Below are 117222 nucleotides of genomic sequence, written 5' to 3' on the forward strand. Positions count from 1 at the left end.
AGGCAGCTACAAATTCTATCGAAATCCCAATGCTATGCAGCAAATGTGGCACCAAATGCAAATAGACACAATTTCGCAATTAATAGTTTTGCCACTAATTTTGCATCTAATTAATTGAAAGCATAAAGCCATATTATATATAAATTAAGCATTTCAAAAAATTGCGAAACTTGGAGTTAGAAAATTTCTGAGATCGAGTTTTTATGATTGATATTTGTTTGAGACAAATAGTTTTTTTTCGGTTCAATTGATGAATTTAAAATGTATCAACTGTGTTAACTTTTTTAATTTGCGAATGTCAAAGCAAATGCAATCAAAAAGCCGTAAAGTTGCCCCGAAACTGGCACCAATATAAGCGAATTAGGTTTAAAAAAAGAATAGTCGTAGCTTAACACTAATGCTCACTTAAGTATGCTAGTGTAAAAACTGGATCAATAGGCAAATTTCCTATTCCTTTCGGAAATCAAAAAATTTAAGTCATCTTTCGAAACTAGAGGTCGTTGTTTTTCGCGCCGTTTCCGCTTTCGAAATTGGAGCGCAACTTACCAAAACTTTAGCTGATGAACTTGAATTGAACTCAAAAAAAGCATAAATACGTAACTGCATTCATAAATACAATTAAATATATGAATGCACTTCCGTAGTTATTATGCACTCTCGCTTTTATATACTTTAAAAAATCAGTTGCAAGAACCACAGAATATTCCAACTAGAAAATAATGCTTAGCAAGTTAGCATAAATTATTATTTTTAATAAAATTAGTTAGTTTGATGTTTTGCATATTTTCAGTCGTTTTCTTTTGTGGCGAGAAGTTTTAAAGAGGATTCAAAAATAAGGCAACAATGTACCTGAAAAAAAGCCAACAGAAAGTCGGAAAAGAGTCAATGAACGCAAGTGAATCAAAAAATTATAAAATTCAACGTTTGAATTTTCAGAAAAAAAAATAGATGTCCTTCGAGCTCTTTGAATTTAAGATTGACAGTTTTTCGATAAAATCAACCGAGCTTGACAAAATTGGATTAATAGCTAAAATTTTCATTTCGTCGGGAAATCTGATAATTAACTCCATTTTCGAATTTACCTTCCTTTAAACAAATGAAATGAACTGAACTTTAAAGGAACTCAAAATTCAAACCGCGAAATAGTAAACTTGAGCTTGAACAAAATTTAAGAATTTTTCCTGGAAAAAAAAACGCAAAAGACATCATCAATACCTCAAATTGAGCATGATTCAGAGGAAGCTGCAGCAAAGCTGAGATTCTCGTACAGAAACGGGAAAAATCCAAGATGACACATTGCTCCAACAAAAAAAACAATGCTAATTGAGCTAGTACAAATTAAGAACTTTCATACTTTCTTTTGTAGTCATAAATTTTTAAAATGATTCAAAATTAGGCAAAAGGGCACCTAAAACACATCTAACTGACGCATCTAACAGTTGGAAAAGAGTGCACCTATAGGGCACCTAAAACACATCTAACAGTTGGAAAAGAGTTAAGGAAAATAAGTAAATAAAACAAAATACTGACTTGACATTGAAAAATCTCAACGTTTGAATTTCCAAAAGCAAAATAGATGGCCTCTTTGAATTTCTAGAACATTTTATGATTGTCACTTTTTTGATAAATTAACAAATAAAATGAGCTGATCTTAAAAAGAAATCAACTATCAAACCGCGAAGTTGCAACAAATTGTAAGACTTCCTGGAGAAAAAAAACAAAAAAAAATCATAGCGACCTATATAAGACTCTGAACTACATTCATTGACTCTTATTAATCAGGTTAAAACAAGTGTAAACTCAAGAATTGAAGAACGTTTTAGCAGAATAGTCCAAAAACAACATACCACAAAAGCTTTTTCTTGCAACGCTTTCTTAAATTCTTGGTTATTTTATTACCCTTAAATGAGGCACAGAAAAATTTCAAAGCAAGTAGATTTTTAATTAACAAGCTATTTCAGAGTGACAATCCAACACAAATACTGCAAATAATCAAACATTAAAAACCTATTCTCATTCAGAGCTACTTGATTCACGATCAGAAGCTATAACAACTCTTCTGTGTTTCTTTCTGTGCATTGGTTTTCTTACCACTGGACTCGCGGAGCTTTTGCGCTTTCGAGCGACACGAAATTTCTGATTAATTGAGACAGGCGAGTTCTCAACTTCTGATTCTATCTCTGTTTCTTCTCTGGAGTTGAACTTCTGCCGAGGCATCAAACGGCTCGTTATCTAAGAGTAGATAAGATTACACAATGGATGAAATTATCATGTTTTTTTTTCACAATTCCTTGAAGTGCTCAGAAAACACAGTTTTGACTTGAGATTAGGTTAACAATCAACACTCTTAAAAACTTTGGGGGCTAAAAATAACTGGGTCTAAGTTAGCATTTCGGCCTGTCAGAATTGAGTAATTTATACTCAGTTCAAGGCAACTTCAGTCCAAATCAAATACTGGGGTAAAGGATCTTTACTGGTTATTATGGGGATTCGATGCTCGGCAATAAAAACACGCCTTTTTCAAAGAAGCAAATATTATGCTTGCACCAATTTCACAATAGTTTGAGAGTTTTTATCACGAAAAAAATAACGATCATACGAGCTACTAAGCTGTCTACAGAGCACCGCAGCTGTGTCTCTGATCAATACACATGCATTCATTTCGCTTCTATCTAGAGTTTCCAGAGTAGCGGAGAAACTTTTCCTACCTCTACTGATTCACAGCTTTCTGCACTCTCTTCCTCGTCTTCATCTTCTTCTGATTCCGAATAGACAATCTCTTCATCGTCGGCCACGAAGAAACTATCCTGCATGTAGCTCGACTCTTCGAGATGATCAACTGCCTGTGACATCACTGCACTCTTACTCAATTTCTGTCTCGGCTGTCTGATGTACTTGTGCAGGTCAGACAAGGTCACATCAGGCGAAGTAGGGTTCACTGATCGCATGTACACATAGCGCATATCGGCTAAAAGGGGACAACTAAAAATTCATTTCGAAAATCATTTAAATCAGCATTTTGTAAATTTCCGACTTTTGAAAAAATAAAATGAGAAAACAAATACAAAAAGACAGCAGTTATTACTCAGATTGAAGGACTAAATTTTACTTTCAACGTCCATTTAATTTAACAGATCTTCGATACATTTTTTAAGCAAGCCAATTGGAACTCAAGTTTAAAGCAAACTCATCAAAAGTTAAGGAAGGTACCTTGCGGAGCTAAAACAGCAATGAAGTTTAAAACGTCAGCTTTTCGACCTGAAAAATTTAAAATCAATGAAGTCTTGAAACAAATCATGCAAACTCGAGCACATCAGTTATATAAACCTTTTTTTGATATGCACAAAAACTTGAAATCAAGTTTGAAGGCCATTGAAGACCTTGTTGACTCCAAAGACAAGCAAACAAGCAAACTGATTATGATACGAGCTCTTAAACGCCGTGATTTATGTGATCGCTTTAGCTATCCCATTTTTTGCCGAAATTTCGTCAAATGTAGCTTTGAGATCGCTTTAACGAACATATCTATCCTATTACAGCTTGTTTTTGAAGTCAAGCCGTATGCAAAATGATTAACGTGGCTTCGCATTATTAAAGAATTTCAAATATTATAATGTTTTGAAAATGAAAAACGTCGACGGTAAAAGTACAACTAAAACGGGCCAATTTTGAACAGAAATAGTCTAGGTTAGGTGATGATCAGAATCTTCCCTGGAACCAATTTTAAAAACGAGATATTTTCAAAAAAGAAACATTTTTGTTCGCCAAATTGATGAAAAACTTTGCGTAATAGATAAAAAAACTTATTTTCACTGCACCAATCTTCAATTTTATATAAATGGGTTTGAAGTGAAATAATTCCATTCGTTTTTTTAGAAACAGCCATCATAGGCAAAAAAGACATAAACTGTGCTAGCCAACGCATATCATTAACACAGGGCCAAAGCTGCAGTTACCAAGACAAGCGACAAAACACTAAGCAGTAGCTTTAATAGGGGAAAAAAGAAAAAAGGAAAGAAAATGAAAATACACTATCCACGAGCACACACGTCGACTGGCCCTACTCAGCTAAGGCTACCGGAAGTCAAAGAACCGAAACATTAGCCACTTATAAAGCTGAGAACACATGCAATTAACATGTTTAAACTTTGCAACAAAGTGCTACCAAAATGGACTTTACTTTATCAAACTGGACTTCAAGACATAGCCAGACAGTTGGAACGCAAGGAAACAGAAAAAATACTGAATAGTTCTATTAAAAAAACTTCAATAATCAAATTTCAAAAAAAAGAATATATGCCTAAAGGCATTTTGAATTTCAAAAACATTATATGATTGACACTTAATGATAAGATTTGAGAAAACTGGATCAATAGGTAAATTTTTTCTTCCGCTGGAAAATCCGAAAACTAAATTCACTTTTCAAAACTAGAAGTCGATCACGTTTTTCGTGACCTTTACATTTTTGCTGTTCGATAGTGGAGTTTGCCTTCCTTTCAAAAAAGGAAATGAATTGAACTTAAAAGAAATCAAGAGTGAAACTACCGCGAAACATCAGACTTTAGCGTGAAAAAACTTTTTCTTTTCCAACAAAAAACAAATAAAAAAGCACCAAGACCTATACATCAGTCTTCGCAGCATAACACATTGCTCGCAAGCTCCATTGGTTAATAAATATCAAATGAAAAGACCTTAAACAGAGCCTTGAGAACCTATTGCGCATAATAGTGTTTTTGAGTAAGTATTGATCACAGTAAACAAACTATACTCTGTCGATACATAGTTTTTTTTTTTAGAAAATCCAAACTGTACCACGATAATCATATTTTTCCGATCTTTCCAATTGTTACACACTTATGCTAGTATAGTAACCCACCCCCTTTCGTTTCTAGTAAGAATTCTATTCCAATAAAGTATGAATTCAACGGCCAGCCAAATTCAAACATTGCACCTAATAACATTTATCTGCTCTTTTCCACTCCTCCACCCGAAAATGTGTGGGGGGGGGGGGGTGGAAAAGGGGAAAGGCACAACGCAGCAAAAAGGGGGGAGAGGCAAGAGATAGAGAGATCATATCTTTCTTACATGTATCATGAACAGACTGGGAGGCTAAAAATTTCACATCTTGACTTGTCCAATCTGACAGATAATCTTCGTCATCATCTTCATCTTCGTCACTCGCAGCTGCTTGAGTCGCCAAGAAATTTTTAATAGCCAACTTTTTTGTTTTCATTTTCTTTCTTTTATTATTTTTGACATTCTCCGCCATTTTCAATTCTGAGAACCTATGACTACTGCAACCGTGTGAAGTATTTATATTATTCACGCTGGAATCAGATTGTTCAAAATTAAGCAGCTTCAAATTTTTGGATTTTGGATGCATATGTGCATTTTTTTCGCTCATCTGATCAGGCATTTTTGGTTCCGGAAAACTAAAACCTCGCATTGTCTTCCTTGCATTTTTAAATCGGTGCGATGTTTCAGGAGAATCAGAACTCTGATTCAAAGAAATACTTTTTTTCTTCAATTTCGTTGGGGCTGTTTTTTCATTGGTGCACCGAACGCTGCTTCTATCATCCATAGATTTGTTTTCAGAAAGCAAACTTTGAAAATTCAACAAATCTCGTCGATTAGATTTCGTATCCACTTTCATCGGAGAAACAATTGCAATTTTCTTATCACAATTCGTTAACGATTTATCCCAATTCGGTAAGAACACTGGAGCCGAGTAACTCTTTTCGCTTTCAAATAGAAGAGTTGTCGTGATATTACTATTTCCAGCATAAGATGACAAATTCGACCTCTCAATTTTTCCAGATAAATTAGGGTTTCCTGGTGTATTCAAGTAAGGAACTTCAGTAAGTGATGAACGCGTGAAAACCGAATGACTTTCTTCTGGTTTGATAAACTTAAACTCATAATTCATTTCGAAAGTTTTAGTTAAATTTGATTCGAACAACGGAACACTGAGCGAACCGTAATAAGAGCGGATTTTTTCTAGTATAGAACTAACAGTTTTGTTAGCCAGGCTAACTTCACTTTTGTTTTCGATTTCAGAAACATTCAAGGCATCATTAGCCATTGGCAATTCTTCTTTGCATGAAATATCTAAACAATCACGTCCACTTCTATCTTCGATTCCCATAGATTGTGAAGTCTGATTACTCATTACCAATTCTTCTTTGTCCAAAATATTCAAATAATCGGATAAATTGTGGTCTGAAATATCATGTTTTTGATCAACAATTTCTATACTTGTAGAATTAGAACTTTCGTCCACATGTATAATCTCCTTGCTTAATCTAGTAGTATTCTCCTTGCTAGCAGTTGCTTTCAAATCACCTATTATTTGTTTATCATCAAGTACAAACTGATCATTTTGAACAGTTTCCAGAGTCGTGTTAAGTTTTAACTCATTGGTTCGGTTGGTGAGAGGCTCATTGCCGCGAATTTCTTGCAACGAATGAATTTTCCTATCGCTGCACAAACCTGACAAGTTCTTGATGTTTTCAGCTGCTGCATTGTCAGCTTCGACTATTTTGTTGAACTGTTCCAATAATTGATCAGGAAGTGGAAAATATTTAAGCGCCATCAAATATTCCTCAGTATCTGGTTTCTCTTTTTTAGCAAAACTTTTCGACTTAGAGCTAGTGATACTATCTGCCAAACCAACCTTTCTAGACAAAGGCGGAGTTTTATTTCCTATCCTCGGCATTGTTGTAATATCATCGTTGACCGATTCAAATTTGGCAAATTCAAGTTCGAAATTGATATCATTTTGAGATTCAGCCATGTTTGGTTCTAAAATATGGTCTTCGACAGTCATTTTTTCTTCATTGTTTTCGTATTCACCGAATATAGAATCCATTTCAATTTCACGCTTTTTCCGCTCTTCCTCTTCATTCTGTTTCTTCTTGTTTCGGCTAAGTGGTTTCTTTGGCTCCGTTATCTTCTCCTTGACCTTTTCTTTGACCTTAACTTGGTCTTTGATCTTTTCCCTGGCCTTTTCTTTTACCTTCGTTTTTATTTTTTCACTAGTCGTCACTGAATCTAAGCAAGGATTTTCCGGTTTGACTTTCGCTAGAAACATTTTCACCACTACCGGGTTTGCGTCAAGTGGTATAACACGTGGATTGTCAGGGTTCATTTTGATAAACTTCGAGAAGACAAAGTCCAAAACTTTGTCCATTTTGTTGTCACCCGATGAGTTGCTATTGTTATAAGACTGAAAACAAAATAAAACTCATTCATCGACAATTGTAAATTATATCAGCTGCTCTGCAAGCAACGCCGGAAAAATGAAAATATATATCGACATTTTGAGTCACAGAACGCGAGGCTAAAGAACAGAAGCTCCACAGCTAAAAAATATTTATCCGCAAAAATATGACCACTTTAGGATATGTTGATTATGTGTATGAATTTGAACAATTTTTTAATTTTTTTTTCTGTGTAAAGAAAAAGCTAATTCATGTAGCAAACCAATAAACACAAATCATGGACATCAAATTCGCAAAAACGAGAAAAAACCGCAAAATTAGCTTTAAAAACAGCTAAAAAGCAAACGACAGAACTTCAAAAATCAAACTTTTGAACAAGCATTCGAACTTGGCCCTCCCACTAAAGAGTCACTTGACTCAACCTCAAATATGGCGCCTTGGTTTTATTAGTTCCACATTTACTTAATTCTTAGATATCAGATAGAAACGAATGCTGCGCTAACTAATAAGGATGCGAAGCGGAACTCCGGACCACTTGCGGTACAGCACAACCGTAGCATTGAACGCAAGCGAATGGAAAATGAGACGAAAAAAACTACGTCGAAAAAAATACATATTTGAAAAATTAAATTAATTTCGAAAAAAAAGAAAACCTCAATTTCAGAAAATCAGTCGGAAAACCCGAACACCAGCATTAAATAAACTTGTTGTATTGACCGCGCGGCCAGTAAAGCTTACATTGCGTAAGTAGGCGCTCATTGAGCCGCAATAGACAAATCCATAAAAAAATGTTGTCACAAAAAATTTCTAACGATTAAGTTTTATAACTTTTTAAACCTCACACGACCAGTTTTTTAATAAGTTAATTCTTTTTGACTGTCAAATGACACAAAAAGTCAGTAAAATATGAACCGAAACCATTCTAATAAAAAAAAACAAAAAAAAAAACAAAATAGTAATTCCGAGCTGGTAAATTTACAAAACAAAATCCAGGCTTCGAGAATTAGGCCAACAAAAATAAGTAAACTAACGAAACACCGATAAATGAACGTTTTTAGGAAAATGTAATTAAACTTCATACAGTCTGAAAAAAACAAGGTCCGAATCCCAGACCTTCGGCTGCGAAGGCAACTGCGTTTTTTCTAGACCAAAAGCAAAGGAGCCAGCAAACTGCTTTGAAAGAGCTTGCAATTGCAAGCTCCAATAAGACCCTGAAAATTGAGCCGATAAAAAATAGAACATATAGTTGAAAAAAGTCAACGAACGCAAGTAAACAGAAAAAAATACTGACTAATATTTTGAAAAATCTCAACTTTCGAATTTGAAAAAAGTCCTTTAAACTCATTGAATTTCTAGAAACAATAATGATTGACACCTTTCTGATTAAACCAACCCAATTTGAAAAAAAAAACTGGATCAATAAGTAATTTTTTTATTCCGCTGAAAAATCTGAAAATTGAAATCCACTTTTGAAAATAGTATTCGATCACGTTTTTTGTGACCTTTACACTTTTGCTCTTTGGTTGTGGAGTTTGCCTTCCTTTTAAAAAAGGAAATGAACTGGACTGATAACAAATCAAAAGTCAAAACGCGAAAAATTAAATTTGAGCCTGAAGAAATTTTAAGATTCTTCTCAAATAAAATCATCAGCACCTATATAAGAGACTGAACTACATTCATCGACTCTTGAACGAAACTAGACAAAACCCTACCCAATATCAGTAGCTGGAACAAAACCTAAGACACACCCGAAAACATGGTTCTTCCCAATTTCAATGGTCAGAACGAACATAGCTACACTGCTAAGAGACAGTTGAAAAGACAGTCTGAAATAAGAAAAAAATGCCTGAAACTTTCGAATTTCAAGCAACATATATATGACCTCAAATCTGTTTGAAATGCAAGAAGAATTTATGATTTGACACGCTTTTGATCAAAAATTAAATCAATTTGAGAAAACTGGATTGATACATAAAATTTTCATTCCGAAGGGAAATCTTAAGATAAAATCCACGTTCGAAACTTTCAACTTTTTCGCGCCATTTCCACGTTCATATTTGGCGAGTGCAATTTACCTAAGATGAAACTAAATTGAACTGAAAAGTGCTGATTTTCCTAAGTGCCATCAGAAATGCATTATTATGTAAGAATGCTCATCTGTAGTTATCAGAGATTTTTCCTGAAATCATTCCAAATCATTTCAAAAAAAGAAATTGCAACAAAAATACCAGCAAATAATATATTAGCACCTTGCCTTATGAAAAGAGACTTGAAGAGGACAGGCAACGGGACTAATTTCCACTTTACAGTCTGCCTTTAGTCTACCCACTTCTACAAATTGATATGATTCTTCAATGTATTGTCAACATTGTGTAGGCGAGAAAAAATTGTTGAATAACTCACCTGGTTTGCCTGGCTGAATAAATAACAGCCAACAAAAATATTTCTGAAAGTACCACAACTAAGTTTTTATTTTTTCTTTTCCCATTTTTTTGTTCACTCAGAAGCTTTTTGAGACATTTAGACAAAGAGACGTTTTATGCACAGTCACGATTTGTAGCTGTCAGAGGAATTATGCGAGGAAAGAAAGAAAACAGGAAACATTCCAAATCATTTCAAAAAAAGAAATTGCAACAAAAATAACAGCAAATAATATATTAGCACCTTGCCTTATGAAAAGAGACTTGAAGAGGACAGGCAACGGGACTAATTTCCACTTTACAGTCTGCCTTTAGTCTACCCACTTCTACAAATTGATATGATTCTTCAATGTATTGTCAACATTGTGTAGGCGAGAAAAAATTGTTGAATAACTCACCTGGTTTGCCTGGCTGAATAAATAACAGCCAACAAAAAATTTTCTGAAAGTACCACAACTAAGTTTTTATTTTTTCTTTTCCCATTTTTTTGTTCACTCAGAAGCTTTTTGAGACATTTAGACAAAGAGACGTTTTATGCACAGTCACGATTTGTAGCTGTCAGAGGAATTATGCGAGGAAAGAAAGAAAACAGGAAAAGTATCAAAGTAATCTTATGTGGAATTTAATAACTTGTTTTGAAACACAAGATTTAGCTGTTTTGAACCCATTCGAATGCACCGTTAATTTTTTTGCGTAGGTTCATTGTTTTTAATAATCGATTTCAAAGAGAAAAAAAATCCTTTTAGTTCACTGTTGTCGAGTGTGTAGCTGTGTTTGATATCGTGATAGCATTTCTTAACTTATTCTTCAGCTAAGGCATCAGAGTCTTGAGGGCATCTCCAAATCTCAAGGAGTGTTTTTCAAGATTGCGTTTACAAAAAGGAACTTTCAACATTTTGTTGATAGAAAGCCAAATGGAAATATATCGTTCAAAACCAATTCTGAGTGAAGCTGATTTATTGAGCGCAAGACAAATTTCGGTAACTCATATACAAATACTTCATATATAGTTGGTAAACCATTTTGCTTGAAAACGTCTTCAGATGTACTGCATGATAGATTTTACATTGCAATTATAGTCATTGAAAAGTTGCGATCTTGGGACAAAATGTCTTAGTTTACTAAAAATTCCAAATTGTTTTTCGAGTCTCTGTACTACATAGGCAAGATGACATTTCAGTGCTTAGAATAAAAACTAAAAAACACCGGAACAGATAGTTTCTCCCCAACTTCAAAGGACGGAACAAAACTACAAAAGCGCCCGAAGACAACTCTTCTTTCTTTAGCCCATATTGGGCGGAATCTGCTCAACCGTCTCCAGGCTAAGGAATTTCACGTCTTCAACCGGCCTTAACCACAGGTCTGCGGGAGTAAAAGGAGAGGGAGTTCTGGGGCAGTTAAAAATGTGGCAACTAGTGTGGGGTGACAATAAACAGTAAGGGCAAAGTTGGGAAACTTGGTTGTCTAAGCGTGCGAAGGCAAAATTTATTCTTCAACTTAAGTGGTCTGCACAAAAACCAAAAGACACCCAAGACATAATTCCTGCACCCTTTAAAGGTTGGGGCAAAAATCCCCAATAAAGGAGAGAACTCGTAAAAATATACTCACCCTTTCTTCTTTTCCCGCGGTGAGTATAGCATGAACCACCCCTTGTCTTTTCCTGCCAGTCCTACCCGCCCTCTGGATGAGTCTGACGAGACTCTTGGGGGTGTCGAAGTTCACTATCAAGTCCACCTCCCCTATGTCTAGTCCCTCCTCACCCACACACGTGGACACTAGCACGTTGAAGTGACCGGACTTGAACTTCTCAATTATCTACACATCAAAATCTTATATCGAAATTGCTTCCAATTCAATCAAATTTGGAAGTCTAAAGCACGAAGTTCAACTCCGCCGAAATATGGATCTTCTGCTTGCTGGTCAATATAAATCATTAACTTCAATTTCGCTACTATAATCTGAGTCACAGTTTGTTTTTCTTAATTTAACTTGGGCACCATCATGGTTTTTCTCATCAATTTTTATTCTCATCTTATTAATTTATTGTATTTTTGATCAAATGAAACTACTGTCATCAAAATCATCATCAGAAACACTGATTCAAAATCTATTGAAGGTACGCAGTTCAAAAATAAAAGCCTGTCGTCGATGAGTAAAAAAACAATCACAGGTAAGCTCAAGTCATATACAGAAACGTAGTCCACCTATCGATGCTTCAGAACTCATGTTTTGACATTGCCATCATGGTCGCTCAGAATATTAGTAAAAACAGTTTTATGAACCTCAGAGCTGTTATTTCTTCTATCAGTGTGAGCACTGTAATACATTTATGTTTCTAACCCTTTTTTGATGCGCTTGTTTTAGCCCCCTGCCAGGAATTGCTTTGCCAGCAGTGTCTCCCTTCTTAGCTACACTACAAGTGGAAACTTCATCCATCGAAGCATCAAGATCGCCATTCAAATCACTATCCCCAAAACGTATGTAATCTTCGGTTGCTGCATTAAAATCGGAGGCGGAGTGATTCGATCCTCCTCCAGTGTTCTGGTTGCCCTGGCCAACAAAACTCATTGCTTTGATCATTGGCTGATGCCGCATTAGCATTTCAGTTATTTCGTGAACACTTTCTCGGAAAGTGGAGAAAATCATGACACGAGTGCCGCGCCAGTCAGAGCCTAAATCAAAAAAAAATATATTATTTTTTTATCATTTAAAGTACACTCCTTTACAACAATTTTCGAAAACAACCCTCTTCACCATTCATCAGTAAATAAGTATGATGTTTTACTCATTATAATTCAATGAGCCCCCGCTTTCCTAAAAAGCGATAGATAACCTGTAAAAGTTTGAAATTATTGTTTTCACTTCACTAACTAGTCGTGAAATGATCCAACACAATCTGTTCTAATTTTTCCAGCTTCGGATGACTGTGATAATACTGTTGATCTCTTGAGGTAACTCTTCCGCCAGGAGAGCCCCGTGAACAATCTGCGTCTATTGCAGTTGAATTTGGGCTAGGTTGTGCTTGTGTTGCTAGCATGAGGGAAGCATCCAAGTGACTCAGCAGCCTGCCTTCAAACCGCTCCTGTAAATTCAATCAGAGACAAAATTACCTTTCAAATATCAAACGAGAATAAAAAAAGAAGGATCTAAAAAACTGTTGCTGACTTTGAGCAATAAGCAACTAACCTAATTCGATACTAAGACTTCTACAGGGAAAGATACAGAAGTTTTGTGGGGGCTCCTTTGATAGTGTCGGTTTTTTGATAGATTTCCTCTTCATAAAAACTCCCAAACCTGGTAATCGCTTCATCTTCATTTAAGTTAAGCAAACAACTTCAATATTACTTACTTTTGATGGGGAATAGTTTTGTTAGTATGTTACATCCACTTTTAATAGATCATTCTGTAAATTTTGGTTAGAGAGATTGTTTAATGATGTAGAAGCTCCGAAAACTAGTTGAGCCGATAGTGAAAATTTTGTTTTATCTTCTTGTTGCGAGCCAGAGCGGCTTTCAAAATCCATTTAAGGGCGGCTCTATCTTTCGGGACTTGTATTTCGCTACTTCTTATTTTGCAAACTGTCGATGAACCTACTCGGTCACGGCTGGAGGGGTCCTAGTGTCATCCGCCTCCTCAAGGTGGGACCGGCTGCGGCAAAATGGATGACATCTCCCCCTCCCCCACGGTTGGTCCTGCACTGAGCAGGCCGGGGGCAAATAAAAAAAAAAAAAAAAAAATGAACCTACTACATCAAAGCTCGCTGCTGTAACAATTGAAAAAAAAATTCCAAAACTTTTTGTTTGCTGACAGAATTTAGAAATTTTGAGTGATAGGTGATTGTGCTAATTATTTATTGGACTGTTGCGGCGATAAAAAAAAATATCGTTTATTGATGCGCGCTTTGCTGTGCACCACTTGTCATACAACAAGCAAGTAGAGGAATTAAAAAGCAAGACACTCAAGAACTAACAAAGAAGACTTCGAACGTTGTTATCGTTGAAGAATAATCATAATAATGGTTTTGTGATTGTGTATCTCAAAGTAGTAACCTTGACCTCTATTAGTTATTTAGATACCAGCAAGTTGTTAGCTGTACGAAGTCCAGTGGACTTCGCGTCACTAGTTGTTCTATTTAGACATAGGTCAGTTTAAATTTAACACACTTACCTTTTATTCTTGTAACTTAGTAACTTAGATTAGTTAGTTTAGCTTACCAGTGGTATAATTTATTATTGCACACTTTTATTATGGCGCAGTCATCGACTGCTTCGAATTTGCGGTGAAACCCCCGCCTTTTGGCCAAATCACACCGTAGAACCACCCACCCAATGGATTAACTGGATAGATAAGTTCCATCTGGCCATCATTGCCTGAGAGAACTTGGACATAGACAATCTTAAAGAACCATTGGAACTGGAAACTACAATCACTATCTTAGAGGGCGCCCAGGATTCAGAAGATAAACCACAGAGGAACGCCAGGGAGGCCAGAAACAGAGAAGCAATGCGAGTTTTCGAACACACAGAAGACAAACGAACCCGAGAAGAGAAACGAAAACTCGGGGGCATGAGGAGATACGAGGCAGACAAAAAGTAAGATATATCCTATACCTGGCCTTAGGAGCCGAAGCGAAGAGAGTGTTTTCCTAAAAACAGCCAAGGGTGAAGGTCTTAGCAATCTCCTTCAGAGAATTTTTCGACCGCTCGGAGACAGCATTCATTAAGCCAACAAACATCACGCTCGAACGATAGAAACTGTTGAGCAGAAAACAAAAGAGAGAGTCCTACGAACAATTCTGGGGAGCGTTGTCGGACTTAGCAAGATCTTTTGAAAGATCTTGTGAAATTGGTATCAATGCAGAGCAAGAATGGAAAAGGGACGTATTCATATTTAATGAAGAATTGTGACCTACAACGAAGACTCCTTTCGGAAACACTTAATCTGGTGGACGCACTCGCCCAAGCTATCATAGACGAGAAAGGCTACTACAACCATCTCAAACTAACAAACATGACAAGGGCAACCAACTTCACTAGCGGTAGAGTGTACAAAAAATTTAATACTGTAAAAAGGAACCACGCTTGAATATAGAAAGATCCAACACCTGTATGAAATGTGGAAACGCTTTTACCAAGGGACATTTGAACGTGTGTCCAGCAAAAGAAAAAATCTGTAATATTTGTAAACACAAAGGACATTTTGGAAACCTTCGTAAATCGAAAGGGAGAAGGCCAGTTGTAAATAATGTAGAAGAAAATGTAAATAATCCTAATTGTTCATATTCCCCAGAAGAGCCACAAGTGAACACATATGAAAATTTTTGTGGAGTTGATAAATGTCTGGACAGAAGAGGGAACTAGTGACAACGACGATTATTCAGTACTAAACATTCGAACCATTTACGACGACTACGGCCGTTGTAGAAACTAAGAAACTTGTAAATATTGGATTAGGCGAGGGCGCAAATGTAAACCTGAATATTCCAGTGGATTCAGGTAGTCCAGTAAGCTTCTTAAACAGAATGTTCTAAATGAGCTGAAATTGAGAGATCCACAGCTAAAAATTCATCCCGTCGACAAGAAAATTCGAGCACTATATTGCGGTTTTACTAAATAACACAATCAACATTATCGGGAAAGTAGTAGTCAGGATACAATCCAACGGATGGATTTCAGAAGAAACTCCATTTTTTATCACCACTGGACACGAAAGGAACATCTCAGGAAACGATAACCTACCCCGAATAGGAATAGAAATTGCACAGAGACAACCATTACTGCCTGTCAACACTGTGCACTTCCGGGTCAGAGTAAGTCAACTACTTATTCGAATACAATTCTCAACTTGTACAAAATTTTCATAGGACTTTTTAAAAGTGTAGGAAAAACCATCGGACAGAAAGATCACTCATTTCCATTCCCCGTTCAAACCAATTCAAACCAAAGGTAGAAGAGTTCCCTTACATTTACTAGAAAGCGTTAAGGCAGAATTGAATAGAATCGAACAAGAAAAAAGGATGGCAGTATTAAATTAGCTCTAGACTCGAAAAATTTTAAATGATCAGATATTCAAGAATAAATATCAAATGCCTAATAACCACGAACTCATCGACAACATCGCTCATCCAACTTTCAAAAAAAATCAAGGGAAGTGTGGTTCAGTAGCTTAGATTTGAAAAACGCTTAGAGCCAACTACAATTATGCAATGACACGAGTAAACAATGCAATTTCATCATTGTAGGAGGCGAAACCACCAAAACAAACCGATTTTCAACGGGATTCTATGGGATGGGAGATGGATTCGTTGTTAAAAGATATTCCCTTCAACAACTGTTACATTGATAACATTTTAAATGCCACAAAAGGATCTTCAGAAGAATATAAAACGATTCTCTGGAAATACTTTGGAAAGTAAGATCATGGCAGTCAATATGGAGAAATGCGCATTCTTTCAAAAAGACATTGAATGGCTGGGGTTCAAAATAACCCTATCGGGGGTTAAAACCATTGGTTGGGATATCCGCTTCAATAAAAAATCTCCCAAACCCGAAGAATATCTCCAAATTAAGATCATTCTTTGGTTCAATAAACCAATACAAGAAATTCGTTCCGAAACCAATACATGAAATTCGTTCCGAAATTGTCAACACTAAGATCTCCGTTACGTCCTTCATTAGTCAAAAAATCAGTTTACCAATGGGATGAATCCCACACGAAAGCTTTTGAAGAACTAAAAAGACAGTTTGTATATATAACGGAGAATAATCATTTCAACATAAAAAAGATGTCCAGATTAAAAACAGATGATTCACACAGTGGTTTGGGAGCCACACTAGAACAGAGGGATGGAGAAAATTGGTTAACTATAGCATTTGCCTCCCGATTTTAAATAACCATGAAATGAAATACTCAACTAATGAACTCAACTTTTAGGAGTGGTTTGGGCTACTGAAAATTTCGAGAATTATTTATACGGCGCCGAGTTGGAAATTGTTACGGATCATATGGCACTATTATCGGCGTTAAACGCAAATCAGAGCAATAAAACAATGCACAGTAGACTGACCCGTTAGGTAAATCGACTTTTGCCGTTTAATTTCAAAATCAAACATATCCCAGGAAAAGAAGTGGGATTCACCGACATATTATCGACCCACAGGAAAAGCCCTACCAACCTCATATTATGATAACGAATTCGAGGTGTCAACGGTGAACCAGACTTTAGAAAACCTTACTGTAAATAGTGATAGTAAAAAGAAGAATTCTACGAAGAACGAATTGTTAATCAATAGTCCAGTGGATGTATGTTGTGTACATAGTATTTTTAACTTGGATTGCGCAAATCCAACGGGCGGAAAGAAAGAAATACTACAACACATCCAACGGTCGTTCTTCGCGAATGTTCTTAATTAGGTCACAGACACAATACGAATTTGTAATTCTAATCACTCGCGCTCAGACTCTTGTAAAAGCAGTTGTATTCCACTTAATCTCTCCAAATTCAACTTTAATCGAATTTTCCATTCAGACAAAACTTATCTCTTTTTATCACAGTCTTTTTTATCAAACTTGTCGATTCTAAAACGAGAAGATAATTATAAAATTACAGAATTCCAATCTTCGGTAAATTAGTTAAAACTATCCTTCGGGCAGAAAGCCAAGGAATTTCAGTGAAATTTGATAACGACATTATCTCGGAAATTCATAAGAAACTTCTTGCAAAATACAAGGGAGAGCTAAAATTACCTACAACCCCACTAGTATTTACGGACCATTGCTTCAGCAAACTGATTAAATTGATGACAGACGAGAACAAAATACTGAAGGACGTAAAGAAGTCGGTGGAAGAAGGTAGACCTTTGGATAGATTTGGAGCATACTTGAATACCTTCCAACGAGACATCCACGTGAAGGAAGGATTACTATTCAACGACAACAAGCTAATCGTTCCAGCAGCCCTCAGATCTCCATCTATGACACTATTGCACGAAACTCATCCAGGACAATTCGGGATGAAAGCGCTGGCAGAGAACATATGGTGGCCACACCTCAATCGAGAAATTTACTACCACGGGAAAAACTGTATTCAGAGCATAAAAGCGGGTAAGAACCTCAAAAATATTCTGGGCTCGAATAATACGGAAAAATTACCGGTTCTATCAGCACCAAATGAAGAAATATACTTGGACTTTGCAGGCCTGTTGGAGAAAAACTGGTGCAGCTCACAATACCTCCTCTTATGCATTGATAGATTCACCAAATTCCCGTCGGCTAAAGTAGTGAACAATACCTCAGACCTCAGCGTCTTCGTAACTAACATTTAGGTCGGATTACTGTAATCAACATGGGTACCCGACGTCAATTAGAACGGACCATGGGTCGTGCTTCATTTCGAACGAAATTAAAAACCTCTGCGAGAAGAACAACATTAATCTAAATTTATGTACAGTCGGAGATTGTAGATCTAACTGAGTCGTTGAACGTCTTATTTATACAATCAAAGCAAAACTTATGGCAATGTCGTTTAACGAAACTAAACCAACTTTAAATGCGGCAATTGATAAAATCATTTAGAATCTTCGTTCAACGAAACAACCATCCATTGGATGTTTCCCTTTTTCTAAACATTTTAATAGACCACCCAATACATTCTGGAAATCCTTGGTTTCACACGCCATTAATTTAGATAAAGGGAAGTCGATTGTCTCAAAAGAGAGAGCGCAGGACTGGGGAGCGAATGATATCATAGAGGACGGATACTTGGAGGAAACGATACCGGACAGCAGCGGGTACTAGAGCGACCCTACCGATAAGGCGGATCAAGTCATACCAAGAGCCCCATTATCTAACCCCTTCAGCCAAGGAGGTAATTGGTATAGGAAGACAGTTAACAGAAGGGAAGGCCAACCGTACTTTAAACCCCTTGGCGGAAAACCTAGGTCAGACACAAAACATACGGTAACCCCTGACAACGTCCATGTACTTAGAAAATCGGATCTCGCGTTCAAGAAAATCTAACCTTTGGCACTAAGTAAATTTTCGTCCGTTCCGAATACGTTAGTTTATTAAAAATGATTTAGAAGGAAAAAGAAAGAGAAGACCCCCTCTGAAAAGAAGCCCACATGCGAACGGGTTCTAGTTCGACGAAAAGGAGGAAAACAAAAGCCTCAATCTCTAAAGGTTTCAGCTTCTTAAACTCGAATTTATGTTCATCACTGGACATAGACCATTGCGACAATGTTTTAGAGGATTATTTAGGCACTGACTCGGAGGTTAATCACAATTCTCAGTCTTTATTGGTGGTAGTGCTTTAGATCGGCCTAGACGAACTCTTTCTGGTGAAGTGGCAAACTCCGTCTACTCTACATCAACTCCTGGCACTAGCGAGAATCCGATAGCAATTGATGGTTCCCCTGAGAAACAAACAGAGGAAATAGCAGAAGCCCCAACATGCAGTTCGTCGCGCACAAGGAGGAACCCAAGCCCCCCTAAATTCTATGGAGAGAGGCGGTTCATAGAACAGAAGTCACCAGCAGCCGCGATAGCAGACATATTGGACTCAGAGGAGGAACCACTCATAACATTCTCGTCAAACAACAGATGCCAGACTTCCAACAATTTCGAATCACTATCTGCTTTCTTGACACCGCTGGAGGATATACTACCAAGACCATCCTTAGTGGCCGAAACAACACAAGGCTCACCTTCGACTACATCCTCAAAGAACCCAAAAATCGCGGTCATATGCTCCCCATTGCAAGAATGTCCAATGGATAACAAAGATGACGAGGGGAGCGATATTTCGTCAATACTCGATACGGAAGTTAGAAAAGAAGCAGACAATTTTCATCAAACATTTAATTCCTCTGCGTAAAATTCACAAAACTTGTTTAGTTTAATTGGACACTAAGTCGTGCTTATTTTACCATTGGTTATATACCAATTTGTTGAAACATTCCTTTTTACGCTCAATTCTTACCTTAGTGATCTTAGTAGTAGTTCCTGGTTGGACTCATTTCATCGCAATTACCATTTTATTTTACTATGTTTTATTTGTTTATATGATACATAACCCCAATTGTACATAACATTTTTTTATTTTTCATTTGTTCACCTGCTGTATATATCTGTAAAATTTTCTAGGTAGCCTGTAAATTTTATCTCATATTCTTCTCCGTGTTAATGTGTATATTCCCTTTTAAATTCCATTGGCGCTGAATGTTGATTCTTTTTGTATCAAACTTCGGATCCCGTGAGTGAAGGGAGAATGGAGTATGTGTGATATTGGCTACTGAGTAAAAAAGCAGATACAAATTTCCCGTGCATTGGGGAATGTAGTAAACTTGACCTCTATTAGTTAATTAGATACCAGCAAGTTGTTAGCTGTACGAAGTCCAATGGACTTCGCGTCACTAGTTGTTCGATTTAGACATCGGTCAGTTTTAATTTAACACACTTAACTTTTATTCTTGTAACTTAGATTAGTTAGTTTAGCTTACCAGTGGTATTTGCACACTTTTATTGAATAGTTATTTTTTTTTCAAGCCAAAACTGGGCTTTCGTCAATTTTACTGAAAGTGAAATGAAAAGAGCACTCAACTGGGAAAAGTACGGCGTAAAGACTGCATATAATTTCATTGTTTTTTTTTTGTTTAAAACATGTTTTTTTTTAAGAAATCTCGGTTATAATTTGCTGAAAGTATATGAGTTCGCTGAAAGTATACTGCGAGCAAAACGAGCACGCGGAGTTGATGGTGAATTCACGAATTTGGAGTAACAAATCGCTGCCTGGTACGGTACGTCGAACCGATGCGAAAGACTCTTCAGTCGCGCAAAATTGTCGATTGGTTATCTCAGGCACGGACTTTCTCAAATGCATCTCGAAGCGGAGCTATTCCTCTTTGTGAACTTTGGGTGCAAAACTTGTTTCAAAAATTCTGTAAATAAAATGGCATTTATTTAGAGAATTGAATTATTTCCAGAATTTATTTTTTTCTCTCTGAATTTTTTTTAATTCCTGGTAACAGATTAGGGAAATAATGGCGGGACAACCTTCCATAATATGGCAATTATTTCTGCGGAGACCCTGAGAGGGGGGAGGGGTTCGCACGATATACCCGCCAAAACTGTCGGCTGGAGTTGGAAATGCAGTCGTTTGGTTCAGAAAAACTGATGGTATGGTCTGACATACGCTCGGCACCGGCAAAAATTTGATGATATTTCGGCACTATTGGGGTTAGTGACGAAGTACAGCATGCCGAAATTTAAAATGTTCTTCAGGTGCCGAAAATCATCAATTTTGGCATTGTTGTGAGGAATTGGACACATCTCCAATCAGGGGCGAATTTAGGGACACATCAAAACAGGGAGGGAGATCCTAATGTTAATGTTGCCCAGGCGTGCACGACACAAACATTGAGAAATCTTATCTATATATTTCAGCAGATCAATTTCGTATGATCAAAATTCAACACTATGTCAACGCCCGTGTGGCCTAATGGATAAGGCGTCTGGCTCCTAACCAGAAGATTGCGAGTTCGAGTCTCGCCCCGGGTATATTTTAAATAATTTTTACTAAAAACGTCGGACTTAATTAACTTCCGAAAAAACTGTTTTAAATCAACTACATCAGTCTATTTAGCGGCAACTAATCAACTTAAAGAAAAAAAATGATACTATTTTATGATTTTCAACAACTTAACCCCAACCCACCACACACATAAGTTTTATGTAGAAATCAGTGGTTTTGCAAGGTTAAGTAGATATATGAAGAGCATATCTGTTTCAAATTTCACAAAAAAGTGGGTGCGTTACCGATGGTAACAATTTCATAACTGAGATGTACTGCACTTGCGTTATTATTGTAACAGGCCAGTCTGTTTTTATTGGGCTAATTAAGACGGAATTGAAATGTCGGTCTTTCAAATCAGGTGGCAGACAGTACAGATCCAAATACAACAGTGCCGAAATACAATAGGGCTATTTATCCAAATTGATCTGTTTCAAACCCAAATAAATCAAATACTCGATAACTGGGGATGTAGCTCAGTGGTAGAGCGTCCGCTTTGCATGCGGAAGGTCTGGGGTTCGATCCCCCACATCTCCATTCTTTTGCCAGTAACTTAGTATAAATTTTACTTACTATTTCCGATTTTTATTTTCTAATATAATTAATTTTAGTTGGAGTGGCGGGCTCTTTTTCCTCCCCCCCCCCCCACCTGCAAACATTTACAAGTAAGTTTGCTGACCACATTGTCCGATTGTTATAAAAATTGACATGTAGACTAATTAGGCCAAAACAAACATATTTGGTCTTCATAATCAACCTCGTAAAACCACTCGTTACACTAAAAAATTGAAGCTCGTCTGAGGTGGCGGGGAAAAGGAAAAAGAGCCGAGTGGTGATACAACGATACAAGTATGGGCTCTTTTCCAGTCCTCCTTTCAAGTTCAATTATGAAAAGTCTGTTTAACGGTGGCCAGTCAATAAGCAGAATGGTCCAAGTTTACTTGGTTTGGTATTTTTTGACGATTCTAATAATTATTTGATCAATTAGCCAACCCGTATAAACCAATATAAGTCAATGTTTTTCTGCTCTTGGACCCATTCTGCACTTGGAACATTCTGCTTATTGCCCCGCCTACTGGTGGCCAGTCAATAAGCAGAATGGTCTAAGAGCAGAATGGGTCCAAGAGCAGAAAAACAGAAAAATATCAACTTTTATAAGCTAATCGGTAAATTAATTATCAGAAATGTCAATAATACCAAATTTGACCGATTTGTTCTTCATATTTTACAGCGTGACATTACGCATTTGGTCGTAATAACACGTAAAACAAACATAAAACTCGGTATTTTGAAAGGGGGGACTGGAAAAGAGCCCAAGTATGATAGCTTGTCGCTGAGGAAAAGTATGTATGGGCCCCGAATTTTTTGAAAAGGTAAAGTATAATTAAAATGAGGGCGAAAATTAAAACATTGCCAACTGACAAGAGTTACGAAAAATCACGAGGACCTATATAAGAGTCATCACTACATTCATATCTAAATAACGGGGATAAAATGGAAGCTCGGTCTCTATAGCTAACTTTAAATTATAAATCAACTGTTTCCTCTTGTAAACAAACTTATTAATTTATTAAAGAGGTGCAATAGGTACATATTGGTATTGAACCCAGTAAAACGCAGTTAAGCAATATTTGTCTATAATTTTGCTTTCCAATGCTATATAAAAGCGATTAAGTCAACTTGCTTTTTGGAACCTGATCTAAACTACATTTTATGATTGGATAAATTAGATATTTTACCAATGTAAAGTATTTAATATTAACCAATCATGATCCATCTAACTAACAACCCACTTATTTGTAAGTGCTGAAGTTACTTGTAATTTCAGCACCAGAGAGATTTGAATTTAACTTAGAAATTAGTTGGACTCTCCCGAGCACTTCAACAACCGCAATAGACCAGTATACCCTAGATCTATTGAGCCTAGCAGAGACTAGTTAAACAACCTGAGACTAGATAGTATAAGAGTAAGATTAGGATCGGTATTAGACTAAGAAGTTGCACGAATCTATCCGGCCGAAAATAAGATAGCGTGACGAGCAGACGGTGTACCCTATCCGAAATTACTCTATGAGTTAACCAACTCGGTCCTAACTCATCTGGTGCGACCATAAGTCTCGAACAAGACCTTAATAACTTAGAATTAACCAAAATAGATTAGAAATTAGACAAAAACATTTACAAAATGTTATACGACAATAATTTAATCGAAATGTCTCTACGACTCAATAGATCAGAGCCAATATTCCGAACCATAACAGAACTACCCGGAATTGGAAGAAGACCTCGAACCAGAGACGACATACGACAAAGTAGAAACTTGCCATATAGCTATATGATAGTTAGGCAAAAACCAGAACAAACTTTTATATTTAGAATACTACTGGCAATGAATTTAGATTTTCATTTGCAAACATAAACCTTGAAGTTAATCTTCAAAATCATTTCAGGCGCTAAACAAAATTATTAATATACAATAACGATTGATAAAAAGATCTAAGATCGTTTTCCTAAAACTCTGCAGTAATATACAAAACATGTTTGAAAAATATTTATTGAAAAATAAAAAATAAAAATTAGTAGCATGACAATAAATGGTTAATAATCATAAATCATCCTGTTGTTCCAGCTCCATCATCTAAAACATAACAGCAATCATAAACCCACTAATATCATCAAAACACTAAATCTTTCCTTTACACACATTTAAAAATTTATTAAAACTTAAATTCACTTAAATTTAAAATCAGATCATCAAGGCTTATCCTTGGATCTTAAATCATTTTCTATTTAATTAAATTTAAAACTTGATCATCAAGGCCTATCCTTGGATCAAAAAGAACAACTTTGTTCTGCCCCACCCACTTAAACGAGTGTCTAACGACCTCAAACGTCGATTCACTATCCAACCCTTTCTAAAAACCCAAGACTAATAGAAATTTTTAAACAAAACTAATCATTCAAATTAGGATAAACAGTGAAGAACTTCGGTTATTCATCCTTCACTTGACCCCCCCTCTTACCAGACCCAGGATAAATCTTAGACTTAGTAAGTTTAAAATAGTATCTAACGAACTACTCGCGTTCTAATTATACCTGAACCTTGTGGATCGATTTACTATTCTCCAACCCTTGAACACAATCACTACCCCTAAGTAAGATTAAGTAAGTTAACACCTTAACTTATACTAGCCACGAGAAAGTAAAAAATCATTCTTCGGAATCGATATACTTTTCTCTCCAACCCTGAACAAATAGACCCAGGTTAAGCTAACCAAAAAATCGTAAGAACTAACAGTTTAGGAAAATAGAAATCATTTAACAACCTTTTGCATCCGTCATCCTAAACCTTATGTCATTTAAAAACCTAGGAAATAAACAAACAATCGTTTTACACAATTGTGAAATAGATAACAAAAAATACGACCTTGTAATCACACCTCATACACAAACAGTTGGATACATTCGAACAAAACGACAAACACTAAAAAGAAAAATAATAACGAAACAAAGACAAATAACACGAAAAAGATTTTCAAAAAATCGAAACGCATTTTCAGAATCAGAAACCAACAGTTTAGACGAACTTTACAAACTAAAAGAATCAATAGATAAAAATTACCCACTTCACGATCAATTATATTTTTCTGACTCAGAAACAACTTCAAATTCATCAAAAAGAGGAAAAAGAAGAATAAAAAAGCAGTATAAACACAAACCAGTACATTTATACAATTGGAATCAACCAATTCGACACATTAATAATTACATATTAACAGTCATCGAACGAAAAAATGAGCTCAACGCACACTCCAGGTGAAGAAAGTCCAGATGATGATGAAATCTTTCCTTTTATAGTAGATGCAACCACTGATAGAGGACAGCATATATTTTGCACAAATTTACTATTAAATTTATTTGAACCCGGAATCAGTCCATGTAAAACAGAGTTCCCAGATGTAAAAATCAAAAGACAAATCATAGACCACTACTTAAAAGATATATGCAACATAACACAACAGTATGGAATCTACTCCATAGAATTCACCTCACCAAACCATAATAATAGAAAATATACAATTCAAACAGACGATCTTGATTTAGAATTTTCAAAAGTTTTTTCAGAATATATAAAAAGCATCCAATATCATAACTCACAAAGAGCAAACTCCATATTCACCAATGAAGTTTTCGCAATAATATATAGTTATATTTCGATATTAGAAAACGAAATCCCAATAACAAATGTCTCACCGACAGAAACATCTAAACATTTAAGAGTACGACATGAAATCACACTACTCTCTAGTTATTTAAACATCATTAAAGAAAATTTCACGAAAGACGACGTTTCACAACATACAAAACACGATCTACAAAAAATTTTGGCATGGTTCATAATAGATTATTTCACACACAATATTGATTTAATTGCACAAGCAAGAAAAAATTTTAGACCCCAAAACTCGAACGATGATACCGCTATCACAGAACAATCAGATTATGTTTGGGACCCCGAATGGTCTCATCCCGCATTTATAAGCTTCCCACAAACAATCTCAAGTCAAGCAATAAGTACAATATCTTACATAAGAGATTATGTAAAAGTAATACCATTAACCATTGATGCGACACCATTAAACTATAATACATTTTTACCCGATACACAAAATAATAGTTTAAACTCTACAGTTATACACAATGAAAACCTCAATGGAACTAGGAATCTTACTCAACAAGATATCCAGACACCATCACACTTCATAAATGAAGAAATTGTACACACAACAACTACACAACAAAGTATTTCACCAATACGCCCAAATTTAACAACACCAAGAAATACAAATCCTTCACAAACACAGGTAACCTTACAATCAACCGTTAAACCTTCGGTTGCCCCTAAATATTCACATATGGATTACCAAACATACAGACCCATGACAATACCATCAAAAACACGCAAAACATTCACTAGAAACAACTTTACAGACCATAATTATAATTATACACATCCATCAAAAACATATAATCAACCACAAAGAAATTTTAACCAATATACAAGATCTCGAAATTGGGATAACCCAATGACCCAACCTAATTCAATAAATTTCCAAACAAATCCTCCACAGGATCACAGTGAAAATTACCCATTTTTTCAACAAAATAAAAATAAAAAACAGACATCTTATCAAATGGATTATTTATCCTCAGATGATGATTTCTTACAATCAAATATATTTGCACCAAATACTCAAGAATATCGTAGACAAGGAATACAGAAAACACGTACAAATCATAGAAATTTTTCTCCACAACCAATAGATGCACAACATCAACAACCAATTCAACAACAAAATCTAATTAATACACAATCTTTTCAACCAATTCAACAACAAAATCCAATGACTGCACACTCGTATCAAGCATCACAAATGCAAAATGAAATACCACTCCCATATTATCTCCAACAACATGAAATAACAAGAAACCAACTTTCAAATTTTTCTCAAATGCCAAATGCAGCAGAATCATTACAAATGACAATGAATCCATACCTTATGGGTGGATCATCAATAACATCAAACAAACCTTTAATGGTTTTCACAGGAACAGACCCTGAATATTCTGTAGAAGATTATTTAAATGCAGTAACAGCAAACCTGATTTTAAATATTGGACCTGAACCAATTAATACGCCACTACATCAAAACTGGATACATCGACGCACAGCGTTAATACAAACAACCTTAGATGGCGCAGCCCAAAAATGGTTTTCAGTACTACCTCTAGAAATAAAATCAAACTGGAAAACGTTTACACAGGAATTTTCAAAAATGTTTGACTCCGAAAGAAACAAACAACAACAAAGAGTTTTATGTAATGAAATTCGCAGATTACCAAACGAAACCATCAAGCAAATAGCAGTACGAATCGAAACACTAGTTCGAAAAGCATATTCATTAAATACACATGACTATAAAAACACAAAGATGACAGAAATCTTAATGATGACCTTAACACCACAATTAAGGAAAATAGCAATAAAAAAGAGAGCATCCCATCCTTCTTCAATTCGCGAACCCGATTTAGATTTTCGAAAACTAGTAGACAAATTAGAACAAGCAGAAATCACGATGAAACTAGAAGAAACGGAAAATCTGAAATTACAATACGTTAACAGAATTGAAACGACTCCCACTAATATTAATAATATACAGGAATCAGAGACAGACCTCGTTGAAAAAATCACTGAAATACTCAATATTTACGAAAAGAACCCAAACTTTAAAGGCAAACCATCTTTCAAAAAATGGTGTAATTATTGCCGACGATACGGACATAGTATTTCCGAATGTAGACAAAAACAGCAAGACAATCAAAATAAACCTCAAAAATATAAAGAACCAAATAAATCATTCTATCAATACATGAAAAAAGATCAAAATCTACCGAACAAAACAGTCTACAGCAACAACAGTTCAGGAAAACCACTCCCGAACAATACAAATTATACAAGAAATCAATCACCATATAACTCAAGTTATAGAGGAAGATCACCAGAACGAAGAAACACGAATAATTCATCACAAAATCACTACAATAGACCAAATAGTCGAAATAACTACTCCAGATCAAATTCAAATACACAACGATTTGTTTCTAGATCTAATTCCCAATCAAGAAATAACTACTATCCAAACAACCAATCACGAAATTCGTCATACAATAGGAATAGAAACTACTCCTATAATCGAAATAGAAGTTATTCAAACAACCGAAACCAGAATTACCCGAACAATCGATCAAGGAATAACTCATATAATAGATCGAACGATAACAGACCAAACAATAATTACCAAAACAGATCGCGAAATAATTCACAAAATCGACACTCAAGTTATAATAATCGTTATAGAAATTATTCCCAATCACCACACCGGAATAATAATAACTATAATAATTCTAATAATCGCCACAGAAGTAGTACACCTAAACATCAAAGACAAATCAATCAAGTACAGTCAAATCCAGAAACAACATCAGACCCTCCAGGTATTGATGACACAGTAACTGATACGTTACAACTCAATCAAATAAACTGTACATCATCAGATTCAGAAAGTGATACTGAAAACACTCTTTCTATCAATATGATAAAAGTCGAAAATGACTATGAATCTGTCATATATGAACAACCCTTTTCATCACACATATATGAAAATCAATCAGAATTTCTTCAAAATTATTACACTACACCCATAAATTCCACACCAACGACGCAAGAAACAAATGAAATTAACACTACAAATCAAACCAATAAAAATACCAAAACAAAATGCTTGAATACAAACCACATTTATCAAAATATACAAAAAGAACAACCCAAAGAAAAAATTTGGACAATACCATTTCTCTTAGAAAGCCCAAGAAATAAAGAATTTCAACCACCAGACCTTGAAATAGATTTTTTGATTGATTCAGGAGCAGAATCAAACATAATAAACATCCCCACATGGAATGAAATAAAAACTTTACACCCAAAGCTAACACCTCTTGAAACCTCCAGTAAATTAGCAACAGCACAAGGATCAACATTGATAAACTACGGAAAAATCCAATTATTTCTCCTCCCCACCAGAACAATGGAACAAAGCAAAATTTTAAATAAGCCATTTAAACAAATATTCCATATCACTGACATTAAATATAATATCATTGGAATACCATTTATTTCGAAGTATATACCAACAATTAACATACTAAATAGTAAAATATTAATCAAAGATAAATATACAAAAACAAAAGAAACATCCTTAACATTTTTTCAAAGATTAAATAAACAACCACCATTCTTTTCAAAATTCTACCCGATATTTAACCAACAAAGAAAACACCTAAAACCACTATCAGGAAATATCTATAATTTTTCAATCAAACAAGTTCACCAATATGATAAAGAACAAAACAAACAAAAATTTTATATGTCAGATTTTGAATTCAAACCTATTCACAAATTTTTCAAAATCACAATCTCATCCATAAAATATTTGAAAAATTCGAATTCCGATATCATTTCCTTACATGTCTATAACAACACACCTTACCAAGTAACATTACCTTTAGGACTTTTAGGATATTGTGAAACCAACGCTACAATATCACCAATACACGAAAAAGCCTATCGCGTAAATAATATACTCCAATTACTAGATATTTGCCAATCTACAATTCTTAATGAAGAATTATCTATAAATAATATAATAAGTAACGAAAACAGAAATACGGATTATTTCACAAAAACTCCATATTTCAAACCTACATTCAACATAAGTAACTACACAGAGGACCAACAGAAATTTTTAACAATGTTTAATTTCCAACATTCACAAATAACACAAGACGAATTCGAAAAATTAGCCAAACAGCTAATTAAATATTCATCAGTCTATGCAACATCAAAATTCGATGTTGGAAAAATCAGTTCATCACTACATCTCCCGTTAAAACCAGACGCAGTTTTCAAAAAACAGAGAGCAAGTAAAGTACCAATTCACTTACATGATAAAGTGAACAGATTACTCGATATTTTAGAACAATACAACATTATATCACCAGTTAATAAAGAAGAACAACCAAAAGGCAACACATTTATCAACCCCGTAATCATTCTAGCTAAAGGAGAATCATTAAAAATCGTTCTCGACGCTAGATACCTCAATTCACTCATAGATGAATCAAAATGTAATTGGCCCATTGAACCAATACAAGTTATTTTAACAAAAATAAACGGCAAATACTTTACAACCGCCGATATGAATAGTGCATACAATCAAATGCCACTAGATGAACAATCACGACGTTTAACACAATTTGTTATCGGAAACCAACAATATGAATTCAACCGCTTATTCTATGGAATATCCATAGGACCAGCAGCATTTTCAGCTTTTATGAGCAAAATTTTTAGACCACTAATACTCAAGAAAAACGCAATCACCTATTTAGACGATGTTTTTATGCAATCACAAACAAAAGACGAGATGTTCAATGTTTTAGAAAAATATCACCAAATACTTCAGAACGAAAATCTGAAGGCCGCCCCCGATAAATCACACTTCTTTTTGACAAGAGTTAAATTCTTAGGACATAATATAGAAAGAAAAACAATCACTCCATTGAAATCACGCATTGACGCTATTCAAAAACTTCAACCACCAACAAATAAAAAGAAAATCCAAGAATTTCTTGGAATGTTAAACTTTTTAAGTAAATATGTTTATAAAATGCAATTATATCTACGACCATTTTATAACATCCTTAGACAACAAAATAATTTTGAATGGAACACAGAACATCAAACACGATTTGAAGAAGTAAAGAAACTTTTAACGGAACAAATTTCAAACACAATTCCAGATTCAAATCAACCATTTTATGCAATGTGCGATGCTTCGAACTTTGGCATCGGTGCAGCACTATTACAATCACATAATGGTACAAATAAAATGAACCTCATATCAGCAAATTCTCGATTATTCACTCAAGCAGAGCTACGACTCTCAACTCTAATGAGAGAATGTACAGCCATAATATATACACTGACAGAATATGAATTTCTGATACTTGGATCAAAACATCCAACAGTTCTATTCACAGACCATAAACCAATCATCTTTCTCTTTACACAAAAATCTAACCCAAACCACCGAGTTTACAGATTTCAACTAATTCTAATGAAATTTCCAAACTTACATATAGTTTGGACTGCAGGAAAAAATCTTGCATTACCAGACACCTTAAGTCGAAATACACCACCTGAATTACTTACACGAAAAACAACAGTTGAAATACCCAAAAACATAAAATTCTACCTTGCAGAAAACGAAACATCACCCCGATTGGAATGCAAATATGCAGTAAAAACTGATATTGAACAATCACAAATAAATAGTTTACAACATTTCCCACTTTATTTAGATTGTCAAAATAATCATTATGAAGTTGATTTACTTGGAACATCAACTTTCAAACCAATCCCATATTCTCAATGGATAAAAAATAACACCCAACAAAAACGAACAAAACAACACCCGCCTAAGAAAGACCATTTTCCACTAATTGAAAAAGAAGATTTAACTGATAAAATAAATTTATCAGGACCACAAACAAATGATTCAAAATACACAATAAATCAAGTTTTTGACCTTCACGACCCACTTGATACAATACCCTTATCTAAATTAGAAATCGAAAACATTTTTCTCCCCCCAACAGAAATAATTACAATTTCAACACTGAAACAATATCAAAACCTTGACCCAGTAATTCGACAACTGAAATCATGGCACAAATATAAAACTAAACCTATCAAAGCAGATTCAACCATTCTAGGAAACAAAACACTCCTACGATACTTTCGCAAATTTAACAACACAACAATTAACGAAAATACAGACCTTTTAGAGTATAACCTGAATGAATCTACAGTTCCATGTCTCCCTATAAGTATGATTCTTATAGCTTTTAATATTTCACATACACAAAATATTAAAGGACACTCTGGATCAGAAAAAACATATTCAAATTTTATACAAAACTTTTATTTCCCAAATGCACCAATTTGGATAAAAGTACTATGCAATGACTGTATAGTATGTCAACTAAATAAACCTTACCCAAATCAAAAACAAATAGCACAAAAACAAGATTTTAAAGGACAAAGTTTGTACTTTAATCATCGTATCTCATTTGATACTAAAGGACCAATTTCACCCTCATCAGAAGGAAACTCCTACATTATGGTAATTGTTGACGCATTTACACATTATGTAGCACTTAACCCAGTACCACATTGTAACGCTTATTACGCTTACACAACACTCTATGAACACTGGATAGCAAAATTCGGACTACCAGAAATTTTAGTTACAGACAACGGTACAGAATTCATAAATAATGAAATTATCACACTATGTCATTTATATAACATTAAACACAAACCACGTACATCTCATGCACCTTGGACAAACGGCTTAGTCGAAGGTATGAACCGTTCATTACAAGAATATCTTAGATGTATCATCAACGGAAATGATACAAAATATACCGAATGGTCAGCAGATGTAAAATTATTTCCCTTAGCGTATAATTCACAAATTACGACAACTTTAGGAATGTCACCATACGAAATGGTTTTTAACCAAAAGCCACGCAAACCAATAATGTTTACAGCAAATTCTCATAAAAACGCACAAGGTTATTGTCAGCCAAATAAAGACTCAATTTGTTATAACCTACCTTTACATACACACGATGAAGATCATTTTCATCACCCACAAATTCTTAAACTAGCCTCCGGTACACACACCGAATGGATTCTAAATAGAGATAAAAAACACAATGAAATTTATCAAAAAATAACAAAAAAGTTATTACAAAGACAAAACATTAATGAACAAATCAATTCACGTTTTACACCAGCCTCCGAATTAAAAATTGGAACATTTGTTTTAATACCTAATTTTAATACTCAAAAAGGAATTTCTAAAAAATTACAACCCCTTCGAAAAGGACCATACCAAATAATTGCAAAACCCACTGATGTCACATATAAAATTACCGACTCAAACAAAAAAGAAATCGTTCAACATCGAAACAACCTATTACCTTATTACCCAAAAGAATACGCACTCCGCGAATTAACTCAATTATATTCTTTCACAGGATTAAAAATCATTCAAAATGAACCACATCTGAAAAACACAGAACAAAATGATAACCCCACCGAAAATCAAAACACAAAACCAATCGCCACCAAAAACGATACACAAAACCATAAAGAATCCCCAAAACAAAGAAAAAATAGAAAAATGACCGAACAAATAATACCCCAAGAACAAATCGACAAATCAGAAAATAGAAAAACAACAAGACTCCGAAATCAACCACGTAAAAACTATAAAATATTCATCCCCCAATCTAAAATTTTAAAGAAAGTGGAATTTCAAAAGTAATTTTAACATTTGCTTCACAATCTTGAAACCTCCGAAACATTTTTCATTTACATTTTTCAAAATAACATGCTGACAAGTACGTAATAATTCTAGTTCAAAATAGAGCAATAGGATTCATCCAATCCGTCACTTTCTCTAACTCAAACTAAGACCAATTAGACGAATCATATAGAACTCCAGGCACATCTATAACTATAACTTTACGACCTCCAGGTCAAAAATAAGCAAACCACTCCAACTTGACAACTAAAATAAATATCACCATAATACCGTACCCCTCCCTTATCTAATAACCCAAAGATCAACAATATTTCCCCAACTCAGACCACGAATACCCCCAAAGCAAATTTGTTAACTTAGCCTAAAGTAACAAAATGAACATTTTAATTAGCCTAAAGTATAAAAATCTCACCATACCCCGGATCATTTGACAAACAAAAATAAAGAAAAAGACGACCTCCCAGTCACCATGAAAATTGCCCCCAACAATTTTTTACAAAACTCAACCCACTTGTCAAAAAACTAATAAATAATCCGACCACACTAGAAAATCGCCTCAAACAGCAAAAAATATTCGACCAAGAGATCATTTCTTAAATGCTCTTCTCTCAATCAGTTACTCAAATACTCATAAATCTTAAACATTTTTTTACAATATTTGAAACCTTTATAATATTTCTTTTTGATATACTTGAATCTTTTCTAATAATCCTAATCATTTTTTGTAACATTTTTTTAATTTTCTACACTATACTCGAACTATTCCTCCAACTTTCCAAAACCCTTGATTACATCCACAGGTACGAGTCATATAACTTGTCTAAATGATACGAACAATTTTCAGTAGAACCGATATTTTTTTATTGTTTGTAATTTTCATAACATTTTTATCATCCCTCATTTTGACAATATGTAAATGTATAAAGAAAGCAATCTTCACATTTGCCCTAGCAACAATCCTTCTAATTCTTTTTTTGGAAGAATACTATAATAAACATAAACCTTCCCACTAAAGTAACATTTCAAAAATCCATCAAAAATTGCTACCCAACAGTCACAGAATCAGTCTTCACCGACATCATCCCAAGATAACCAAACACCACCTTCAACTACTCAAAATCCTCAAACATCTACACGAATTTCTTTTCAAGACAATCCATACACTTTTGAAGAACGACATGCTCGTTTATCAGAACCACTAGAACCAGTTCAACGACAAGCACCTTTAAGCGAACCAACATATAACCTATACCCAACACTACCACAAGAACTAAGTAGAATAAGAAATTCTAGTCAAAACCAAAATACAGTCGAAATAAATAGACAAATTATACATCCTCGACGAAACAGAAATCTTCAAACTCCCCGAGTTCATTTTGATATACCTCAATCCCCATCACTAAACACTCCAGAAAACCCCATTGGTATATTACCAGAAACCCCTACGCTTCTTTCACAACGTAGCACCTCAAGCCTACCATCAGATTACTTAGGTTCAACACCAACATCTGAGCAAATACGTGAAAATCCTTTCAACCCCACAAACCAAACATCACGATTTCCATATTGGACTACACATTCATTTACACAAGGTGAACCAAATTTAGTCAATGACCCCATAGATATTTCTACGGATACAACAACATCCTCATCACTACCAGAAACATTATCACTACCATCAACACCATCAATAAGCCAGATTTCACCACCACCTTTTAACTTAAATTTTCCAAATAATCTCGACGCCAGATATCGAGAACAATCATCAATAAATATTCCTTTAAGACTAGATTGGAATACATTTACAGCACCTCCACCACTATTTGGACAACATCAAGAAAGTAACCGCCTTCATAACTGGGCACTTAATAGATTACAATATCGCCAAGATATTCACAACGATATCCGTGATCACAATATTCAAATACTCCAACAAAACAGTTTACAATTAAAGTTTGAAATCACAGTTAAGTTAAATAATATTACCCAACATCCCTACCCATTAAATCCACCTAACATAACAGCTCAATCACTACCACCACCGTTTATAACTACTGAAGTAATATACAAATACGACAGATATACCAAAAACACAATTGGCTACATTACATTTTATAATCCATACTCAGGATTATCATACACATGTATATTCTAAAATTATTAATTTTTCTCCAACTCCTTTTTCTAGTAATCTCAAATCAAAACATAAACCCTTCTCCTCGTACAGGACCACAAGATTTATTAGTAACACATTACGATTGTGAAGAAAATGAACAAAAAACACTACATAAATATGCAATAAATCAAGTATCACAATGTGAAACAGAACCACAAGCTATAGAAACCACAGATGTAATAGCAACACTCTATTCAAAAGCCCGAGCAACAACAGTTACAGGTTATAAATTCACAGCAACATTTTCCGAAAAGAAAGTACATTGTTCACAAGTCTCGAACGGAAACAAAAACCGACTTGACCATGAATCATTCTATCAAAGTAATATAGAACGTCTTTTACATCTCAATCCCGACGATTGTAAAAATGAATTACTTAGACTAAACATCACACAAAATAAAAACTCCCAAAGAAAGTTAGTTAATTTTCAAGTTTTTCCAGACTCTGTACATCAATCACAACTTGAAAGACACCAAGGACATATAAAACTAGACGAAAAATACCCGTATAACGGCGCACACGGACGATTAACCTATGAACTACACGATAAACATTGGATACCACACATTGGTATAAATGACCCATCAAACTGCAAAGCAGACACAAAAAATAAAGGATACCAAGAAATAATGTTTTTTGATTGGAAAATACAACTCGAAAAAATACAACTAACACGAGATTTATCAGATAATACTATGATCTATCAAGGAATCCGATTACCTTGTAAAAATGATCAAGGTTATTGCGACCCTACAACGAGAACACAAGCAACAATTGTTTGGTTCCCCGAAGATACATGTACAACATTTCAAGTAGCAAAAATACACGCTCGTATGATAAAATTTCACGAAAAATATTTTATACAATCAATTCCATATGAACAAGTCCATCCATCACGAAAACTAAGTTCTAATTTTAGAAACATAGACAATATAGAAAATAAATTGACACGTTTTCAAATATATCAAGAAACAGAACTTGCATGTAAATACAGGAATCCACTTCACAGAACACAATACTCTGAAATATTAGTTGAATACGAAAAAGGATTCGACATGACCACTGGAAAAGTAAAAATCGACCCATATGCCACAGGTCATCCTCCAAACGAAGGAACATCCTATATACCAGTTAATTTTGAAAAAAGCAACGGACAACCTGGTGGACATCTAAAACCCCATGACACCAGAAGCACACGCTTACAAGAATTATCACTAATGAATACTACATATTTCGGTAATATCCACTATGATATTCATTTAGATATGAAACTAGATTATACAATTAGCCGAATTTTTCAAGAAATGTCACTCTCCGAATTAGAAACACTACACCAACTATGCGAATTAGAACGAACACAAATATTACAATCACTTGCACTAGCAGTATTAAAAATACCCTATGCAGGATACTTATTATCTGGAAATAGATCAAATTTTTTAGACTATGAAGGAAACATCTTATGGTTTTATACTTGTACTAAAAAAATATCACCACTATACGTTTTTGAAGATAAAAGATGTTATAAAAGAATCCCTATCTTTTATAAGAATAAAGTACATTTCGTGGATACACTTTCACGAAGAACCTATTTCTGGGATACCGCAGTCCCATGTGGATCAGAAAACAGCCACAATGTAGTACAACTAAACCCTGATGAAAATAAATATTATCTTCTCACTCCATATCCCACATTAATGCAATCACTCAAAAAATTTTCACCAGAAAGCATTCGCGCTATTGCTCGAAACCCAAATATAGACTTACAATCAATAGGAATCTATTCAAAATCAGATATTCAACATCACATTAGAACACAACAATTCCAAGAATTATTAACACAAATGGACACTATACAAAGACAATCAATAGACCAAAATTTACGCAAACTTGCAGAAACCGCAGGATTTGCCGATATCTACACGCAAGACTATAGCGGATATTTTAAAGACATTAAAGATTATATATATCTAAACGGTGAAAAATACCGTCCCCAAGATATATCACCAATTAACATTTTTAGCTTTGTTACACTCAAAAATGAGATCCTCGATTTTCTAGGATGGCCCTACTACATCTTAGAAAAATTGACTATTTTATACGCAATGTTTAACTTTATTGGATTTCTTTTCTCACTCTTAAAAGGAATCTACAACACATGTGCTATACACACACAAGTAAACAGACAAGCAAGCGTAGCACGCATACTCTTTGCAGGATTTTTTGGAATCTTTTCTACATCTATAAACAAAATTCTTTTAGACGCACAAATAAAAGAATATAACACAAAAATAGCAACACGACAAAATACATACGACGAAGAACATAACAATGTAGACATAACGCCAACGGCACCACAATTACCACCCCTACCAAATAACCATCCACTATCCCTAGTCCCACGAAATTTTCGAAATTTAGCCATCACACATAATCCAAATTTTCGACTCACCACATCACAAAGTCCCATCCAACATATAATGACACACCAGTCACAAGATGATAATACTTATGAACAAATTATTGAACAACCCCATACCACCGCTTTTCAGTCTCAAAATAATCATTTTTTTAGCCCACGATGAGCCGCCAACTTGGATCACTACACCGATCAAATTCCCACCCAACCAATCTTACCTCTCCAATCCCAATAATACCACTTTTTGCTTTTCCGCCACCCGATTTTCCACCTAGTAATGTAACATCAGGCATGAATTCCGACACTAATTCACACATCTCAGTTTTATATTCCATCTCACAACTCAATAACCCGAATATTGAAACCCCCGATGAATTTGCCGACTCAGAACCATCCCCATCCAATAATTTTCATAACTCTTCTAATTTTTCGCAACCCCCTTTTCAACCCATATTATCCAATAACCCTGACCCAATCACTCCCACACCCTCTTATGCTTCCCAAGTTACCCCAACCTACTCCTCATACCATTCTGACCAATCATCTCATTCTCCAGACACCCCCCGAATCTCCCCAGAGCTAGATAATTTTATTACCCTTCAACAACAACCCTACCACCTTAATACCCCAACCATAAACCAAATCTCCTCCACAATAAATTCATCCAACCCCCCTACCCCTACACCCTCTTCAAATTATACTGAATCATTAGCACCATCATCCACATCAACTGAATCTTCACTCAACACTAATAGAGCTTACCGCACTTTTAAAAGAAAGTTCCCCAACCATCCTTTCCCAGCAAAACCAGGAACAGCCCGTGAATACATCAACCACCCCAAGCATACTAACACAAAAGAATTTTTAGCCATCACCTTACCCTCATTCCCACAATACACCTTAAACACCCCCCACGACACTAACGAAACACGCAACTTTGTAGATGAATACGTTTTAATGCCCACTCTCTCTTGGACCTCATATTATCATTTTACTAACCCTCTTTGCTTACCTTTATCTAACACTCACATCGATATAGAGCGAAATACGGACATGCTATATCGACTCACTACACCACTAACCGCTAGACAATTTACTTACGTTGGATATAAAAAATCACTAAAAACACACACTGCACCTAGAGCTAACGAATATACACTCGAATACTATGATCACAACATCATCAGAGCTAACCAAGATCAATTCTTAGACGACGATCGCTTCGCTAATCCACAAATTACCGAGAAATTTTTCATCAAGACACCATATATATTTACACTAAACATCTTCGACCGAAAGTTTGATCACATTATTTCAGAAGCACTAACAGACACACAAGCATACGAAAGTTTTATAGAACGCTTCCAAATATTTTCACTAACCTTTCATTTCCTTGCACCACACGAAAGAGATTTACACTGCTCACACGATATTATGTTGCGCACTAAACAAACCCACACATATAGTTATTATCGCTTCATCCAAAATCACTTTGACCTACACACACCCTCTAGACAACCACACCATCGTTTTCAATTCATTAATTCCAAATACACTTCACCATTTTTCCTAAATTTCACATATTGCATTAAAGATACTAACCTTCATGGTATTCTTCGCAATTATGATCCCATAACCCAAATGTACATCTTCTGTCCCATCACCAAGACCTTCAACGCCGAAGAATCCCGACCCTTCCTTATCCCGCACGAGTTTGTACAACCTATAGAAATCCCAATTTTAGAATTCATCCACAACACTAAATTCAATCACAAATTATATAATCTAATCCAAAACACACCTTATGAGTTTGCAGTTGGCACTGAAGAACTAACCACTATTAAGGCACTTCAATTGCTTTGGCCACTGCTTCAGACTAAAAATATCATCCGCATCTTAGCTAAACTACTAACAACTTCAGAACTAATTCACGACATCTTCCCCCACGGTTTTTTCCCCGACGACTAACAGGTAAGTATGAATTAAATGAATATTACTAACTAATTAAAATATTAAAAACTCACCATTCTTTATCCATGTTTTCTTTAGATTTTTAGCCTTCATCCGACAATCACCTACAAAAACCACAAAAGACAAATAAAAATCGCAAATTTCATCAAACAGATTTCAAAAATTCTATTAATCTCTTACACTTATAAATTTATAAATTTAATACCAATGCAATAAATTCATTTCTAAAAATTTCCCCACAAGCAGTAAATCTAATTATGATGAAAATTTGTAACTTAAAATTCCCCCATAACTAGCAGTAAATTTCCAAATTCCATGCAGTAAATTAATAAAATGCAAATGCAGTACTAACCTTTTGATATTCTCATTTATTCGCACAGAAATTCTATCCACACTCGCACAGCTCGCCCACGAAGAATTGTTTAAAATAATGAATTTCAGTTTCAAGTTTTCACACTCAACAACTCTAACATATAATAACATGTTTCAAACTTTCCTTTAACCCGGTTGGAAAGGAATCATATACTAAACAAAACTAACCAACGCAGCTTACTAAATACCACAAATCATAGAATAACAGCATGACTAAGAAAAGGAAACCAACGGTACCCAAACCGGATTAACCCAGTTTAAAACTGGATAATTTATTCTTTTGAAGACTATTATAAAGTCTAAGAAAGAAATAATAAAACACAAAAAAGTCGAAAGACAAACCCATACCACGAACAATTTACTTTTTGGAAAAAGGACATAACCAACAAGACATAAGAAAAACCACAACAAACCCAACATAAAACGTTGTCACATAACAGGACCCCTCACAAAAACCGCATGAAATCATACTCCCACTCCTGGCCTAACCCACCAGGAAGGACGTCCTGAGCATGCTCTATAGCCGGCCTAACCCACCGCGCTACATCCACGCTTTGTGACCACACCTCTATTTTTAATAAGAGCTACTCAAGGGTGAGTAACTCTTCAAAATAACCGAACTAAAACAAAAAGCTTTTGTGAAAACAACTAACTAAAATCATAATTAAAAAAATATTAAACTAATAAATGTTTTATAAAATGTAAATTACATTATGCAATACATAGATCAGAATACAACACCAAGGACGAACATCTAAAGACAAAACGACCCCACTACACTCGAGAGAGAATGACCAACCACAATCGATATGCCACTCACAATCACAACTCAAAGGATTTAGAGTACGACTTGACTTCGCAGAAAAGGACTTCATTGAACTAGACCAATGACCACCTCGATGTTCAAGTATACGTACAGATCCGAGTAACCAGGCATCCCCTCCACGCACAATCTCCACGCCATTCCCAAACTAGATCAGACACAAAAGAAGTTCTCCACGCAGAACAGAAAAACCTGACATAGCAAACCATTCTGAAATCAGATTTGAGTTTATTGCAAAGACTTAGTCGTTGTCACTAGAAGACACAACGTCTTATGTCTCTAACTCCAGCTTCCTGGAACTTCTTTAACAAAAAGGAAACAGAAGAAATAAGATGTTCGCCAAACACCAACTTCCATCATCCATCCTTCGAATTGCAGAAGAACTATTCTAAAAAACTCTGTAAAACCCGGATGGGTGGAACCTGATCTAAACTACATTTTATGATTGGATAAATTAGATATTTTACCAATGTAAAGTATTTAATATTAACCAATCATGATCCATCTAACTAACAACCCACTTATTTGTAAGTGCTGAAGTTACTTGTAATTTCAGCACCAGAGAGATTTGAATTTAACTTAGAAATTAGTTGGACTCTCCCGAGCACTTCAACAACCGCAATAGACCAGTATACCCTAGATCTATTGAGCCTAGCAGAGACTAGTTAAACAACCTGAGACTAGATAGTATAAGAGTAAGATTAGGATCGGTATTAGACTAAGAAGTTGCACGAATCTATCCGGCCGAAAATAAGATAGCGTGACGAGCAGACGGTGTACCCTATCCGAAATTACTCTATGAGTTAACCAACTCGGTCCTAACTCATTTTTCCGAAATATTTCAGGCAAATAAAGTTTTCTTCGGGCACCGAGCCATCAAAGCTGTGCTGCAGTGAGAAACTCTAGACTGATGAGTAAAAAAGAACTAACTTTCAATTTGTTATAGACAGCCATCAGTTGCGCATTCTGTCTGAGGGAACTCTTCAGATTCTTCGCTTTTCCTCCGTCTATCCCGTCTCTTAGGTGGACATAGGTGGACCTCAGACCCTGGTTGTTGAGCAGATCCCAGGCTTGGTAGAGAAAATGGCCCAAGTAGAAACACTGTGACATCGTCTGAAATTTGCAAAACAATCTTAGATATATCCTTTAAAGACAACGACATGTTGTGATTACCTAAATTGGATCTCGTTATCTACCTTCTCGTATTGCAAAAGATGAGGATTCAAAACTAAGTACAACAAATTCGCGGAATGCGGTAAAAAATGAAAGCGGTTACTGGAGAGCATTCAAATCTACCAAATAAGTTTTTTTAAACTCAAACAAATCTCATTATTCATGACAGGATGTAGATCAGCGGTAGATCGTCTGCTGTGCATGCGGAAGGCCTGGGGTTCGACCCCCACATCTCAACACTTTTATACGTAATTTATTTAATAAATCTATCTTTACATAATTCCAGTTTTTTTTTTCTAGTTCATTGGTCTGTCTTAAATCCGCTATAGATTACAATGTCAAATTATAATTTAATTTCTATATCTATTTTTTTACGGCTTTTCCCGACCTCCACCCCCCAAAAAAAATGAATTTCAATTTTGGAAAACTCTTAACATTCTCATAATGCGTTGTCTGTAGTTTTATTGTTAAAAACTATGAGCTAGTTTTTTAAAGTTACTAGTTAGCATTCAAATCAATCAAACATGCTTTTTTCATGCTGTCATTGCAGTTAGTTCAATAAACAAGAACGCTCGTTCAGAGCAAAACACTTAAGGTCCTGACTGCAGGACTTACAGGTCCTGCTGTCTCAAAAGTTTTTGCTATCAGGTCTAAACCAAAAAAACTCCTCTTTTAATAATAGAGATGTCAACTTCTTTACGTTTCTTCGGCAGTTTACACTTTTTTGATCGAGAAACTCTTGAGCAATGTCGAAATGACGAAAAGTCATATATTTTAGAAAACAAGTTATGATTTAAAAAACAACTATGAGCTCGTTCTTTTCAATTAATGGAGATCATTCAAACCTACCAAAACGTGCTTTTTTGTCAAGCAGTTTAGTAGAAAAAACAAGAACGCTCGTACAAAATAATTAAGGTCGGGGCTTTTGGTTTTGCTGATTGTTTTTATCTTAAATTTGAAAACATAGCCTACAGAAAGTCGGAAAAGGTCGATGAACTCAAGGGAACCTAAACAAATCAAATTAGAAATAAATCACTTTATAGCTTTTTGAACTTCCAGACTTCGTTATAAATGACCATTTGTTCATAGAAACTAACCCAGCTAAAAAAAATTACGCCAGTAGTTATTTTATTTACTCCCGCTGGAATATCTGAACAAAGCCCACATTCGAAAACAAAAATTATTCAAGTTTCTACGCACCATTCCCAATTTAGTAATTGAATAACGCACTTGCCCTTCTTTTGGCAAATGAATTTGAATTGAGCTTGAAAAGAAATCAAAAGTCAAATCACTAAAAAAATTCAACGCGAGTTTGATCAATTTTCAAAACGTTTAGATGTAAAAATGAACACGACTTAACTACGTGTTTTCATTTCGCGCATTGACACTGAGAAAGAGAAAACGTTTGATTAAAAATGTAAGAATCAAAGTGGTACATTAGCATAGATAGCAAATGAAGCGCTCAGCAATGTGTTGAGATCGCCAGATCTTGTATTCGACTCACTGCTGGGGCATTAATGGTTTGCAAGGACAAGCGTTCAAATATTCTCCTGCTTCAGATCTGCCACAGCCTGAACGACCGTTTTCGGCTTCAAGAGTGATGGTACCACACAGAAAAAAGATATGTAAAAAAGCCTTTCAGTCGCAAAAAATAGCGTCTCTCAACAAAATAACCCGAAATAACCTTAATTGTTGAAATATTAGAATTGGTCTTTTAGATTTAGACGGACACAGTTCATCTGCAATTTAGGTAAGTAGATGGTCTAATTCCAGAGTAATGCCTCCATTCGTGTATCTGAATTCCGTTCAAAAAGCCAGAGCATCAACAAAAAGTGCAAATTAAACAATTGTTCAAAAACTGATCAAAAATAAAGAGTTTTTTTTTCCACAAATGAGAACTATTAATGAAATGAGCGTGTTACATTAGAACATTGGGTTATTGAGACCTGGTATGACACTGATACGACGCAACTTTAAGTAAATTAATAAGTGTTGCGGTTATCAAAGCAAAATTCAAGAAAGAGGCAAATCGATCAAAAAGAAAAAAATGCATTCAGAATTTGGAAAAAAAATTGCAAACTCAATTTTTTGAAAAACTAACCAGAAAAAATACTCGAAAAAAGGATATCTACAAAAATTTCATACCTTGGTCTCGGATGAGGCTCATATACAGCCTTACCAAGCATCGAGAATCATAAGACCGAGCGGCAAATAAGGCAAAAAAACTTGTGTAGACCCTCGTTAAGCCGAAAACGAAACTAGGTCATAGAAAATTTAGAGCTTATGTAATTTTTAAAATCAAAATTAATACGACGCATTCCTCATAAAATAGGAAAAAACTAATTTGAACCGCTTAACCGAAAAAGTTATACGCAGAGGTGAAGCGAAGCTTTGCAACACTTGCTATAAATCGGGGAAAAAATCGAAAAAACCATAAAAGTAGTCGAAAAAATTCGGCACTGCCAAAAAACTAGATGTTTCAAAGCAAGTAAAGCTAGTTGAGGAAAAAACAGATTTTAAAATAAGCATCGGAAGAAAACTTACCAAGCGGTAAAAAAAAGTCGAAATTACCTGGGCAGAAACCATTTTAGCCGAAAAAACTAGCCGAAATTATCTGAAGAGTATCAACTGATGATGTATACTTGCCTAATGCACACCCTAGAATAGACTACCTAATAAACGCATCAATTAGCCACCTTTATTTGATTTCCTCTGCTCATGGCTTGGCCTGGCAGCATAAATTTAAAAAAATACTATATAAACTAATCAGAATCGAGATAAGAGAACAAACGTGCAAAATAAAACATACATTTAGACAGAGGCGAAGCTGCGCTTCGTAAACACTTGCAAGAACACGACCACAAACAGCTATATCAAATACAATAAGAAAAAGTAGAACTCAACCTAGAATAAGCAAAAACTCGGCTACGTGTAGGATTCGAATCTGCGACCTACTGCAATCAAGAGATTTTGAGTCTCACGCACTATCTACTCGGCCACGCAAGCTTAAGAACCGACAAACACTAGCCATGAAAAAAGCAGCTATATATGCTATCGAATTGCTAATGTTATGCAGCAAAAGTGGCACCAAACTCAAATAGACTCAATTTTTGCAAGTAATAATTTGAAATATAACAAACTGAAGTCATCTACACTAACTTTGCATGCCACAAATCGCAAAGCATTAAGCCATATTATGTATAAATTATGCAATTCAAAAAATTGCAAGATATATTGGGTTAGAAACTGTCTGAAATCGAGTTTTCATTCTTGTTATGTTGTTTGAAACAAATCACTTTTTTCGGTTCATGAATTAAAAATGCATCAACTGTGATAACTTATTATTATTCGAATGTCAAAGAACATGCTACGAAAAAGCTTTATAGGTGCCCCAGAAGTGGCACCAATGTTTGCGACTTAGGTTGGAAAAAAAGAAGGCTCGCATTAATACACTCGCTTCGCAAGTGTTTAAATGTGAATATTTGTATACATCAATTATTCCAAATGGACCAAAATGGCGATTTTCAGGTCCCCACAATTTCGTGGAAAATTACCTCAGTTAGAATTTCAATTTCATTTTGAGCTCATGGAATCAATATCTTTCAGTTTGTATAGATAAACTTTGATAGAAAAAAGTCACCCCAAACACAAACACTCCGTCACTGCCTTCGACTCAAAAGTCGGAACACTTTTGGCAGTTTTTTTATTCGGATGATTTGATTTGGAAACAATTAATTATTTATTATTTGTATACGACTACTCTGATTATTACAATACACAACCAATTAAAATGAACAGAACTTAAACTACTGACTGAGTTTGAGGTGTGTTGCTGCGCCTGCTTCTGTTGAAATTTGACCCATGCCGCCCTCAGTTCAAATCGAGACAATTGCTCTGCATTCTTGTTCCATAGTACCCCCGAGTGACGCAATTTGCCCACCAAAGGCATCAAAATCTACAACAGAATCTGACCTAAGCTCAGAATTCCTTCAAAAACGACTTCCTCACTTAAGCAAAAACCAATATGCCTCAATTCTTGTGAAAAACCCCGTTATTAGTTTTACACTACACGAAGTGCATTGCCATACAAAAAATATATTCAGAGCAAGCCTTGTAACTTACCGTGTGAAGAAATTGATTTCTGATCTCTAAAATCGGTCCTGTCAACTGAACCACGTGAGTTTTCACGCTCCTGTCGTGACAGTATTGTGCTAATTGCTGTTCAGTCCTCGCCTCTACACGTGAAATCTTCAGGTTTTCCACCACCTCTTGAACACTTTTCGCGTCACTTCCCGGAGTTGCAGTCAGGGCGACTATTCTGAACTGGGAATTGTATTCTGAGATTTTGGACACGACCTTGAAACAAATCAGAGCTCGACCTGGCCTCGAGTTTGTACACGGCTCTTAATCAAAGCTTGAAAATTTGAGCAATTTGCAATTCGAGTAATCTTTGGTGAATTGTGAGAAATACTAAAATATGATTTTTGAAGTCTGTAACTATGTCATGGGAAGGGATCCCATTCTAGAATTTTCTTCATTGTAGGGGTGTTCAGATTTGTTGATTTCTTAAGATTAACCAAACTGATTTCCCTGGTTTAAAGGAAACACTATAAAGACCTCATCTTTCCATCAAAAACATCTAACCGATTGATTTAAAAGTCAGAAACTGAAATTGTTCATATTACTCCTGAACAAAAACGATGAAATTTTAACCAGTACCGCGGCAATTAGCGTAAAAACAATTCGCTTGAGAGATTTATATGTAATTCTGTTAAGGGACAACTCGCGGAAAAACCAAATAGGCAACAAATGGAAGGAAACAAACAGCTTTATTTTAACAATCATTTTGTGCATGAACGTTCCCTGAAATTCTCCATACTGAGTCACTCATCTAATAAGTAAAGGCCACAGCTGAGGGGTTCAGGAATGGTCTTATCCGCTTCTCACCTGACAGTAAGCGTAGTTGCCTTTGGCCTTGTGGGCCTCGTCAATCATGAGCAGCCTGATTGTGTTGGGGTCAACCACAAGACGGGAGAGGTCATTGGCCATAGTCTGTGGGGTCAGGAACATCAGACACTTGTCACTCCACAACTGCTCACGTTTCTTGGGGTTCATGGCTCCTGCAAATTATAAATTAGCTTAAAAAAATGACTTCACTGAACTATTTAGAATCTAGGGACACATCAAAACAGGGAGGGAGATCCTAATGTTAATGTTGCCCAGGCGTGCACGACACAAACATTGAGAAATCTTATCTATATATTTCAGCAGATCAATTTCGTATGATCAAAATTCAACACCCTGTCAACGCCCGTGTGGCCTAATGGATAAGGCGTCTGGCTCCTAACCAGAAGATTGCGAGTTCGAGTCTCGCCCCGGGTATATTTTAAATAATTTTTACTAAAAACGTCGGACTTAATTAACTTCCGAAAAAACTGTTTTAAATCAACTACATCAGTCTATTTAGCGGCAACTAATCAACTTAAAGAAAAAAAAATGATACTATTTTATGATTTTCAACAACTTAACCCCAACCCACCACACACATAAGTTTTATGTAGAAATCAGTGGTTTTGCAAGGTTAAGTAGATATATGAAGAGCATATCTGTTTCAAATTTCACAAAAAAGTGGGTGCGTTACCGATGGTAACAATTTCATAACTGAGATGTACTGCACTTGCGTTATTATTGTAACAGGCCAGTCTGTTTTTATTGGGCTAATTAAGACGGAATTGAAATGTCGGTCTTTCAAATCAGGTGGCAGACAGTACAGATCCAAATACAACAGTGCCGAAATACAATAGGGCTATTTATCCAAATTGATCTGTTTCAAACCCAAATAAATCAAATACTCAATAACTGGGGATGTAGCTCAGTGGTAGAGCGTCCGCTTTGCATGCGTAAGGTCTGGGGTTCGATCCCCCACATCTCCATTCTTTTGCCAGTAACTTAGTATAAATTTTACTTACTATTTCCGATTTTTATTTTCTAATATAATTAATTTTAGTTGGAGTGGCGGGCTCTTTTTACTCCCCCCCCCCCCAACTGCAAACATTTACAAGTAAGTTTGCTGACCACATTGTCCGATTGTTATAAAAATTGACATATAGACTAATTAGGCCAAAACAAACATATTTGGTCTTCATAATCAACCTCGTAAAACCACTCGTTACACTAAAAAGTTGAAGCTCGTCTGAGGTGGCGGGGAAAAGGAAAAAGAGCCGAGTGGTGATACAACGATACAAGTATGGGCTCTTTTCCAGTCCTCCTTTCAAGTTCAATTATGAAAAGTCTGTTTAACGGTGGCCAGTCAATAAGCAGAATGGTCCAAGTTTACTTGGTTTGGTATTTTTTGACGATTCTAATAATTATTTGATCAATTAGCCAACCCGTATAAACCAATATAAGTCAATGTTTTTCTGCTCTTGGACCCATTCTGCACTTGGAACATTCTGCTTATTGCCCCGCCTACTGGTGGCCAGTCAATAAGCAGAATGGTCTAAGAGCAGAAAAGGTCCAAGAGCAGAAAAACAGAAAAATATCAACTTTTATAAGCTAATCGGTAAATTAATTATCAGAAATGTCATTAATACCAAATTTGACCGATTTGTTCTTCATATTTTACAGCGTAACATTACGCATTTGGTCGTAATAACACGTAAAACAAACATAAAACTCGGTATTTTGAAAGGGGGGACTGGAAAAGAGCCCAAGTATGATAGCTTGTCGCTGAGGAAAAGCATGTATGGGCCCCGAATTTTTTGAAAAGGTAAAGGATAATTAAAATGAGGGCGAAATTTAAAACATAGCCAACTGACAAGAGTTACGAAAAATCACGAGGAACTATATAAGAGTCATCACTACATTCATTACTCTAAATAACGGGGATAAAATGGAAGCTCGGTCTCTATAGCTAACTTTAAATTATAAATCAACTGTTTCCTCTTGTAAACAAACTTATTAATTTATTAAAGAGGTGCAATTGGTACATATTGGTATTGAACCCAGTAAAACGCAGTTAAGCAATATTTGTCTATAATTTTGCTTTCCAATGCTATATAAAAGCGATTAAGTCAACTTGCTTTTTCCGAAATAATTCAGGTAAATAAAGTTTCTTCGGGCACCGAGCCATCAAAGCTGTGCTGCAGTGAGAACTCTAGACTGATAAAAAAGAACTTACTTTCAATTTGTAATAGACTGCCATCAGTTGCGCATTCTGTCTGAAGGAAGTCTTCAGATTCTTCGCTTTTCCTCCGTCTATCCCGTCTCTTAGGTGGACATAGGTGGACCTCAGACCCTGGTTGTTGAGCAGATCCCAGGCTTGGTAGAGAAAATGGCCCACGTAGAAACACTGTGACATCGTCTGAAATTTGCAAAACAATCTTAGATATATCCTTTAAAGACAACGACATGTTGTGATTACCTAAATTGGATCTCGTTATCTACCTTCTCGTATTGCAAAAGATGAGGATTCAAAACTAAGTACAACAAATTCGCGGAATGCGGTAAAAAAATGAAAGCGGTTACTGGAGAGCATTCAAATCTACCAAATAAGTTTTTTTAAACTCAAACAAATCTCATTATTCATGACAGGATGTAGATCAGCGGTAGAGCGTCAGCTGTGCATGCGGAAGGCCTGGGGTTCGAACCCCACATCTCAACACTTCTACGTAATATATTTATTAAATCTAAGTTACATAATTTCAGTATTTTTCGCCAATTACATTGGTCTGTCCTAAATCCGCTATTGATTACAATGTCAAATTACAATTTAATTTCTATATTTATATTGTTTTACGGCTTTTCCCGACCTCCGCCTCCCAAAAAAAATGAATTTCAATTTTGGAAAACTCTTAACATTCTCATAATGCGTTGTCTGTAGTTTTATTGTTAAAAACTATGAGCTAGTTTTTTAAAGTTACTAGTTAGCATTCAAATCAATCAAACATGCTTTTTTCATGCTGTCATTGCAGTTTGTTCAATAAACAAGAACGCTCGTTCAGAGCAAAACACTTAAGGTCCTGACTGCAGGACTTACAGGTCCTGCTGTCTCAAAAGTTTTTACTATGAGGTCTAAACCAAAAAAAACTCCTATTTTAATAATAGAGATGTCAACTTCTTTACGTTTCTTCGGCAGTTTACACTTTTTTGATTGAGAAACTCTTGAGCAATGTCGAAATGCCGAAAAGTCATATATTTTAGAAAACAAGTTATGATTTAAAAAACAACTATGAGCTCGTTCTTTTCAATTAATGGAGATCATTCAAACCTACCAAAACGTGCTTTTTTGTCAAGCAGTTTAGTAGAGAAAACAAGAACACTCGTACAGAGCAAAATAATTAATGTCGGGGTTTTTGGTTTTGCTGATTGTTTTTATCTTAAATTTGAAAACATAGCCTACAGAAAGTTGGAAAAGGTCGATGAACTCAAGGGAACCTAAACAAATCAAATTAGAAATAAATCACTTTATAGCTCTTTGAACTTCCAGACTTCGTTATAAATGACCATTTGTTCATAGAAACTAACCCAGCAAAAAAAATTACGCCAATAGTTATTTTATTTACTCCCGCTGGAATATCTGAACAAAGCCCACATTCGAAAACAAAAATTATTCAAGTTTCTACGCACCATTCCCAATGTAGTAATTGAATAACGCACTTGCCCTTCTTTTGGCAAATGAACTTGAATTGAGCTTGAAAAGAAATCAAAAGTCAAATCACAAAAAAAAATTCAACGCGAGTTTGATCAATTTTCAAAACGTTTAGATGAAAAAATGAACACGACTTAACTACGTGTTTTCATTTCGCGCATTGACACTGAGAAAGAGAAAACGTTTGATTAAAAATGTAAGAATCAAAGTGGTATATTAGCATAGCTACCAAATGAAGCGCTCAGCAATGTGTTGAGATCGCCAGATCTTGTATTCGACTCACTGCTGGGGCATTAATGGTTTGCAAGGACAAGCGTTCAAATATTCTCCTGCTTCAGATCTGCCACAGCCTGAACGACCGTTTTCGGCTTCAAGAGTGATGGTACCACACAGAAAAAAGATATGTAAAAAAGCCTTTCAGTCGCAAAAAATAGCGTCTCTCAACAAAATAACCCGAAATAACCTTAATTGTTGAAATATTAGAATTGGTCTTTTAGATTTAGACGGACACAGTTCATCTGCAATTTAGGTAAGTAGATGGTCTAATTCCAGAGTAATGCCTCCATTCGTGTATCTGAATTCCGTTCAAAAAGCCAGAGCATCAACAAAAAGTGCAAATTAAACAATTGTTCAAAAACTGATCAAAAATAAAGAATTTTTTTTCCACAAATGAGAACTATTAATGAAATGAGCGTGTTACATTAGAACATTGGGTTATTGAGACCTGGAATGACACTGATACGACGCAACTTTAAGTAAATTAATAAGTGTTGCGGTTATCAAAGCAAAATTCAAGAAAGAGGCAAATCGATCAAAAAGAAAAAAATGCATTCAGAATTTGGAAAAAAAATTGCAAACTCAATTTTTTGAAAAACTAACCAGAACAAATACTCGAAAAAAGGATATCTACAAAAATTTCATACCTTGGTCTCGGATGAGGCTCATATACAGCCTTACCAAGCATTGAGAATCATAAGACCGAGCGGCAAATAAGGCAAAAAAACTTGTGTAGACCCTCGTTAAGCCGAAAACGAAACTAGGTCATAGAAAATTTGGAGCTTATGTAATTTTTAAAATCAAAATTAATACGACGCATTCCTCATAAAATAGGAAAAAACTCATTTGAACCGCTTAACCGAAAAAATTATACGCAGAGGTGAAGCGAAGCTTTGCAACACTTGCTATAAATCGGGGAAAAAATCGAAAAAACCATAAAAGTAGTCGAAAAAATTCGGCACTGCCAAAAAACTAGATGTTTCAAAGCAAGTAAAGCTAGTTGAGGAAAAAACAGATTTTAAAATAAGCATCGGAAGAAAACTTACCAAGCGGTAAAAAAAAGTCGAAATTACCTGGGCAGAAACCATTTTAGCCGAAAAAACTAGCCGAAATTATCTGAAGAGTATCAACTGATGATGTATACTTGCCTAATGCACACCATAGAATAGACTCCCTAATAAACGCATCAATTAGCCACCTTTATTTGATTTCCTCTGCTCATGGCTTGGCCTGGCAGCATAAATTTAAAAAAATACTATATAAACTAATCAGAATCGAGATAAGAGAACAAACGTGTAAAATAAAACATACATTTAGACAGAGGCGAAGCTGCGCTTCGTAAACACTTGCAAGAACACGACCACAAACAGCTATATCAAATACAATAAGAAAAAGTAGAACTCAACCTAGAATAAGCAAAAACTCGGCTACGTGTAGGATTCGAATCTGCGACCTACTGCAATCAAGAGATTTTGAGTCTCACGCACTATCTACTCGGCCACGCAAGCTTAAGAACCGACAAACACTAGCCATGAAAAAAGCAGCTATATATGCTATCGAATTGCTAATGTTATGCAGCAAAAGTGGCACCAAACTCAAATAGACTCAATTTTTGCAAGTAATAATTTGAAATATAACAAACTGAAGTCATCTACACTAACTTTGCATGCCACAAATCGCAAAGCATTAAGCCATATTATGTATAAATTATGCAATTCAAAAAATTGCAAGATATATTGGGTTAGAAACTGTCTGAAATCGAGTTTTCATTCTTGTTATGTTGTTTGAAACAAATCACTTTTTTCGGTTCATGAATTAAAAATGCATCAACTGTGATAACTTATTATTATTCGAATGTCAAAGAACATGCTACGAAAAAGCTTTATAGGTGCCCCAGAAGTGGCACCAATGTTTGCGACTTAGGTTGGAAAAAAAGAAGGCTCGCATTAATACACTCGCTTCGCAAGTGTTTAAATGTGAATATTTGTATTCATCAATTATTCCAAATGGACCAAAATGGCGATTTTCAGGTCCCCACAATTTCGTGGAAAATTACCTCAGTTAGAATTTCAATTTCATTTTGAGCTCATGGAATCAATATCTTTCAGTTTGTATAGATAAACTTTGATAGAAAAAAGTCACCCCAAACACAAACACTCCGTCACTGCCTTCGACTCAAAAGTCGGAACACATCTGCGGAACACTTTTGGCAGTTTTTTTATTCGGATGATTTGATTGGGAAACAATTAATTATTTATTATTTGTATACGACTACTCTGATTATTACAATACACAACCAATTAAAATGAACAGAACTTAAACTACTGACTGAGTTTGAGGTGTGTTGCTGCGCCTGCTTCTGTTGAAATTTGACCCATGCCGCCCTCAGTTCAAATCGAGACAATTGCTCTGCATTCTTGTTCCATAGTACCCCCGAGTGACGCAATTTGCCCACCAAAGGCATCAAAATCTACAACAGAATCTGACCTAAGCTCAGAATTCCTTCAAAAACGACTTCCTCACTTAAGCAAAAACCAATATGCCTCAATTCTTGTGAAAAACCCCGTTATTAGTTTTACACTACACGAAGTGCATTGCCATACAAAAAATGTATTCAGAGCAAGCCTTGTAAGTTACCGTGTGAAGAAATTGATTTCTGATCTCTAAAATCGGTCCTGTCAACTGAACCACGTGAGTTTTCACGCTCCTGTCGTGACAGTATTGTGCTAATTGCTGTTCAGTCCTCGCCTCTACACGTGAAATCTTCAGGTTTTCCACCACCTCTTGAACACTTTTCGCGTCACTTCCCGGAGTTGCAGTCAGGGCGACTATTCTGAACTGGGAATTGTATTCTGAGATTTTGGACACGACCTTGAAACAAATCAGAGCTCGACCTGGCCTCGAGTTTGTACACGGCTCTTAATCAAAGCTTGAAAATTTGAGCAATTTGCAATTCGAGTAATCTTTGGTGAATTGTGAGAAATACTAAAATATGATTTTTGAAGTCTGTAACTATGTCATGGGAAGGGATCCCATTCTAGAATTTTCTTCATTGTAGGGGTGTTCAGATTTGTTGATTTCTTAAGATTAACCAAACTGATTTCCCTGGTTTAAAGGAAACACTATAAAGACCTCATCTTTCCATCAAAAACATCTAACCGATTGATTTAAAAGTCAGAAACTGAAATTGTTCATATTACTCCTGAACAAAAACGATGAAATTTTAACCAGTACCGCGGCAATTAGCGTAAAAACAATTCGCTTGAGAGATTTATATGTAATTCTGTTAAGGGACAACTCGCGGAAAAACCAAATAGGCAACAAATGGAAGGAAACAAACAGCTTTATTTTAACAATCATTTTGTGCATGAACGTTCCCTGAAACTCTCCATACTGAGTCACTCATCTAATAAGTAAAGGCCACAGCTGAGGGGTTCAGGAATGGTCTTATCCGCTTCTCACCTGACAGTAAGCGTAGTTGCCTTTGGCCTTGTGGGCCTCGTCAATCATGAGCAGCCTGATTGTGTTGGGGTCAACCACAAGACGGGAGAGGTCATTGGCCATAGTCTGTGGGGTCAGGAACATCAGACACTTGTCACTCCACAACTGCTCACGTTTCTTGGGGTTCATGGCTCCTGCAAATTATAAATTAGCTTAAAAAAACGACTTCACTGAACTATTTAGAATCTGCATATTTATGGAAATAGATTCAATTTTAGAAAACAAAAATGAAAGTTTTGAATAAAAAAATACAGTCTTGTGGCACGTAAGAATTTTATAATTATCAGCAAATTGAAGGTTGTCGAATGACATAAATGCTTGAAAAATATTTCATAGTAAGCTCGTGAAAGTTCTCAATATCATTTTTCTTTTCAAATCACGTATTAATTTACCTAGCAGGACTTTTGGATCTTTATATCTACTTCTACCCAGAGGCAGAACTCTTTAAGTGAAACGGGGTGAAATTATTTATAAGATACAATATTTGCGTATATTCCACCACTGAATTAGTCGGTCTTATAAATGAGTAAATATTTTTACCGATGATCAATGGGTGGATAGTGACCAGACGTAGATGCTTTAAGATAACTGCAAACTGAATTACAAAATTAATTGGAGCTCTTTGGAAGCTAATATGTTCTGATTAAAAACTTTAATTCAAGTGTCTACAGAAAAATAGGCAAACAAACAAACCAACCTGTTAGCTCAACGGTGTCATCTCTGCTTAGTCCCATGATGTCTGTACATGCAGCTATCTGTTGGGCCACCAATGGCTTAGTGGGCGCCAAGAAGACCACTTTCCCTGAAAAATATAGTCATAGCAACCGAGCAACCCGCATAAACCATGAATAAATATGCTGTCAACTAGCTTGCAATAGTTTTCTTGCATTTATGATCAAGCATTCATACTATGACATCGGCAAAGATTCTCGCGGAAATTGTCCCGGTACGTAGATTCATATTTATTGAATCGCTGCCCAGAAAAAACATGGTAATCTACAGCGTCGTTCTTTTATTGTTCTCACCTCTTGGAAACCATCTGTGGTAGTTGTACATTACAACTGCAGCAATGAAAGTTTTTCCCAATCCCGTAGGTAGAACTACCATTGTGTTATGGAAGAGGGCGGTTTGCACTATTTCCAACTGGTAATCCCTCACTGGTAAGTTCACAGGATAAATCCACTCCATTCCTGCGGCCGAGTCAAACCCATCAGCTGAAAAGAAACAGAACTTTTTTCGCTCCCTAAATAAAACAAACACGAGTACTTATTTGTAAATCATATAATAATTCAACACGGAGGTGGCGCTGCACTTTGCAAACACAAGCGAAAAAACGGCAAGAAAAAGCTTAAAAAGAACAAAATAAGAAAAAAGCAACAAAAACAGCCAACAGACATTTGGAAAAAATTCAATGACGCAAAGAAACAGAAAAATATATGGCCTGAAAGCTCTTTGAATTTCAAGATCAATTTCTCATTGTCACTTTTTAGATCAACTCAATTTAAATAATTGGAGAGCAAATTTCGCCAATCATTTAGCAAATGAACTTGAATTGAACACAGAAAATTCATATATACCTAAGAGCATTCATAAATGCAATAATATGTATGAATGCACTTTCTGTAGCTATCAGAGCAATTTAAATCATCACGATCTGTATAATTTTAAACCATACCTCAATCCTTGGATAGCCAGGTTTTCAAGTCGATTGCCCTACTCAACTGTGCCACGGACGCATACACAAACCAAGCACTAGTCACTGATAAATTGGATAATACATGCTATTTAACTGTCAATGCAATGCAACAAAAGGCCCACCAACTGAGCACTTTATTGGCGAGTTGGATTAGAAAAAAGAGAACTTCGTCATATGACACTACGCTCGATAGCTGGCTGGTGTAACTATCGTGGCTAGTTCCTTCAGGTTTTTCAGTATGCACAACAAAGTGCACAAAAGAACCCGATCTGAACAAGCAGTTGTAATCGTAGGCCGTTAGAAAAAACTTATTATACAACAAAAGACAGAACACTTTTTCGGTCTGTTTTTAAACATAAAATCTCATCAAAAATTCATGAGCAATTCGAGAAAAAAAAAGAAAAATAGCTTGAAAATTTTCAATTTTACAAATTTTATCGCCTAAAATAGTACATCCCCAAAAAAATTTTACTTCTCCTAATATCATTAAAAATTGACTTGCATTAAGTGACATACCTTTGATTTATGTAACTACTTATCACGAGTGTAAAAGAACCAGCCGAAGTATAAAGCGAGCGAAAATGAGCTGAGTATATATTACAGCCGAAAAATTACATGATGTGAATGAAATTTGCAAACCTTTCGCAACTGTTACACAATTGTTACATAACTATTATATAGCACTTACATATTTTCGCCTGGTTGATACTTCGGCTGGTTTGTATACCACCACTTACCACACCGCTTTGAATCGCTTTCTAGCTTCTCCAATTCCAAGGCAGCTATTAACAAGTCATCGTCGTTCAGTTGGTCATCGACCTCGTGCATTTGCTCATCACATACTTGGTCCAGCATTCGAACTGGATCATAATTAACCAATTCGACAGCGGAATCATGCGCAAAGAACTCGCGATTCGCTGCTGTTTTCGGACGACTTGATACAACCGGCTCGACTCTCGCAACTTGGGCAGGAACTACACGGTCTTTACCCCGTCCTTTTCCAAAACTAACAGCACCAGTTGAGCTCTGACCTTGACCTCGTTTCTGGATCTTAGCTCTTTTAGCAGAAGATCCTGAAAATGCTGAAGGATTTTTCGAACTTGAAGGCTTGGACGTCTTTTTCGACGTTGAAGATCCTGATGATGTTGAGTCAGTTTTCTTCCGCTTTCCCCACTGCTTGAAAAGCGTGCTCTGCTTCATGGTTAGTCAAACATCGAAACCAAATCTGAATTGTAGGCTGAAATTTACCTACCGTTTCAACAAGCTGTAAGACCATTCTTTTAAAAAACTTTTAAAACTTACTATTCAGCCTATAAATATCTATCTATATGTAATAATTTCCATACAATGCAGTGTGTAAATGATAACATTACCTCTTTGAGCCTATCCACAAAACAATTAATTTTTAAGTTTCTATGAGAAAAATTCTATAGCCAAGTTAACTTCTATGTTCTATCAAGACGAGTTTTAAATGTTTTGTCGCTTCTATGACTGTCCAAAAGTTTCCTATCAAATTGTGGAATGCACACTTTCTTCAACCGCAGCCTTCGCTAGGAAATCGGTGAACCGGTGCACCTTCATATAATGACCTTTCAAAGCCGTTTTGTCCTTCATACATGTATCACATTGCGAGCACTGAATTTTTGGCACATTTTCTTCATGTTTCAAACTATGCCTCTTAATGTTGCTGCTTTTATTTGACCGATATGCGCAAACCTTGCACAGAAACAATCTGCCTTCAGCCGAAGTAACTTCCTGCCATGTTTGATTAAACACCGCAGTGCTAGCATTTAACGGTGACGAAATCGTTTCAGCTGAAAACTTTCCGAGAGCAGCAGCAGCTTGAATCGGCTGCATTTTAGGCTTCTTAGGAATCGTTAGAAGACTTTTAACCCCCTGACTTCCCACAAATTCCCGCTTAAGAGCTGAGTTCATCATCTTTACTTTTTCAGATAAATTTGTTTCAGAAGTTGACATCAGCAACATAGAGCCGCAGTTAAGCCCAGTTGCAGAATGCGCAATTGAAAATAATTCCGGAATTTCTTTCAGAAAACTTAGGGTATCGTGCGATAAATTCACAGTAGCGGAAACCATAACTTCGCAACTCATTTTCTAAAACTCTTCAGATCTTCATTTATTCATTATGTTCAATTGAAACTCAATTCATTTAGTTTTCGAATTTTTCAGGTTTTCTATTTGTACATTTGAAAATTTTAACCACTTTTCAGTATAACTTAAGCTGCCGAAAAAGGAGCAATATCGTATAACTCACCCAGACAGCTCGCAAAATCTAATTGAAACCGAACCTTTGAACCAACGATTCGCACTTAAGTACATGACCAAATTAAACCGCGCTGACGCTCGAAAAAAAGTGGCGGATTTCCAGTAAATGGACGTTTGCCGCGCATAGACAGAATTTCAAAGTTCAATTTCCTTTGAATAAGTCGATGCAAATCAAATAACGAATAACGGTAATAAAAATTTCGTGAAACCAAATTACAACACAGAGGCGAGCGGCTATGGCCTTGTGGGTCAGGCATGGGTCTCCCAGCATGAAGGTAGTATGTTCGATCCCGTTTTTGAGGGGTCCCAGTGTCGCCCACCTTCAAGGTGGGATCAGCTACCGCGAAATGAATAACAATCCCCTCCCCCAAGGTTGACCCTGCAACTCCCTAGGACCTGTGGTTAAAAAACAAAACAACAAAAGCGAAGCAGAGCTTCAAACTATTTGCGATACAACACTAAAAAAGCATGGAAATTAGCCGAAATTCATTGCATTGAGAAATTTGGAAATATTTAGTCGAAAATAAACAACTACCAAAAATTCGATAAGTTTGATTCAAGTCAGCGCAATTCGAGGAAAACCTGCTGAGAAACACATTTTCCAGCGTTTAATTAGCTTTGAAACAAACATTAACCAGCGGCAACAAAAAAAACGATATGCGCAGACAACCGTTCAGCCAAAAAACATTCAAAACTTTGAGCTATAAAAATTATTCGAACTTTTTTTCGTAAAGAAACAAACAAAAATTTTTTCGCCCTTCAAAAGACGTATCATGAGGCCACTTTCGAAAAGAAGTTTGAAAGAAATTACACGAAACCATTAAAGGTAAAATTATTAAATATAAGAGTATCTTTCGATACAATATTAGAATGCTGCAGACAAGAAGCGAAAAAGAGCCACGAATTCAAAAAAAAATCAAAAGATTTCAAATTAACCACATCTACAAAAGTCAGAAAATACAAAGAATAGAAAAATTTTTTGCTTTCGAAGAACAAAAAATTAGGTCACTAAGCCAATAAACCATGAACCGAAACCATTTAAGCCGACTTCAGCTTTCAAGCAAAAAAAATTAATTTCAAAATTTACTAATTTGGCTGATTTTTTTTGCTTAAAAGCTATAAGTCGGCCTAAATGTTTTCAGTTTATGGTTTATTGGCTCATCATACGTTTATTAAAAGTCGAAAATAAGTAAAACTCCCAAATGATACAAATTAACATGAACCGCTTTCAATTGCAATGAAAAACCACTCACAGCACAAGAGATATTGCATGCTTATGGCAAGTGTAAAAAATACAGTATGACACTCAAAAGTATCAATAAAATTTGCTAACATTATGAAATGGACTGAAAATAAAAAAATTTTGAAACAGTTTTCGAGTTATTTTTTTCACAGATGGAGGAGTTTCGAGATGATCGAAGAAGAGTTTGATTTGAAACTATCGAAATTTTGAAACACGTATGAATTATTAGACACAGAGCGAAGCCGAGCTTCAGATCACTTGCGATACAAAAATCAATCACTATGATTACCAGCAAATGAACAGATAATTCAAAAATTGAAAGAAAAAAAAACAAAAAAAAAATCGTTTTTTTTTTGTCAAAAAATTAACAAAAACTGCAAAAAAGAACGAAGAATATAACTCAATTACTTGCCCAAAACCGGAATACACTGAAATATTTTTTAAGTTGAGCTTAAAACACGGAATACACTGAGATGTTTTTTTTTTCAATTTGAGTAAACGATGCCTAATTTTAGGCAAAATAGGTACTGCTGCAACTAAACCGACAAAGCTGCTGACAAATCATTTTTGACGCGCTGTAAATGCAAACCATTGACCTTTGTCTTGGTTTGTGCGTGAGCTCTTCGCCACATACGCGCACTAACATCTGACTGTTGATTTCACATGAACCACGGAAGAATTCTAGCACCCAACTTCAATTGCAATTATCGTAAGCCTTGTTTATATCAGAAAAGTCTTTGCTTAGGAAAGCAAGCCGATATAAAACAATAAGACAAAAGGTAGTCAGATAACTGAGTGTAATCGAGAAAAAAAAACTACGCAGTGGCGTCCGTCCGAAATCGAATATAATTTTCTATTGGGGGACAAGCAAAATCTAGACTTGCCAGTTCAGTTTTAATCATAACTAGAGCTGTAAAAAAAGTGTTCACTGAAATTAAAAGTCGAGATCTTGAACACGAGACCTTTGCTATTGTGAGTATAAATATCGTGATCAAATTTTTCAATGAAAGAACGAATAATCTATCAAGCAAAACTAGTTTATTAATGATTTGTTTGAAATGACTTTTTTGACTGTTCGAACGCAATAATGAAAGTAAAAGACTGAGCTCACGAAAAAATATCGCCCATAACCTAAAAAATATTTTAAATTGAATACTATTCGGTTGCTAATAGAACTGACGGTCTTCCGAATTACAGCACACAGAGGCGAAGATGCACTTCGCATACACAAGCAAAAATATGACCGATAAACTACTGGGAAAAACTGAATTTAAGTGACGCACGCCAATGATGAGTCTACATAATTGCTAAGTGATGCAAGCCAATTATAACGCATTAGCACTAACAGTCAATTAAAACAGAAATTTACCAAGTACCTTGCCTCAATTTATCGAGGGGACGCAGTTGAACAAGTATACGACAAAATTCATTTAAAACATCCGACCCTGCCCAGGTTTGAACCCACTTTTTTGTTGTGGGTCGCCTTATCTACCTCTACGCTAGAGATCCATGATACAATGAACAATTTAGATGCATGATACATTGAACAGATCGATGAATTCTAGAACAATTTGCCCACTTTGAAGGAACTGGGTCATTAGGGAAAATAAGTTTGTCAAGAACTACGCTGAAACTACTTTGTTAAATCCCAAAAAATGTGCGCAACTTGTTTATAATTTGTTTTAGCAAAGATTTGGTTTTCATATAGTAGAAATCACATTTCTTGTCTAACAAGCAAAAATAATTGCTTTTACACAGGTTTTTGGATATTAAATCCTTCAAGAAATTTGTTGGGCTGTGTAAGAGGCTTCGTGTGATATAATTTTCTCATCTATTAACAAATAAGTATCAACGGAATTCTTAATTAATTGAAAAAAAGTCAAAATGGCCCAGTCAAAAATTGACTATTATATTTCTGGTGAAATTCTAAGCAACTCTTATTTATCACTTTTTTCTTACCTTGACCCAATTTGAGAAAAATGCGTTTTGTTCGTTTTGTCCGGATAATTTGAAAACATAATCACGACCTAAATAAGAGTCTGCATATAATGGAAGGTACAGAAGCTACACAGCTCTTGCGTTTGAACAACGATATAAAAAAGCTTTAATATTCAAATTCAATTAAAACTCGAAACTATCTCCAAAACGAGAAGCTATCGACAAGCAATCAACTATTTCGTTGCTGCTAAAGTTCAAATAAATTAATCAAATCACTAGGCATTATCAATACCTCGACTGTACAAATACAGCTGCTAAGCAAACACAACGATCAACGTAGTAAGTAGTACTTCAACATTAAGCATCAAATGGATAACGAAACTTTCAACACTATTGCACACAAGGTCAAGCTTGGATCACAAAATAGAACAAGAAAAACTAGTATGTTTAAGCTGAAGCTACAGGTGCGGATTTATTTTCACTGTCGACTCCGTTGGTTTGGGCGTCTCCATTGGGCATCTCGTCCATCTTCGCCTTCTTGGAGGGGATCGAGTCAGAATCGGAGGTAGGGTCTGCTTTTCGCTTCGTTGCTGCGTCGTCTTCGTCCTTGGAATAGAAAACTGTCATTGACTTGAGACTCAACCTCACCCTCCCCTCCTGCTCAAAAAAATCGCCCTCGCAAATAGCTTAGTCACCCCACAATTTTTTTTATAAGGCCAACAGAGGAACTAAGAACTTCTGGATATTACAGGAGACCTTTCAGTTACTATTACACTTATTTAGAGACATTTAGGAGTCTGTGCACATTTTACATTACATAAGAGTACTTAAATTGCTAGAAACCGAAACAAAAAATTAGCAGTTGAGCTGGATTTTTCCACTGGTGAGTGATCGCGGCAAAGTAGTAAAGACAGAGTCCTCATTTGATAATTCAACTAATACATGCAGATGCGATCCCAGCCAAACAAAAAACATAATGAATACTGTCAGTTTTTAATTTTCTGTACGGTTAATAGTTAATTAGTCTTCTTAATTAATAGTATCTAGAAATTGCATTTAAAAATGGAAGTCTACCTTTTCCATATGCGTGCTGCCAGTGTTTGAGTTGTTAGTTTCGGCGACAGCTGGCTGGGGCTGTTTCTCCTTCAGGGGACTTTTCCTCTTCACCAGATGGTTGATGCTCTTCGCAGGTCCACTGGCCACACCTGCCGATTCACTCATCTCAGCCGCTTCTTTCTCCTCCACCTAAAACAAATCAGATAAATGATCCTTGAGTTAACTATCTGAAGTTCTAAACACATCTAAATCAGATTTACTGACTACTCATTCCAAATGCTCCAGAGCTAAAAACTTCCATCACGTTGATAACTTGATAAAATCCTTGGCTATATGCACCTGTCTTGGCTATCTAGTCTGTACAAAATAGTCCCATACGAAACAGTCCCACCCAATAGATTTTTTTTAATCCATTCAAAAAGAAACAGGTTGTTCAAGCTGTTTCATTTGCGAACACTTAATAACGAAACTTGCTAACTATCGATGGAAATCATACTTACAAATAAAAATTCTTGAGTTACTGATTTCTGAAGGGATGCTTTAATTAAACACCGACCACTGGCAAACAACTCCCTTTCCTGGCACAAAGTAATGGCCGTGTGCGTACAAAAGAATACTCCGTTACAATCGTTAAAGATCACTGCCACTTCCCCGATCCAGCTGACATCGAAAAAACGTAAGTTCAGAAAAACACTTAAAGATTGAGCAGTAGTATCTGATGTAACACCGAGGCGACTATTTCGCAGCCCAACGTGATGTGAACCGAGAAACAGCTGTTTTACCTAGTTAGTCTGCAAATCAGCAAGCTGTAAATAGAGTTCGACGCGAACAAAGACCGAAGATGGCAGAGCCAACTTCGCTGACTGGCTTTGAATTACCACTGGCTCTTCAGAAAACTCAAGACGGAGAGCAGCTCCTGCTTCATGATTCTAGTCCCTAAGATGAAAATCGGGCTATTGTGTTCTCCACGTTACCTGGGTTAGACCTACTATCTTTATCAGATGATTCGTACTGTTTTCGACTGCTCCCCTTGTATTCTATCAATTTAATACAATACAAGCTTCTGTTGAAGGATGCCTTATTCCTAATCTTTACGCTCTGCTACCCAACAAAAAGGAATCAACTTAATGTCGCACAGTTGATTCCCCAAAACGCGCTACAATTGATTTCGAAGTAGCTGTGCGAAACTCAATAGCTAGCCATCAGAGTGCTCAAACTCAAGTGATGTTTTTTCCATATGAGTCAAGCGTCTGGCGACATGTTCAATCGTCAGGCGATACTCACAATTACCTTAACTTTCGCGAACTTCTTCAAATGCTTCTCGCAACAGCATTTCTGCCCGTAGCAGACGTTCCCAATGCTTTCGAGCTTCTGCAAGGTATGGCATCTGAAGAAAGTCAACCGATTTTCAAGTATTCCGAGGACATATATTGGTAGGCTGACTTCAAGGACGACCGAAGCCCAGATTTGACATGGAGCAATGGAGTTGCCATCAAGAGTAAAAACGACCTTTCCCTCACTAACAACGCTGTAAAAGGTTGGAACAGCAATTTCGTGAAACTGGTCAACAGTAAGCATCCCTCATTTCCAAAACTGATCGAGAATTTCCAGGACAAGCAAAAGAATAAGGAATTACTGTTAGAAAAAATGCGCGCAGGACAAAAAAGTAGCCAGACCCAAAAAGGCTAAATACCAAAAACTCGACAAAAACTTAATCACTATGATTAGGTCATATCAACCCAGCGATATCCTTGCGTTTTCGAAAGGATGTAGTTAGAATATTCAATTAAAATCAGAAGTTTCTTTTGTTTTCAATTTTCACATTTATTCCACATTGGAAAATTTTTTTATTGCTTGGTAAATTCAATTATTTTCCTTGATTTTTCAAAATTGAGCAGCAGTTAATTTGAAACCGGCAAAATAATGAATACATACAAGGTGTTGATTTTTCTTCCGTCTTATCAGCTAGAAACGAAATGATCTGTGACTCACCTGTCGCATGGCTTCCTGCAGAGCAGACTTTTCCGTTGTGACGTCACTGGCCACATCTCCCTCTCCAGCAGCTTCTGATGTCGTCATCTTCGCACTGCACAGCTTCGCATCCTGGAGCTTTTCTTCCATATTGGGAAGGATATCCTACAAAAACATCAACTTTCAGCCCTGCTCATCAAAATCTGATCAAATCAATTGATCCTTATTTCATTCCACAATGCGTTGATTCCAATGTTCTCAGCTTATTATCTTTAATTACACCATTCTCCCGTCTTTTCTACACTTCCCTTTCTTGCAATGTCGTCACTGTTCATTTCACTAAGTGGTGGCGATAACAGTTCGTATACTTCCAAATTGACCTTAAGAATCGAACATAATTTCTTACTATCATTGAGTTGACAAGACATATTCATATCCCTTCTTTTCTTGTTACCTGAAGCTGCTTCAGCTCGTCGTTCATGGCGGACTTCTGCTTGGTCACTTCCTCTGACTCTCCCTTCAACTCTTGCAGCTTCATCTCAGTCGAGGCCATTAGCTTCTTGATCACCGAGATAGCCGCCTCGAAATTATTCACAGCATTCGTGTAGTTCTTTCCGTTCGTCAAATTAACACCCGCCATAAAGTAGGCTTCGGCGAGAGATCTTTCGAAAAAACTCTTTTCTTTGTCGTTCGAAGAGTCCTTGCCGATGTTGGCAATTGCAGCCAGGTACACTTCTATGCACTTTTTGAACTCCACTTCAGCGTCAGTATGGTGACTAGACTCCATCAGATTCTCACCCAATTTGAGAAAGCATTGGGCTAACAAGTCGGTCCTTCCTTCAATCTGAACAAAGAGCTCTATCAACATTGCTCCAAGTTTTTGAGATCCTATAACTCTCCCCTTTTTTATATTCACCTTCCCAAAAATCCATTCCTCAAACTTCCAAAACTTCGCCGAATTATCATTAACGATAATTTTTAGACGATAACGAAGAATTGAGCAATCATTCTTTGTTAGTCGTTAAAAAATTTGCCGATTTCAAATATCCGTTAATTCGAAAAACAACCATCCACTGTCTCGGGTTTGATATATATTCGATGCTTGACAATGATAACCGATTTGTATTTACATGTATGGACAAATCGATTATCATTGAACCAGGAAAAAGATAAGACACCTCTTGGTCCGTGGCTGCCTCGAACAGTTTCCTGGCCCAGTCCAACATCTGCCACGAGAGCTTCAGACTGTCGTCGTCTTCATCATCATCATCTTCGTCATTCTGTTCCTCCTCAATATTCTCTTCGTCCATCACTGCATCTTCACCATCGGCTAAGATTAAGAAAAACTAAGAAACTGAAACGTTCAACCTAATTTAAGGGACAAATAAGCCAAAATAATTATCTAAGCCTTGATATCTATCTTTTTACAGAATGCCATCGCTTTGTAACATGTGAATTGTGTTCTGACGCTACAACTTCCACCCCAGAAGTTAACAACATCAACCTTTCTCTTGGTCGGCAGTTGTCTCTTCAGTGGTTTCTTCATCAACAGAAGCGTTCTCCTTATCCTCCTCGCCCTCTTTCGCTTCATTGTCTTCAGTCGTCGTTTTATCTTCATCCTTCTCTTCGGCTGTCATTGACTTATCATCCTCGGCTGTTTCGGTTTGTTCAATTTCGTCTTTTTCTTCGCCCTCAGCAGCCGCTTCTTCCATAGCCTCAGCTACCTAAAAAATCACCCTTTTATATTCAGTTAAAAATTGTACGTAAAGCAGCAATCTTACCATGCAAATCGTTTAGAACTTCTCCGCTGCTTTTCAATTCTAATGTTTTTGTTCAACAAAGTTTTGGCTTTTAGAGTTTATTACTCTTAGTTGTTAGGTGGAGAACTCCACACAAATGATAAAATTGATTCTGGATGGGTGGTAATGGGTGTGAATAATTACCTTTTCACGTACATCTTCTTTCTCCTGTTCCGTGAGGGAGTCTGGGTCTTCAACAACCACACCCTCCTCATTCTTACTACGGGCGTTGTCTTCAGTCACTTTGGGACCCTTCTGAGGAGTGTCGCCACTTGGGATACCCTACAACAAAATTATACTGTTGAACAAAATGCCCGTTGAATTTTGGCCTCAACAAATGCCCCATCGTATAAACTAGGGATTGCCAGAGAATAACTATATAATCACAGGTTAATTAGCATCGACCGTACTAGTGGCATTGAAAACTATATCAATTGTACTTGACTCTAGGTTCGCCTACAAGAGCACTAAAAAGCGCCACAAATACAAAAAAAAAATTGGTGTGACAGGTTGGGATTTAATTGCTCCAAAGCAATCATTTGTTATCGTTATCACGATGTACATGGGTCGTTAGATCGTGTATTCAATCTCCTGTCATGTCATGACAATGGTTGTGCTAGGACGTGCTCTCATTTGACCTCTATCTTCAGGTGTGCCTCAGCCAGCCCAATTTCCGCAGCAATAGTGGTACCACGTGATAACTCCTCGGATGCAAAAAGGGCGTGAGTAGCAAAAAAAAAGCTTCGTCCAGCATATTTTTTTTTTGTAATCCCGAATATTTTTGTTTTTGGAGTACTTGATTGCTATTAGCCTATGTGATATTAAAATATATCATTATGATAATGGTGCAGCGTTTTGAGACCCTACTGGGTCTGTTTGCCGTCCTCTCGGGGTTAAATTAAATTGCATAAAATACACAGAGAACTTGTTTTAACTCGTTAAAATCTCTTGTTGTCTTTCTTTTTAATAACTGCCTGGACTGTTGGGAAATCATAGCAGCGGACTATGTTTAGACAGGCTGTACAGAATTTTATAGATACAATTGTTATTTTTTGGACAAGCATGGGATCTATTTTACTGAGTGAAGCTTTTAACAGCCCAAAACAGACTGACTTTCCACCTTTCAGATTATTTTAAGGCTACTATCATCTTTTAGCATTAAAGATTCCTCCATAAAGTTGAGCCCAAAAGTTCACCTACCTGCAAAGCATTTCCGAGCACGTCGTTTTCTACTCTTGCCAATTCCATCAGGGCATTTCCATACCAGAAGTAACCCTTCGCACACTTCACATTACCTTCTCCAAACACCTTGTCAAACTGGGCACATGCCTCCGACAATGTCGCCACCGCCTGCGTCGGATTGTCGCAGAACAGATCACGCTTTCCTTTTGTCAACAACTCCGTCGCACTTTCAACCGTAGCCAATTCTTCAACTTTGGCTTCTGATGCGTTCTTGGAATCTTCCGTCTTTTCAGACCCGTTCACGTGGTCTCCGTTTTCAGTGAGCGTTCCATTGTCAGGTTTCTTTTCGGCAACTGTAGCCGAGATTTCGGTGGTCTTGGATTCCACTGGTTTGCCACTGGGAGAAGCTGCAGTTACTGTAACTTCAGGAGCATTGACCATTTTGACTCACAATTTGATTAAAAATTTGGGTAATTGCGATTAAAATTATTAATTTAGTTAAAATTGAGCTCAGAACTGATGTGAATAATGCGAATTGAGTTTGTTTCCAGAAGATGAGAGAGTGGCACAGTAGAATCTGAAATGATTGACCTTGACCTTCAAACTCCTACTTGTCTGCTCTGGCAATAATTACTTCCGTTAGCATTGAGGTCAAACTGAGCTCAAAATCTGAGCTTGCAACAAAATATTTAAAAATTGGACTTGAAGAGTGTCGATAAAATTCAGCTACTAATTCAGGTATTCTAACCGCGTGCAGAATTCGCTTCCATCTGCGCAAATTTTTGACATTTAATAGTTTTTGATATCCAAAAGTCTTATTACTAAGGTATTTCAGCCAAATTTTATTGCCTAACTGTTCAAGAAAAGAAGCTAAACCTCAGCTATTGTGAGAAGCCTAACCACAGCAATTGTAAAAAAAAAACAAAAGGATTCGAACATTTACAATTGTTTCCAGGAATCGGAAAAACTCAAATAATTGAAGCTAATTGGCGAGGAAAAATTGATTGAAGTGCAGGTTTGATAATTAAGAATAAATACATATGTTTTCACACCAGCTACGAAAATGAAATCAATAATCGGAGAAATAAACGCATTGAAAATAAGCACCGTATCTAAATTAGTACTGAAGGAGTGATTAGGATCGAACCAAGGACGGATTTTAATATCTTCGGGAGAATAGTGATTATATCGTTCAACTTGGCTGCAGAGTAGTCCGTAAGATTTGCTGACAATCTTAACAGCTCTAACATTCTGCTGATTGCTGGGGTCTATTCAAGTATAATTGCTTCAGAAATAAAAAAAACTGAACTCTCCGCCCTCATCTAGAAATCCGTCCTTATAATTTTGCATTTACAAACTAAAGCTGTGTTTCTAATAAATAAGCAAGGAGAATTGTTTTGTGTTTTCAAGGTGGCGAATAGAAGAATGTATCCTTCAAACAAATTAGTGTTTTTGACAACCTTCTACTCATGGATCGAGAATATTCGAGAAGATTCTACGCTCCATCAAACTATACATAAACTTCCAAAATATAGGATTCAGCTCAAAGAATGAGATCTTCGCATTGACCACATGTTCATTTATTCAAGACGGCAGCCCCGATTCCTCCTTCATGGCAAATCATACTAGTCGTAAACTCCCACGTATTCGATTCCGGGTTGTACACCTCCACCGAACTCAGATTCGAAGTTCCGTCGAAACCTCCGAGGGCATACAGTCTGCCTCCATTGGCCACTACACTTACGCGGCTCCTGGCACACTGCATGGGTGCAATGGGGGACCATGCATTGGGATACTGGTCGTACACTTCACAGGATGACAGGAATTTGCTTCCGTCGTAGCCTCCACACACGTAGATTCTCCCGTTCAGAACTGCCGCTCCTTAAACACAATCACTATCTGAGTTTTGAAAAGCCATAAAAGAGAAATTCCTATCATTTTTTGTATGCCTGTTATTTGAACGAGATAGATTTAAAAAATCATACCAGACAACTCGCGTGCAAACTATATGTAATTTTAAAATTGTTTTATTGAAAGTATGGCTTCGAGATTAAATCAATGGTCATTGTCCAAAATGAGCAAAAATTTAATATTTATGGGGAACATTGCATTTAACAGTAAGATTACGGAAAACTAGATAATTGCAAGCCATGAAAGGTATTGGAAATTTCACAAGGAAACAAAATTGATTGTCCACAGCTACCTAAATTCTTTCCGCATCTTCCACAAGGATTCATTGTTTTGCGAATACTTCTTTAATTTTGTCGCATGAACTAACCGTGTCTACACCTCTTGGACATCATAGGAGCAACCATAACCCAGTCCTGGCTCTCAGCGTCGAACATCTCCACGCTCTTGAAGATGCTCAGTCCATCGTGGCCTCCGATTGCAAACAGATACCTGTCGTCCAGCACACAGCAGCCAGTCGCACTCCTCGCCTTCAACATTGGAGTCCCCACCCTCCAGCAGTCGTCCTCCAAAGGACTGTAGAGCTCGATCGTGTTCAATGATGCAATTCCTGTGATTACATGATAAAAGGATAGTAAATTATAAAAGGATTCAAACGCAGAGGCGAAGCTGCACTTCGCAAACAAAAGCGGAAAACGGCAAAAATAAGCTCTAAAATTTTTTTAGCATCTATCGGAATCGACGCTTCTCTGATCTGAAGATTGAAAGTCCAACGTCCTCTCCTCACATCTCCACCAAAAATCCGTGTCGAATCGAACACCTAATACATAGCCAATGCTATGCCGCAAAACTTCACAAAAGTTAACACATTTCATGCGAGCTCCCATAGAAAAAAAAGCGAACTCGTAAGATAACACAACGCTCGCTAGTTCGCGTGTTCAATCCAGAACATATTTAAAAAAAAAACCAAATCCATCTTAAAATTTGTCATCTTCATAAAAATAATCGCAGTTCAGTTGTAACAAATACAAAAATTATTCTCTATAACATTAACCATTGTATCCGCCACACACGATGATAGTGTCCTTCACCACCACCGCACTCAGCACACTTCTCTTGGTGTTCAGACTCGGACACATTTCCCAACATCCCCCCGAAATGGGAACCCCTCCTCCCTCCACTAGAGGAGAATACCTCTCGACACTGTCCAGTCGGCGACACCCGTCGTACCCTCCGATGGCGTAGAGACTGTTGTTATGGACTGCCACGCCAAGACGACTGCGGGGTAGTTTGGTGGGCACACCCGGCATCCATTTCTGCAAAAAAATTCATTGTCATCAAAACAAACAATCAATTTGCATTCTATCAGCAATCAGGTCTGTTTATTAAGCCAATCATGGTGAGCATCGATGAAATTTGAAACGAAAACTTGATCTTTGTCTTTGCGCATTTCCCAAAAGTCACCATAATATCAAATTCTCGGAAAATTTTTGCGATGTTAATAACATTTCCCTCCATAGCAATCAGTCATCTCCATGGCATCCTAGTAGTCCTTGAAACTTCATTCATACCGTGGGAATTTTTCATTTACTCGCCTCATTTAAACAGTCGAAATGTTCGACGAAATTGACAGAATCCCCTGCCGAGGTGAGTCCCCCGATGACATACACGTGACCCACTAGTTCCCGGCAACATCTGCCTCTCAGCTTCACTGGGTCTATGGCAGCCCTTCTGTCTGGGATAAGGTAGAAGTCCTTAGCCTCGTCCACCAGATCTCGACAGTCGTGGGAGGACTTGATGAGGTCATTGCAGGATACCACGTCACTGTAATCGTTAAAAATTATTTATTTGAATCATATTAAAACAGCTATTTTGCAACCTGGAAACGAATATTCACTAGTCAAGCAATTCTTGTGTGCTTTTAGATGGATTAGCAACATCGTTACAAACCGTTTCTTTTTGATACCTTCTTTTTGCGAGATTTTCAATGACATTTTATTCAAAATGTTGTGATTAACTTATTAAATAGTGTTTCCAGATCAATGAATTGCTGAGCGCGCCGGGGTGCGCTCCAAATTATCATCGACAACAGAACTACAAACGATTATATCATTTTGGAACTGGAAGTTATCGACTATGCCAAACAAGAAAAAGACACCGAAATATTCATGTGGCTCTTGTGGTGATGAGTGCAATTTGAATACCTTACAATGTTCAGGGTGCTTCAAGTGGTTTCATCAACTGTGTTCAGGGGTTCCAGCCCCGGTTGTAACTTATCTCGGTAGTGTCAAAGGACTCATGTGGAGATGTGAACCATGCATCATAGAATCACATAACCGAAACAACGAAGCACCATTACTGTTTCAGAAAAAATTCGAAGAAATATCCAAGCAACTGAACGAAGTCAAAGATCAACTCACGGAAATGAAAACTGAAAAAGAAACTGTTGTGACCCCAAACAATGTTGTTCAACAATCTATGTCTGAAGTCACAAAAAAAAACCATCAGAGTGAGCGGCTTGCCTGAGAGCTCTGAAGACAACGTTTACAAACGGAAAACTGACGACATCAAAAAAGTCAAAAACATAGCATTGAAATTGGGTTTCGAAGAACTTAGAATAAATGGTGTTATTCGAGCAGGTAAATACGACCCGGATAAAGACAGAACACTAATTGTGGAATTAACGTCAAGAACAGATGCCGAATTACTTGTATCCAAAGCAATTCTGGATAAGTTTGGAACGAAAAATAATGTTTACATTTCCCCTGATCTAACCCGCGAAGAACGTCTTGAAGAAAGAAAAGTCCTCAAAAAAAGACGAGAACTAATAAATACTGGAACAGACAAAAATTCCATCAAAATCCGTAATCTCAAATTACTTGTTGATGGGGTTGTTGTCCCTGTCTGACTAGCACGTCCTCCGGCTCCGTCTGTTTTATTAATAAATGCAAGATCATTGAAAAAAGAAAATGGAATATCTAGCCTCATATTGGATCTCAATCAACTGAAACCTGATTTATGTTTAATTACCGAAACTTGGCTAAATGACTCTATTTTATCGGACTCACTGAATATAAAAGGTTATGATCTTTTCAGATCTGACAGAAACTTCAATGCTACTTCCAAAACTAGAGCTGGGGGTGTGTGTATTTACGCATTAAAATCATTACAAACTGAATGTATATTGTTTGAAGACTCTTCGCATCAATCATTTTCGGAAACTTTATGGCTCAACTGTGTACTGAATGAACGAAACTTTTTTGTTGGCTGTATTTATTACCCGCCTGACTCAAACTGTGACATACAACTCGCAGAATATATACTGGATAAAAGAGAAATAGTACTTAGAAAAAATCCAGCCTGCACATTTCTCGTTGCTGGAGATTTGAATAACTTCAACAGTGACCTCTTGACCGACTTTAGCGACCTTGTACAAATTAACAAAAATCCAACTCGGTTTGAAAAAATTCTGGACAAAGTTCTTTGCTCAAAACCAGAGCTTTACAAACCAACCAGCGTCATAAACTGCTATTTGTCGACAGATCACTTAGCGGTTTACTGTGAGCCCTTACAAGAAAAAACAGAAAGATACCACGCATCATTCAGAAAAGCAAGTTTTGCTAACAGAGAAGTATTTGGTATCACTTTGGACCGAGTAGATATGTCCCTTATTGATTACTCTTGCCCAGACTTAGCCTTTACCCAGTTAAATAACTTGTTACTTGAACTTCTAGATGTTACCTGTCCTATAAAAACTGTGCGTCTTTCAGCTAGAGACCCCAATTACATGACTCCTCTGCTGAAATCGCTTCAAGAAAAAGTACCGCATGAAGAAAAAAGACAGAATTTCAACCGAAGTAGAAAATGCTATCAAAATGGAGATAAAGAAGAATCTCACAAAAAGTAAACGTGGAACCAAATCTTGGTGGCAAGAAGTGAACTATTTAACAGGCCGAAAAAACTTAACTTCTACAGCAAACCACGAACCTGACGAGCTGAATCAATACTTTGCGGACATTTGTACTTCTACGGAGTATATTGAGCCGCATGTATGTAACGTATCAGGTTATGACTCCCCAGAGGTCTCACTACAGCAAATAAACTCCCAGCTCAAACGATTAAAACAAACTGCTACCGGACCCGACCAGATTCCGTATTGGGTCTGGAAGGAGAACGCTCATTCGCTTGCAGAACCAGTGTTAAAGATATTGAACTTGTCAATATTGCAAACCAAAGTCCCCTCACTCCTGAAAACTGCAAAAATAGTTCCGATCGCCAAATGCAAAGCCCCTATGGGCCCTGAGGACTATCGACCCATCTCAATCACCCCAGTAATCTCTCGGTTCTTCGAAAGAATTATTATGAAAAACTTCATCTCAGCACAGTACAACAGCTGGTTACCTAAAAACCAACACGGTTTCAGAAATTCAGCGTCTTCCACAACGGCTATGATTTGTCTTCAGCAAGAAATTGCTTCTTTTCAGAAAAGTAAAGCTGATTATATACAGATACTATCAATAGACCTTAGTAAAGCATTTGATAGAGCCCAGCATTCAATTGTAATTGATAAGCTACAATCAGTTAGACCGGAAATCAATCCATTCATAATCAATTGGATCGCAAATTTTCTTCAGGACAGAAAAATTTTCACGGAAAGTAATTCTCAGCGTTCGAACTTGCTATGCATTAACCAAGGTGTTCCTCAGGGAACAGTTCTTGGCCCGCCGCTTTTCAACACAGTAAGCTATGATTTGGAGAGTACAAACAGTGCTAGAATTATAAAGTTTGCGGACGATGCAAACTCTGTGATAGCGGGGTTCGGCTCGGACGAAAACACGATGAAAGTTTTGGAGGAAATTAAAACTTGGTGCTCCACAAATAACTTCATACTCAACGAGGGAAAAACAAAACTGATGACTGTCAAACCGAATGACATTAGTTTAGTACCACAAGCTTTTGATGGTATTGAGCAAGTGGAAGAGCTTAAAATTCTCGGAGTATTATTTGATAGCAGGCTTACGTTTTCATCGCACATCAAAAGTTTATGCAAAAAAGTAACCAGCAGTATATACCTTTTGTATAGACTAAAGACATTTGGTATGAACATCTCTGCCCTTGATATTTTATACAAAATTTTGGTGCGTAAGAGTAAAATTACTTACGCATTACCGGTATGGGCATGTGCCAATTCGACCGAATTGGCCGATGTGGACAAAGTTCAGCGCAGGGCTCTTAAACTTGGTGTTACTTCTACATTTACTCCAATTTTCGAGCTCATAGAGAACCATGACAACAAACTATTACAGTCAAGTTCAAAACAAGACCATATTCTTCATTCAAAATTGCCAAAACGAGAAACTTATGCAGAAAACAGACTTAGAGAAAAAGCAGTTGCAGCACACGAAAAATTAGAAAAACATTTCAAGCTTTTTCCAGCCAGAGCCTTAAGAAACAAAAACTTTCTATAAACTTTTGTTTGCTTTTGTTCTATCACGTGTAAGATAGATGTGTTTCTATCTTAATTTATTCTTTTCTTTTCTTTTCTTTTCAAAATCAAATACTCCTGGGACATGCATATATATATATTTAACTTTTTGCCGTATTCTCTCGTCAACTGTGCAGATATCACTGCTTGCTTGCAAACTAGCGACAGCTAGAGAATCTTGCGCAGCGATGGCCTTGAGAAGATGAGCTGCTGGTCGAGACAAATTTCGAAAGAGCTTTACCTCAGAAATGGTGGCCTCATTAAAGGGAATCGGATGCAGGCCATCAGCTGGGACACCAGGTGACTCCTCTTGTCTCTGTCGTGTTCAACCCACTTGATCACAGCCTCATAGACCACCTCCTCACTCGGCACATTCAGACCATCGTCACTGATCAACATATGCAGATCCTACAATACGGCCATATTTCAGTGCTCAAATTATGTCGAGGAGCTTAGTCAATCAGATAAATATAAGTCAATCACTAATATTTGAATTCGGTTTCTAACTTTCATTCGCTTTTGACTACAAAGTATTTCACAAGCAATACTTTACACTGGCAACTTACTTCAAACGATATGTTAAGATGGAAAGACGACTGAACAAAATCGGCAAAGTGTTTTCTGATGAATTTTTTCGTCTCGGCGTGCAAACCTTCACATAAAAACAGATCGGCAAATTTCAGAATATCGAAGCAGTTGTTGACGTGTATGTTGTTCTGCATGAACCTGCAGCACTCGTCTTTGATTGCAGTGAGTTGCAGGAAACAGGCACCTGTGACTAATGATTGCACGTTTGATAGTGTAATGAGTAGCTTGCCGTTGTACGCGAAGCTAAAACAACCAACTTAGGTTACCGACACAATCATTTTTTCTCTCAAACATGGGTAATCCAACAGCTAAAACTTAAAAACGAAAACAAGAGACAATAATTTCCACAGTATTACTGAACTATTCAGAGATATGGTAACAAAGAACTTGAAAGATATATTAAGATAAAATTTCATTCGTTACGTTCAACCGGCATCATGAACCAAAAGAGGAACCGTTAAGTTCATTAGGACACCCAGAATATTTTCTGCTTAGCCCCTACGTGCATTTTTCTAGCTTTTACGGGTTGTGAAATTTTACCTGCCTACCTGATATAGGTCTCCATTGCAATGGCGTCTATACTTCCCTCGTCTATCTGGATCTCCTGTTGGTCGTCCTCCGCCATGCCCAGAGTGAACATAGAGCGGAAGTAGGGAATACACGCTGCCAATACCAGTCTGAAATCAGTCTGCTTTGACTTTTAAAAATAACAAGACACGCAAGTGTGATAACAAGTTCTAATATTATCGAGATGCTACCAAAAATTTGATTTTAAAAAACTCCCTTTGTCCGTCTAACTTTTGATCTTTCTACTACACCAAGTTTCATTATTATCTCAGTATAGAACAAATTACAACTGAAGTCAGAACAACTTTCGAAATAACCAAAAAGGAATATGCAAAACTTTGCTTTTCTTACTTTTTCTCTTTTTGTCTTTCTATTTTATATTTAAAATAATCAGACGGTAGACAAGTTAATACACTCATCCTTCATTTCACCCAGTCAAAAACCCCTGGATTTTTACAAATTAGGAAAATGCGAAGAAACGTATAACGTAAAGGAAAGTAAAGAAAGTCGAGATGGTTGGGACTCCGTTCACGCAGTTGAGAAAACTAACACATGCATGCCAACAAATTAAAAATTTCTTGTTTTTGGTTGTAAGCGTGAAGAAAATTTTTGCTTATAACTTAGATTTCCTATGTCAGAAATCTTAAAAACGCAAACAAGAGGAAACAGGCACTAAACTAAGCAAAATTTCTTACCTGTGCGCGGAGAAGCGTCTTTCTCCTACTTTAATGATGACATCGCACAATTTGCCTTCTCTTCTCATCTCCTGCATTGCGCCTGCGAACCTAGATCCAAAGTTACTCTCCTCATATCTCAACGTCTCCTCCAAGTTGACCCCGTGCGACCTCGGAGATCGGCTGCACCGAAAAGACATGCCAGCATCTGAATTAAAAAGCCAATGATGAACAATGAAAAAATGCTTATTGTAAAAACTATTTATTGGTAAAATAAAAATGATATTGAGTAAGAGCGAAAGTTCAGATTTTGCAAGCTACGTGAAATCTGGAAAGAGGTAGCCACCATATCAACATGAACACAAGCCACAAAAAATATTTCAACGAAAAAATTAACGGACCATACGTCCAGTAAAAGATCATACGGCCGAAAACTTCAGTAAATAAATGGAATATGATACGAGATTTAAAAAAGTTAACCTATATGATATATACTTAATGACTATTTATGAATGACTATCTTATCAGTGGCAACAATATCTATCGGCGGTAAACTATCAAAAAATATATTGAAAAATGAATTCGAACTTTTTCGGAACTATGTCCGTCATCCCGTTAATAATAATGTAAACAAAATAAAATACATTCTTCAATCAAATTTAAGCATTATTACAAAAATTTTGTAAAAGCTACTTCTTAAACTTTTAAGATTTCCTTATTTTACTTACTGTCACCTTAATTTAATTTCCGATTTTCGATAGAAAAGTTTGTTTATTATTCTATTTTTGGACAAAACTCCTAATATGAGGCGCTTCCAACAAAAAGTGTTTCCTTGAGTTGCTTGAGTGCTCTTGTATCTCCCAACTCTACTGTGCAGTGGTCGCTAGCTCCCCAGACTGCCGCATTATATGCCTGCTAATAAGTACTCTTTCTTGTGATCCTCAATCCATTTGGCCAAATGTCGAAGTGTGCCCCACATCGGTACGCCCCCAACAACAACAAAACCATTTGTCGACCACAATCAATTTCAGTTCACGCGAAAGATTATGGCTTATGGAAGAAAAGACTGTATTTTAATTTGTGCCAGTCGGTCATATTTGGAAGTTTGACCTTGATATGAAAGTTTAACCTTGATTTTGGTGACAAGTAATTTTTCAAAAATTCGAATCGACCATGTCATGCTCAAGTTTCTCGCGACAACTGAAAGTCAGAAGTTAGGATCATCAAAAGATTCGAGAAACAAACGCGGGAAAATTGGCAGGAGTTACTAGAGTAAAATTGCTATACGCAATTTTACCGGAATATTCAGTACGAGCAGAGCTGCCTGGTTCCCGACAGATATCAGAAAGAAGTGCACTCGGAGAAACGGAGAGAAAACCTCGACTGGGAAGGTGGACAGCTGAAGCTGCCCAATTGTCCAGAGAATGAAACAACTTGAGTCTAACTTCAAACTTCTTCTAGACTTGTCTTATTCACGTTATTTACTTGAATCTAGAGTCTAATTTCGGTCGGAATCTAGATTCGGTTGCCTCATTTCTCATTTTATCCCTAATTGATGTTTCAAATTGTTTTGTCCAACTCTCTTGCTCATTTCATCGAATCGCTGGAAAAACCCAAACAAGAACAACTGATAAATGTGATATATGCCAAATTGAGAGTTTTTTGAATCACTGCAAGACCTACTCCGTTAAAAAGGCCATCAACTATATCAATCTCTATCAAATATTGATCGAAAATATAGTTCTGTGGCACGATCTCAAAAACAGCTCTCTGTGCTCCCATCAAATAATTGACGGTCCTCCATTCTCTGAAGGTGAACTATCTGCTGTTTTGGCAGTATGGCAAAACATCATTAGCAAATCCTCTCTATTTATCTAACTTCCAAATCCTGTTCAAACTTGAACTCTTTGTACCAGAGTCCAATTTAGATCTTAATACTATCTTTTTGATCTTGTGCTCATCTTTGATTCAAGGTTCAAGTGAAATTTAAAGTCTTAAAGTCTCTTTGTTCAAATCTTGGGTACTCTTAGAGTCATTGACTCTGAGTCCAAGAGAAATTTCACCTCTTTCAAGTCTATCTTGCTAAATTTGAGTACTATTTGAGTCTCTGACTATGAGTTTAAGGCCGATTTTCTTTGAAATTCAAAATTTGACTCTGGTTCCTCTGCTGTAGCATGAATATTTGGTGTTTATCATCTCGCTTGTCCTTGTCACTTGTTGCCCGAACTTACCTCCTAGTTGGTAAAAATTTGTAGTCTCATGGACTTATCCACCAAACATGACATTCCTGATTCATGTGTGCTATGTAGTATAAAACTTCATCAAACTGAAATGATAATTGGCTCATTCTACAATCCGCCAAAAAACAGTAATTACAGATACAAAGTGCATGAATTTGAACAACTGATCAAAGCCATTCCTAAAAACAAACCGTTTCTCTTATGTGGGGATTTAAATTTCCCAGAAACAAACTGGAACACCCTCACCAGTACTGACGAGGAAGAAAACCAAATACTGCAAATTTTTGAAAATGGACTCTTTAGGCAGGCGATAGATTTCCCAACATGTGTGAAGAACATACTAGACGTAGCCTTCTATCGGAATTGCTATACAAGTGCCGAACAAGATTTTAACGTTTCCAAGATTTATGACTGCTCAGATCACAATGCCATAATGTTGTCTATTGAATGCACGGTATCAGAGCCGAAACCATACTTGGAAAATTTTAGAAGTTTTGGAAATGCCGATTTTGAAGGAATAAACAATTTTATAAACGAGAACCCATTTGAACCAGTATGCCACACAAACATTAACAAAATGCATGAGGAGTACACCCAATATTTGGATGAAATCATTAAGAGTTTTGTGCCTCTCAGAACAAGACATAGGCAATCACTTCCACCTTGGATAACAAGTAGCACTTCAAATTTGATCAAAAAGTTACAAACAAAACGGCAATCATGTATACTCAAACCGACCAACTACAGAAGACAACAAGTTAAACTGTTTGAAAATTTAGTAACTGAATCATCGGAAGTGGACAGGAAAAACTACCAAGAGGAATTGTTTAGAACACGGAACACTAATGTAATTTTTAAACACCTAAAGAACTTGAATAAACATACAAGTCTTCCTAAGTTACTCATAAAAGATGAAGTTGAAAGCACAAATCCAAACGAACAAGTCAACATGCTAAACGACTTCTTTCATTCAGTTTTTAATCCTAAAGAAAGTTTTAGTATTAGAGATATTCAATTTGGAAATCCCTTGTTAACGAATTTTGATATATCGAAAAAGACAGTAAGTGAGATTTTATCAACTCTGGACGTAACAAAGTCACGCGGCCCAAATGGGTTGCCACCTAGCTTTTTTCAGAAAACGAACCGCAATATATGCAAACCGATGAACAAAATTTTGAGAAACGTAAAACGCCTACGAAAAATACCTGATTCATGGAAAACAGCTGCAGTTACTCCTGTTCACAAAAAAGGTGACCGAAAATTGGTGAACAACTATCGACCAGTATCGCTATTAAATATTGACAGCAAAGTCCTTGAAAAATGTATATACAAAGACCTGTACCCTTACTTTGCCTGGTATTTGACGAAACATCAACACGGTTTTACTAAAGGTAGATCAGTTTTGACAAACATGCTCTCCTTCCTGAAAGAAATATATGAAGCGCTTGACAATGACTCAAACGCAGAAATTGTAGCAGTCTACACTGACTTTGCAAAAGCCTTTGATAAAGTTCCGCATTTTGATCTACTCAAGAAAGTTGCACTTATAGGAATAGGAGGCTGCATGTTAGAGGTACTCTATGACTATTTGAAAAACAGGAAACAGTTTGTACGAGTAGACAATATCAGCTCAAAAGTTTTAGAAGTCACTAGTGGTGTTCCCCAAGGATCACTTTTAGGACCACTGCTCTTTTGCATTTTTATTAACGACCTACCTGAAGTACTCAAATTCTCTGAACCATATATTTTTGCGGATGATCTTAAACTACTTTCCATCAAAAAAACATCAATTGAAATTCAAGAAGATCTGGACAAAATTCAGCAGTGGGTAACTGAAAACAAAATGGAATTAGCACTAGATAAATGTGCAAAAGTAAGTTTTAGGGGCGGAGACGCCAACTCTATGCTTTTTGGTGTAGTGCTTGGAACATCGAAGGTTGTGAAAGATCTGGGAATTTTTGTGTCGGGCGATTTAAGTTGGAAGGTACACATTGAAACAAGATTAAAGAAGGCAAACCAAGTACTGTACCTCCTGAGAAGAAACCTATCAGCAAAGATAAATACGTTTGTAAAGTTAGGCCTGTATAAGTCACTAATACTCCCAGTGTTATTATACGGACTCTCATGTACACATATATCGAGGGGGGATCAATTGCAGTTGGAGCGATTTCAAAAGAAAGCAATCCGGTGGATCACTGGAAATAAAACGGGAGTGTACATCAACGAACTACGCTTGCTAAACATTTTACCCCTGCCCATGTTCATCCAGCTAAATAACATCTTACTTCTTGCCAGCCTTGATTCTAATGAACGAAATGAAATAGTGTTAAACAGGCGAACCACACGGGCTAGAAATATAGAAATTTTTGAGATGCGAAAAGTGAGAACGGAAAAAGCGAGAAACGAATTTGTTTTCAGAACCAGTAGGATTGTAAATCGATTAGAACCATATATTCATTTTGATAAACGAATCGGCCTCAAGACGAGAATTTTAAACACGATGTGGAAATTTGTAAACGAGAGATTTTCAGAAATGACAACGTGCACGTGGCAATTATTCTGTGATTGTATCACGTGCAGAAACAAGTGGACATTGTTTTAGAGAAGACGCCGGGACCAAGACTCCCAACAGCAGTGCTGTGAATCCCCAACAACAACAACAACAACAACAACATGTCTTACGAGAACCGAATTGGCTCCGACCGAATGAGGTATAAAAGCACAACAGACAGTGTCCCTGACCCTTGAGCCAATGGTTATAGGGCCTTTTTTTTTAACCCCACATGGGACATAAGTAGGCGACTGTTACAGTTTCCTGTTAAATACTCATTCGGCAATGGTTATGCTGCGCACCATCTTTGACAAAAATTGACTCTGGTTCCTCTGCTGTAGCATGAATATTTGGTGTTCATCATCTCGCTTGTCCTTACACTTGTTGCCCGAATTTACCTCCTATTTGGACACAATTCTGCCTCAAGTAATTTTGCTTAACATTCCCGACTCAACATTGCATGACCCACCAACTGGGTATTGATTTTAATCTCTTTGCTGTCAATTGATCAACACTGCTTTATAGTGAAGTTCCTATTCAGATATCCTGTTTGAAACCCTCTGCATAGTACTGTCCAATATGTTCATTTTGTTTTGCAGTATGTTGCAATTTCTCGAACTTGAAAACTTGACAGTATCCGTTGATTTTTGATAACATCGAATTCTAACTTTCTTGTTGCCATCTAAAAAAAATTTTATGTCCTGAAAAACCAAGTCACCGTTCTCTTTAGATGTTTTAGCGGTGAAATATAAATTAGTGAGCAGATTTTAGGCAACTTACAAAACCAAGTTCGGGTCGCCGTCGTTTTTTAGAATCCTGACATTATCGTTGACGTATCATAGGAGAAACTACACACCTGTTATTGTCAATTCACATTCAAGCCTCTCAGAGCAAAATTTGTCGAACTAATTTTTTCCAATTTACTTTCTAAGTCGTCATCCGAGATGCCTTCACAGTCTTTCTGATACGAATTCAAACAATCCTGTTTTCCTCTGCCTTGGTTTTGAAAGTCACTCACCCTTCTTTTGCATTTTTGGAATTTTCCGTTCATTTTCTCTACAATATTAACTTTTTGAGGTATACCCCTAACCAGAACGTTCTCATAGACTTCAACCAATGATTGGCCAACATGACTACTAAGGATGCACACGTAGCCAATTCATCCTTCCGTAAAAACTTTGTGTCGGTGCTCTTAAAATGAATTTTACTAACAGCCATTTTCAAAAGGCCGTTCACTGCACTTCTTGACTGGTCACTTGGCTCTCTCTGGCTTTATGTATTAAAGCGCAATTTCAATGGCCTCTTTAAATGAACCATTCGTGTACAAGTTTTTCATATCAAAGGAACTGATACTCTCTTCAGAGTCCTTATTGGTATTCTCTATCATTTCACTTGCCGGTTCAGTGTTGGTTCCAATTTGGGGCCCCCTCGAAATTATAAAAAAAGACTAGCTAGTGTTTTGTTCAGTTTCTAATAAGAAAAACAGGTGTAGAGAGGTAACTTAGACAGTCTATAATAGTTCTTTGTTCAAAATTTTTAAAACTTTTAGAACAACTGAAACATTCATTTTCTCATTTCTCTCGAATTCACCTGATTCCAGTAGTTGAAGCAGATTTGCTTGAAATGAGTGTTTTAAAAGGCGCAAAAACATAAGTCCCTAATCGAAAGGTATCATTTTATTTTTGAGATAGTTCCTAGCCTTTGCACTTCCCTTATCTCTTGGAGTCTGACGTTTTCTTTTATGTATGACTTTGCAGCCGCTTCAATTTTGTATTATTTTTTCATGCACGTCTTGCTTCTTCAGTAACGACAAAAATTGTCCGTGTTTGCTAAAAATTAAACATCCTTGAAATTGTCTCGGACTGGATGTTTAGGTTCCATAGACAGTGAATACTCCACCCATCACGGCAATTTATTTCAACTATTACATTAGGCGCGTTCCTGTGTACCTTTCTCAGGAGTCTGACTTGTCTATAAGCTTTTTTTTCAAGTTTCATAGAATGGCAGAGGCGCGCGGCCGAAGCGTTTTACCTTTCTTGACACAGAACGCAGTTATATCTGATGGCAATAACCTCGCATCAATTGTTCTCCTAGCTCTGATCCTTACCCCTATTCAAATGTTTCGCTGCCTTAACGATATCCTCCTTTGCTCTACCCGTCTCTATCCTAAATGGCCTAAAATGAAAGCTATGATCCGCTTTCTGCAAAAAAAAGCATTCTCGGGCACATTGAAACGCAAATCAGAGGTATTGTATTGGTATCTAGGCACTCTTTCCGCAATATAAGCCAATATTGGCTATTACTAAATTTATTCATGTTTCTTGGAAAATTTAACACGTCTTTAAATAATTTTTGTCGAGGGTACACCTCAGGAACTTGGTAATTGAACAATGTCCGATGCACTACTGACCACGAGAAATGAAAATTCAAAAAGCACTAACAGACCAAATCTCAAAACGCAATTAACTAACCGCCGACAACTCTTGCCCTCCTTCTGTTTGGTGTTTATCCGCAGCAGCCCTCTTCTTCGTCCTTGCCTTGCAGCAGGTGTGCTAAAGTCTAATATTGCTGCTTCTTCTCTTGTAAGTCAGCTTGCGTAACCGCTCCTTTTGATCTCAAACCAGGCGCCTAAGATTCAGTTTGAGTTAGTGTTGTTTTTGAAGCTCGCTGTACCCTTTGATTACCTCGCTTTCTCAATTCTGCTTTAATTTGAAACCATAATTTTCAGTCCAGATGGGTTGAGTCCTTCTTTCTACAGTTTCTCCAATAAATTTGAGACGCTTTTCCTTCAGTAGTAAATGGTGGCTCGAATACAATCCTCTTCCTACAAATTCTTGATGACCACTCCGATTGTCTCAGGAGAAAAAGAGTTGTTCTGTGGCTGCTTAAAAAAATAATGACAACGTCAAGCCACAACAATAAACTATCTTCTCCCCTCATTTTTATTCTCTTCTCTCGAGTAAATTTAACTGTTGGCAAACAAGGTGCGTAGCATCATCAACGCATAAATTGGTTTTACGACACTCAAAATGATAACCAGTGTTTAAACCCATAAGTCAACATTTTTTGGGTGATCTGAAATCCAACGTAGTCCACAAATTGTCTGGTTTTGGTTGTAATTCTACCTATGTTGGACATACTGTTCGACATTTGGTCACATGGCATAAAGAACACAAGGAAGAGGAAACACCAGTAAGCATACACAGACGACAAGGTGAGGAGAAAGCGACCACTGCACAGTTGAGTTGGTGAAAGATCAGTCAAACAACGCAAAGAAGTTCCAAAAATATAAGCGCTGCACAGTTGAAAACTGAGGCCAGGGCTCAACACGCGACATGAATTCAGAAGTTGAAACTAACACTTAATTTTTAGTCCCAAAAGATTCGGTTGCCTCATTTCTCATTTTATCCCTAATTGATGTTTCAAATTGTTTTGTCCAACTCTCTTGCTCATTTCATCGAATTGCTGGAAAAACCCAAACAAGAACAACTGATAAATGTGATATATGCCAAATTGAGAGTTTTTTGAATCACTGCAAGACCTAATCCGTTAAAAAGGCCATCAAGTATATCAATCTCTATCAAATATTGATCGAAAATATAGTTCTGTGGCACGATCTCAAAAACAGCTCTCTGTGCTCCCATCAAATAATTGACGGTCCTCCATTCTCTGAAGGTGAACTATCTGCTGTTTTGGCAGTATGGCAAAACATCATTAGCAAATCCTCTCTATTTATCTTACTTCCAAATCCTGTTCAAACTTGAACTCTTTGTACCAGAGTCCAATTTAGATCTTAATACTATCTTTTTGATCTTGTGCTCATCTTTGATTCAAGGCTCAAGTGAAATTTAAAGTCTTAAAGTGTCTTTGTTCAAATCTTGGGTACTCTTAGAGTCATTGACTCTGAGTCCAAGAGAAATTTCACCTCTTTCAAGTCTATCTTGCTAAATTTGAGTACTATTTGAGTCTCTGACTATGAGTTTAAGGCCGATTTTCTTTGAAATTCAAAATTTGACTCTGGTTCCTCTGCTGTAGCATGAATATTTGGTGTTTATCATCTCGCTTGTCCTTGTCACTTGTTGCCCGAACTTACCTCCTAGTTGGTAAAAATTTGTAGTCTCATGTCTTACGAGAACCGAATTGGCTCCGACCGAATGAGGTATAAAAGCACAACAGACAGTGTCCCTGACCCTTGAGCCAATGGTTATAGGGCCTTTTTTTCTTAACCCCACATGGGACATAAGTAGGCGACTGTTACAGTTTCCTGTTAAATACTCATTCGGCAATGGTTATGCTGCGCACCATCTTTGACAAAAATTGACTCTGGTTCCTCTGCTGTAGCATGAATATTTGGTGTTCATCATCTCGCTTGTCCTTACACTTGTTGCCCGAATTTACCTCCTATTTGGACACAATTCTGCCTCAAGTAACTTTGCTTAACATTCCCGACTCAACATTGCATGACCCATCAACTGGGTATTGATTTTAATCTCTTTGCTGTCAATTGATCAACACTGCTTTATAGTGAAGTTCCTATTCAGATATCCTGTTTGAAACCCTCTGCATAGTACTGTCCAATATGTTCATTTTGTTTTGCAGTATGTTGCAATTTCTCGAATTTGAAAACTTGACAGTATCCGTTGATTTTTGATAACATCGAATTCTAACTTTCTTGTTGCCATCTAAAAAAAATTTTATGTCCTGGAAAACCAAGTCACCGTTCTCTTTAGATGTTTTAGCGGTGAAATATAAATTAGTGTGCAGATTTTAGACAACTTACAAAACCAAGTTCGGGTCGCCGTCGCTTTTTAAAATCCTGACATTATCGTTGACGTATCATAGGAGAAACTACACACCTGTTATTGTCAGTTCACATTCAAGCCTCTCAGAGCAAAATTTGTCGAACTAATTTTTTTTCCAATTTACCTTCTAAGTCGTCATCCGAGATGCCTTCACAGTCTTTCTGATACGAATTCAAACAATCCTGTTTTCCTCTGCCTTGGTTTTGAAAGTCACTCACCCTTCTTTTGCATTTTTGGAATTCTCCGTTCATTTTCTCTACAATATTAACTTTTTGAGGTATACACCTAACCAGAACGTTCTCATAGACTTCAACCAATGATTGGCCAACATGACTACTAAGGATGCACACGTAGCCAATTCATCCTTCCGTAAAAACTTTGTGTCGCTGCTCTTAAAATGAATTTTACTAACAGCCATTTTTAAAAGGCCGTTCACTGCACTTCTTGACTGGTCAGTTGGCTCTCTCTGGCTTTATGTATTAAAGCGCAATTTCAATGGCCTCTTTAAATGAACCATTCGTGTACAAGCTTTTCATATCAAAGGAACTGATACTCTCTTCAGAGTCCTTATTGGTATTCTCTATCATTTCACTTGCCGGTTCAGTGTTGGTTCCAATTTGGGGCCCCCTCGAACTTATAAAAAAAGACTAGCTAGTGTTTTGTTCAGTTTCTAATAAGAAAAACAGGTGTAGAGAGGTAACTTAGACAGTCTATAATAGTTCTTTTTCAAGATTTTTAAAACTTTTAGAACAACTGAAACATTCATTTTCTCATTTCTCTCAAATTCACCTGATTCCAGTAGTTGAAGCAGATTTGCTTGAAATGAGTGTTTTAAAAAGCGCAAAAACATAAGTCCCTAATCGAAAGGTATCATTTTGTTTTTGAGATAGTTCCTAGCTTTTGCACTTCCCTTATCTCTTGGAGTCTGACGTTTTCTTTTATGTATGACTTTGCAGCCGCTTCAATTTCGTATTATTTTTTCATGCACGTCTTGCTTCTTCAGTAACGACAAAAATTGTCCGTGTTTGCTAAAAATTAAACATCCTTGAAATTGTCTCGGACTGGATGTTTAGGTTCCATAGAGAGTGAATACTCCACCCATCACGGCAATTTATTTCAACTATTACATTAGGCGCGTTCCTGTGTACCTTTCTCAGGAGTCTGACTTGTCTATAAGCTTTTTTTTCAAGTTTCATAGAATGGCAGAGGCGCGCGGCCGAAGCGTTTTACCTTTCTTGACACAGAACGCAGTCAAGAAAGGTAACCTCGCATCAATTGTTCTCCTAGCTCTGATCCTTACCCCTATTCAAATGTTTCGCTGCCTTAACGATATCCTCCTTTGCTCTACCCGTCTCTATCCTAAATGGCCTAAAATGAAAGCTATGATCCGCTTTCTGCAAAAAAAAAGCATTCTCGGGCACATTGAAACGCAAATCAGAGGTATTGTATTGGTATCTAGGCACTCTTTCCGCAATATAAGCCAATATTGGCTATTACTAAATTTATTCATGTTTCTTGGAAAATTTAACACGTCTTTAAATAATTTTTGTCGAGGGTACACCTCAGGAACTTGGTAATTGAACAATGTCCGATGCACTACTGACCACGAGAAATGAAAATTCAAAAAGCACTAACAGACCAAATCTCAAAACGCAATTAACTAACCGCCGACAACTCTTGCCCTCCTTCTGTTTGGTGTTTATCCGCAGCTGCCCTCTTCGTCCTTGCCTTGCAGCAGGTGTGCTAAAGTCTAATATTGCTGCTTCTTCTCTTGTAAGTCAGCTTGCGTAACCGCTCCTTTTGATCTCAAACCAGGCGCCTAAGATTCAGTTTGAGTTAGTGTTGTTTTTGAAGCTCGCTGTACCCTTTGATTACCTCGCTTTCTCAATTCTGCTTTAATTTGAAACCATGATTTTCAGTCCAGATGGGTTGAGTCCTTCTTTCTATCAGTTTCTCCAATAAATTTGAGACGATTTTCCTTCATTAGTAAATGGTGGCTCGAATACAATCCTCTGTCCTACAAATTCTTGATGACCACTCCGATTGTCTCAGGAGAAAAAGAGTTGTTCTGCGGCTGCTTAAAAAAATAATGACAACGTCAAACCACAACAATAAACTATCTTCTCCCCTCATTTTTATTCTCTTCTCTCGAGTAAATTTAACTGTTGGCAAACAAGTTGCGTAGCATCATCAACGCATAAATTGGTTTTACGACACTCAAAATGATAACCAGTGTTTAAACCCATAAGTCAACTTTTTTTGGGTGATCTGAAATCCAACGTAGTCCACAAATTGTCTGGTTTTGGTTGTAATTCTACCTATGTTGGACATACTGTTCGACATTTGGTCACATGGCATAAAGAACACAAGAAAGAGGAAACACCAGTAAGCATACACAGACGACAAGGTGAGGAGAAAGCGACCACTGCACAGTTGAGTTGGTGAAAGATCAGTCAAACAACGCAAAGAAGTTCCAAAAATATAAGCGCTGCACAGTTGAAAACTGAGGCCAGGGCTCAACACGCGACATGAATTCAGAAGTTGAAACTAACACTTAATTTTTAGTCCCAAAAGATTCGGTTGCCTCATTTCTCATTTTATCCCTAATTGATGTTTCAAATTGTTTTGTCCAACTCTCTTGCTCATTTCATCGAATCGCTGGAAAAACCCAAACAAGAACAACTGATAAATGTGATATATGCCAAATTGAGAGTTTTTTGAATCACTGCAAGACCTACTCCGTTAAAAAGGCCATCAACTATATCAATCTCTATCAAATATTGATCGAAAATATAGTTCTGTGGCACGATCTCAAAAACAGCTCTCTGTGCTCCCATCAAATAATTGACGGTCCTCCATTCTCTGAAGGTGAACTATCTGCTGTTTTGGCAGTATGGCAAAACATCATTAGCAAATCCTCTCTATTTATCTTACTTCCAAATCCTGTTCAAACTTGAACTCTTTGTACCAGAGTCCAATTTAGATCTTAATACTATCTTTTTGATCTTGTGCTCATCTTTGATTCAAGGCTCAAGTGAAATTTAAAGTCTTAAAGTCTCTTTGTTCAAATCTTGGGTACTCTTAGAGTCATTGACTCTGAGTCCAAGAGAAATTTCACCTCTTTCAAGTCTATCTTGCTAAATTTGAGTACCATTTGAGTCTCTGACTATGAGTTTAAGGCCGATTTTCTTTGAAATTCAAAATTTGACTCTGGTTCCTCTGCTGTAGCATGAATATTTGGTGTTTATCATCGCTTGTCGTTGTCACTTGTTGCCCGAACTTACCTCCTAGTTGGTAAAAATTCTGCCTCAAGTAATTTTGCTTAACATTCCCGACTCAACATTGCATGACCAATCAACTGGGTATTGATTTTAATCTCTTTGCTGTCAATTGATCAACACTGCTTCATAGTGAAGTTCCTATTCAGATATCTTGTTTGAAACGCTCTGCATAGTACTGTCCAATATGTTCATTTTGTTTTGCAGTATGTTGCAATTTCTCGAACTTGAAAACTTGACAGTATCCGTTGATTTTTGATAACATCGAAATCTAACTTCTTGTTGCCATCTAAAAAAAATTTTATGTCCTGAAAAACCAAGTCACCGTTCTCTTTAGATGTTTTAGCGGTGAAATATAAATTAGTGTGTAGATTTTAGGCAACTTACAAAACCAAGTTCGGGTCGCCGTCGCTTTTTAAAATCCTGACATTATCGTTGACGTATCATAGGAGAAACTACACACCTGTTATTGTCAGTTCACATTCAAGCCTCTCAGAGCAAAATTTGTCGAACTAATTTTTTTCCAATTTACCTTCTAAGTCGTCATCCGAGATGCCTTCACAGTCTTTCTGATACGAATTCAAACAATCCTGTTTTCCTCTGCCTTGGTTTTGAAAGTCACTCACCCTTCTTTTGCATTTTTGGAATTCTCCGTTCATTTTCTCTACAATATTAACTTTTTGAGGTATACACCTAACCAGAACGTTCTCATAGACTTCAACCAATGATTGGCCAACATGACTACTAAGGATGCACACGTAGCCAATTCATCCTTCCGTAAAAACTTTGTGTCGCTGCTCTTAAAATGAATTTTACTAACAGCCATTTTTAAAAGGCCGTTCACTGCACTTCTTGACTGGTCAGTTGGCTCTCTCTGGCTTTATGTATTAAAGCGCAATTTCAATGGCCTCTTTAAATGAACCATTCGTGTACAAGCTTTTCATATCAAAGGAACTGATACTCTCTTCAGAGTCCTTATTGGTATTCTCTATCATTTCACTTGCCGGTTCAGTGTTGGTTCCAATTTGGGGCCCCCTCGAACTTATAAAAAAAGACTAGCTAGTGTTTTGTTCAGTTTCTAATAAGAAAAACAGGTGTAGAGAGGTAACTTAGACAGTCTATAATAGTTCTTTGTTCAAGATTTTTAAAACTTTTAGAACAACTGAAACATTCATTTTCTCATTTCTCTCAAATTCACCTGATTCCAGTAGTTGAAGCAGATTTGCTTGAAATGAGTGTTTTACAAGGCGCAAAAACATAAGTCCCTAATCGAAAGGTATCATTTTGTTTTTGAGATAGTTCCTAGCCTTTGCAATTCCCTTATCTCTTGGAGTCTGACGTTTTCTACTATGTATGACTTTGCAGCCGCTTCAATTTCGTATTTTTTTTAATGCACGTCTTGCTTCTTAAGTAACGACAAAAATTGTCCGTATTTGCTAAAAATTAAACATCCTTGAAATTGTCTCGGACTGCATGTTTAGGTTCCGTAGACAGTGAATACTCCACCCATCACGGCAGTTTATTTCAACTATTACATTAGGTGCGTTCCTGTGTACCTTTCTCAGGAGTCTGACTTGTCTATAAGCTTTTTTTTCAAGTTTCATAGAATGGCAGAGGCGCGCGGCCGAAGCGTTTTACCTTTCTTGACACAGAACGCAGTTATATCTGATGGCAATAACCTCGCATCAATTGTTCTCCTAGCTCTGATCCTTACCCCTATTCAAATGTTTCGCTGCCTTAACGATATCCTCCTTTACTCTACCCCTCTCTATCCTAAATGGCCTAAAATGAAAGCTATGATCCGCTTTCTGCAAAAAAAAGCATTCTCGGGCACATTGAAACGCAAATCAGAGGTATTGTATCGGTATCCAGACACTCTTTCCGCAATCTAAGCCAATATTGGCTATTACTAAATTTATTCATGTTTCTTGGAAAATTTAACACGTCTTTAAATAATTTTTGTCGAGGGTACACCTCAGGAACGTGGTAATTGAACAATGTCCGATGCACTACTGACCACGAGAAAGGAAAATTCAAAAAGCACTAACAGACCAAATCTCAAAACGCAATTAACTAACCGCCGACACTTCTTGCCCTCATTCTGTTTGGTGTTTATCCGCAGCTGCCCGCTTCGTCCTTGCCTTGCAGCAGGTGTGCTAAAGTCTAATATTGCTGCTTCTTCTCTTGTAAGTCAGCTTTCGTAACCGCTCCTTTTGATCTCAAACCAGGCGCCTAGGATTCAGTTTGAGTTAGTGTTGTTTTTGAAGCTCGCTGTACCCTTTGATTACCTCGCTTTTTCAATTCTGCTTTAATTTGAAACCATAATTTTCAGTCCAGATGGGTTGAGTCCTTCTTTCTATCAGTTTCTCTAATAAATTTGAGACGCTTTTCCTTCAGTAGTAAATGGTGGCTCGAATACAATCCTTTGTTTTACAAATTCTTGATGACCACTCCGATTGTCTCAGGAGAAAACGGGTTGTTCTGTGGCTGCTTAAAAAAATAATGACAACGTCAAGCCACAACAATAAACTATCTTCTCCCCTCAATTTTCTTCTCTTCTCTCGAGTAAATTTAACTATTGGCAAACAAGGTGCGTAGCATCCTCAACGCATAAATTGGTTTTACGACACTCAAAATGATAACCAGTGTTTAAACCCATAAGTCAATATTTTTTGGGTGATCTGAAATCCAACGTAGTCCACAAATTGTCTGGTTTTGGTTGTAATTCTACCTTTGTTGGACATACTGTTCGATATTTGGTCACATGGCATAAAGAACACAAGAAAGAGGAAACACCAGTAAGCCTACACAGACGACAAGGTGAGGAGAAAGCGACCACTGCACAGTTGAGTTGGTGAAAGATCAGTCAAACAACGCAAAGAAGTTCCAAAAAGATAAGCGCTGCACAGTTGAAAAACCAAGTCGACGTTCTCTTTAGATGTTTTAGCGGTGAAATATAAATTAGTGTGCAGATTTTAGGCAACTTACAAAACCAACTTCGGGTCGCCGTCGTTTTTTAGAATCCTGACATTATCGTTGACGTATCATAGGAGAAACTCACACCTGTTATTGTCAGTTCACATTCAAGCCTCTCAGGGCAAAATTTTTCGAACTAATTTTTTTCCAATTTACTTTCTAAGTCGTCATCCGAGATGCCTTCACAGTCTTTCTGATACGAATTCAAACAATCCTGTTTTCCTCTGCCTTGGTTTTGAAAGTCACTCACCCTTCTTTTGCATTTTTGGAATTCTCCGTTCATTTTCTCTACAATATTAACTTTTTGAGGTATACCCCTAACCAGAACGTTCTCATAGACTTCAACCAATGATTGGCCAACATGACTACTAAGGATGCACACGTAGCCAATTCATCCTTCCGTAAAATTTTTTGTGTCGCTGCTCTTAAAATGAATTTTACTAACAGCCATTTTTAAAAGCCGTTCACTGCACTTCTTGACTGGTCAGTTGGCTCTCTCTGGCTTTATGTATTAAAGCGCAATTTCAATGGCCTCTTTAAATGAACCATTCGTGTACAAGCTTTTCATATCAAAGGAACTGATACTCTCTTCAGAGTCCTTATTGGTATTCTCTATCATTTCACTTGCCGGTTCAGTGTTGGTTCCAATTTGGGGCCCCCTCGAACTTATAAAAAAAGACTAGCTAGTGTTTTGTTCAGTTTCTAATAAGAAAAACAGGTGTAGAGAGGTAACTTAGACAGTCTATAATATTTCTTTGTTCAAGATTTTTAAAACTTTTAGAACAACTGAAACATTCATTTTCTCGTTTCTCCCAAATTCACCTGATTCCAGTAGTTGAAGCAGATTTGCTTGAAATGAGTGTTTTACAAGGCGCAAAAACATAAGTCCCTAATCGAAAGGTATCATTTTGTTTTTGAGATAGTTCCTAGCCTTTGCAAATCCCTTATCTCTTGGAGTCTGACGTTTTCTTTTATGTATGACTTTGCAGCCGCTTCAATTTCGTATTTTTTTTTCATGCACGTCTTGCTTCTTAAGTAACGACAAAAATTGTCCGTGTTTGCTAAAAATTAAACATCCTTGAAATTGTCTCGGACTATATGTTTAGGTTCCATAGACAGTGAATACCCCACCCATCACGGCAGTTTATTTCAACTATTACATTAGGCGTGTTCCTGTGTACCTTTCTCAGGAGTCTGACTTGTCTATAAGCTTTTTTTTTCAAGTTTCATAGAATGGCAGAGGCGCGCGGCCGAAGCGTTTCAACTTTCTTGACACAGAACGCAGTTATATCTGATGGCAATAACCTCGCATCAATTGTTCTCCTAGCTCTGATCCTTACCCCTATTCAAATTTTTCGCTGCCTTAACGATATCCTCCTTTGCTCTACCCGTCTCTATCCTAAATGGTCTAAAATGAAAGCTATGATCCGCTTTCTGCAAAAAAGCATTCTCGGGCACATTGAAACGCAAATCAGAGGTATTGTATCGGTATCTAGGCACTCTTTCAGCAATCAAAGCCAATATTGGCTATTACTAAATTTATTCATGTTTCTTGGAAAATTTAACACGTCTTTAAATAATTTTTGTCGAGGGTACACCTCAGGAACGTGGTAATTGAACAATGTCCGATGCACTACTGACCACGAGAAAGGAAAATTCAAAAAGCACTAACAGTCCAAATCTCAAAACGCAATTAACTAACCGCCGACAACTCTTGCCCTCCTTCTGTTTGGTGTTTATCCGCAGCTGCCCTCTTCGTCCTTGCCTTGCAGCAGGTGTGCTAAAGTATAATATTGCTGCTTCTTCTCTTGTAAGTCAGCTTTCATAACCGCTTCTTTTGATCTCAAACCAGGCGCCTAGGATTCAGTTTGAGTTAGTGTTGTTTTTGAAGCTCGCTGTACCCTTTGATTACCTCGCTTTCTCAATTCTGCTTTAATTTGAAACCATAATTTTCAGTCCAGATGGGTTGAGTCCTTCTTTCTATTAGCTTCTCCAAGAAATTTGAGACGCTTTTCCTTCAGCTCGAATACAACCCTTTGTCTTACAAATTCTTGATGACCACTCCGATTGTCTCAGGAGAAAACGGGTTGTTCTGTGGCTGCTTAAAAAAATAATGACAACGTCAAGCCACAACAATAAACTATCTTCTCCCCTCAATTTTCTTCTCTTCTCTCGAGTAAATATAACTATTGGCAAACAAAGTGCGTAGCATCATCAACGCATAAATTGGTTTTACGACACTCAAAATGATAACCAGTGTTTAAACCCATAAGTCAATATTTTTTGGGTGATCTGAAATCCAACGTAGTCCACAAATTGTCTGGTTTTGGTTGTAATTCTACCTTTGTTGGACATACTGTTCGATATTTGGTCACATGGCATAAAGAACACAAGAAAGAGGAAACACCAGTAAGCCTACACAGACGACAAGGTGAGGAGAAAGCGACCACTGCACAGTTGAGTTGGTGAAAGATCAGTCAAACAACGCAAAGAAGTTCCAAAAAGATAAGCGCTGCACAGTTGAAAAACCAAGTCGACGTTCTCTTTAGATGTTTTAGCGGTGAAATATAAATTAGTGTGCAGATTTTAGGCAACTTACAAAACCAACTTCGGGTCGCCGTCGTTTTTTAGAATCCTGACATTATCGTTGACGTATCATAGGAGAAACTCACACCTGTTATTGTCAGTTCACATTCAAGCCTCTCAGGGCAAAATTTTTCGAACTAATTTTTTTCCAATTTACTTTCTGAGTCGTCATCCGAGATGCCTTCACAGTCTTTCTGATACGAATTCAAACAATCCTGTTTTCCTCTGCCTTGGTTTTGAAAGTCACTCACCCTTCTTTTGCATTTTTGGAATTCTCCGTTCATTTTCTCTACAATATTAACTTTTTGAGGTATACCCCTAACCAGAACGTTCTCATAGACTTCAACCAATGATTGGCCAACATGACTACTAAGGATGCACACGTAGCCAATTCATCCTTCCGTAAAATTTTTTGTGTCGCTGCTCTTAAAATGAATTTTACTAACAGCCATTTTTAAAAGCCGTTCACTGCACTTCTTGACTGGTCAGTTGGCTCTCTCTGGCTTTATGTATTAAAGCGCAATTTCAATGGCCTCTTTAAATGAACCATTCGTGTACAAGCTTTTCATATCAAAGGAACTGATACTCTCTTCAGAGTCCTTATTGGTATTCTCTATCATTTCACTTGCCGGTTCAGTGTTGGTTCCAATTTGGGGCCCCCTCGAACTTATAAAAAAAGACTAGCTAGTGTTTTGTTCAGTTTCTAATAAGAAAAACAGGTGTAGAGAGGTAACTTAGACAGTCTATAATATTTCTTTGTTCAAGATTTTTAAAACTTTTAGAACAACTGAAACATTCATTTTCTCATTTCTCCCAAATTCACCTGATTCCAGTAGTTGAAGCAGATTTGCTTGAAATGAGTGTTTTACAAGGCGCAAAAACATAAGTCCCTAATCGAAAGGTATCATTTTGTTTTTGAGATAGTTCCTAGCCTTTGCAAATCCCTTATCTCTTGGAGTCTGACGTTTTCTTTTATGTATGACTTTGCAGCCGCTTCAATTTCGTATTTTTTTTCATGCACGTCTTGCTTCTTAAGTAACGACAAAAATTGTCCGTGTTTGCTAAAAATTAAACATCCTTGAAATTGTCTCGGACTATATGTTTAGGTTCCATAGACAGTGAATACCCCACCCATCACGGCAGTTTATTTCAACTATTACATTAGGCGTGTTCCTGTGTACCTTACTCAGGAGTCTGACTTGTCTATAAGCTTTTTTTTTCAAGTTTCATAGAATGGCAGAGGCGCGCGGCCGAAGCGTTTCAACTTTCTTGACACAGAACGCAGTTATATCTGATGGCAATAACCTCGCATCAATTGTTCTCCTAGCTCTGATCCTTACCCCTATTCAAATTTTTCGCTGCCTTAACGATATCCTCCTTTGCTCTACCCGTCTCTATCCTAAATGGTCTAAAATGAAAGCTATGATCCGCTTTCTGCAAAAAAAGCATTCTCGGGCACATTGAAACGCAAATCAGAGGTATTGTATCGGTATCTAGGCACTCTTTCAGCAATCAAAGCCAATATTGGCTATTACTAAATTTATTCATGTTTCTTGGAAAATTTAACACGTCTTTAAATAATTTTTGTCGAGGGTACACCTCAGGAACGTGGTAATTGAACAATGTCCGATGCACTACTGACCACGAGAAAGGAAAATTCAAAAAGCACTAACAGTCCAAATCTCAAAACGCAATTAACTAACCGCCGACAACTCTTGCCCTCCTTCTGTTTGGTGTTTATCCGCAGCTGCCCTCTTCGTCCTTGCCTTGCAGCAGGTGTGCTAAAGTATAATATTGCTGCTTCTTCTCTTGTAAGTCAGCTTTCATAACCGCTTCTTTTGATCTCAAACCAGGCGCCTAGGATTCAGTTTGAGTTAGTGTTGTTTTTGAAGCTCGCTGTACCCTTTGATTACCTCGCTTTCTCAATTCTGCTTTAATTTGAAACCATAATTTTCAGTCCAGATGGGTTGAGTCCTTCTTTCTATTAGCTTCTCCAAGAAATTTGAGACGCTTTTCCTTCAGTAGTAAATGGTGGCTCGAATACAACCCCTTGTCTTACAAATTCTTGATGACCACTCCGATTGTCTCAGGAGAAAACGGGTTGTTCTGTGGCTGCTTAAAAAAATAATGACAACGTCAAGCCACAACAATAAACTATCTTCTCCCCTCAATTTTCTTCTCTTCTCTCGAGTAAATTTAACTATTGGCAAACAAGGTGCGTAGCATCCTCAACGCATAAATTGGTTTTACGACACTCAAAATGATAACCAGTGTTTAAACCCATAAGTCAATATTTTTTGGGTGATCTGAAATCCAACGTAGTCCACAAATTGTCTGGTTTTGGTTGTAATTCTACCTTTGTTGGACATACTGTTCGATATTTGGTCACATGGCATAAAGAACACAAGAAACAGGAAACACCAGTAAGCCTACACAGACGACAAGGTGAGGAGAAAGCGACCACTGCACAGTTGAGTTGGTGAAAGATCAGTCAAACAACGCAAAGAAGTTCCAAAAAGATAAGCGCTGCACAGTTGAAAAACCAAGTCGACGTTCTCTTTAGATGTTTTAGCGGTGAAATATAAATTAGTGTGCAGATTTTAGGCAACTTACAAAACCAACTTCGGGTCGCCGTCGTTTTTTAGAATCCTGACATTATCGTTGACGTATCATAGGAGAAACTCACACCTGTTATTGTCAGTTCACATTCAAGCCTCTCAGGGCAAAATTTTTCGAACTAATTTTTTTCCAATTTACTTTCTGAGTCGTCATCCGAGATGCCTTCACAGTCTTTCTGATACGAATTCAAACAATCCTGTTTTCCTCTGCCTTGGTTTTGAAAGTCACTCACCCTTCTTTTGCATTTTTGGAATTCTCCGTTCATTTTCTCTACAATATTAACTTTTTGAGGTATACCCCTAACCAGAACGTTCTCATAGACTTCAACCAATGATTGGCCAACATGACTACTAAGGATGCACACGTAGCCAATTCATCCTTCCGTAAAATTTTTTGTGTCGCTGCTCTTAAAATGAATTTTACTAACAGCCATTTTTAAAAGCCGTTCACTGCACTTCTTGACTGGTCAGTTGGCTCTCTCTGGCTTTATGTATTAAAGCGCAATTTCAATGGCCTCTTTAAATGAACCATTCGTGTACAAGCTTTTCATATCAAAGGAACTGATACTCTCTTCAGAGTCCTTATTGGTATTCTCTATCATTTCACTTGCCGGTTCAGTGTTGGTTCCAATTTGGGGCCCCCTCGAACTTATAAAAAAAGACTAGCTAGTGTTTTGTTCAGTTTCTAATAAGAAAAACAGGTGTAGAGAGGTAACTTAGACAGTCTATAATATTTCTTTGTTCAAGATTTTTAAAACTTTTAGAACAACTGAAACATTCATTTTCTCATTTCTCCCAAATTCACCTGATTCCAGTAGTTGAAGCAGATTTGCTTGAAATGAGTGTTTTACAAGGCGCAAAAACATAAGTCCCTAATCGAAAGGTATCATTTTGTTTTTGAGATAGTTCCTAGCCTTTGCAAATCCCTTATCTCTTGGAGTCTGACGTTTTCTTTTATGTATGACTTTGCAGCCGCTTCAATTTCGTATTTTTTTTCATGCACGTCTTGCTTCTTAAGTAACGACAAAAATTGTCCGTGTTTGCTAAAAATTAAACATCCTTGAAATTGTCTCGGACTATATGTTTAGGTTCCATAGACAGTGAATACCCCACCCATCACGGCAGTTTATTTCAACTATTACATTAGGCGTGTTCCTGTGTACCTTTCTCAGGAGTCTGACTTGTCTATAAGCTTTTTTTTTCAAGTTTCATAGAATGGCAGAGGCGCGCGGCCGAAGCGTTTCAACTTTCTTGACACAGAACGCAGTTATATCTGATGGCAATAACCTCGCATCAATTGTTCTCCTAGCTCTGATCCTTACCCCTATTCAAATTTTTCGCTGCCTTAACGATATCCTCCTTCGCTCTACCCGTCTCTATCCTAAATGGTCTAAAATGAAAGCTATGATCCGCTTTCTGCAAAAAAAGCATTCTCGGGCACATTGAAACGCAAATCAGAGGTATTGTATTGGTATCTAGGCACTCTTTCAGCAATCAAAGCCAATATTGGCTATTACTAAATTTATTCATGTTTCTTGGAAAATTTAACACGTCTTTAAATAATTTTTGTCGAGGGTACACCTCAGGAACGTGGTAATTGAACAATGTCCGATGCACTACTGACCACGAGAAAGGAAAATTCAAAAAGCACTAACAGTCCAAATCTCAAAACGCAATTAACTAACCGCCGACAACTCTTGCCCTCCTTCTGTTTGGTGTTTATCCGCAGCTGCCCTCTTCGTCCTTGCCTTGCAGCAGGTGTGCTAAAGTATAATATTGCTGCTTCTTCTCTTGTAAGTCAGCTTTCATAACCGCTTCTTTTGATCTCAAACCAGGCGCCTAGGATTCAGTTTGAGTTAGTGTTGTTTTTGAAGCTCGCTGTACCCTTTGATTACCTCGCTTTCTCAATTCTGCTTTAATTTGAAACCATAATTTTCAGTCCAGATGGGTTGAGTCCTTCTTTCTATTAGCTTCTCCAAGAAATTTGAGACGCTTTTCCTTCAGTAGTAAATGGTGGCTCGAATACAACCCTTTGTCTTACAAATTCTTGATGACCACTCCGATTGTCTCAGGAGAAAACGGGTTGTTCTGTGGCTGCTTAAAAAAATAATGACAACGTCAAGCCACAACAATAAACTATCTTCTCCCCTCAATTTTCTTCTCTTCTCTCGAGTAAATATAACTATTGGCAAACAAAGTGCGTAGCATCATCAACGCATAAATTGGTTTTACGACACTCAAAATGATAACCAGTGTTTAAACCCATAAGTCAATATTTTTTGGGTGATCTGAAATCCAACGTAGTCCACAAATTGTCTGGTTTTGGTTGTAATTCTACCTTTGTTGGACATACTGTTCGATATTTGGTCACATGGCATAAAGAACACAAGAAAGAGGAAACACCAGTAAGCATACACAGACGACAAGGTGAGGAGAAAGCGACCACTGCACAGTTGAGTTGGTGAAAAATCAGTCAAACAACGCAAAGAAGTTCCAAAAATATAAGCGCTGCACAATTGAAAACTGAGCCGAGGGCTCAACACGCGACGTGAATTCAGAAGTTGAAACTAACATTTAATTTTTAGTCCCAAAAGATTTGGTTGCCTCATTTCTCATTTTATCCCTAATTGATGTTTCAAATTGTTTTGTCCAACTCTCTTGCTCATTTCATCGAATTGCTGGAAAAACCCAAACAAGAACAACTGATAAATGTGATATATGCCAAATTGAGAGTTTTTTGAATCACTGCAAGACCTACTCCGTTAAAAAGGCCATCAACTATATCAATCTCTATCAAATATTGATCGAAAATATAGTTCTGTGGCACGATCTCAAAAACAGCTCTCTGTGCTCCCATCAAATAATTGACGGTCCTCCATTCTCTGAAGGTGAACTATCTGCTGTTTTGGCAGTATGGCAAAACATCATTAGCAAATCCTCTCGATTTATCTTACTTCCAAATCTTGTTCAAACTTGAACTCTTTGTACCAGAGTCCAATTTAGATCTTAATGCTATCTTTTTGATCTTGTGCTCATCTTTGATTCAAGGCTCAAGTGAAATTTAAAGTCTTAAAGTCTCTCTGTTCAAATCTTGGGTACTCTTAGAGTCATTGACTCTGAGTCCAAGAGAAATTTCACCTCTTTCAAGTCTATCTTGCTAAATTCGAGTACTATTTGAGTCTCTGACTATGAGTTTAAGGCCGATTTTCTTTGAATTTCGAAATTTTCTAAACTTGCGTACCCTTTAAAGCTCTGAGTTGAGTCCACGTAAATAGCTTTGACTGAGATTTGCCTTTAAATCATATAAGCAAAAAATTTGTTCAAACACCCATGTTTATCAATGTATCGCTTGAAGCGGTTTCTTACAACTAGCCACTAGCCCTACAGTTTTATACTCAACTGCATCCAGCGGCTTCAGAGGTTTTGGAGTAATAGCAATTTTGCTTTGCTCATAATTTCAAGAAAACAATTCAAGTTAACAAAGAAGCTTCAATCAAAGCAAAGTGGTAAGAAATGGACATCCTTAACTTACACAAAAAACAGCTTAACGTGGAAATTAGGCTGACAGTGGTTGACAAAAAAATTGATGAAGCGCTGAAAGACACTCGTAAAAAATTGAATATACATACAGTTCTGTACTGACTGATTGAGAACACAAAAATGCTGTCCAACAAAAAACTGTGAAAAATTTTTTAGCGTAGCCAAAAATACAGAAAAATTTCTCACAAACTCTTATTACGGTTGCGCTCAAAACTCAGATTACAGAGGGTAGTTTTCGAAAAAAAAATGTCAGTTTTATGAAAAGAGCCTCAAATGAAAACTCTCATAACACCAATGAATGCCTCCGAATACAAAACGACATCAAACCCAGAAAGCATTTAGTGATTATCTCAAAGGTTTTTTTCGCCAGCATTAACTAGGGAAGATACGATAATACAAAATCAAGTTTTCAAGAAAGGGCGTAAATTACTAACTGATGGCGTACCAAAAACAATCGAATTAAAGTTTTGATTCTGTATTTTGACGATGTTGAACAAGTTATAAGAAAAACTTTCTTTACTGGTTTTTTTTATTGGACTGCGATTAATTGTAAAAAATCTTGCTAGCTTTTGTCACATCTAATTATTTTGTAAATTGCATATGCGAAACTTTGCTAATTGACCATATTGATTCATTGGAGCTTCCACTGCGTGACTTAACAAGTACATATCAGATGGAGAAACAAATCATGAAACAAACCGTCCAGCAGACCCGATCTTTGCAACCAAAATTTTTTGCCCCAGACAAAATATCATTAAAATTACCCGAACGTTATGTCCCATGCAAAATTTGATTTTACGGCCGGGAAATCATCTTCTGCGTCTTCCATAATCCCTTTGAATTGAGTCCTTAAAGGTACTCGGCTGAAAATTTTATCAATTAACTAGAGTATTTCCCCATTTCAACATTCCATAAAATCTGCGATGAGTCAACTAACAGGCCTTTACACCAATTTCTTAGACACAATGGATAGCTCTAGGCTCAGCAAATTCTGTGCAAAATTGCACCCTCAAAAGCAATCGTTAGCGTCAGGCCAACAAGTTATCGCAATTGTACAAAAGCGCAACTGGAAAAAGGTAATTCTCCAGTCAAAAAAGATTGTCTGAACTACCAAAACACTCTACTGAGTACCAAAACATAAACTTGACATGAAAAAGTTTTAAAAAAATAACATAAATGTAGTTGCATAGTTGCCATTTTAAAAACATTTAAGAAATAAGAGAAATCGGCGTCCAATATCACTGTTGAACTAGCGAAACAAGTGAAATTGTGTCTATGTATAACTGTACTAACATTTTGAAATTTTATTACAAAGACATCAACATGTTTTCATCAATGGCAGATCAGTAGTCAAAAACACGTTTTCAATTCTGAGTAAAATCTACAGAGAAAAAACCTAACAGACAAAGTAGTTGCATTTTAAATGGTTTTCTCAAATCTTCGGGTGTACCGGTTTTTGAACTGCTCTGCAAAGCTGCAAAGTTTCGAAAAAAGCTGTTGCAGGATGCCTACTAGAAATCCTCTGAGACTTTCTCGTTGTTCGTAAGCAATATGTGAAAACCGACAAAACGTCATCGCCTACAAAAAACCTATTAAGCGGTGTAAAATAGGGGTTCTTCTTAGGCCCGCTTTTTCACTGTGTCCAAAATCATAGTTGTATCTCTATTTAAAAAAATGAGAAGGTCGAAATTAGTGAAAAAATGAAAACTTCCCAAACTTTTTTCTATGATATTAAAGGAGACGCCACTTCTACAGGAAAACCGTCGCGACCGCCTAATTCGATTGAAAATTGATTTTTTAGAGTAGTGTTTGAGAAAAATCAATAAATTATTTGAAAAATGTCGAAAGATCAAAAATTTGACTTTCGGAAAAACTATATCTTTTTCTGCAAAATGAACGTCGTATCGGCATTAATAGAGAAAATTTCTGAAACCAGGTTTATCTATTGATCAAATAAACGTAAGAATTGCTTTAGTAGTTTCCAGAAAAACAAAAAAAATTCAAAGAAGGTTTGATTAATCAAAAGTCTTACTCTTCCGAGAAGCAAACCCTTAACTGTGAAACATTTTTGAGCGCAGCCAGTTAAACAAAAGAAACTCACACAAACTCTAATTACGGTTGCGCTCAAAACTCAGACTACAGAAGGTAGTTTTCGAAAAAAACGTCAGTTATGAGAAAAGAGCTGTCAAACAAACATTCTCATAACACCATTCAATGCTTCCAATTTTAAAACGGCATCAAATCTAGAACACTTTTGGTGGCTGTCTCAAAGGTTATCTCACCATCAATGACTAGGGAAGACGCAATAAAAGAAAAAATTTCTCAAAAGAAGACGTAAACTACTAACTATTGGCGTAACAAAAAAGCTTTGACATAGAAATTGGACCTTTAAAAAGACAATATTGAAACATTTATTTTTTAGTCATCTCCCCTAGGGGTCTTTCAAATATACTGCAATTAATTGTTGAAAGTTTTGCTTATTTTAAGCGTCAAGCTAAACGCTTGATAGTTTTTGTGTCTTTTCATTATAGTGTAGGTTGCCAATGCAAATGTTGATAAATGACCAATTTCAATTATTGGAGTTTTTACTTATTAAAAAATCAATTGCATGTCAGATAGATGAACAAATCAAGAAACAAACCGACATGCGGGCCTGTTCATTGCAATGAAAAAATTATTGCCCGAAAAACTAACATTAAAATCACCCAATAGTTGAGAAGCCTCAAAATGAAAAAAATGGCGTCCACTATCACTGCTGAACTTAGATAGTAATTCAATTGAAAAATGTATATCTGTAACTGTACTGACATTTTAAAGTTTTACAAATCAGGAACCAACATTGGTTTATCAAAGGCAGATAAGTAGTCAAAAATACGCTCTCAAATCTGAGTAAAATCTACAAAGCCCAAAGACAGAAACCCAGTGGACGAAGTAGTTGCACTTTAAGTGGTTTTCTCAAAAGCTTTGGAGAACCGCCGTTTGAACTGCAGTGCAAAGCTGCAAAAAATGCAGTTGCAGGATGTCTACTAGAAATCCTGTGAGACTTTCTTGTTGTTCGTAAGCAATATGTGAAAACCGGCAACAAGTCATCGTCTACAAAAAACGTAATAAGCGGTGTAAAACAGGGGTTCTTCTTAGACCCGCTTTTTTACTATGTTCAAAATCATTTTGTATCTCTACTAAATTAAAAGAGAAGGTGAAAACTAAAATGCTGACAGTTAACATTGCAGTGATCCAAAAGAGGTACAACGCGATTTTAAATGCATGGACAAGTTGGTGAAAAAAATAGATGGCTCTGTCTTTTGACAATTGTGCCAAAAAAATTTCAGGGATGAGCCTCAGAAACTGTAACTGAGCCATTTATCGCAGAATGATAATCAGTTTGGTTTTATCGTGGACCAATAAACGTAAATACGAGACTAGTTATAGCCAAAAAAGCATGTAAATTGATCAGACACAACTTTTCGTACAGGAAAGCACCACTAATTAATTAATCCTTATCTTCTATTATAATGCGATTTTTGGCGTATGGTTGTTTTTTTTTGCATCCATCTAAGAAGATTCGATCTCACAAGCCAGGATTTCTTTGAATAGCTCCAAAAATTGGCAAAAAGTGCCGTTAGAGGACGCCTACTAGAATTACTGTGGGACTACCTGCATAGTCGTCAGCAATTTGTTAAAACCGCCAAAATGTCATAGTGTACACTTAACGTAACAAGCGGTGTGTCACACTTGTACTTTTTGGTCACTGTAGTTTTCTGCAACTTCCTAACGATCTCTTCGATCGAATAAAAGTCACTGACCTTTTAATATACGCCGACGACTTTAAGCTGCTGACAGTTAACATTGATCCAACAAAGTGACCATAGGCCTTGAAATTTAAAGACGAGTTGATGAAGAAAAATAAGATGCCCTTGCTGTCGACAAGTGAGCAAAATAGGTTTTCAGGGGCATGGTTTAGGTTTTGCGAATCATGTTTAAGTATTTCGAAACGGATACGGAAGTCAAATGTCTCCGATTACTGAACGTTTCGAAGTTATCATGGACCAAACACTCACGGGACTAGCTAAAGCCATTAAAGCATTTTCTGCCCAAAGCCAAATTGGTTTTCAGGGACGACCCTCATAATTTGAAATTGAGACATTTATCTCGAATTGATAATCAGTTCGAAATTATCATGGACTAATCACGTTGATACGAGACTGGTTGAAGCCAAAAAAGCATTTTAATTATTTAGACGCAACACTGCGTACAGGACAGCACCGCTGATTAAATTAGGCTTTTACAGGTCTACACTAATTCCAATCTTGACCTGGTATCCTCTATATCCTTCTGCGAAGATACGACATCACACACCTACAGCATTTTGAAAACAAAGTCCTGAAAAGGATTAAAAGCAGCTCACAAATTGAAAAACTACCATCTCTGAATGTATTGCCGCTTGCAATGTCTTACAATTAACCGATCTTATTTTTCTATCAAGCTTACAGCATAAAAATGATGTGCTGCCTTATTTATCGCAGTACCTACAATGAATTCTGAGAACAAAGAGATTTTCAAACCCGACAGCGCAAGAAAAGACATTGAGTAAGGAGATTTCAACTTTCAAACAGGTCAAGTCGTGAACCGGGTAGACAAGCTTGTCGACTTAAACAACAATACTGGACTCAAAAATTGATTATTAGGAAGTGATGTGGAAATAGGTGGACGAGTTTTACACAGAAAATCTGCACATGGCAAACTGCTTGCAACGGCCATCGGTGGAGTAGCATTTGGACAATTTTCTAAAGAAACGAAAAAAGACCACTTCTCAGCAGCTCAAAGATGTTGATCCACAACAACAACAAAAGTTAGTTAAGAAGCGCAAAAGTTAGCTAAAATGTTATAATCTTGAAGCAAAAGAAAAATTATCAAAACACCTTTATCATTTTAGACAGCCTAAGCCTTGAATTGATTGTGTAATAACGAAATTATAGAAAAATCTTTTCAATTTAAGAGTCTATTTTCTAGTAAATTCAAACTTTAGAAAAGTTGCGTCCACTTAAATACAGTCCATGCTAAGGGCTGTTTAGGGCCAGTCAGCAATATAATCGGGCCGAAACTTAAAATGCGTCTTTAAAGTTTTCACATTACTCTCCCTTAAAAAAAGTTGAAAAATTGAACTTTTACTTGCTAACCCTTTTTCAGTGATATTATTCATATTTCACAAACTAAATTACAATTGATTTTCTCAAGTTTTTGGTTTCACTGCAAGCTCGAAATACACTTTTTTTTATTCATTGGCTTTAAAAAATGAGGTTTTTCCAGACCTGTGAACGAAACAAATGATACCCGCACCGAGGTTTCATGGGTAATAATCGATTATAATGGATTTTCGTTGACTAAAATGTTGTCTATATAATCGATTATCATGTCAAATTTAGACCACGTAATCGATTTTTAATCGATTATAATCGATTATTTTGGAAAAATTTAAATCCAATATAATCCATTATAATCGATTATAATCCATTTTTATTTTCAACATAATGGATTATTTTTTGTACATAAAATCCATGAAAATTGATTAAAACAATGACTCGAACAATGACTTGATTAAAACAATGACTCGCTAATTTTTGCAATTTTCTGCAAAACTCGAACGAACACGTTCATCCAGGGGCGGCCAATATGTAGTATTTTTCCAAAAAGTGCCCAAAACAGCATTGTGACCAGTTCCTCCCCCCCCCCCCCAACGTATTCACCCCCCCTCCCAAACCTTGTACGGGTAAGCGTGGGGGGAGTTGGTGTGGGATCTATAGGTAACTTTTTGTAATTTTTCATAACTCTATTGAAAATAGGAAAAAATGAAATTAAGCGAGAGAACAAAATAACTAACTTAAGTTTAACAAAGTTATGAAAAAATGAAAACAACACACAAAAAGATTTGAATAAATAGATTATAATCCATTATAATCGATTAAAATGGATTAGTTTTCTTTTGATAAATTTTTTTGAAAATAATCGATTGTTATCGATTATAATCGATTATATTGGATTTTTATTGCTTAAAAAAATCTTATCATTATAATCCATTTTCAATCGATTATAATCGATTATTTTTGTTATTTTGTAGAGACTGACAATGAAAATCCAATATAATCAATTATTATCCATGAAACTTCAGTGCGGGTATTATCTAGTCTCTTCCAATAAATCAGTAAATCATATGCCGTTTTCTACGTTATTTTTTCCCAAAGAGTTTGTTTAAAACGTCAATTCCAGGCAAGTCATCATATTCGGTTGCTATAAATGAGATCAAAAAGTTGGATTTGCTATATCTCAAAAACTCAAAATTGATGTTTTGTGGTATTGTTTTCAGAGCGTGTGGATAGCTTATCGTCATTACTGCGTAGGCAAAGTTGGTAACTCGATCCAAGCGTTCCCTTTTGATACAATTTCTTATGGTTCGGTATATTAACCTGCGGGTTTTTTGATTGGCTTTTGATTGGTTTAGTTATTTTGGATGCGTGGAATGGTTCTTGCAATTCAGAAATGTGTTTTTTTGTTGATTTGTTTTGGCGTTTTTTGCACTCGTTTTCGCCAATCTACTTGAGTGTTGAACAAAAATTTATAAATTGTGTTCATTCGTTAGCATCAAACCCTGAGTGATCATAAGAACCGCGCAATTTCATGGGCTCTTTTCAAACTTTTTGAGCGTTCATCTGATCGAAAGTTTGTATGTGGATTGGAAACTTCCGTTTTAACACGGTGTTATGTAAACAGCCTTGAGTGGTTGGTCCGGAAGATGCTTGTCGATTAGTTTTCGCTCTATTTTTGGTATTTCGATTTTTCAAGTTACGCAAATCTTTTGGAAGTGTCTGCCAATCTTACCTTCACACTCGATACTCACATTGGTTCAAAAAGCCAATTTCTACTGTACAAACATCTTCTTTTATCAACTTGAGCGAGAAAAAAAATCATTTTATAAAAATTGTTAAGCTCGTTAACGTGCTTGGTTTAGTTTTCTTTCTTCGACCACTGTATTTATTTCTTCGGGAACAGTTCGAAGAGATATCTATTTGAAAACTCTTTAGGTCAAGCTAGCTTTAGAAACTGATTTAATGGCTTCCCGTTTGGCTTTGCAGATCATTCAAAGTGTGGGAAAATCATCAATGAAAAATGTTTCGTTTTCGATTAGCATATAATTCGCGTTTTGTTTAAAAGGTTTCTAAGGAGTTATACCCTAATTTGGTCCTGATAGGGTTAAAATGTTAAAATGACTGGATTCGACAGAGCCACATCGGGATAATATCAATCAGTTGCTTTTTTTCGTTTTCTGCTGGCTTAGAGTTCATGGGGTCAAATAATTGAACAGAGAATGAAACGTATACCTTGAAACCAAAATTAGATCAGAATAACGTAAATTACATCCGAATTACCTAAGAATTGCATAACATCAGTGAAAATTTCTTATTGTGTTAAGTTGCGTAACAAAATTAATTTTCGGCTTGCTGGAGTGTTCGTCTTATTTTCGGTTTGTTGTTCCTTCGGCTTGTTGGCTTATCACCCACGCGATTCAGTAAACGACAAGCAAAGCAAAAGACCATTTTCCGAGTTATTCGACATAGCAGCTTTCAACGCTCATTGTTTTTTACAAATGTTGAAAGAATTTTGGGTCTTATGCACTAAACGGCCCAAAATTGCTACAGTGCTGATTTAAATTAACCGGACAAAACGCGTTAAACTTGAAATTTAAAACGCATTTTTCTCAAATTGGGTTGAGTTTAGGTGAAAACCTATGAATACAAAACTTGCTTAGAATTTTAGCAGAATTAATATGGTGCAATTTGTTTTGCCAAATTCGGGTCCAAAATTTTACCCCAAAAATGGGTCATTTTGGCTTTTCTTAGTTAATCAAAAATTACGCCAAAAATACCCAGTCGATCAAAGACAAAATTATATCAAAGTGAGCCTCTTACGTAGCTCAACAAACTTTAAGAAGGGTATAATCTCCAAAATATTGTATAAGTTAATTTATTTTTGTTTGATAGACAAAATAGGTCATTTTTACTATATAAAATACCAACTTTTTATTTAAAAACAATTTTTAAACAATATGCAATATTTTTTGGAGAAAATACCCTTCTTAAAGTTTGTTGGGCTACGTAAGAGTCTCACTTTGATATAATTATGTCTGTGATCGACAGGGTATTTTTGGCGTAATTTTTGATTAACTAAGAAAAGCCAAAATGACCCATTTTTGGGGTAAAATTTTGGACCCGAATTTCGCAAAACAAATTACACTTTATTAATTCTGCTAAAATTCTAAGCAAGTTTTGTCTTCATAAATTTTCACCTAAACTCAACCCAATTTGAGAAAAATGCGTTTTAAATTTCAAGTTTAACGCGTTTTGTCCGGTTAGTTCAAATCAGCACTGTATTTCTACATCTCTTGAACTGAAATTAATGTGGTTAAATTTGATTGGCTAATTAGCCAACAAGCTCCATCAACATTTTCTGCCATTTCAAATAAAATAATTCTGCTATTTCAAGCAGATAAAATTATTAGCCGAAATGATACAAAAAAATTTGAATTTTTGTTTTGTCAAGCTATTTTGTAAAGTTTTCTTGTCTGGGCAAGCTTTCACAAGTAACTCAAAATTAATTTGATTATTTTACAAAGTTCCATCTTTTCGGAAATTTCGGCTAATAATTTTATCTGCTGAAAGGTTGATCGGAATGCCTGACCGTCTAACTTGAATTTGATTGGCTAAAATTACCCAATCAAATTCGATTGCATAATTTCCAGCTTACGATATAGAAAATTTGATTTTGGGCCATTTAGTGCAGAAGACACAGAATTTTTTATGATACCAAAAATCAGCTCGATTGTTTGAACTTTTTTCACCCTTTGTCACCATTTTATGGGTCAAGCTTAGCCTAATGGTAATTTTCCTTTAATAATTTTGAGTAGTTTTATTTTTTCAGAAGTTTCCGATCCAAATTAGAGTCACTAAAAAGCCACGGAATTGTTTTTCTTCAGAATTTGTCTAAAGTTCCCAGCTGATGCCATGCATTTCATAATTGATATCAGGGGCGGATCTAGGTTTTTCTCGGGGGGAGGGATTGTCAAACAAATTTGAAAGAAATGTTAAAAACTGAATGAAATAACCACACCAGATATTAAACAAAAAAATTTTAAGGAACGAGACACTAACGAGCTGCTTTGAGTTCTGGGTAAAACATTACGGAGCAAAAGCCAGCCTGGAAGGAAAAAATAATTACTAGGAGACAAAAAAATTCAAACAAAAGAAGCATAGTGAGAACTGTTCCATTGCACACAAATTTGCACCAAAACAGTCGATTGCTGCTTGAATTTTTACCCTCCTCTATAGTTCGAACTTTTTGTTCCTAAAGTTCACAGAAGTGGAAACAAGTTTAAACAACAAAGAACTGAACAGTTTCACCCATCAATTTTAGAGAACTATAATAAAAAAAATGGAGAAGTATGTGTTCAGTAATTAAAATATATTAAGTCCGAACATGCCTTCATCAATGTTTTTCTACCTCAATATAAAAAAACTTCCGGTAATTCATCAAGTTCAAAACTACCAAACGAAAAATTTTACCTTTTGCTGTTTTTCCTTATTGTCTAATGACCTCTTCTGAAGTCAAATTATAATAACTTTTATCCAATCGATTTGAGAGTTTTAGCTACTAATTTTTTACCCGCACTGTAGAGAGTCAAAAATGCCAAATAATGACTAGACAATGTTTGTGTGGAAATTTTTCTCATAGTTTGAAACAAAAAGTATTCGCAGGAGGATTGGAATTACTAGAAAATGATCCTGGAAAAAAGCATAGTTTATTTCCGATCATAATTGCAGATAACAGATGCCAATTTTTCCAATATTTCCGCTTGTTTTTGCAAAAACGGAAGAGTGATCTGACTTAGTCATCGGATTAGGGCTTGAAAATTTTCATTGAATAGTTTGAAACTCAGGCTAATTTCTTAAGATATCATAGTCTCATCTTATCGAGTCATTATTCAGGAAATTAAAATTGTTTTGCCTGGCGCCCAAAAATAAGTTTGAATATTAGAAGGTGCTTTGTTGATTATCTTTAAGCTATTTGACCACCTGATATCGAAAATCTCAACTTTAATACTAATCCAAGCACGATCCAACATCTGTTTGATTGTAATTTTGAGAGCTTTATCATAGGTTTTAGAAAATTCCATTTAATACTCTTTTTGCTTCCAATAGATCTGCCAAATGTTTTTCTTCTCTAAGTTAATATGTTATGTTGTCTGAATTGACTCCAGGTTTTGATCACAATTGATTCATTGTTGTGAAAATAATCTATCTTGTTAAATTTCAATTTCCTTTGATAACTTAAGTCTTAAAAATTCAAATTTCCATTTTTACTTATTAATTTTTTTTGGTTCTGTAAATATTTTTTAAATTCTTATGTTTAAGAGGCTAGTGGACTTAGGGTCCCCTCGGTGATTGTTCTTTCATTTTTTTGGAACACAAAATTACAGGTTTTCAAAAAGAGCCTTAAACGCCAATAAATACTTTTTTATGAAAATTTGGGGCGGATTTAGAAACTAGGGGCGGATTTAGAAAGGGGCGGGGGGGGGGGGGGGGGGGGACGCCGCTTTCTCTTCAGGGATTCGACCCCCAGCCGACCCAAAGGGTCCCCCTTTGTACTATTTTGAGATATCTATATTTGGTGACGGACCATAAAAAGTTTCTAAAGGCGCCGTAGGCGCCAATATATATTAACTTTGAGGGGGGAGCGCGCGCCGAAAAACCGCAAATTTTTGGTCAAAATTATCCAAAAAGTCCCTAAAAACGGATTTTTTTGGCCTGTTTTTTTTCAAAATTTTGCCTGCGGCGCAGAAAATTTGGCCAAAACAGGGACTAAACCGTGCTTAGGGAGCGCTCGAAAAATCAATTCGGTCGACCTAAAAAAAATCGAAAAATCCTAGATCCGCCCCTGGGCGCAGAAAATTTGACTGGCATGCGAAAGCCGAAATGCTCAACGTGAAAACAGGGTCTAAGGTCAGGTGCGGATCTAGGAATTTCTCGAGGGGGGGGGGGGGGGGGGGTTGCGGATTTTCAAAAAAATTTTGAAAATTTTGCCGAACTTTTATTTTTAGCTCTCCCAAATTAATTTTAAGACCGGGCCGAAAAGGCGTTGTTATGCACTTTTTGGAAAATTTCGACCAAAAAATCGCATTTTTTTGGCGCGCGCTCCCCCCTCTAAATAAGTATAGATGCGCGCCGAAGGTCCCTTTAGAAAACTTTTAGGATCCGTCACCAACAATGGATATCTCAAATTAGTACAAAGGAGGGACCCTTTGGGTCGGCAGAGGGTCGAAAACCTGCGCCTCTGCCCCCCCCCCTTCCCCTAAATCCGCTACCTAGGGCAATCACCCAACATGTCGGACATCTGCAAGTGAAACATCCAAAATACAAAATAATTACGTTAAGAAATGACCTTAGAATTTCAACTGAGCCGACTGTCGGTTTAAGATCGCTAGTGTTTGCAAAACTTTGGCTTTTATACCAAAACTTTTTTGAACAAATTATCATGTCAAAAATCAGCTATAATGAAAAAATAACGATTTCACTTTTAATATCTGGTATGAGCGTCGGATTTTCTAATCGTATCCTGAAGGCTAATGACTGCCAAAATACAAATCACATCTGTTTTAGACGGCGCATTTCCTTAAAGATAGATTATTATGAACAATGAACAATGTTAATGGGCGGAAAATGTACATAAGCCGCAAAATGAAAGCTATAAATTGAAATCAACTTATCTGAAACCTTAACCTTTATACAGGTGAGCTAAAAAATGGTTTTAGTCTTGTTTCTGTCATTATTTTGCAAAAACACAATACTTAGCTGATTAATGTTAAACAGACATTACTTCCCTTTGCGGTCAATCTCAGCAGTTTTCAAGAGTCTCGTAACTTGGTTATTTTGAAGAACGAAAGAATTTTTAATGAACATGAGACCTCTCACTACCCAAACAGCACCCCCTATGGTACTAGTTCACGGCATCATTTTTTTTGCTGACACGGTGAGCGCGCAAGGGAGGAGTTTGCGTTAAAAAAACGTTTTTGGCCAGTTTTTACAAAAATTTGCCTGCAAGCAGAAACTTGTCAAAAAAAGGTCTCTATAGTGTTTTAAGAGTTCAGTAACATTTTAATTCGGTCGGCGTAAAAGTCATAAAATTTTCACGATAATAACTTTCCAGAAAAACCTACATCCTCCCCTGCTATGCACTAGAACATGTGGTTGCCGTGTTGTTTTTAGCAGAAGTGTAGACAATGAAAACAGAATTGAGAAAGTTTTGCAGACTCTTTTGCTGAACATTATCAACAGGATTAAAATAAAGAAAACAGTTCATCTCAGCAACAGTATCATAAGCAGCAAGCCAAATGCCTTCCAATCCAATGCTCAAGCGAATCCAATGCTCAAGAAGAATCATCAAAGCCGACTCACTTGGAGTGCAATCAGAAATCTACTCCATTGGTAGCTCTAGATAAAAGAAAAATAGTTCCCGCATCACCAATTCCTGTCAACCTTGAACTTCTTCATACAAAAGCATCCACTCTCTTATTGCCGCAAAAATCGTCCAACTAGATTTTAATTAATTAAGCGGAATTCCGGTCAACAGTAAGCAAAACCGTCAAAACTTGGCAAAAACTTTGAAACTGGACACTGATATCTTCACAACAGATCATCAAAACCAAAAGTTGAAAAAGTTTGCTACATTGTAGCACATTACGTAAAAACTGTTTTTCAATAACTGCAATATCATTGAGGTTTCTAACGACGCTCGATGCTTTTATCGACCAAATGCAACTAGTATCTTCTTTTTTTGGCAAGATAGGCCTAGTGAACCATTTATAACCGTTTAATCATTGCAGGTCTCAGGCAGGTAGGGCTAGCTAATCAATTGCCAAAGTTCAGGGAATCAAAAATAATGTGAATATTGTCTGCAAAAAGATTATAGTACTTGCCAACTTTGAATAAAATTTCCTTTTTTCCAAATTTTTTTTACATACTTATTTTTAAAAAAATATTGGGTCATTTTGATCTAATTTGGTTGAGAATTTTGTTTCGAAAACTTCTGCCTATGTTTTTCTTGTTCGGAACCTTCATCGTTTTTGTTTGTTTAAAAGCAAAACTTTGCCTTTTTCATGCCTCTCATTTGATAGACAAAAAAATCAATTTTTCAAGTTGTTTGAACAGCGTAGTCATTTTAATTTAAGTTAATTCGAATTGCAACCGATATTTTTTTTCGTTGCAGCTTGAGGCTCAAATGCCTATGCTTCTAACCCTGATTGTCTGCTCATCCAGTCAAAATGTGTTTCCTAGAACCTCATTTTTGACTATTCTGCTTGCCAAAGAAAACTCGCTCGACTCCATTTACTAATTTGCATGGCAAGCAAACTATTTTACGAAGAGTTTTTTTCATAATTCATTTTGGAAAGACAAGCATTTTGACAAATTAGCATTGTAACAATTACAACAAAACTGCTCGTATCAGGGCGAAGCCCTGAATGTTCCGACTGCCTTTTGAGGTCTATGGAGCAGTAATATCATGAAAAAACTAAAAGTTAATAAAAATAAAATGAAATGAAAGGTTTTTTGAAAAAAAAAATGAGAATTTTTATGAAAATCATCCCCCCATATGCCATATATAGTACAAAGTGATCAATTTTGTTCTTAGTAATATCAATTATGGCAATTAAGCTTCCTTCAACCAATTTGGAACGATTTCTAATACGGATGAAATCTCCGCTTACGCGTTAATAGCGCGAAATATATCGCGCGTTAATTGTCCCAAGTTGGCCAAAATGGCTGTCTTTAAACCCCCATAACTTTACAAAAAATGCTCACAGATGAAATACCTTTTCAAATTTTAGCTCAAGACAACAAAAGTTTTTGAATGATATCAAAAAAAATTCCGACAAAAATGGCCAGTTAAAAAGTCGAAGTTTGACTGAAGAAAAAAAACCCACCCCTAGCACAAACATTCCATTACTTTCGTATCGAAAGTCGGAACAAAAACAGTTCATCTCAGCAACAGTATCATAAGCAGCAAGCTCAATGCTTAAGAAGCAACATTAAACCCGACTCGTTTGGAGTGCAATCAGAATTCTACTCCAGCGGGAGCTCTAGATAAAAAAAAAGAAGTTCCCGCATCACAATTTCCGTCAACCTTCAACTTCGACATACATAAGCATCCACAATCTTATTGCCGCAAATATCATCCAACTATCTTCATTAATAAAGCGGAATTCCGATCAACACTAAGCAAAACAGTCAACACTAAGTAAAAAGTCAGCGCAGTTTTCCATCATTTCAACTGGACACTGATATCTTCAAAACAGGTCATCAAAATCAAAAATTGAAAAAAATTGCTACATGCAGCACATTACGTAGAAAACTGTTTTGCAATAACTGCAATATCCTTGAGGTTTCTATCGACGCTCCAGGCGGGTCTAGGGATTTTAGCAGACCGGTTTTTTAGCAGACTCAGAACAATTATAAAGTGTGATAGCTAACTTCAAACGCAGCATTGGCGATTAGCGATCGCTTGATCCGCTGCGCTTCAATTCAACACGATGGTTATTGCGCGCGTAACTCTTTGTTTTGCCGCAAATTTAGACTGTTGTGTTTTTGAAGTTGATATTTTTGTTGACAAATCGTGAGATAGTTGACTTAATTAGGGATGCTTGGCCCCAGACTGAGCGTCTTTTTGAGTCTGTCAATCAATCATCCATCACTTTATTAAGTAGTCAAAACATCAATCGACAGTACCAAAGAAATAATAGCAAAAATGGAAAAACTTTATAACGGCACAGAAAAAACCGCCTCATTATTTGAGCTATTTGATTGATATTGAAAACTATAAAATGCTAAATCAAAAAGTCTAATATTTCACGTCCAAATTTGAAATAAACACTTAAACTAGATGTGTTTTCACTGAGAGAACAAAAAACCTTTTGAATAGTTTTTTTGAAGCAACCTAAGTCGACAAAAAAACGAGAACGTTGTTTGTTTGTCTAGAATATTGAGACAATCGAAACATAGCCATTTTTGGTCGAGAAAAACGAAACACATCTATGCGGGGTCGAACAAATAAACTTTTTAAAAGTGTCGGTCGAGAGAGTCGAGAAATTCGAAACATATCTGAACTGGTTCGAACAAAGTTGAACACTTTTTGTTGGGTCGAGAAAGTCGAAGCATACCAAAGTTTGGCCGAGAAAGTCGAAACAGATCAAAAGTTGGTCAGGACGGCCAAAATATGCCAATTTTTTGTTGAAAAATTAAAATTTAAGCCAAGCACCTCGACCCAGGAAAAGCTTACTACTTTTGACAACTGGTTTTGACAATTAAAAATTAGCATTTATCGTTCAAATTCTTCCGTTCAAAACTAGTTCCTTGTGACCAACTCCATTGCAGTAGTTTACGTGACATTTTACCAGTTCAGTTGCAAAATTACTAGTGTTTCGACAATTCTTTGTAAATTATGAGTAAATTTAACGCAATTTGTCCATTTTGGCAATTCATTGGAAAGTTTAAGTTGCCAGCTATTGTTTGACTAGTCTGCGAATACGACTTTCTCGTTATCCTCTAGAGTCGA

The 117222-nt window shown here is 36.5% G+C and overlaps 3 protein-coding genes and 4 non-coding genes across 7 annotated transcripts; 4 read left to right on the plus strand and 3 right to left on the minus strand.

Moving 5' to 3' along the window:
* Positions 1-1938: 1938 nt before the first annotated feature.
* LOC134848730 (Fanconi anemia group M protein-like) lies at positions 1939-57504 on the minus strand. Its single transcript, XM_063866242.1, has 18 exons — positions 57021-57504; positions 55613-55801; positions 55285-55389; positions 54549-54721; positions 53724-53957; positions 53416-53556; positions 49341-49523; positions 48560-48659; positions 47108-47280; positions 46283-46516; positions 45975-46115; positions 41918-42100; positions 12512-12722; positions 11981-12312; positions 11249-11455; positions 5086-7225; positions 2709-2968; positions 1939-2232 (listed from the first exon to the last, which is right to left on the minus strand). The coding sequence occupies exons 1-18, from the start codon at positions 57481-57483 to the stop codon at positions 2014-2016; spliced, it is 5688 nt and encodes a 1895-aa protein (XP_063722312.1). The 5' UTR covers positions 57484-57504; the 3' UTR covers positions 1939-2013.
* On the plus strand, positions 21124-21196 carry Trnar-ccu (transfer RNA arginine (anticodon CCU)). Its single transcript has one exon. It is a non-coding gene; the product is annotated as a tRNA-Arg (tRNA).
* On the plus strand, positions 21675-21746 carry Trnaa-ugc (transfer RNA alanine (anticodon UGC)). Its single transcript has one exon. It is a non-coding gene; the product is annotated as a tRNA-Ala (tRNA).
* On the plus strand, positions 47470-47542 carry Trnar-ccu (transfer RNA arginine (anticodon CCU)). The gene has a single exon. It is a non-coding gene; the product is annotated as a tRNA-Arg (tRNA).
* Positions 48022-48093, plus strand: Trnaa-ugc (transfer RNA alanine (anticodon UGC)). The gene has a single exon. It is a non-coding gene; the product is annotated as a tRNA-Ala (tRNA).
* A 4408-nt stretch (positions 57505-61912) lies between the features above and the next one.
* LOC134847544 (protein HGV2-like) lies at positions 61913-68328 on the minus strand. The gene is made up of 8 exons (XM_063864605.1): positions 67774-68328; positions 66718-66855; positions 66279-66498; positions 65953-66104; positions 65229-65618; positions 64796-64939; positions 62822-62992; positions 61913-62353 (listed from the first exon to the last, which is right to left on the minus strand). The coding sequence occupies exons 1-8, from the start codon at positions 68194-68196 to the stop codon at positions 62195-62197; spliced, it is 1797 nt and encodes a 598-aa protein (XP_063720675.1). The 5' UTR covers positions 68197-68328; the 3' UTR covers positions 61913-62194.
* Positions 68329-68700: 372 nt separating this feature from the next.
* Positions 68701-77181, minus strand: LOC134847545 (kelch-like protein 18). The gene is made up of 8 exons (XM_063864607.1): positions 76999-77181; positions 76285-76413; positions 75715-75979; positions 75390-75556; positions 71259-71487; positions 70718-70979; positions 70034-70273; positions 68701-69636 (listed from the first exon to the last, which is right to left on the minus strand). The coding sequence occupies exons 1-8, from the start codon at positions 77175-77177 to the stop codon at positions 69332-69334; spliced, it is 1776 nt and encodes a 591-aa protein (XP_063720677.1). The 5' UTR covers positions 77178-77181; the 3' UTR covers positions 68701-69331.
* Positions 77182-117222: the final 40041 nt, after the last annotated feature.

The sequence above is a fragment of the Symsagittifera roscoffensis genome, chromosome 6 (assembly GCF_963678635.1).
Source record: "Symsagittifera roscoffensis chromosome 6, txSymRosc1.1, whole genome shotgun sequence".
Taxonomy (NCBI): Eukaryota; Metazoa; Xenacoelomorpha; order Acoela; family Convolutidae; genus Symsagittifera; species Symsagittifera roscoffensis.

What these genes read in the sequence shown, in the direction of transcription:
- LOC134847544 (XM_063864605.1), bottom strand. Translation starts at nt 68,196, where the DNA reads ATGGTCAATGCTCCTGAAGTTACAGTAACTGCAGCTTCTCCCAGTGGC. An exon ending in AACTGCCGACCAAGAGAAAG is followed by an intron (nt 66,105 to 66,278) that starts GTTGATGTTGTT and finishes TCTTAATCTTAG; the next exon opens with CCGATGGTGAAGATGCAGTG. An exon ending in AGGCAGCCACGGACCAAGAG is followed by an intron (nt 65,619 to 65,952) that starts GTGTCTTATCTT and finishes CTCTTTGTTCAG; the next exon opens with ATTGAAGGAAGGACCGACTT.
- LOC134848730 (XM_063866242.1), bottom strand. Translation starts at nt 57,483, where the DNA reads ATGAAGCAGAGCACGCTTTTCAAGCAGTGGGGAAAGCGGAAGAAAACT. An exon ending in GCAACTACGCTTACTGTCAG is followed by an intron (nt 53,958 to 54,548) that starts GTGAGAAGCGGA and finishes ATTTGTTTCAAG; the next exon opens with GTCGTGTCCAAAATCTCAGA. An exon ending in CCGCGGGAAAAGAAGAAAGG is followed by an intron (nt 7,226 to 11,248) that starts GTGAGTATATTT and finishes TTTTGTTTTCAG; the next exon opens with TCTTATAACAATAGCAACTC.
- LOC134847545 (XM_063864607.1), bottom strand. Translation starts at nt 77,177, where the DNA reads ATGTCTTTTCGGTGCAGCCGATCTCCGAGGTCGCACGGGGTCAACTTG. An exon ending in AGACGCTTCTCCGCGCACAG is followed by an intron (nt 76,414 to 76,998) that starts GTAAGAAATTTT and finishes GACTGATTTCAG; the next exon opens with ACTGGTATTGGCAGCGTGTA. An exon ending in GTCCAAGAGGTGTAGACACG is followed by an intron (nt 69,637 to 70,033) that starts GTTAGTTCATGC and finishes ATTGTGTTTAAG; the next exon opens with GAGCGGCAGTTCTGAACGGG.